This window comes from Syngnathoides biaculeatus, chromosome 2 (assembly GCF_019802595.1).
Source record: "Syngnathoides biaculeatus isolate LvHL_M chromosome 2, ASM1980259v1, whole genome shotgun sequence".
Taxonomy (NCBI): Eukaryota; Metazoa; Chordata; class Actinopteri; order Syngnathiformes; family Syngnathidae; genus Syngnathoides; species Syngnathoides biaculeatus.
In genome coordinates this window covers 28,664,379-28,806,200 of record NC_084641.1, presented here as the reverse complement: position 1 = coordinate 28,806,200, position 141,822 = coordinate 28,664,379, and the positions used below count along the sequence as shown (strand labels likewise).

Sequence of the window (141,822 nt, the reverse complement as noted above, 5' to 3'; positions counted from 1 at the left end):
CGCCTGGAAGCTCGCTCACGGCTGCTGCCGGAGCCTGTCGCCCGCCTTCGGTGGCGGCGGAGGCCTTTAGCCTAGCTTCGGTGTCCGGGGGAACGACCTCCGCCGCCTGGAGGCTCGCTCACGGCTGCTGCCGGAGCCTGTCGCCCGCCTTCGGTGGCGGCGGAGGCCTTTAGCCTAGCTTCGTTGTCGGGGGTAACGACCTCCGCCGCCTGGAGGCTCGCTCACGGCTGCTGCCGGAGCCTGTCGCCCACCTTCGGTGGCGGAGGCGCCTTTACTAGGTTCGGCGGGGGTAACGACCTCCGCCGCCTGGAGGCTCGCTCACGGCTGCTGCCGGAGCCTGTCGCCCGCCTTCGGTGGCGGCGGAGCCCTTTAGCCTAGCTTCGGCGTCCGCGGCTAACGGCCTCCGCCGTTGCCCGCTTTGTTTGTCCTGGACGCCGAAGCTAGGCTGAAGGCCTCCGCCACCACCGAAGCTCGGCTAAAGGCCTCCCCGGACGTTGAAGCTCGGCTGGCGGCGTGCCGCGGAAGCTCGTGGCCGGCTTCGGTGGAGGCCTTTAGCCTAGCTTCGGTGTCCGGGGGTAACGACCTCCGCCGCCTGGAAGCTCGCTCACGGCTGCTGCCGGAGCCTGTCGCCCGCCTTCGGTGGCGGCGGAGGCCTTTAGCCTAGCTTCGGTGTCCGGGGGTAACGACCTCCCGCCTGGAGGCTCGCTCACGGCTGCTGCCGGAGCCTGTCGCCCGCCGCCGGTGGGGGAGGAGGCCTTTAGCCTAGCTTCGTGTCCGGGGGTAACGACCTCCGCCGCCTGGAGGCTCGCTCACGGCTGCTGCCGGAGCCTGTCGCCCACCTTCGGTGGCGGCGGAGGCCTTTAGCCTAGCTTCGGTGTCCGGGGGTAACGACCTCCGCCGCCTGGAGGCTCGCTCACGGCTGCTGCCGGAGCCTGTCGCCCGCCTTCGGTGGCGGCGGAGCCCTTTAGCCTAGCTTCGGCGTCCGCGGCTAACGGCCTCCGCCGTTGCCCGCTTTGTTTGTCCTGGACGCCGAAGCTAGGCTGAAGGCCTCCGCCACCACCGAAGCTCGGCTAAAGGCCTCCCCGGACGTTGAAGCTCGGCTGGCGGCGTGCCGCGGAAGCTGTGGCCCGGCTTGGTGCAAGCTTCGGTTGTCGGGGGTAACGACCTCCGCCGCCTGGAAGCTCGCTCACGGCTGCTGCCGGAGCCTGTCGCCCGCCTTCGGTGGCGGCGGAGGCCTTTAGCCTAGCTTCGGTGTCCGGGGGTAACGACCTCCGCCGCTGGAGGCTCGCTCACGGCTGCTGCCGGAGCTGTCGCCCACCTTCGGTGGCGGCGGAGGCCTTAGCCTAGCTTCGGTGTCCGGGGGTAACGACCTCCGCCGCCTGGAGGCTCGCTCACGGCTGCTGCCGGAGCCTGTCGCCCGCCTTCGGTGGCGGCGGAGCCCTTTAGCCTAGCTTCGGCGTCCGCGGCTAACGGCCTCCGCCGTTGCCCGCTTTGTTTGTCCTGGACGCCGAAGCTAGGCTGAAGGCCTCCGCCACCACCGAAGCTCGGCTAAAGGCCTCCCCGGACGTTGAAGCTCGGCTGGCGGCGTGCCGCGGAAGCCCGTGGCCCGGCTTCGGTGGAGGCCTTTAGCCTAGCTTCGGTGTCCGGGGGTAACGACCTCCGCCGCCTGGAAGCTCGCTCACGGCTGCTGCCGGAGCCTGTCGCCCGCCTTCGGTGGCGGCGGAGGCCTTTAGCCTAGCTTCGGTGTCCGGGGGTAACGACCTCCGCCGCCTGGAGGCTCGCTCACGGCTGCTGCCGGAGCCTGTCGCCCGCCTTCGGTGGCGGCGGAGGCCTTTAGCCTAGCTTCGGTGTCCGGGGGTAACGACCTCCGCCGCCTGGAGGCTCGCTCACGGCTGCTGCCGGAGCTTGTCGCCCGCCTTCGGTGGTGGCGGAAGCCTTTAGCCTAGCTTGGGCGTCCCGGGCTAATGAAGCGGGCAGAGGCTGTCAAGCACGGACGCCCAAGCTAGGCTAAAGGGCCCCGCCACCACCGAAGCTCAGGTAAAGAAGAACCATCCGAATATTCAACATTAATTACAGCCACAGGTTCGAATCCGTATGGAAGTATTCCTCCGTCTTCCCCGATCAACCGACACTGCTATTTCTTCATCATATGAGGATAAATCCGAGAAATCAGCGCTGGGCATAAATGGCGTCCCATGTAATCCAGCGTTTGGAACGGCATGATACACGTCACATACGCCCACGTAGATCACGTGACTTGCGAAAATGTCAGCACCCCTTAAAATTCGTAGTTGTCGATAAAAAAAATCTTCTCAAAACAGGATGAAATGAGAGAGGATTTAACATCACGTTGTCAAAATAGGGTACATATTGCATGACCAATTGGATGCGCTATTCATGCAAAGCAGCGGATTTCCCCTTTACCTACGCTGTAAGTGTTTGGTTACATTGTTTGTTATGCTCGTCAATGAATATATTGATGCACGTCACCTTCAAAACACCACCGTCCTCATTTTAAGGAGAGTGTCCGATTCTATTATGTTTACGCTAAGAACGAGTAACTGTCACAAATGACTGGAACATTCATTCACGGTATCTAATCCCTCTCAAAATGTCTCAGTCGACCTCTGAGCTGGCTCAAGGTCCAGAGAACCATGTCCTCCGTTCCGTGTTTGCCTGCTGCCACCTACTGGCCAGACATCGAATTCAACTTGAATTTGAGGTCACTTGGTCTGCCCGTGAGCGTGCGTCTCTATTTTTAGCCGATACTTACTTGGAGGGGTTCCAAGCGATGGACCAGATTGGACTGGAAGAGCTTCCCGAACGGTCAATCTTGACCTTCTCCTCGCCGTTCTTGTTCCGAATGCTCACGACGCCGTTCATCATCCCGAGAGCGAGATACTGCCCGTCGTTTGTCCACCTGTTTTGACACGAAACGGTGAAAACCGCGTCGGGTCGACGACGGGATGCACGGTCGACTTACCCGCAACATGTTATTTTACTGCTCACTTTGTGTTTGTTCACCGACTTTTGCTCCGGCGACCAAAGGCCTGCAACAGTGCGGAAGTATTACGTTCTCAAAACAAAATGGCAGCTTTATATTATGCGATCAAGGAGCCCAGGATGGATGTAAACAACGTTCCCTCTAATTTTGGACACGTCTGAGCAAACACACTAAGCCCGTGAGCGCCCCCTATGGCCACTGTGAGCAACACAAGACGTACGCACCGCGGTCAGATTAGTGTCATCCATTGAAGTTACACAGCTCATTAAAAGGTTCAGATTTCATTCCCATCAGAACATGTTTAAGAACAATTTTGTGGGGTTTTTTTGCAAACTTACACTGAAAATGTTGACAAAAAAAACCCATTACAATACAAATACATACGAAGCCAACTATGAACTATAAAATTCTTTGTTTCATTTATTTTTTTTTTAAACGCACAATGATATCCCTGTCTGTTTTTCTTGTTTTAAAATGTAATTATTGCTTGCAGAATAGCTTTCGCAATGCGTATTGAAATCTGAATGATGCTCCCAAACAGTTTTAGGGTTAATGCTATGTTGCTTCCTATATTTAAAAATACTGAATTAGCTTTATGTATCGTCTGTGCTTTCATCCTTGATCAGGCTGTGCCAAGGTGGAATTTTAACATTATACACCACTGGTGTCAAACTCGAGGCCAGGGGGCCAGATCTGGCCCGCCAGATGATTTTGTGTGGCCCGCAAAGTGAAATCTAGAGTGTCAATTTCCATGATTCTTGTGAAAATCTGCAACAAAATTTCAAATGGTCATATATCATTAATGATAAAGTTGAAATATTGCAAGCATTTTTTTGTCACCAAACGTGAATGGTTGAAAAACACACGATTCTTGATTTTTGATTCCAAAACTAGTTCAGAAATGGATGAGATGATCAAATAGTTTTGTTCCACAGTCATAATGCCCCTCCGAGGGAAACCGGAACAACAATGTGGCCCGCGAGGAAAATGTTTGACACCCCTGGTATAGAATATACAGCGGTGCCTCGGTTCTCGAACACGATCCGTTCCAGAAGGTTGTTTGAAAACCGAAACGTTCCACACCTGTTTGACACACCTGTTGTATGTATACCATCTCATCCTGTATTTTCTACTTTGGCTTCAGACCAGACCTTTTTTTACTCCTAAACAACAACTAAAAAAAAAAAAAAAAAGAAACTCTCATCCAGTTTAAACACTTTTTCTTCTATTATTCACGTACCCCGGTGTTTGTAATTATGAGTGTACCCCTTTAAAACGGGGGGCGGGGGGGGGGGGGTGTCAGGTAAACGAGGAAGTAGTCTGTGTGGCACGGTGTGGGAGCCAGAGTGCTGCCGTGTTAATTTAAAAAAAAAAAAAAAAAAAAAAAAAAACCAGTTCACTGCGCTGGATCGGTTTTCCTCTGCGCTGAGAGTGCGCGACCAGTGCGCATTTGCGCAGCTTAGAGGGAACATTGGTTGGAAACGCAAAATGCACTGACCAAAGTCACCGGAGGAGCAGGATGCCAGCTGGTGAGTGACTGGGTTGTAGGCAACACACTGGATAGAGTCATAGTGTCTACGGATGTACGCGAAAAAAGACACAATGAATAGACACAGCAGGCCAGTACCGTAATTTCTCGAAAATAATGTGCAATTTTTTCCAAAAGTCAAGAGCGCGCATTATATTTAGGTATGGATGCAAAATTTAAAAATACAATCACATTGTACAGTCATATACAGGTACATAGAGTGTGGGGGAAAAAAAGGTATACATATACATTTCGATATGATATTTGATGTCTCATGTTACACATTTATATAAGTTACGGTACTGTCGCTACCAACCTGAACTCTGACCTCCTGGGGGGGGGGGGGGTTGCATTTTACGATCATCGGCGTAACATATTTGTGCCCACTGCACCAAAACATCAGAAACGACCGCCCGTGAGTTTGTTTTAACTTAAACGAAAAAATGTCGACTACAAACCGGAAGCAGAACGACGTGCGCTAACTGCTAACTAACAAAACCACGTAGTACGATCGTAATGGGCACGTTTGAAAAACAAAACGGGAGAGCGCACATGATTGAAATGCTAGCTTTTTTTTTTTTTTCTCCCCAAAGTGTCCATTACACCCATTTCTACGTCGTTTGAGCTCTCGTTTTGATCGCGACCTGACGCTACGAAGAGCTGCGACACATTATCGCCGAACTGGGGCGAGAGGCTGCGCTCGTAGCGCGGTGGACCTTCCCCTCAAAGTGAGGAATAAAGGGAACCAAGACCGTTAAGATTCATAAAATATTTCCTCACAAACGCCACAGAGGATGACATTCCTCATATTTTGAGCATCCGGACAGCAGCTAATTAGTGGTGCGCGTTGTACATTGGTAGAAGGATTTTCCTGACTTTTTAAGATCGACCATTGGGGGTGCGCGTTATCCTTCAGGACGCATTATACTCGAGAAATTACGGTATCCTAAATGGCTGTAAAGTCACATTTTAAAGCCTTAAACACAAATATTTGAACTGTGAACAGTCATCATATCTTATTTTACACGAAAGAAAACTGTGAAGGCGTCACACTCACGTGTACTTTAAAATACCCTCGAGTTTAGACGTCCAGATGATTATGCTCTTGTCCGCTGAGCCAGAGGCAAACCTTTTACCTGGAGAAAAAGAAAAAAATAAGTATTTAGCGAGACAACAGTGGAGAAAAGCGCCATTCAGGAAAGGAAAATTGAGTTCATTACCGTCCTTGGCATAAGCTACGCAGTAGACTACATCTTTGTGTCCTTTTAAGGGTTGAATAATTGTTCCATCTGAGGTGTCATAGACCTACAACAAACACACAATTTGGCAATAAGACCAAGTATTGTCGAGAAGTCAATCTTAAGGAAATACGCTGGATTGTGACGTTTGTGTTGCAGCCAAGTACGACGGTCGTTAGTCCGTATCAAGGTCCAGAAAGTGAGCCACACCGGCCGGGGCGCGCCACCGGTTTTTGAGCACAGTTGAAGTCTTGATGCGTATTGTGGGGGCGACGTCACACAACGGACATTTATCGACGATGTTGTTGTTGTTGACTCGATGCCGATAGTTGTTGAGCTTGCGAACGGAGTTGCGATAGAGTCGATCTCACGGGCCGCGGGAGTTGTCTTTCGGATTCGGCTACCGGAGGCAGGTAGTCTTGGCGATCCCGTCGGCTACGGCGGTTCGAAGGATCGCCGAGAGGCCGCGCCCGCAGTCCTCTGCGTCGACGGACGGCCGATGAACGTACCGCTCGATCGATGGCTCGGTAGCTCGGACGGTTTTGCGCAACGCTCTGGGGCACGCTTCTTGCCTTGTCATCTCGTGATTAGGAGATCCGACGAGGTAGCACTCAAGTGTGTATTGTTTGGTGAGCATCACATTGTGCTCGCGTACCGGAAGGAGTTCCGACTCGGCGTGGAGGTGATGGACGGAAGCCCGTGGCGGTTCGAAGGGCAGTGTTTTGAGCTGCCCGGAGGGAGTCCCAGTGAGTTGGCTTCGGGTTAAGAGTCCACACGGGCGCCGCGTAGTTCAGGATCGATCTTCCGATGGCCTTATACGTCGCGAGGATAAGTCTCCTTGGTCTGGCCCCACGTGGTGCCGGCTAGGCACTTCAGAACGTTGTTTCTTTTATTGAGTTTTGTAGCGCACGATTCATGGAACGTCAGCGAGGGATCGAAGGCGACGCCAAGGATTCTCGGAGGAATCCGATCGCCTCCGATTTCGCTGTTCCGTCTCGTCGACGGTTCGGCGTTCCAGGTGGCGAACGGCGTGGCCGGTGATTTTTCCGCCGAAAGTTGGAGACTTCGGGTGGCAAAGAAGTCGTGGACCGTGCGTAGCTATCGGTTCAATGCCGTGCACGGTGGTGGGATGGAGGGACCACCGGCTAGGATGGTAACGTCGTTGATTTTGATAGAACTATTCGAAGAGAGGACTCAAAAGTGGGTCACGTGGGAATACATCATGTCTACTGTAGACAACACAGGTGCATACAGTATAAAACAAAAGTATATAAAAAAAAAAAAGATACAACATACAAAACTGTCTGAAGTGTCCAAATTCAAAATTGATACAAAACTATCGCTTTCAATTTTGAGATAACTTAATAGCAACTTTTGGGGCTGACTCGAACTTTTGTTACGTGGTTCAGTGAGTTGTCCAGTTGAGACACAAAGTAAAACATCATTTGGTCGAAAGTGTGCCACATGTTGTCACACTAGTGCAGGGGCGATCAATGCGTCGATCGATCGACAAGACTGCCCGATCGCGGGACGGCGTGCCAAAAAAAAAAAAAAAAAAAAAAAAAACTGAGCCAATGTTCCCTCTACACCCCCCCCGCCCCGCTCTTAAAGACGTACACTCGTAATTACAAACGTTACAGTACTTACGCAGCCCATCAATGTGTTTTATGATAACAGCGTCCACCACCGCCGCTTTAGTTAGCAACGCAGTCTGGGCAACGTAGAGCAAAGACGAGCGAGACACGCTGTTTATGTTTACTTTCGATATTAATGGTGAAAGTTAAAAAAAAAATGCTATTGTTTTAAGATGCAATGACGGTCGGAGTATGTGAATAATCGAAGAAAAACTGGTGAAACTGGACCAGATTTTCTCTTTTTCAGAGTGGGAAAGGTCTGGTCTGAAGCCAAAGTAGAAAGTGCAGGATGAGATGGTGTGTAATGTTAAAATTCCACCTTGGCACATCCTGATCCGGGATGAAAGCACTGACAATACAGTGCACAAAAAGCTAATTATGTATTTTAAATATAAGAGGCAACATAACATTAACCTTAAAACGGGTTGGGAACATCATCATCATGCCCACCCCCGTCGCTTGAAAAGTAGATCTTGGGGTAAAAAATGTGTGGGCACCCCGGCACTAGTGGATACAAACAAGTGACTGGCACTGTCCCAACTTGACACTCGAAGAAGCAACCATAAACAAGCGGCATATAATAATAATGTCATATAGGTCCTCAAAAGTCTGAACTTAAATAACCTCAGCATGAAAAAAAAAAAAAAAATACTACTTAATATGATAACAGGACTGTTGGACAAAGGCTCGAGGACTTGTTTTCTTGTACGACCAAAACAAACCCGTTTTTTTAAATTTGTTTCCACAAGAGGTAAAGCTTAATTCAAATGGAGGCGTATTCTATTTTTTTTTTTTTAACGGGGCCACATTGAAGTGGACGCAAAATCCACGTTTGTTATCGTTTCATGATTTTCCACACACGGTGTCCCTGGAGCAGGGGGGAAAGTCGAGTCTTACCAGGACGTGAAGGCCCGCTGCCACTACGAGTTGGGTGCCATCTGGTTTGAAGGCAAGGTCATAAACACTGCAAGAAAAATAAGTCGGATTCAAACTCAAGTTCGAAAATACTTCACGTTGTGTCACGGTTAATTGAACTCAAATCATCAATTTATGAATTACTCAGCCTTTCAATCAGAATTCTGTGAGTTGAACTTACTCGGGTTGGTGCGGGACCAGAACAAAATTGTTTATTTTTTTGAGTAAACAGTAACAAATCCATCAACTTCCTCCACCGCTTATCCCCAGTAGGGTTGCTCGCAAGCTGGAACCTATTCCTGCCCCTTTTCGGAGCGAGTGTACCTAAAACCGTATCTACACCTTTGAACAATTTCAACTCGGAGAATCAACCCGAGAAGCATGTTTTGGTAATCTGGGAAGAACTGGGGGAGGGTGACACGGCGGATCAGCCGGTAAAGCGTTGGCCTCACAGTTCTGAGGTCCCGGCTTCAGTCCCGGACCCGCCTGTATGGAGTTTGCATCTTCTCCCCGTGCCTGCGTGGGGTTTCTCCGGGTGGGCACTCCGGTTTCCTCCCACATCCCCAAAACAAGACTCTAAATTGCCCCACGGTGTGACTGTGAGTGCGGCTGTTTGTCTCGATGTGCCCTGCGATTGGCACCCGCCTCCTGCCTGTGCTGGGATAGGCTCCAGCACTCCTCACGACCCTTGTGAGGATAAGCAGCAAAGAAAACGGATGGATGGACCCCAAATTGCCCATAGGTGTGACTGTGAGCGCGACTATTTGTCTCGTTGTGCCCTGCGATTGGCTGGCAACCAGTTCAGGGTGTACCCCGCCTCCTGCCCGTTGACAGCTGGGATAGGCTCCAGCACTCGCCGTGACCCTCGTGAGGATGAGCGGTGAAGAAAACGGATGGGAGGAACTGTAGAAAAGCCGGGCAAGCACCGGGAATACAACAAGAGTAAGTTTAAGCTTTTGCTGTCCTGAATTATAACTTGTTTTGAAATATTTCCCCTGCATTTGATGCATGGATTTTTAGCAAGAGTCAATAAAAACATTTTGGGCAACTTTTCGCAGGCGATGACATGGAAGGGCCAAATGCGGCCCGCGGAACTCGAACTTGACACGCTGCAAAGATTCCGTAGGGACATGCTAGCTGCTCAATGTAGCATAGATTGGACGTCTTTTTGCGTCACGAACAGAACACACGGCATCAAGTGATATTTCGAGCTGGGCGACAAGATAATAATTGCGATCCGGCGACGGCGTTTGGTGTTATTTGAAAGAACGAGAAAAAGCAAAGCCAAGTAACTCGCTGGTTGACATAGCAACCGGTGCCGCTCGGCGCACGGCGACTGAAGCGCAGAGACGGCCGCTCACCAGTGTTGACGTGTCGTTTCTTTCCATAGCAGAACGGCTCTCATTTCTCGACAGGGTCCGACCCGAAAGTGCGTCGACGGCTCGTTTTCGCCTGCTCACTTTGTCATGTTGCCTCCGCTTGTTGACTCGCCGTCCCCGCGCAGGCTCACTTCACACTTCCTGCTTTACTTTTTTTTTTTTTTTTTGGGCATCTGTTGACTTTTTTTTTTTGCTTCCTGTCGGCTCCCGACGTCAAGGCGGACGCTTGCTAGCAGTCAGTCGGATGCTAAAGCGAGCTCGCTGACTCGGATCAAAACGCTCGACGCTGTTCATTTGTCCTGTGTGGAAAAAAGTGTAAGTTGATGGACTTTTTCGATAACATCTTTGGAAAGTAAGCAATTTCGTATCAATTTTAGCAACACAACGAAAAAATCTTCTTCGTCTGGCATTTTTCTGCCTCCCTATAAAGCGTGTAGTGCCCCCTGCGGTTATAGGTGATAATGACGGATGATAGTCACTTCCTACTTCCGCCGGAAACTGAAGTGCGCGATTACGCGTGCGTGGTAAAATAAATAAAATATAATGGGAAAATCTATTTAATCAAAATCCAGGCTAAAACAACCCAAATTCTTGCAAAACGAATGACACCTTAATTCATGAATTACAAAAAAATTAAAATGGAGCTACAAGTGTACTGAAAAGCCCTTGCATGTGGGCAAGGAGAACTGTTTTGCTTAGATATCCACTTTTTAACAAATAAAATGTTTCTATGTTTCTGATATCTTGCTATTAATACATAAATTTCATTCATTCAGTAAACATGAATACTTGACTTCTAAATCCGTCAATGGCATTCAGCGTTTGTTCCCAGTTAATCCCCATTTTTACGATGAAAATGTCAAATATTTCCACAATTAACCAGCTTCAGAGGCAGAAAATGAAATGACTTTCCTGGAAATGTCCCACCTCTCCGCAAGCCCGTTTAGAACGTAGTGTAAATGTTGAACGCCACATGGACACGGATAAGTCGGGCCACCCCGCCAAAATGCCTCCCGGTTGGACCAGAGAGGTTCGGCAGCGACGGGCGGGGAAGACGGTGGGAAAACTGGACGTGTACATCACCAGGTAATCTCCGTCCGCCCAACTCCCGTTGTCGCGGATGTCCGGTGCCAAACTAAGCGGAATGTTTACGTTTTCAAGTCCCCACGGGAGGAGGTTCCGATCCAGAGCTTCTCTGCGGGCGTACCTGGTGAAAAACGCTCAAGACGTCGACATCAGTCGCTTCGATTTTAAAGCGGCCGCTCTCGAGTGTCTCCCCGTTCGGGAAGAACGGACGAGAGGTGGACAGCAGCCGGACGTTGTGGAAGACGCGTCAAAACTACTGCAAGCGCCTACAAGTACACGTGAAAGTACAAGCTCCCCCCGTGAAGGCCTGCATGCGGAGCGGAGGAACCTCGTCGATCTGGACAGCAAAACAACTCCTGAACTTGCAAGTGTGGCGTGTGACGACGTCACATCGGATGAGGACCCTCGCAGGCTGGACCGGCTACGGGCGAGACGGATTCCGGATGCGGGCGAGGATGAGTTGCACGTGGACGGCGAACCCGGTCGTCAACAGAATGTCGTCCCCGATGCCGAAGAAGACGAGTTGCCGTCTCAAATCGCTGCTGGAAACCTCGCACCAGTAGCAAATTCCAGACATAGTAACCAGCCGCTCTGACTTATCATCATCATCATAACCATCTTTGTCACGATCATAACGTGTCCTTGTTGTTGTTTTTCTTTGGCCAGAGTCCAAATGTTCAGAGGACAAACGGAAAACAAGCCCTTATTTTGGCAGGAAGCCCCTGGCAGACGGTAATGTCTTTGACTTCAGTCACTCACATTTGAAAGATGTACGGGTGTGGTCAGTCATGCCCGCAGATATAAAGTTACGGGTGCGGTCCACATTGTCATGCCCGCAGATATAAAGTCGGTGTGTGTTGTTTGTAATTATGAGTGTATGCCTTTAAGAGCGGAGGGGGGCGGTGTCAAGGAAACTAGGAAGTAGAAATAGGCTGAGAGGAGACCCTGTGCTTCCGTCAGGCTGTGTGGTTCACTTCGCCGGATCGGTTTTCATGTGCGCTGAGAGTGTGCGACAAGTGCGCAATTGCACAGTAGCGCAGCTTTCAGGGCACATTGGTCAAGACTACACAAAATAAACGACGCTTTTCAATATCTATGTATTTCTACTCATAACACATTTTACACGCGCTGGACTGTGCAGATTTGCGAGCCCGATGGCGCGCATGCGCGCCTGACAAATCACGTTGACGGTTTTACTTCAATTATGATGTGCATATTTCTGAACAAATTTCATCTTGAACGTGCGAAGGTCCCAGTCCACCTCGAAGAAAAGCCTTCAAGAAGTGGACCCCACCTCGGTCTCCTTTCAACCTGGTACAAGAAACCCTTTTCCATGACACGTGGAAGCTGCTGGTGGCCACCATTTTTCTTAACAAGACGAGCGGTAAGGTTCGACGCACAATACACGAGATTCCCTTCCGCGTATCGCAGTATTGAATATGAATGCATGTGATACATCCTGGTGGTAGAGATCTGGTTTCCAGTCAGTCCCACATCCGCAGCCCGTCTTGCGACCGACATCCACTTGATTTATTGTCCTTACCCACACGTTCCACTGGATTATTTTGAATTTTTGGAGTAGGAGATCAAAATATATCTCAAACTTTTGGCGTATAACTGCAGACGTGTGATTTTTTCCGTTTATAGGTGGAATTCTGTCTTTTTAAATTGCGTCGATTAAAAATAATTTATATATTCTCCATTTTTCTGCAATATTCCGACCGTAACCCGTGCCAGAAACCACATTTGTTCATATTGCGCTCCGACTTTAGCAGGCGAGGTGGAAGATTAGGTACGTGTCTGTTGATTGGTCGAATGCGTTCCTCCTGACCAATGAAAACGCTCGTTGTCTACGAGGCAGATCACGGGGCTATTTTGTGAGCACGATGGCGGTGCTCGAGGGGAAAGAAAGAAAATGATAAATATGTCAAAAATAAGTTCCGATGGGATGGGATGGAACGAGAAATCGATAATGTTGGAAAGAAGGAATTTAAGCGACTTAATTCTCAAAATCGATGGACCACCACAATAACGAGGTGAGAGTTCAGAAGCAATTACTTGTAAAAGTGTCTTATTATTTACTGATAACGACACATGACATTAATAATTGTTGTCAAATTCATGCGTTTCGATCATTCACTAAAAACGTTTTTGAATGGATGCGATATACAGGTTATGAAAGCGCGCTTGCAAATCTGAATTCAATTTAGTAGTTGAATTTGTATTTCATTTTTGGGGGTGAAGGTATGCACCTAAATAATGAGCGATCATATTGTGTACATTTTGAAAACAGAATAGCGTTTATTTATAGATGTACTCGACGTTTTTGTCGCGGGCCACATTGAAGTTACGGTTTCCCTCAGAGGGCCGTTATGATTGTGAAACCGTGAAAATCGTTCGCCTCATCATATTTACAACTGAAATTTATGAGCTTGTTTTGGAATTAGAAATCAAGATTAATGTGTTTTCAAAATATTGCTGACGCTTGGGTATACAATAATGCTTGCAATATCTCAACATTATCATTTATGATATGACAATTTGACATTTTGGTACAGTTTTTAACAAAAAAAAAAAAAATCATGGAATTCCATACTCATGATTTGCCTTCGCGGGCCACATAAAATCATGCGGCGGGCCGGATCTGACCCCCGGGCCTTGAGTTTGACACCTGTGCCTTCGGCTTTACTGCCATCAAGAAGAATTCTCGGCAAACAGCACTGATTGACACTTTACAATCATTTCTCTATATTATATGCCTTTTTTTTGTTGTTGTTGTTTACACTGTGTTGCTACACTAAAAAAAATGAATTCTTTATAATGCAACTTTTCACCTTTGGGTTTGGACCGTACCTCTCGATAAACGGGGGTTTGGTGTATTGTCCGACTATTGTTGCGTAAATCCTGCAGGTAAGATGGCCATTCCGGTCCTTTGGAAGTTCTTCGAGCTGTACCCGTGCGCCGAAGCGGCCCGGCGAGCCGACGCCGAGGCCGTGTCCGAACTCCTCAAGCCGCTCGGCCTCTTTGAGCTCCGGGCCAAAATCATCATCCGGTTCTCAGGTGAATGCAACCGTGTTCTGGCCGTCCTGGAACCAAAACACATAGTACTTTAAAAGAGGGGGCGGGGGCGGGGGTGGGGTACACAGTTTTCAAGCTGCAAGGAAGAGTGCCTCTGATTGGATATTTTTGTCGTTTTGTTACACATTTTAAATAAAACTAAATTAGAGTCATTATGTGGGACCAGAAAAGGGGTGATTTTTCAAAGGATAACTTAATATTCTACTATCAGGTGATGACAGGTCATATAGACTGTTTAAACAAATATGCGTATATATAGCGTTAATGTAATTTTGAAAACTGCAAGGATAAACCGGTGGTTGATTTTTCCCCTGGACCGTTCACTTGTATTTACCGTTTAAGGACAATCCATTTAAATTGAATTGTCATTTAAAGGTCCACCGACACGTACGGGATGATTTCCATCCGTTTTTTTTCACCACGCGTCATGATTTTGTCGTAGATGGATTTTTGTATCTGCCGCCATGAAAATCCTCTCGAGGCATTCGTTTTGGAGAAGAAGCACGAAGGATACTGGCGGGTTCTTGTGTTTATACCAGTTTTACCGGCGGGAAAGTAGCTGTTTTTTTTTCCCTGCGTGTTAGCCAAAATGCCGGCTCGTTGTACTGCTGGATATTGCTCGTGAGGATGGATTCACTCTTCAAAAATGTCCAAAAGACCAAGTTTGTTGTGAAAAATGGATTGTAATCCTCTCAGAAGTAACAAAAGATTCGCGTCATAACTTGAAGTAATGTAAATAAAGTACGTAAGTCCGGGGTGGTAAATACGTCGACGTGCGCGGCCGCGGCGTTGTCGTCGCTCGCTGGAGGCCGCCGCGGAGGTGGGATCAGGCGGGGAGGTGGTTTGGCGCGTAAAGGAGCTCCCACCGGCGTTTCACCTGCTATGGGTCCTCCTGAGTATGCTACATACTGTCGGGGAGTCTGTTGTTAGTTCGAAGTGATCCGCATATCATCTAAATATGGCTCGAAACGATAGGGTCACATTGCCCGGGTCACTTGACTCGATTGGGAATGTTCTCTTCTTGGAAAAGAGTTTCCGTGTCAGAAGGGGCGTCGGGAAAAAAGTCCGAACATCTCTAAAATAGCGACCGTCCCGATGTGACATTTGTAAATAACGTTACAGGCAATATGGCTGCCACTGGGATGTCGAGTGAAACTTCCGCAACTTTGCGCATGGACGACACGCTCTATGCTCATATTTATTTTTTTGCATGGACATTGAAGTGAATAATGTTCAATGTATTTTTCCTCACAATATTTATATTTTACAATGGATAGAGGAATGTCGGTGGACCTTTCGGTACATGTTTTATTTCATGCATCATGTATGTATTAAATACATCCAGCCAATGTTTGTACTCATTTGTCACGTGCAGATGAATATCTGAGCAAGCGCTGGCGTTACCCCATCGAGTTGCACGGCATCGGCAAGTACGGCAACGACTCCTATCGGATCTTCTGCGTGGAAGAGTGGAGGCGGGTCGGTCCTCGTTTTCATTTCACGTTTCGATTTTAGATTTTCACTCCTCGAAATCATCGCAGAGCAACAAACCAATTTTGTTCTCGCTTTCTTGTGGTCAAGGTGACGCCCGACGATCACATGTTGAACAAATATCACGCTTGGCTTTGGGAAAACCAGCAGACGCTCGGAATCTGAAGGGAGAATGGGATGAACTGATCGTGTGAAAAGCCCCCCCCCATAAATATTCTGATGTTTTAGCCCTACCGAGGCATCCAGTATTGATGTAATAAAATGTTTCTCATTTTTTTTCAACTGTGTATTCTTCGTCTCATGTTTATGTTTCCATGTTGATTAGCGTAAGAAATGCAGCATGATAAGAAAGCAAATTATGACAACTTTTAGCGAGCATAATGTGCCGACTCAACACTCGTCCTGATTTCGGGACTCCATTAAAACTGCGCTATTGCACCCTGAACACATTCGATGAAGAATTATTCACGACGACGCCCCCCCCCTGCGCCGACACCCCCCGGCTCAATGTACTCGTCTGACAAATTGCGTCCCGAAATTTGCGTCCCGTCGCGGATGCAGAAAAATTAGAGCCCTAAATCCTTTCCAGATGAACATCGGCGTGTCGAGTATTTACCGTAATTCCCGGGCTACAGAGCGCACCTGGTTATAAGCCTCACCCAGTAGATTTGTAACGGAAATACCATTTGGTACGTACAGACGCCGCAGCGGTGTAAAAGCCGCAAGTGCCCACATTGAAACACCAGATATTTACAAAGAAAGACGGTACACAGAAAGTTTAATGCTAACGCTAGCACCGGTGCACAGGGAGTTTAATGCTAACGCTAGCGCCGCGCTAACAGCGCCGGTTAAAAAAAAAAAAAAAAACATGACGGTAAAAATCACTGAGACACGGAAGTGACACACTAGCGCTGCGCTAACAGGGCCGGTGTCACGGTCCGAGCGCTCCCGGTGCTGAAAAGTCTCCCTGTGATGATCGCGCATGGGCGTATATTTTGTAAACTTCCGGCCGGTCTGAAACATCCCCATTCAATGCTTTGTCCTACCACTGAGCCATAACCACTAATAACTCTACACACCCTCAATTTGAAATGTCATTCTCATCACACGATCTGATAGTCGTTTCACCGCCACAAGGCATTCAAGGACAAACTGGCGGCCCGGGGGCCATTTGTGGCCGGTGAAATGATGTGTTGTGGCCCCCACCTGAATATGAAAGTTTAATGATCTTGCAGCCCTCGAGTGGATGGCACTTTTATAGTGTTGTGTGGGCAGCTGATGAACCTTCTGATCGCGGTGGGGTATATGGATCTCGGGGGCGGGACACTGAATGGTGTGATGCTTTGAGCGTCCCGGTGCTGAAAAGTCTCCTTGTGATTAATGCGCATGCGTGTATATTTTGTAAACTTCCGGCCGGTCTGAAACATCCCCACACTTGCACCTTCAACATGTGCTACAACTTGTCGCCGAGCGTTCATGTTCGCTACGGACGAACACAGAACGTACATATATGTGTATATCTTTTTATTAACGTTTGTTTTGAGGTTAGGTTTTGGATATAATGTATGCTCGAAGAAGGGGAACGATGAGACCGGGGGATTTCCCAGTAAGCATCTGCTACGTACCCAGCGTTCCCCTGTTAGCAACGGATGCGCAATCATCACGAGGAGACTCTCCAGCACGGGGGAGCGCTCAGACCGTCACACCGGATCAGTAAAAGTCACTTCCTCGGCACGTAAATTCCACCGGGTCACACTCCTACATTTTCCGCTCCAGTGCCCCCTTGTGGCCGTGAGAAAAAAATGCACAAATTAGCCGCATGACCGCATAAACCACATGGTTGAAAGAGTGTGGAAGATATTTGCGGTTTATAGACTGGAAATTACGGTCGTCATCTAAGCGCCGATGACCTCACTCAACCAATCAGAAGTTTTGTTTTGTTGGTGAGAGGACTGTAGTGGGTGGGTGGGTGGGGGGGGGGGTTGCCAGGGTTACTGTTGCCGTTGCAAAAGACGCGTTGAACGAGGAAGTGTGCCGCGGTTTAATGTATAACTACAAGCAGCGGAATCGTTTGTGCCTGGATTCATTTCTATGAAGATAATAATCGCAGTTTAAAGGTTAAAGGTCATGACCTTCAGATTTTCCTGAGGGGATTCGTCTGCATATTACCAGAGGGAAGAAGGCAAGCTGCAAAAATGAAACTCCGTAAGAAAACTGAATTAAAACTATACATATTGTGCATATTTATATATATATTATTGTTATTAATGGTGTAAAGTAGAGATATAGTACTTCACTTGCACTTTGGATATTATTTTCTGCCTTGTTTCTACTTTTTACTTCCTCCATTTTACTACTTACCTTGCCCGGAAAACAACATTTAAAAAAAAAACCCAAAAACTCAAAAGTCAATTTAGATTTTAAGAAGTTGCAAGACGGAAAAGTGTTTTTTAATTATATTTCATAGTTTGCAGTTTTTTACGTCGCGCGGGTAATTTTGCCAGGCAACGTTTCCAATGCGTCGCCTTTGCTTTTTGTCTCCGTGACGACAGCTTCCATTTCCGTAGCGACCACCTCACCAGCGCTCCGCCTCCCTCGCGGCGGACGCCCCGCCCCCTCGTCCACGTTGCCGCTCATCCCCGCGGCCTCCGGCCAGCCGAGCGCAGGCGACCAGGTAGTCGAACCCGCAACCGTCCATACGACGCCGGGCTTGGCGGGTCGTCGGTCCGCATTTCAGCGCAAGTGCGTCCTCCGTATTAGCAGAGTCGTCACAAAGGAATATTGAGTGCGAACGTGTTCGTGTCCGCGTGAACGGGTCCGGACCGTTATCTGGCAGTCTGGGCGGAGGTTAAAGGTAGAATATGCACTTTTGAGACTGCTAGCAAGATTTTACGAACTCTCACTTCACTCCCCACCCCCATGCCCATCCCATGGACCGCTTTAGCGCTAGTGTGACTTATGGCTACATATGGAGTATTGACACATGAAGAATATTACCACTTTGATCTGGTATTTTCGGCTTTGAGAGCTGATCAACTAACCCGATGACGTCGGCGGTTTTCCAAGCCCACCCGCGCACTCGCTCGCTCCTGTCGCTGCGGTCTCTGATGGCTTCTTGTCGCACTTTGACAAATCTGAAAATAATTCATATTAAATCTGAGGCATAGAATGGGTTGGGAGACATGATTTTCTAGAGATTATTTGATAATATCCTGCTGTCAGGTCACACAGACGATTTGAACATACTGCGCAATACATACGACACGTTCATGTATTTATTTTTTTTGCCGAACCGCAAACTCCACCGTCGAGGACTCAAACCTTGTTTCCAGGTGATTCCCAGACTCAACCCTTTGTGTCCGCGGCTGGTCGGCGAACGCGGCGTCGGTCTGGAGACGCCTGCCGCTCACCACCACAACCAACAGAGAACCTTGATCATGCAGAGGCGGGAGTATAACAGGTACGGGGCGCAGTACGCCCGGCAAACGCATCAGTTCTTGCGGCGCGCCAAACCTAACTCAAGTGTGTACTGTTAAGTGTCTGGATTTGTGTTAGTATCCATCATTACAAGATAGTTTTTTCTGTGTGTGTGTGTGTGGGGGGGGGGCAGGGATAAAAAGAGCTATACGATTAATTTTTATAATAATGTAATATCAAATTAAAATATTATATATTTTTTTTTATCCCGTTTTAAATGTTTTATCTCGTTGTTTTCAAATGCCTTTAATCATGTAAAGCACCTTGTGTATGAAATTTGCTTCGCTTTATATTATAATATATATAAAATTTTCAAAATAATTTTAAAATAATTTAATACAATTGATTGCTTGATTAAAAAGAGGCACTGGTACTTGTGTAGAAAAAATAATGTGAATTTGTGCTGAAATGTACTTACCGAGGCGGCACGCTGGGATCAGCGGCGGTTCTGAGGTCCCGGGTTCAATCCCGGACCTGCCTGTGTGGCGTTTGCGTGTTCTCCCCTGTGCCTGCGTGGCTTTTCTCCGGGTGGGCACTCGGGTTTCCTCCCACATTCCCGAAAACATGCAACATTAATTGGACACTCTAAATTGCCCATAGGTGTGGTTGTTGTGTGGCTGTTCGTCTCGATTTGCCCTACGATTGGCTGGCGACCAGTTCAGGGTGTACCCGGATGACAGCTGGGATGGGCTCCAGCACTCCCGCGACCCTTGTGAGGATAAGCAGTTAAGAAAATGGATGTATTTAACGAGGGGCAATAACAAAAAAACTGATGTGCGCAAAATAGTTTGCGTTCAATTACTTTGCATTATCTTGACCTTAATGCAGTGGTTTTCAAACTGGGGGGCGCAACCCATAGGGTGGAAGGACTACCACCCAGCTGTTGTACATGTTTTTGTTAATACTATAATAATAATAATTTGCAAGAGGTCAAGGGGGAGCGGGGGAGGGGGGGTGGGGGGCACTGAAAATTTCATCTCCAAAAATGCGGGCGCTGCAAAATAAGTTTGGGAACCACTGCCAATCGAAATGCATTCCCATAGCTTTGCTAAACGTTGTGACCAAAAATGCTATGTGATCAAAATGACAAGTGGAAAAAAAGATCTTAGCTGTATGTTTATTATTATTACCACAATTATTATGAGAACAGAAATTTTTGAAACATGAGAAGCTGGTGGTTTCCAGGCTAGCACAAGACAACACATTCACCAGGCAACCTTTTTGTAGCCGACGAGGCCATTAATGGGGAGCATCTTGCTTCTCCTTCGTCGTCGTTAGTTGAAGTTGCTTAATGTTGCTACTTTCCTCGTGTTTGCTCAACTAGGGACTAAGTTAACATTAAAAATATGAAAAATACTGTAATCCACAGATGCCTGAAAATTTGACTACCGTCATATCCAGCCTACAAGCCGCGACTTTTTCACATGTTTTCAACCCTGCGGTTTATGCGGTGATGCGGCGAATTTGTGCATTTTTTCTCACGGCCGCAAGGGGGCGCTCGAGCGGAAAATGTAGGAGTGTGACCGGTGGAATATATGTGCCGAGGAAGTGACTTTCACCGGTCCGGCCCTGTTAGTGCTGCACTAGTGTGTTACTGCAGTGTCTCAGTGGTTTTTACAGTTTTGTTTTTTTTTTTTTTTTTAATTTAACCAGCCCCGTTTGCCCGGCGCTAGCATTACGGCTCACTTGAGCGGAAAACGTAGGAGTGAGACCGGTGGAATATATGTGCCGAGGAAGTGACTTTTACCGGTCCGGTCCTGTTAGTGCTGTGCTAGCGTGTTACTGCTGTGTTTCGTTTTTTTTTTTTTTTTTTTTAACCAGCCCTGTTAGCGCAGCGCTAGTGTTAGCTCGGCGCTAGCATTAGGGGCAGTCGAGCGGGAAAGGTCAGAGTGAGACCGGAATATATGTGCTGAGGAAGTGACTTTTACCGGCCACGGTAGTGCTGCGCTAGCGTTAACACAGTGCTAAGTGTGTTGCCGCTGTACTACTGGCGTGTCTCAGTGATTTTTTTTACCGGTAATTTATTATTATTATTTTTTTTTTTAACCAGCCCAGTCAGTGCTGTGCTAGCATTAGTGCTGCACTTGCGTTGGTGCCACACCAGCGTTAAACTCTTTCTGTGTACCGTCTTTCTTTGTAAATATCTCGTGTTTCAATGTGGGCAGTTGCGGCTTTTACACGGCTGCGGCGTATGTATGTACCAAGTGGTATTTCCTTGACAAATGTACTGCATGAGATTTATACACAGGTGCGCTCTGTAGGCCTGGAATTACGGTAAAATATTCTCAACTCGGAAATAAGCTAATGATCGTTTTGTATTTTGTTCAAACCCCCCCCCCCCCACTTTTTGTTGGCCGACATCGGAGGTATCACCAAGTATGGCAAAAACCGTTTTACGGGACCAGCGTTGAGAAAGAAGAGTACAGGTACGCCGCAAGAAAAGCTGCTGAGCGAATAGACCGCTTGAGAAATGGCTCGCCTTCTTAAAGGAGGGACTTGCGCGAGCATCTCAAGAAGCAAATGGAGGAGAAAAGCATCCCGCTGAAACTGCGCTCGGCCAGCAGGGCGAAGGAAGCCGAGTACCTGCGCCAGGTGGACCGGCTCGCCCTGTCCGCTCAGCGGGAGCAAAAGCTGCGGCACGGCAAGGCGATGGCGGCGTACAGAGATGCCAACAAGAGGGCGAGTATCAAAATGAGCTCGAAAGACGGGGCCAGCGGGGCTGAGAGGTTCCATACGTGCTGTTTTTGCAGCTGATGGAGCAAAGGTGGCGAGATAGCGCACTCAGGCGCTGCCAGGAGGTCCTGACGGAGAAGCAGATGCTGCGCCTCAACCCCATCAACTGGACAGGGACGCTCAAATAGGTACCGACAACGGATGGATGGATGGATGGATGCATGTTAAAAAAATGCAGCGCTCATGTTCAATTTCATTTGGATTTGAATTTAAATGTGGCATACATTAATGGGAATACTTCTCAGAACAAAACGAATTATTTTTTTGTCAAACACATTTTAGCATTGGTCAATAAATACGGCGGTATTTACTGGAAAAGTTCAAAAACCACTGCTGTAATTGATCGTTACTGTGAAGAAAATAAGTATTTGAACACCCTGCCATATTGCAAGATCCCCCACGTGGAAATCATGGAGGGGTCTGAAATTTTCATCGTAGGTGCAAATCCATCCACTGTGAGAGAGATCATCGAAAAAGAAAAATCCAGAAATCACAATGTATGATTTTTTTTTTTTTTTTAACAATTTATTTGTGTGATACAGCTGGAAATAAGTATTTGAACACTTGAGAAAACCAATGTTAATATTTGATACAGGAGCCTTTGTTTGCAATTACAGAGGTCAAACGTTTCCTGTAGTTGTTCACCGGGTTTGCACACACTGCAGGAGGGATTTTGGCCCACTCCTCCACACAGATCTTCTGAAGATCAGACAGGTTTCTGGGCTGTCGCTGAGAAACACGGAGTTTAGGCTCCCTCCAAACTGGGTTTAAGTCTGGAGACTGGCTAGGCCACACCAAAACCTTGATAGGGTTCCTACGGAGCCACTCCTCGGTTTTCCTGGCTGTGTGCTTCGGGTCATTGTCATGTTGAAAGACCCGGCCACGACCCATCTTCCGGGAAAGAGGTTGTTCCCCAAAATCTCACAATACATGGCCACGGTCATCCTCTCCTTAATACAGTGCAGTCGTCCTGTCCCACGTGCAGGAAAAACACCCCCCCCCCCCCCAAAGCATGATGCTACCACCCCCGTGCTTCACAGTAGGAACGGTGTTCTCGGGATGGAACTCATCATTTGTCTTCCCCCAAACACGGTTAGTGGAATTGTGACCACATAGTTCCATTTTGGTCTCATCTGACCACAAAACCTTCTCCCATGACTCCTCTGAATCATCCAAATGGTCAACTTAAGACAGGCCTTGACATGTGCTGGTTTAAGCAGGGGAACCAAACCATGACGTCTTGGTGTATTAGCAACGGTCACCTTGGAAGCGGTGGTCCCAGTTCTTTTCAGGTCATTGACCAAGTCTTGCCGTGTAGTCCTGGACTGATTCCTCACCTTTGTAAGGATCATTGAGACCCCACGAGGCGATATCTTGCACGGGGCTCCACTCCGATTGAGATTGACCGTCATGTTTAGCTTCTTCCATTTTCTAATGATTGCTCCAACAGTGGCCCTTTTTTCACCGAGCTGCTCGGCAATTTCTCCGTCGCCCTTTCCAGCCGTGTGGAGTTGTACAATTTTGTCTCGGGTGTCTTCGGACAGCTCTTTGGTCTCGGCCATGTTACAAGTTTGAGTCTTACTGATTGTCTGGGGCGGGCAGGTGTCTTTATACCGCTAACGACCTCACACAGTTGCATCTGATTCAGGATCATACGTGGAGTGCAGGTGGACTAACAGGTCTTTGAGGGTCAAAATTCTAGCTGGAGATGTTCAAATACTTATTTGCAGCTATATCACACAAATCGTTAAAAAAAAAAAAAAAAATTATACATTGGGATTTCTGGATTTTTCTCTTGATCTCTCTCACAGTGGACATGCACCTACAATGAAAATTTCAGACCCCTTCATGATTTCGAAGTGGGAGAACTTGCAATATAGCAGGGGCTTCAAATACTTTTTTTCACTGTATGTTTGGGGATTAACTTGAATTTTCACGTGAAACCTGAACATGATCCTTAACCACTTCCGAGTATTGTAAATGAATGATATTCAGGAACACACAGCAATTTCAAACCTGACAGAAGTCGGAATCTGCTCTTTTTGACAATTTCGGTCACATCTTTCCTCATGCCGTGTTGCTCTTCATCCAAAAAGTATCAACAAAGCCAATTTTTTTTATTTTTGGGTGTGTTTACGTAAAAGGAAAACATGTCTATTGACAATCGAGCACAGAATTAACTCAGGAATAAAAACATTTGGAAACATGCACAAATTCGTCACACTCGGACAAGACAAGTTACGTCAACGGGACTTGAAAATACAGTATCAACAGGATATGTCAACAGAAAATGCAATAAAAATGTGGATTGTAAATATGTATTGCTTTACCTCGGGGCCACAGTCAACTCCAGTGGGAACTTTTTATTTACTGTAATTCCCCCCCCCCCCCCCAAACAGCAGCCACACAACGATGTTAGGTCCGCACTAAATGCAAAATGGTTTGAACATTCACATGAAATAAAAACTTAAAATCATTCCCATGAACAAAGTCGACATCAGGGTAAGCAAATGGCGCACTTTCACTCAAAAGTGCAATACGCAATGCCCTCCACTTCTATTTCGTGCGCGCGTTACAACTGCCGTAATTTCCGGCCTATAAACGGCGACTTTTTTCCCCCCCACACGCTTTCAACTCTGCGGTTTATGCAGGGATGCGGCTAATTGGTGCATTTTTCACACTGAAACTGCCGCGAGGGGGGCACTCGAGCGGAAAAGGTAAGAGTGACACCGGTGGAATATATGTGCCGAGAAAGTGACTTTTACCGGTCCGGTGTGACAGCCTAGCGCTCCCCCGTGCAGAAAACTCTCCTTTTGATTAATGCGCATGCATTACTAACAGTGGAACTCTGGGTACGTAGCAGACGCTTACTGGGAAATCCGCCGGTCTCATAGTTCCCCTTCTTCGAGCATACGTTATATCCTAACCCTAACATTAAAACAAAATTTGATAAAAAAAAAAAGATATACACGCATATGTATGTTTCACTGTGTTTGTCTTTCTGAGATGTCCGTAGCGAACATGAACGCTCGGCGACAAGTTGTCGAACGGCACATGTTGAAGCACGGATGGGGATGTTTCAGACTGGCCGGATGTTTACAAAATATAATCGCATGTTTTAATCACAAGGAGACCTTTCAGCACCGGGAGCGCTCAGACCATCACACCGGTCCCTGTTATCAAAGCACCAGTGTGTTACTCCCGTGTCTCAGTGTTTTTTGCCGGCACGTTTTTTTTTTTTTTTAACTGACCCTGCTAGCATTAGCATTAGCCCGGCGCTAGCGTTAAACCCTCCGCTGTGCCAAGGAAGTGACTTTTACCGGTCCAGCCCTGTTAACGCTGCACTAGCATGCTACTGCGGCGTCTCAGTGTTATTTACCGGTATGTTTTTTTTTTTTTTTAACCAACCTTGCTAGCATTAGCCCGGCGCTAGCGTTAGCGTTAAACCCTCCGCTGTGCCAAGGAAGTGACTTTTACCGGTCCAGCCCTGTTAACGCTGCACTAGCATGCTACTGCGGCGTCTCAGTGTTATTTACCGGTATGTTTTTTTTTTTTTTAACCAACCTTGCTAGCATTAGCCCGGCGCTAGCGTTAGCGTTAAACCCTCCGCTGTGCCAAGGAAGTGACTTTTACCGGTCCAGCCCTGTTAACGCTGCACTAGCATGCTACTGCGGCGTCTCAGTGTTATTTAGCGGTATGTTTTTTTTTTTTAACCAACCTTGCTAGCATTAGCATTAGCCCGGCGCTAGCGTTAAACCCTCCGCTGTGCCAAGGAAGTGACTTTTACCGGTCCAGCCCTGTTAACGCTGCACTAGCATGCTACTGCGGCGTCTCAGTGTTATTTACCGGTATTTTTTTTTTTTTTTTTAACCAACCTTGCTAGCATTAGCCCGGCGCTAGCGTTAGCGTTAAACCCTCCGCTGTGCCAAGGAAGTGACTTTTACCGGTCCCGCCCTGTTAACGCTGCACTAGCATGCTACTGCGGGGTCTCAGTGTTATTTACCGGTATGTTTTTTTTTTTAACCAACCTTGCTAGCATTAGCATTAGCCCGGCGCTAGCGTTAAACCCTCCGCTGTGCCAAGGAAGTGACTTTTACCGGTCCAGCCCTGTTCATGCTGCACTAGCGTGCTGCTGCCGTGTCTCAGTGAATTTCACCAGTATGTTTTTTTTTTCTTAACCAGACCTGTTAGCATGGCGCTAGCATTAACTTGGTGGCGCTAGCATTAGCACGGCGGCGCTAGCGTTAAACTCTTTGTGTACTATCGTTGTTTGTAAATATCTCGGGTTTTAATATGGGTTTCAATGTGGGCGCTTGCGGCTTTTACACAGCTGCGGCTTATGTATGTACCAATTGGTATTTCCTTTACAAATGTGCTAGGTGAGGCTTATAACCAGGTGCGCTCTGTAGGCCGGGAATTACGATATATTCTGGCCATAATTTTTTTAAACGTCTGTGGCTCCATACTCTACAAATAAAAGGAAGCAAAAATGTCTTGGATCATCATAATTGCGGCTTTACCTCAGCAAAGTTCTTTACACCGTCCGAGCGGGTGTAGCAGCGATGCCGTCCTGCGTCGGTCTTTCATGCCAAAGACAACAAACAAATAAATTGATAAATAAATAGATAAATCAATAAAAGTGTTTTTCCATTTCAGTAGCATGCATCATTACTAATGTCAAGCATAAACGCATTCCACCTTGAGTTGTGATGAGCTTCGGCGCATCGTGAACGAGAGCGGACACGATAGCGCGGCAGCCGCCACTTTCCCAGTGGGGCTTGTGGTACAGTAGGCGGTTTTGAACAATCACCAGTGGACGTGGCATCGCCGCTCTTGCGCCCAACAAAGTCGAGGTAGGGAATCATTTCATTTCCTTTCAAATAGCTTCGTGTAGCGTACCTTCATTTCACCTTCAATAACATTTCTTCCTCGTATCGATGAAAAAAAAAACCATCAGCAAAGCCCTTTCTAGTGGCTTCCCGACCAAACGGGCGCGAGAAGCCGACCCGTCGCGCGCGCCTAGCGGCTTTTGAGCAATCCGTCCAGCATGTAGTCTCCCTTCTCCGTCAGCCAGTAGCCGGCCATCGCGGCCACGCCCCCGATGAAAATGGCCGTGAAGACCATGTCGCCTTTGGCGGCCAGCGTCGCCAGGGCGCAGATCACCACACCGAAGAACATCTGCTGCAGAACCAGAACCTCGTCGTCCGTCATGTCGTCGAACAGTCCCTTCTCCGGGCCGGCTGACGGGACGCGAAGAAAGGACAGAGTCAAAGGACAGAAGGGGGGGGGGGGCGTGTCAGCGTCCGGACGTACCGGGGGGCTTGTTCTCCACGCAGATGCTGTCTCGTCTGATGAAGCCGTCGGCGCAGTCGCAGTGGAAGGAGCCCACCTCGTTGATGCAGGCCTCGTTGAGTCCCGGGCACGCGATTGCACGCTCGCTACATTCGTCAACATCTGCCGCACAAACAAACAAATGTACGCCATCTTGTTTCAAGTACTTAGTACTTCAAGGCCAAGCAGATGATAGAAGTCACTTGCGAACGGGTTGTTTGTAGTAAATACTACAATTGTCCCCCCCCCCCACTTGGTACTTTATAGAGGTTAGAAATATATATATTTATAGAGGTCAAAATTTTAATGATGTTGTGATGAGCCACTTCAGAAAAGTCCTTAAAAGGCGGCAAGTGACACTAGATTCATTCTTTGCCTTTGTCATTTGATAGTTTTGCATTGCTTTTTTTCTCATGAACTTTAATAATGCTCAGTTCCATTAGCATTTCTGCATTTTCATTTTGTTTCAAAGATTGTTAACTCGAGTTACGAGTTAATGTTTTGTTAAAAAAAAAAATAAATGATTCCCCCCCCCCCCTCATTAGTGGGTGTTTAAAGTTATTCTGCACTTTTGTTAAAAAAAAAAAAAAAAAAAAAAAAGGGGCTGGGGGCCGAGTCGCTACCGTTATGGCAACGCATTCCCAGCCTAGGCTATTCTACTACTAAAGCATACATTTAAGCAAAAAATAATATTTAATAATTCTAATATGCAGATTATGACAAGGAAATGCTTTAAAAAGCCACATTTTTTTAGGCTTGGAACGCATTATCCCCCCCCCCCCCCATTCATTTATTGTAATGGGAAACATCGATTCGGTTTTCGAGCAAATCACTTCTCGAACCGTTTTCTGGAACGGATTGTGGTCAAGGACTGAGGCATAATTTCCTTTTACCCAGTCTCAAAACAATGTTTCATTGTGTTTGTATTACTTTAAAAGTGTGTTCAAAGACCTTCAAAAATGTTAACCACTGTAAATGATACAAAAACGTGAGTAGGGTGCATTTCAAGAAAGTATTTCCATTTCCTCGGATTTCACTTATTGCGGGGGTTGTGTGTCACTATTCTCGCAGATCTTAAAACAAATGTCATTTATCTCGCGACAAAAGCTTACCGAGACACTTGGCTCCTTTCAGTTTGTAGCCTCGCGCACATTTCTTACAGCGTGCGGGACCGCTGCCCATGCAGCCCACACATGCCTGGTCGCAGCCTGGAAGGGGCGACGTCAACAGACGGTCTAAAACCTACAAACGTCTCAACGTGACGAGAGATAAGCAGCGCGGGACAGCCTACCTCTGCAGTCGTAAGAGCCCTCCGTGTTGTGACAGTAAGTGTTGGACGGACAACGAGAGAGCTCCGTTCCGCACTCGTCGATGTCTGAAAAGGAGACGTGAGGGCAGTCGAACGGGTAGCACGTGTCCAGATAAAAGCCCGGTAACGGACGCGCCGCGTGACCCGAGCGAGACGACTCACCCACGCACTTGTTGTCGTGAAGCATCCAGCCCGCTTTGCAGTCCAGACATTTGTAGTCCTGCGGCCCCGCGCATTTCTTACACGAGTGGAAGCAGGCTGCGGAGGATGGGGGCAAAATGGCAGTCGGTCAAAAATTCGGACTTCGGTTGGTCCCTAAAATGCCCAGAAAAATTACCGTAATTCCCGGCCTGGTTATAAGCCTCACCCAGTACATTTGTCAAGGAAATACCATTTGGTACATACACACGCCGCAGCTGTGTAAAAGCCGCAAGTGCCCACAATGAAACGCGAGATATTTACAAAGAAAAACGGCACACAGAGTTTAACGCTAATGCTAGCGCCGCGCTAACACGGGCAGTTAAAAAAACATATTGGTAAAAATCACTGAGACACTGCAGTAACACGCTAGCGGGGCGCTAACAGGGTAAAACTCACTTTCTCGGCACGTATAGTCCACCGCTCTCACTCTTACCTTTTCCGCTCGACTGCCCCCTTGTGGCCGTTAGAAAAAAAAAAAAAAAAACGCACAAATTGGCAGAATCACCGCATAAATTGGGACGGCGGCAAGGCTGGTCCACAAGCGCAATAGCGACTAATACGTACTAGCCTAGCTGACGTTACCAGGCCAGGTCACTTTGCAGTGGAGGCGTTTGAACAGAGACGCAACGGAAATAACACAAAACATCTCATGAGATGACGGTGATGTAGCCGTAGCTAGATGGCTAACCGGAAGATGAAGTAATAATAGAAATCGAGTTCCAGCGATTAACCACAGACGGCGCTTGTTATATCGTGGGGGAGGCCTGAATCTTAACTGTTCCCTGGTAATGCTAACGACATAGCCAAACCCAACAACAACAACAAAAAAATTGAGCTAGCTAAAACAAGGAAAAAGGGCTTTAAGCTATGTGAACAATTAAATACTAAATTGTTTTGTCTTTGCACATTTTCAACACTTACCTTCGAACGTATTATCGTAATTCCTGGCCTACAGAGAGCACCTGGTTATAAGGCTCGGTACAGAGAAAGAGTTTAACGTTAGCATGGCGCTAGCGTTAGCACACCTGCTTATAAGCCCCGGTACACAGAAAGAGTTTCACGCTAGCGCCGCGCTAACGCTAGTCGTTTCAATCGTAGGGTTGAAAGCGTGTGAAAATAGTTGCGGCTTATAGGCCGGAAATTACGGTAATTGCATTTCAAAACAAAACAAGAAAATGACTGCAGTGCGACATTAAAAATGAACGGCTTATCCGATAGTCAGGAGCTACCTGCACAGGTTCCAGTGCTGCCATTGCCACTTTTGTCTCTGTAGTAGCCGTCCGCACACTCGTGACACAGAGGGCCCGAGTAGCCGGGATCGCAAACGCATTCTCCGGCTCCCAGGCGAGTCCCTTCGCCCTCGCAGCGGCCCAAACCTCCGCACACGCCGCCGGGGCCCGACGGACATTCTGCATTTGGAAGGGTCGCGTGCGTTAGCGGTGGCACGTAAGCTTCGGAGGGGAAAAACGGGGTCTGCGGACAACCTTTGCAGTCGGGTCCAAAGCGTCCGGGGGGACAGCAGAGTCTCAGCTGGTCGATGCAAAGCCACTCCAACAGGTCTGGCGCCTCCTGTTGCCTAAGCGACGTGTCAAGTCATATATTCCAATTTGGTGGTGTCTTGATTTACGAGTTGAATTCCTTTCATGCTCATGCAAATGAATGGAAATGCCACTAATCTATTACAGATCCCCCACCCAAAAAAACATTTTTTTGTAATGTTTCTCAAAGCATATACCGTAATTCCAGGCCTAATGAGCGCACCTGGTGATAAGCCCCAGTACACAGAAAAAGTTTAACGCTAGCGTGGCTGCGCTAACGCTGCGGTGCTAACGCTAGCGCGGTGGTGCTAATGCTAACACGGCGGGGCTAACGCTAACTAGCGCGATGACTGTTGGGGGAAAAAAAAAAAAAAAAAGAATTACTGTAAAAAAATATATAATAAAATGTAATTAAATTAGAAAGTAAAGAAATATTTTTTCTTAACCTGATAATTTGTCTATTCAGTGATGCGTTTCATGCACGCGTCGTTGCCAATGTTACCTGTGGAACCACCACGTCTCCACCTGGTCTTCGATCTGCTCCAGCAGCCGGTTGCATTCAAAGTCGGACTTGTCGCAAGCGGTCTCCACGATCTCCAGAAGACGGGTTTCACTGCAACGGCAAGTCAGTAGTTCATAAAAAAAAAAAACAACAAAAATGACTAATTAGTCGAGGAACGCTTTAGCTAATCCACTGTAAGCTACATACAGTAAAGCCTCGGTTTTCGAAAGTCCCCGTTTTCGAATAATAATAATAATTCGAATAATAGCCTCTGTACATAGACGTGTCTCGGTAGTGACTGTTGTTTTTCTTCTCATCTCATTCTCATCATCTGGTATTAACCCCCAATCATGGCTCAAAAGAAGGCAAGTGGAGGTAGTAAGGCTGCTGGTGCTGAAAAACGGAAAGCTCTGCGTAAAACTGTCTACTTCAAGAACACTAAAGCATACATTTTAAGCAAAAAAATAAATATATTTCTGAAATTATTTTATTATATAAAGTATCTAAACTATACATGTATTTCTACGATGCAGTTTAATATCAGTAAAAGCTAACAAAAAATGCTTTAAAAAGCCTAAATTTTTAGGCTTGGAATGCATTATTTGCTTTACCATTCATTGTAATGGGAAACATCGATTCGGTTTTTGAACAATTCACTTTTTGAATCGTTTGTGGTCGAGAACCGAGGCATCACTGTATCCACATTTCTGGGCGGAAGCGGTACATTTTTAATATGTGGTTTTTGCGTGAAGAGAACTTTTTTTTTCTCATTAATTATCCATATTTTGCTCGTCAGCAAAAACTGCAGTGTGCAACTCAATGAAGAGCAGAATATGCGTCCAGTTTACCGACATTCAAACACATCCGGCGCCGCTGGAGTTGCAAACTGCATTCTACACTTGTTCCCACTGCTTTTTTGAACATAGAAAATTTTATTATCTATTTTTGGCCTGCTCAAATTAAAGTTTCAAACCATAATTTGATCGGTTGCAGATGTACAGTACGTACGTACCTGTGTGCATACTTTGCCAACTTGTCTTCCTCCCAGGCTGTGTTGCCTCCCCCGAAGTTCTTGTTGGCTGTTCTCTCCAAGCCCTAGATCAAAAAAAAAAAATGAACGCCGTTAATGACGAGGCCACAAACTAAGCGGTGATGAGATCCCCAAACGCGACTCCGGTACCTTGATGAAACTCTCCGCTAGTTTCTGGCAGGTCTGGCACGGCGCCGCCTGGACGGTGGTGACCGAAAGCTCAGACAGAAGCCACAGAGCGGTCAGGAATAGGGACGCCCGCCGCATGATGCTTCCATAAAAAATGTACACGGGTACAATATGGTCAGTGACAAAATATGTTCAGAATTTCACACGGGTGACATTATGCACATGAGTTTAGCTGCTATAGCTATCACGTCACATAAGCACTTCAGTCAAAGTTATATTTTTCCCTCTGCTCCTTTTCATTTGAATTTTGTAAATTTCTGTAAATATTTTTGCTATCTAATACGTAATGAAACCAAGTGTTCACCTACCCGCCAAAATAAATCCATAAGTTTGTGATCACTTAATCATTTAGAGATCTTTTTTAGTTTAAAACAGTCCAAATCCTCGGAATTTCAGCCACACAAGAATCAATATTAATAATCTAATGATGGATAAATAATTGTATCGTAGTTATAAAGCAGGCTGATTATCTTTGATTTTCATCAAAATAAGACATTTGCAAACATTTGTTACATTGGAAAAAAAAATAAGATTTTCCCATTTTGTACGGTCAATTTAAAATTTTTTGAACAAAGGGGAAAAAATACGTCCGAATTTCATTCATGCGGCACGGTGGGGCAGCTGGAAAGCATTGGCCTCACAGTTCTGAGGACCGGGGTTCAAATCCCGGCCCCGCCTGTGTGGAGTTTGCATGTTCTCCCCGTGCCTGCGTGGGTTTCCTCCCACACCCCAAAAAAAATACATTAATTAGATATTCTAAATTGCCCTAAATTGTGTGATTGTGAGTGCGCCTGTTGTCCGTGTCTCCCGCGACCCTTGTGAGGATAAGGGGTGCAGATAATGGATGGATGAATTTCAGTCAATGAAACAAAAAAACAATTTACGAATAAATCCATTATTTTAAAAAAAAAATACATATTCCACAATTGTAACCCAATATGTTAATAAAACGCTAACCCATTTATTAAAATTATGATCTTGTCACAACGTCACAAATGGACTTCTACCTGTCGTACGATGTGAGTCACTATTTTGCGCGCATAAGACTTATTATTGCACCAAAACGCACAAAAGCTGATAACGTAGTCCACGTTTCCGTCTGCAACCTCCATTTTGTCTTTTTAAATTCGCTAGAGAAGAAGTTGTGGTCGTACTTTTTATTCAAAAAATTTTCTCCATTTATAACCTCGATCAAAACCTGCCAAAGTATCCAGTTTTTCTAAAGTTCTTCATTTATGTTTTATATGTACTTATCGATGAATAAGTGAAATTTGAAGGTGATATGACCATTTGCACTGTTTTTTTTTTGTTTTTGTTTTTTTTAAACGCTGGCAAAAATGTCAGTTGCATTGCAAAATCGCTGAAATTGCCGGATTTGTGGCTTTGTATGCAATTATAATGAAAATAAGTGTAAATGATAACACTTTAATCAAGCTATCATGACTGAAATTACATGAAAATCCAAAGACAAACAAAAAAGTGATGACATTTTGAAGATCGTAATTAACCGGGAAGGTCACGACTTTTTGTTCTTATTTATTGTTTTACCAATACCATAATTAGACCATATTCTCAATTTTTAAATGGCCATAACTTTTATGTTATTTGGACTAGTGATATCATTTGAGTAATATTTTAAAGGGTTTATAAATCTCTTTCAAATGATAGTAAGTTTTTTTCAGATTCGTGAGTTTACATTTTTTTGTAACGTGAACGGTTACTGGTAAGTGGACTTTCTGACAACCTTAGATTATCATAATTTCTGTCAAGATATAATATCTGCCAAGTCGACCATACCCTAATAAATGATTTAAAAAGGTACACGACTGCTGTTTGCCCGTCAGCCAACTCAGCATCAGCACCAAGTAGCGGCTCAGCCTAGCCTGTAGCATTAGCAATGCTAAATAAGTTCACCCGTGCGGAGTTCTTTATTTTATTTTATCTTGTCATTATTGTTGCTATTTGTGACTATCAGGCCCCTGCTGTTGTGAGGTCATAACAGTTGGTTATGAGTGTCAAATAAGCGGCTAACTATCATCGGCAGCAGCCATCATGACGTTACCTCGAGGAGTCAAAGCCCGAGAGCCACCTCGTCCTCCTCGATGCGATATTTCTCTTCCTGCTGCTCACAAAGCGGCCGCAGCTTCATATTTTTGACAAACCCGGAGAAATGCGCTCTCTGGCCCCTCATTAACTGGCAGCCATCAGGGGGTAAAAATACAAATCATTCAAAAACAAAAAGCGACGAAAATGAACGACTCGCTTCCTTCGAGTCGCTTCTGTGGTTGAAGCCCCGCCCACAATTCCTGGGAGTTGATGAGGCGACCAATCATAATCATCTAAATGCCTGTGACGTCACCACCCGGATATAGCGTTTTTAGTTTCATACACTTTATTGGCGTCAAACCACTGAGCTCAAAACAGAAAGACTGGACGGCGCATACACGTCGATTGGTTGAAGCCAGTTGGTCGCCATCTTGGTACTCCCAAAATTTGTTGAGGACATGGTTTACAAGGTTGGATTATGGCGGTGGTTTTCTCAAAGTTTGGCGTGTAGAATTAAAACTGGTCGTGCGAGCTTGATATTTTTTCAGTTCTGGTAACATGAAGCATTTTTAATTCGACTTAGTAAGCCAAAAAAAAAAAAAAAGGCTAAGTGCAAAGTAAAGACATAGAACAACACCGTGACGAGCAAGAGAGCTTGCATATTACCTAAGGCCCGATTTCTTTGACATGTTAACTTTTCCCAAAATACGCCGTGAAGCACTATCATCATAACAGCAAAAAAAACTAAAAAAAAAAATAAATGTCATAAAACATTACATTTTAAGATAACTAGTTTGATATATTTTTGGAAATAAGGTCTCGCAGTGGGAAAATATCATGCTAAACGCATTATTCATTAGTTGTCTCTGCGGTGTCCTATTTCCCACAGAAAATTTAAACTTGTTTCCTCACGTTTGAAAATCAAATTTAATTTGCAGAGTTCTGTATTATAAAATTCATCAAAAATAATCACAGAAAATGTGTTTTCTTGCTTATCCACGGATGAAGTTTGGGAAAATAATGACATTGCTTTTTTGCGACAAAACAGTCTGCCTTTAAAGGTGAAGGAGAGAGTAAAGAAAACTTTGTTCAAGTGAATTAAGATCATCAGAAAATAAAAACAACCTTTAACAGTGTCAAAGTAAATCTTTATAAAATTATCTGTGGAATGTTTTCTCACAGCCAGGGTTAGGGTTTGGGCAATTGACGTACAGGTCGGCTTGTTTGCTTTGGGAGTATCAAATGGCGGATGGCGACTACACTTTTGGTGCCCAATGAGCCAACCAGTCATCAGTGCGTCAAACTGGGAAATCCTTCTTTGTCACATGAAATTATGACCCAGAGATGACCTGCGCCTATTGTGACTGTCATTCTGAGACTGTGATACCGTATCAAATCTGGAAAATCGGGTTCGGCCGCAAACTCGTGAACTTTGGCAATATATCTGCAGCTAAATTTTGGCTATCTTTGCACTTTACAGAATGTCAAGTAAAAAGTATTCTCGCCGATTTCTATGTGCGCAAACGCAAATCTGCTAAAACCATTTTTTTTAATGAAAGAATTGAAACTATATGTCAATATAAATGCAGCACAGTGGTACGGAAGCGTATTGCTGCCACACACACAAAAAAGGTTGCTACCATACGAAGCGAACAGTGGGGCAAAAACAAAACAAAAAAAAAAAACACAGCACTTTTATTTAATATGTGGACATTTTCAATAGGTGTCCTGCTAAAATGATGCGAAGTATTTGAGACTTTTACGACAGTTCTTGTGCTCAAAGAAACAAAGTTCATTCGATGGATAATTCGAGGTGGCCGAACGCGGGTGACCTGAACTGAAAACGACGACAAATTTATTCTGGTTAGGGTAGCACTACCAGCTATTCCCCAAAAGGGTTAGAAGACTCAATTTACCATAATACACAAAACGTTTGCAACAGTTCTTGTGCTCAAAGAAACAAAGTTCATTCGATGGCTCAACACCGAGCCCCTCCCGGATGACCGAGCTTCTCACCCATTCTCTCAGGGAGAGCCTGGAAACCCTGCCGAGGAAACTCACTTCGGCCGCTTGTGTCCGGGATCTTGTTCTTTCGGTCACGACCCACATCTCGTGCCCATGGTTGAGGGTAGGAACGTCGGTCGACTGGTAAATCGAGACGTCCCTCTTAACCACAACGGACCCATCCAAAGTCCGCATCACTGCAGACGCTGCACCGATCCGTCTGTCGATCTCACGCTCTGTTTTTCCCTCAATCGTGAACAAGACCCCAAGATACTTGAACTCCTCCAATTGGGGCCGGATCTCATCCCCGACCCGGAGACGGCACCCCACATGCATTTTTTTTTTTTTTCTTAAAGTCAACAAACAGAAGAAGGGAAAAAAAGGTCATCATTTGGAGACATGCCTCTGTCTATTCTCTTTGATTCAAGTCTTTTCAGTCTCAATTTATCGAGAACTCCCAAGTCCAGCCACCCCAGGATCCACCAGTCAGTGTGGATGCTTAGAAAAAACCAAGTCCTTTCCTTCTAAAGGGAATTTTACTGTGATTAATAATCACCATAAGCACAGGCATCCACCAGGGAGGGGGGAACAAAGTTGGATCATTCCTCACCACCATCTTTCTTTTCTATCCAAACATTTTTGTCCTCAAAAGGGTGCAGTTTCACTCTGAAGTGAGAAAAGTGAGTCCTTGACCTGAAGACATACGTAAGTGGTTTTGACTGGATAGCAACAACACCCCAGGATTGGAAACAGATTCAAATCGGCCAGTTACGGTATTACAGTGTCATTTTCATTGTTTTGCTTCTTCAGTCAGTTCTTCAAATCAGGCTGGAATGAAAGGTTGAGGCTCCGGGGCCTCGGGAATCGCACCAAGATCCACAAAAAGACATCCGGATCCACAGTTGCTGCTCCGCAGGTCCATTGAGCGACAGCCTCGTGCTCTAGCTTTCCTGGTATTGTCATTACAAAAGACAAACCTTTGCATGTTAGCCAACTGGATTTTTCAGACAATGGTGACCTATCACCTTCGGGCTTTTTTCCTTCGCACAGGAGGCAGCAGCGCCTGCAATCTTTGGGCCAACTGCCGCCCCAGCCACATGGACACCCCCTTTGAAACAAGTCTGGGCCAACAGTGGCACCAAAATGTCTTTTTCGTTCTCCTCAGGCCGCCAAGCTCCTGGATGAGGCCCCCGAAGTCCTGAGGAACGCAGTAGCGAGGGACGTCCCGTAAGGCTTTAGGGATGTCCCTGCTGTGGCCGAGACCCTGGAAGTAGACAAAGGCGACTCCTCCGCCTTTATCCTCAAGCAGCGCCCCCTCCAGGCAGGCCAGAGCAGCTACGAACACGGGCTCTATGACGGCAGAAGACTTGTTGTGCATCACCGGATTGTTGTCCTCATATGTTCTCGCAACATCTTTCTTCAGCTTTCCCCAGCATCCAGCGTCGCGTTTGGAATCGTCTTCAGGCTCGTCTTTGCCGCCACGCGTCCGCCGCCTCCACTTCCCGTAAGTCCTGTTGGCGTCGGGACTCCAGACGATCAACACTTTCCCTCGCGCCTTCCGCACGGCCTCCCACTGGCCGTACAACCAGGGAAGCGGGCCCAGGTGGGCCACGCCGGTCCCGACGCCCGCCTGCTTCTGGGAGCTCGGCGCGCACAGGGCCACGTGGACCGTGGCGCGTAGCTCGCCCCGGAGCAGAGAGGCCAGGGCGCACGTGGCAGAAATGTGTGACGGCTGGTCCGACGAGCACACCAGCAACACCGGCTTCCGGATGTACAGCCAATCTACAGATGGGAAAATGAACGGAAAAATAAGTGCTGCTTTACGATTAACGATTAGGACTGGAACACCCCCAAACGCATCTCGACATGAGGATTCCACTCGGCGACTGACCCGAGCACACCTGGTGATTCCTTGCAATGGAAAAACTCGTGTTGTTATCGAGAAACAACAACAATTTGAGAGGCCACAATTATGTTTTAAATTGCACGATAAACAACATGATGTGATGGTCAAAGAATTATTAGAATAAAAATACAGGAAGTGGTTGGGAATTAAAAAGGTTGAAAGTGTGGATATTTGAGAAGATGTTGGCAATGACGCATCCATTCGTAAGAATTTAAGGTGGAGGTGGGACTGCATCAGGGATCCGCTCTGAGCCCCTTCCTGTTTGCAGTGGAAATGGTAAGGCTGACAGATGAAGTTAGACTGGAATCACCTTGGATCGTCGTGTTCGCAGGTGATATCGTGATATGCAGTGAAAGCAGGGAGCAGGTGGAGGAATAATTAGAAAGATGGAGGCATAGACTGGAAAGGTGAGGAATGGAGATTAGCCGAAGTAAAACAGAATATTTGTGTGTAAATGAGAGGGGCAGAGGAGGAAGAGATAGCGAGGGTGGACGACTTCAAATACTTGGGGTCAACAATCCAGAGCGATGGTGAGCGTGGTAAGGAAGTGAAGAAACAGTTGACGGAAGGTGTCTGGTGTGTTATGTGACAGAAGAGTTTCCGCCAGGATGAAGGGCAAAGTTTATAAAACAGTGGTGAGGGCAGCCATGATGGACGGATTAGCGACCGTGGCGCTGAAGAGACGACAGGAAGCAGAAATTGAAGATGTTGAGGTTCATTAGAGGGACAGCCGAGGTTTGATTTAGAGACAAGGTCCAAGAGAGCAGACTTGGATGGTTTGGACACATCCAGAGGAGAGAGATTGAGTATATTGGTAGGAGGGTGACGAGGATGGAGCTGCCAAGGAAGAGAGAGAGAATCAGGAAGACCAAAGAGAAGGTTGGTGGATTCACAGCAATGAAACTATAAGACCATTTCCAATCGTCTTCTGTCTCTCGCTGTCGAAGGGGTTGAGGCAGATGGCCACGTTTGTTCATCCGGGACCCATGGAACCTCGTTCGTGTCCAAAGAGCGCCAATACAATTTGTCCCAAAATACTGCTTCACGAATGAAATATCTCTGAATAGGTCATATTCAGATGGCAGAAAAACTAACTAAATTATGCAACTGACCTGCTGCTGCATTTTTGGTGAGAGAGTGGAGAAAAATGGCCAAAAATGCAAACATGGTGAGAAGAACCAAAGCCGCCACCGCTTGCAAACGCCATCTGTTGCGAGCGTCTGCGGAAACAAGACGGCAGCGACAGCGCACATCGTCAGCAAACGTCGGGCACGGCTGGATGAATCCATTCGCGGATTGGAATCCGAAACCCGAGGACACTCACAGCGTGGACAAAGAATTCTTCGGCCATTAAGAGCAGGATGCGACTGCCACACCTGCACAAGGTCAACAAATGAGAACGGAAAGCAAAGCAGAACTCTGAAGGAACGATCAGAACTCGGTGAAAGATACCTGGACACACGGTTTCTCGGTAATGGAGTCGAGGGGCACGCTTATTTTGCTCGCCGACGCTGCTTCCTGAGGAACAAACAAATCAAAATCAGCATTTGAGCGTTTTATTGCTAAGGATCGCCTCGCGCGTGTTTATTCAAAGCGAAGTTTTTGGATCTAACGAGTGCTGTTGCTGTTCGATATGCTACGGTGAGGCCAAAGAAAGTTCCAAGTTCCCATTGGCCCCCTACTCGCTCTGGCCTCCTTGTTGTCTTTTAAATCTCATACGGAGTCTTCAATCAAGGTCAAATTTGATGTCTGATGGTCTATTAGCCATTTCAGTCGTCATTCATATTGCTGTTTGTTCATATTCTTGGGTATCTGGAACAGATTAATTGGAATGACATTATTTCCTTTGGGATATATTGCTTCAGTTTTCATACAGTTTGGTTTTTTTGGGACAGATTAATCCTTAAAACAGAAGTGTATGGCCCTTCATCACAAAAATAGTCTGAGAGGGCAACAATTGGCCAAAAGGAAGAAAAAAAAAAAAAAAACATCTTTCCCGACACAACGGCTTGGTTCCGAGACTAATGAAAGCAGTCCACTTGGGAAGTTCAGTACTCACCGCCGTGACGGACCGGACGGGCCCCCTGGATGCACATTCACCGTCGGTCGGGACACACAGCTGGGCCGAGAACGTGGCCGGGACGGAAGAGTTGAGGTACACCAGCAGGACGTGCGGGGCTGACTCCAGATACGCATCCCACGACGACATATCTGGAACGGAAGTGAATGCTTGTTCAAAAACAGTTTGCACAATGATCGGAAAAAAAAAAAAAAAAAAAAGTATTGAACTTACCGGCCTGGAAGGGGCAAGAGATGTTGTGGCTGCCTTGCAGGGAAAACTGCACCGGATGAAATCATATGAATGGAAAAAACAAGAAATGAGAAATTAGCGCCATTTTGCAATCAAAACTTTGTAATTGACAAACTGCTGCGTGGCTTTTCAATTATGAATTACCATCACCACCAACTTCATTTTGTTATTGCACCAACATGAATCCTTTATTTTTCTCCCCTGACTGAAAAACAATGTGCTACTGATCCTAAGAAATTCTCTCTGCAGAGTGCACCTGTGTATAAGCCTCACCCAGCACATTTGTAAAGGAAATACCATTTGGTACATACACTACGCCCCAGCTATGTAAAAGCCGCAAGTGCCCACATTGAAACACGACATAATTACAAAGACGGTACACAGAGAGTTTAACTCTAGCGCTGCCGCGCTAACACTGGCGCCACGCTAACGCTAACCCTAGTGCTGCGCTAACAAAGTCGATTAAAAAAAAAAAAAAAAAAACATACCGGTAAAAATCACTGGGACACGGCAGCAACACGCTAGAGCGCTAACGGGGCCAGATCGGTAAAAGTCACTTCCTTGATACATATGTTCCATTTGTCTCAACTCTTCCCTTTTCCGCTCAAGTGCCCCCTTGCGGCCGTTAGAAAAAAATGCACAAATTAGCCGCATCACTGCAGAGTTGTCTATATGTGCCGAGGAAGTGACTTTTACCGGCCACGTTAGTGCTGCGCTAGCATGAGCACTGTGCTAACTGGCATGTCTCAGTGATTTTCACCAGTAAGTTTTTTTTTTTAACCGGCCTTGTCAGCGCCGCGCTAGCACCACGCTAGCTTGTTGCTGCTGTGTCTCAGTGATTTTCATCGGTAAGTTTTTTTTTTTTTTTTTTTTAACCAGCTCTGTCAGCGCCGCGCAAGCGTTAGCGGTGTGCTTGTGTTTGCGCAGCACTAGCGTTAAACTCTTTCTGTGTACCGTCTTTCTTTGTAAATATCTTGCGTTTCAATTTGCGGCTTTTACACAGCTGCGGCATATATATGTACCAAATGGTATTTCCTTTACAAGCGGGGTACTGGGTGAGGTTCATAACCAAGTGCGCTCTGTAGGCTGGGAATTACGGTATACATTTCCATTAGTTTCCTCAAAAATGGGACAATAATTCCACTTGACACTCCAGAAAATGCACAGTTGATTGGTCCGTAAATGTTGATCAATGTTTGCCAAAGTAAAAGCCGATAATTGCATCAATCTTTATAAACACAAAGATAATCCGTCTGCTTTTGAAATCAAAGAATATTTACTGTTGAAAAGCTCAAATCGGAATATTTGGACACCTCAAAAAGGTCTCTATCAATTATCAAAACATTATATTGATCAATCAAACACTTGTCGATTGATTAATGAATTGTTGCACCTCCAATGAATAATCAAATTCCACTTTTAGACCCCAATTTTATGTGCTGATGTTCGATTCTTCACATTCTCACCTTCACGCACATCTGAGGGTGTTTGTCTACAGCGGAGGTGTTGTAAATCTGGAAGAGAGGTGGGGGGGTGGGGGGGGGTCACGCCAGCCTTCATGAGTTCACGATTAGTTAATAGATCATGAAAAATAGGCACACGAGAATGGATAGCTTTGTGGCAAGTACCAGGGTCGCCCCTTCTTCGTGGGCCTCCAGGGTGGAGTTCGGCAGCGGCGTGCAGACGTGTCCGCGGTCCCTCCAGCAGAGGGAGGCGAAGATCGGGAGCCCCCGGACGGGACACTCGGAGCTCCACGCCAAACTGGACTCGTACAAAGTGACCTCGGAGGAGAGCCACACATCTCCCGGGTCTGCAGACACAAAGTCACGCGTGTTTACGTGACTTTGCCCCCACCCAAAATATCCTACATGATGATGTACTCACCTTGCAGGGGGACATCTTGGAAGGGGCAAACGGTTTTTCGGAGGGTGTCAGTGTGGGTGTAGTACACCTGCCGACACAAGAGGAAAGCTTAGAGCACTGAAAACCACAAGAGATCGTCAGCGAAGCAAGGTCCCCGTTTACAACGCAAAACTTGCGATAGCTTGTTATTATTATTTATTACATATAATTATTATTTTTTTTTTAACCAAGAATTATGGAAGTTAGCAAAAAAAAAAATAATGATCTGCTTTCGCATAAAATGATGTGGTGGGCCGGATTTGGAACCCGGACTTTGAGTTTGACAATTTGCACAAGGTGGACAAGTCTCAAACTCTAGGCTCGGGGGCCAGATGCGGCCCGCCACATGATTTAAAGTGGCCCGCCAAGGCAAATCATGTGTATCAACTTCCTTGATTTTTATAAAAATTTGAAACTGTCATATGATGAATGATGACGGTGGTATATTGCAAGCATTTTTGTGTTTTTTTTTTTTTTCTTTGTGAAAAAAGTCACGGCTTGTAGGCCGGAAATTACGGCAGTTGGAAAAACCCATTACCCTAAATTTCATGTGTAAATATGATGAGGCGGTTCAGGACACAGATATTAAACGCCCCTCTGAGGGAAACCACAAGTACAATGTCGCCCCGCGACAAAAATGAGTTCGACACCCCTGCCTTAGAGCAACGATATGATAAATTGTGCCCTGCAATCAGCTGGCAACCAGTTCAGCGTGTGCCCCGCCTCCTGCCCATTGACAGCTGGGATTGGCCTCCAGCAATCCCTGCGACCCTTGTGAGGATAAGCGGCTAAGGAAATGGATGGATGGATGTTATTTTCAAGTGTATGGTAGAAGTTCTGTATCGTGAATTTGAGATAACAAAATTTGCCAATACTAAATGTTAGCATTCGCAGTAGTGCGCTAGTAACTCCCATATTAGGTCACCGCCCCCGTGAGGATGAGCGGCTAAGAAAATAGATGGATGGATGTTATTTTCAAGTGTATGGTAGAAATTCTGTATCGTGAATTTGAGATAACAAAATTTGCCAATACTAAATGTTAGCATTAGCAGTAGTGCGCTAGTAACTCCCATATTAGGTCACCGCCCCCATGAGGATAAGCGGCAAAGAAAATAGATGGATGGATGTTATTTTCAAGTGTATGGTAGAAATTCTGTATCGTGAATTTGAGATAACAAAATTTGCCAATACTAAATGTTAGCATTAGCAGTAGTGCGCTAGTAACTCCCATATTAGGTCACCGCCGTTGTGAGGATAAGCGGCTAAGGAAATGGATGGATGGATGTTATTTTCAAGTGTATGGTAGAAGTTCTGTATCGTGAATTTGAGATAACGAAATTTGCCAATACTAAATGTTAGCATTCGCAGTAGTGCGCTAGTAACTCCCATATTAGGTCTCCGCCCCCGTGAGGATAAGCGGCTAAGAAAATAGATGGATGGATGTTATTTTCAAGTGTATGGTAGAAATTCTGTATCGTGAATTTGAGATAAAATTTGCCAATACTAAATGTTAGCATTAGCAGTAGTGCGCTAGTAACTCCCATATTAGGTCACCGCCCCCGTGAGGATAAGCGGCTAAGAAAATAGATGGATGGATGTTATTTTCAAGTGTATGGTAGAAATTCTGTATCGTGAATTTGAGATAACAAAATTTGCCAATACTAAATGTTAGCATTAGCAGTAGTGCGCTAGTAACTCCCATATTAGGTCACCGCCCTTGTGAGGATAAGCGGCTAAGAAAATGGATGGATGGATAATAAATTGGACGTACTTGTACGCAGACACACGGAAGCAGGTACGGGATGCTGAGACGAGCCGAGCGGGACTGAGCCGGATCAATCTGAATATAAATCATCCAAAATATGAACATTTTGGCGCTGAAAACGTGATCTCGCGCGCTCGCGACGGCGACCTCTTACGGTGGTGACGTTGGAATGCGGCGACTCTTGGACGCAGTAGTGCGCGCTCTGCCTGTAGCACCACCTCGCGTTGACTTTGTTCTCGGATTCCAGAGTCACGGCGACGGATTTGGACGGGAGATTGACGGTCCAAGAGAATTTGGGCACGGGATCTGAAGCCGCACGCAAGATGGAGGATATTGAAGAGAAACAAAATGTCCACCCAGGAAGCGTGAGTGAAAACAACATCGTGTGCGTTATTTTTTATCCTCCAGTTCCCACACAGTCGCTCAATCATTTACTCAGCGAGCACAGTAAATGATTGTCGGCCACAAGGAAGTTTTGTTTTACACCAACCCATCGATACATAATTAGTTTCTGTGGCCAACTCATAGTGATTTGCAGAGGAAATGTGCTGCACAAATGTCAAATTCATAAGCGATCGTCGGTATTCTGACGCGTATTGTCACCAACTTTTTTTTTTTTTTTTTCGACAACAGATTCATTTTAAAAAAATAGGTGACAAGTGATAAGATTCTCTCAAGGCCCAAAAAAATTATTATTATTTCAAAAAAACACCAGACGCCATTCGTGGGCAGCGTCTCATTTTCGGGACATCATGATTTTTGATTTTTTTCACCCTCATTATTGTTGTTTAAAATTATTCTACACTTTTGCTAATTAAAAAAAAAAAAGTTTACATGGATGGGAGCCGAGTCGCTACAGATACGGCACTGCACTCCCAGCCGAGCCTACGCCACGACTAAAGCATACATTTAAAGCAAAAAAAGAAATGCATTTCTTCAATCATTTTATCATATAAAGTATTTAAACTATACATGTATTCCCACTATGCAGTTTATTATCAGGAAAAGCTAAAAAAAAAAAATGCTTTAAAAAGCCGATTTTTTTTTGGGACTTGGAACGCATTATTTCTTTTTCCATTCATTGTAATGGGAAATATCGATTTAGTTTTCGAACAAATCGCTTCTCAAACCGTTTTCTGGAACGGATTGTGGTCGAGAACCAAGTCATCACTGCGCTGTTGGAGAGTTCATTGTATTTTCCATCCATCCATTTTAAGACGTCTCGACTAAAGACGTTTCGACTTTACAATGCCTGTCCCCCGTCCACTATTTTGTCTGGCGAATACTTTGTGCGCCGGGACTATCTTCACTTTTATTGCCCTCCTTTTTTAGACATTATCACCCCAAAGAAGAAAGCTAAAAAAATGCTTTAAAAAGCCAATTTTTTTTTTTTCGGCTTGGAACGCATTATTTCTTTTTCCATTAATTGTAATGGGAAACATCTATTTGGTTTTCGAACAAATCGCTTCTCAAACCCCCTTCTGGTACAGATTGTGGTCGAGAATTGAGGCATCACTGCACTGTCGGAGAGTTCATTGTATTTTCCATCCATCCATCCATCCATCCATTTTAAGACTGTCTCGACGTAAGACGTTTTGACTTTACAAAACCTGTCCCCCATCCGCCATTTTGTCTGCCTAATGCTTTGTGCGCTGGGACTATCTTCGCTTTTTTTGCCCTCCTTTTTAGACATTATCACCCAAAGAAGAAAGCTAAAAAAAATGCTTGAAAAAGCCACATTTTTTTTCGGGTTGGAACGCATTATTTCTTTTTCCATTAATTGTAATGGGAAACATCTATTTGGTTTTCGAACAAATCGCTTCTCAAACCCCCTTCTGGTACAGATTGTGGTCGAGAATTGAGGCATCACTGCACTGTCGGAGAGTTCATTGTATTTTCCATCCATCCATCCATCCATCCATTTTAAGACTGTCTCGACGTAAGACGTTTTGACTTTACAAAACCTGTCCCCCATCCGCCATTTTGTCTGCTTAATGCTTTGTGCGCTGGGACTATCTTCGCTTTTTTTGCCCTCCTTTTTAGACATTATCACCCAAAGAAGAAAGCTAAAAAAAAATGCTTGAAAAAGCCAAATTTTTTTTCGGGTTGGAACGCATTATTTCTTTTTCCATTAATTGTAATGGGAAACATCTATTTGGTTTTCGAACAAATCGCTTATCGAACCGCCTTCTGGAACGGATTGTGGTGGAGAACCGAGGTTGTACTGTAGTCAAAGTGGACTTTCCTTTGGATGAAAAATCACGTCTTCATTTCAGCATAGTACAAGCAGTCACGCTTCAAGACTCAAAACGTTGCTGTCGACGCAAATAGCGAGCGGGGATTTGCACGGCGAGTCTGATCCCGTGCGAGGTCCACGCGGTACCTGGTACGTCGTAAGTGACGCTGCAGCGTAGTGACGCGGCGCTGTAGGACACGGTGACCGGGAGGCGCACCTCGGCCGCCACGCAGTCGCAAGTCAGCTCCCACTGGACGAAAACGAGCGGCAGAAACGTGACGCCGCTGCGACCAAATCGTGGAAAAGCATCTCGAGCGCGAGGGCGGAATCTTACCGAGGCGGAAGCGTCGCTGCCGCGCGGGTGGCGCAGCCGGGCGCTCTCGTGACACCACACGCGGATTTCCCCTCGATTCTTGTTGGCGTGCCACTGCAAAGATAAAAGAGCGCTCGTGATGATGACGATCATACAAAAGATGATTACCCACAAAAATAAATAAATAAAATAAAAATAACATAACACAACAGAGCAAACCTTGTTCTTTGTTGTCTTGTATTTTATGACGGGCCGGACGATCTCCTTCCTCACCGAAGTGATTTCGATAGTCGGGGCCTGACTCAAGTCTGCAATTATGACATATTTCAATTTCATCTGGCAGGAACGACTAAAATAATGACAGACGAAAGGAGTAAGCAGTCATAACTACAATGTAATATTGCGACATAATATTGGACAGCACACCCCCTTTTTATGCAAAGTGCTCTTTTTACGTGCGACACGGTGGCGCAGCTGGAAAGTGTTGGCCTCGCAGTTCTGAGGTCCCGGGTTCAATCCCGGACCCGCCTGTGTATGTTGCCCCCGTGCCTGCGTGGGTTTTCTCCGGGTGGGCACTCCGGTTTCCTCCCACATTCCCAAAAACACGCGAGGATAGCGAATAGCGACGAAATTCTTCTTCACTCTTAAATGTCACTGAATTGTACTCGACCGGCACGGCACAGTGGACCACGCTGGAAAGCGTTGGCCTCGCAGTTCTGAGGTCCCGGGTTCAATCCCGGACCCGCCTGTGTGGAGTTCGCATGTTCTCCCCGTGCCTGTGTGGGTTTTTGCCTGGGCAGTCCGATTTCCTCTCGCATCCCAAAAACATGCAACATTAATTGGAGGCTATAAATTGCCCCTCGGTGTGATTGTGGGTGCGGCTGTTTGTCTCGATGTGCCTTGCGATTGGCCGGCGACCACTTCAGGGTGTGCCCCGCCTACTGCCCGTCGACAGCTGGGATAGGCTCCAGCACTCCCGCGACCCTCGTGAGGATAAGCGGCTAAGAAAAGGTATGGATGGATGGATTTGAGATAGAAGAATGTCACATTGTTAGGCTAAACCTAATCCTAAGCATACATTTTAAGCAAAAACTAAATATATTACTTAAATTATTTCTTATATAAAGTCTTTAAACTATACATGTATTTCTGCTATGCAGTTTATCATCAGGAAAAGCTAAAAAAAAAAACGCTATAAAAGCCTAATATTTTTAGACTTGGAACGCATTATTTCTTTTCCATTCATTGTAATGGGGAACATCGATTCGGTTTTCGAACAAATCACTTCTCAAACCGTTTTCTGGAATGGATTGTGGTCGAGAATCGGCGCAGCACTCCACTGTCAGAGAGTTCATTGTATTTTTCATCTGTCCATTTTCTGAGCCGCGTATCCTCACAAGGGTCCTGGGGAGTGCTGGAGCCTATCCCAGCTGTCAACGGGCAGGAGGCAGGGTAGACACTGAACCTGTCGCCAGCCATTCGCAGGGCACGTAGAGACAAACAGCCGCACTCACAATCACACCTACGGTCAATTTAGAGTGTCCAATTAATGTTGCATGTTTTTGGGATGCGGGAGGAAACCGGAGTGCCCACCCGGAGAAAAGCCACGCACATACGGGTAGAACATGCAAACTCCACACAGGCGGATCCGGGATTGAACCCGGGACCTCAGAACTGCGAGGCCAACGCTTTCCAGCGTGGTCCACTGTGCCGTGCCGGTCGAGTACAATTCAGTGACATTTAAGAGTGAAGAAGAATTTAGTCGCTATTCGCAATCTCATTCCGAATTCGTTTTGAATTAATTTAAATTAAAAAAAAAATACAATAAATATAAAATTATCTAATTGAATTTGTTTTTTTTTTCCATTGCCAGTGTGCCAATCACACATTGGAATTCAATATAGTAACCAATAAACAATAATAGTCGTGAATAAATGATGACTTAAATTAATGTATTATATTATTTTCTTCACCACTCATCCTCACGAGGGTCACGGGGAGTGCCGGAGCCTATCCCAGCTGTCGACGGGCAGGAGGCGGGGCACACCCTGAAGTGGTCGCCGGCCAATCGCAGGGCACATCGAGAAAAAACAGGCGCACCCACAATCACACCGAGGGGCAATTTATAGCCTCCAATTAATGTTGCATGTTTTTGGGATGCGGGAGGAAATCGGACTGCCCACCCGGAGAAAACCCACGCAGGCACAGGGGATCTAACCCAGGACCTCAGAACTGTGAGGCCAACGTTTTGCATGAAATTTGAAGCAAAAATGTTATTCGGACCGCCCCCTTGTAGGGGTTGAGGAGAGCGAGCGCCAACCGGCCGAAGATGTGTCCGACGCGTTTTTTTTTTTTTGCGGCACAGACGGCGGCTTCGACAGACCTTGGCGACGGCCAGCGATCGCGAAGAATTAAAAGTAAACCATTTTCAAATCATAAGAGGCGTTTTGGGAACCGCTTTTTTTTTTTTTTTTTTTTTTTCCCCCGGAAGGGAAAATGTGTCCACCCCCCAAAAAAAATGTGAACAGGATGTAAACAAGGAGGCTCCGGATAGTTTTCAAGTCATTGAATTTGGCTTATATGCAATTGTGCGGTGTTGCTGTCGAAAAGTGGATGTTACAGAGCCTTGCGATAATATCCAAAACGTTATTTTTTTGGGAGCTGGTCCTACTTGTGTAACGTGCTCGAGGATCTCTTGTGCAAAGTGGAAGATGGCCAACCGCTCGTAAGCTGAAAGCGGCAACAGACAAAGTGGTTGAACTTGTTCTTACGTGACTGTCAAATCAAATATTTGCAAAGGTCAACCAAAACCAAAGAATGCAGAGCTACGGTCGGCGTGTTAGCTAAACGCAAGATCCGACTTGACCGCCGTCATTTCCGGCCTGTAAGCCGCGACTTTTTTCCACACGCTTTCGACCCTGCGGCTTATGCGGTGATGCGGATGATTGGTGCATTTTTTCTAACGGCCGCAAGGGGGCACTCGAGCGGAAAAGGCAAGAGTGAGATCTGTGGGAAATATGTGCCGAGGAAGTGACTTTTATCGGCCCTGTTGGCGCTTTGCTAGCATTAGCACCGTGCTAGCGTGTTCCTCCTGTGTTACTGCCGCATCTCAGTGATTTTTACCGTTTTTTTTTTTTTATAAACGGCCCTGCGAGCAGTGTGCTCGTGCGTTGCTGCCGCGTCTCAGTGATTTTTACCAGTATGTTTTTTTTTTTTTTTTTTAATCGGCCCTGTTAGCGCTGTGCTGGCGTGTTGCTGCTGTGTTACTGCCGCATCTCAATGATTTTTACAGGTTTTTTTGTTTTTTTTTATAAACGGCCCTGCTAGCAGTGTGCTAGTGCATTGCTGCCGCGTCTCAGTGATTTTTACCAGTATGTTTTTTTTTTTTTTTTAATCGGCCCTGTTAGCGCTGTGCTAGCGTGTTGCTGCTGTGTTACTGCCGCATCTCAGTGATTTTTACAGTTTTTGTTTTTTTTATAAACGGCCCTGCTAGCAGTGTGCTAGTGCGTTGCTGCCACGTCTCAGTGATTTTTACCAGTATGTTATTTTTAACCGGCCCAGTTAGCACTGCGCTACTGTGTTGCTGCCGCGTCTCAGTGATTTTTACCAGTATGTTTTTTTTTTTTTTTTTTTTTTTTTTTTTTTTAATCGGCCCTGTTAGCGCTGTGCTAGCGTGTTGCTGCTGTGTTACTGCCGCATCTCAGTGATTTTTACAGTTTTTTTTTTTTTTTAAACGGCCCTGCTAGCAGTGTGCTAGTGCGTTGCTTCCGCGTCTCTGTGATTTTTACCAGTATGTTATTTTTAACCGGCCCAGTTAGCACTGCGCTACTGTGTTGCTGCCGCGTCTCAGTGATTTTTACCAGTATGTTTTTTTTTTTTTTTTTTTAAATCGGCCCTGTTAGCGCTGTGCTAGCGTGTTGCTGCTGTGTTACTGCCTCATCTCAGTGATTTTTACTGTTTTTTTTTACTCTATGAAGGTCGAAATCGCCAAAATAAAGGATTTTTAAGCGTGTTCGCAACCGCTAAGTAGTTGCATATCAGCTCTTTCTTCACTGACATGGACTGACACCTCACTGCACTCTGACTCCGGTCTTACAAGAACCGCAGAGCCCTTACCAAGGGTTCCGGTACCCCATATTCCCAGGACAAACTCCACAGGACTCTCCGAGGGACACAGTGGAACAACACCTCTCACACCTGCCACCGGGCGGAGCTGTTTCCCATGTGGACCCTAATTAGACCCCGTGTTTAAGCTTGGAGTTTTGCATGTTCGTTGCCTTGTGTCAGTGCATTGCGTTCACTGCCAGTTGGATTCTCCACCACTGAGAGTAAGTGTAGTGTTGCGCTATCCTTGTCAAAGCAATTCTGTGTCATCATAGTCCAGTCTAGTTTTGTTAATGTTTTCGAGTTTTGCCTCACAGTTATCAGACCCGTTTCATGTTTCTGGATCCTGCTTTTGGTTAGTGATTTTTGTGCCTCAGCCTTATCGGACTGCTACACCGTGTATGACCTTGATCTTGACTAAAACCACACCTAACATCATGTCCTCGATTTGGAGTCCTGCATTTGGGTCCAGCCCCGTGCCTTGTGCCCCTGACACCAGAGCCTAAAACCACACTGCTCCTTCTGAATCTGAAATTCCGACTTCCAAACAGACCCTCCTCTCCAGAAACCACGGAATGGACCTCACATCGCAGGCTGAGGAGTGAAAAGGGGGTCGGCACAACGGTTTTTCAATCCAGAGGCACTGTGCACGTGACGCACCAGAGGCGTGTTCGGATACCGGTAAAGTCAGCGATTACACAAGTTGAGTACCTTCGTCTTTGATCCGAACAGCGACCGTGACACATCTGCCGTTGACTGACTGATGGCTGCCGATCCTCACGGGGCACCCGGCGGTCCGATGGCCTGCGCGGCCCCACCGGAAGGGAAAAGAGCAGAAAACCAAATTCAGTCTTGAGGACCACATCAATGGAGATTCGAGCGAGGGAAGACTCACCGCTATCGTCGGCCCTCTGGAGTGGAGTTAGAAGTAGAACCAAAAAAAACGATTTGATTAGAGCTGCCAATAATGTTTAGAATCAATAATTTTATCCATTATTCTTTCAATGAATCAAATGTATTTTACATTAGCGTTTTTTTATTCATTGTTTATTTTACTGTGATGAAACAAAAGCCAATGAATGACAAATTACGCAAGCCAACATTTTTTAAACCAAGCAACTTCTTGCCCAATGTTTCTCTTCATTATTTATGACACGTGACGATTTGAAATTTTGGTACCAAGAATTATGGAAGCTGACAAAAATTATTTGCTTGTTACTCATTTGCTATCAACTTTTGAAGCCGCCTCAGGCTCAACTACGTCGATTACAACTTATTCGTACCACGGACGCTAATGACCATTATTTTCCCAATTGATCAAACTGAATATTAATATTTTTTAAGGTTATTGTTCGGGGTGTACACCCACCGCCTCCTGCCCGAAGATAGCTGGGATCGGCTACAGCACTCCCGCAAGGCTTGTGAGGATAAGCGGCTCTGATAATGGATAGATCGACATTGATAAGGACTCTGTTACTGGTTTGGTCTGTAATATTAGGGCGGGGGGGGGGGGGGGGGGAGGTAAACATATTGATGATTAGTTTTTTTTTTTAAGTTAGAGTAGATGTTTACAAATGTAATTTTTGATCATACACAATCATTTTAGAGGACGACATGAATCAGAATATTTACTGCCGAGAGGCTGAAATCTGAGAATTTGGAACATTTTCATTTAAATGACGGCAATAAATGATTAAAGTTGTCGATTTAATTTCACCTCTAAACGACATGTTTGCAAATTAGGCAGCAATGCAGTATTTAGTGCTTGTTATCCAACTGTTTTTGTACACCTGACACGATAACATCGGATTAAAATGAAATTACTAAAATTAACGGGTACCATAAACACAACTCACGTGATCATAATCGCACAACCATCACATCAGGGCATTGACTCGTGAGGCACACCTATTTTTAATCGCAGCTAATTGGTTGTTGTTGTTTTTTATTATTATCATCATTATTCTAATTTTAATCCGCGGAGGTTGAAAAAAAAAAAACTTTTTTATCGATTTCATCTATAAAGCTAACATCTATTTTGAACATAGACACGAGCACAGCTATCTAGTTTACAAATAATAGAAAAACAAATATAACCCGAACAACTTGCTACAGACTGTGACGTAATAAAAGTTTCGGACTCGCTTCCAAGCGTCGAATAATTCGAGGGTCCGGTCGGGGTCGGAGCGCGGTCACTCGCCTGGCACGAGAAGCTCGCGGCGCTGCCCTGGCAAAGGTGGAGCGAAGTGGGCAGAAGCAGCAGCGCGAAGACCCCGAGCGAGCCCAAGTTCGGAAGCTGCCTCGCGAGGTTCCGACTGTCCATTCGCAGCGCAGCCAGTCGGGCGGGCGGGCGGGCGGAGAACAACTTCGAAGGAGCAGGACGAGCTAAATGGCGCGCGCGAGACTGCGAACTGGGACGGTACCTCCAGCCCCCTGGGTTAGGGGTGGGGCTTAGAGAGGGGGCGGGGCTCGCCTGGCAGTTAACCACGCCTCTCACGCGAACGATGCCAAAAGGATGGCACACGTTCGAAACCTCAACGTTTTATGCTGCATGCCGTCAAAGTCTTTTGTCTCATCATATTTGCGCCTGAAATTTATGAGCTCGTTTTTCAATTAGTAGACAAGGTTAATCTGTTCATCTTTTGGTACAGATTTGAAGAAAAAATCACAAAAGTTCACACTCATAATTTGCCTTTGTGGGCCACATAATCTCATGTGCCGGGCCGGATCTGGTCCCCGGGCCTTGAGTTTGACACCTGTGCTGTATTGTGCGATTGTTTTGTTTTTTTTTAATTCTGTAGAGATCAGAAAAGTAACAATAAAACAACATCGATTCGGGGAAAGAAAACAAAAACTGAGAGGACATAAGTTGCCCCAAACTAAGCAAATATTTCCTCCCACATTCCAAAAATGTGCAACATTAATTGGTCACTCTAAATTGCCCCTCGGTGTGATTGTGAGTGCGACTGTTGTCTATCTCGATGTGCCCTGCGACTGGCTGGCGACCAGTTCGGGGTGTCCTACGCCTCCTGCTCGTTGACAGCTGGGATAGGCTCCAGCACTCCCTGCGACCCTCGTGAGGATCAGCGGTGAAGAAAATGGATGGATGGATGGACAAGGGCCAGATAGATTTTTGAAAATGAACAAACGGGGCAGCTCATTCAAAGATGCATGAGGTAAAAAAAAAAAAAAAAAAAGTTTAGTTTCTTTTTGCCGCTTATCCTCATGAGGGTCGCAGGAGTGAACCTGTAACGACAATGTTGACAAAAATGAGTTTGACACCTCAAAACAGAATATGAAAACCGTCAGCATCTCGGTGCGCTACCGGTGAAATTACCTGCCCCACATTTCTGATGTTTGGGTTTGAATCTGGGGAGTCACTGACGGCGTCGTGGTACACACGCATGACTTTGGTGCGGGCAGCGTGGGATCGATTCGCGCTCAGCGTGTACCCTGCCTCCTGCCCGTCGATAGCTGGCTTGGCTCCAGCATTCCCCCGTGGCCCTTGTGAGGATAAGCAGCTAAGAAAATGGACGAAAGGATGATGAATCCGGGTTCCGGCCTTCCCGGACGGAGTCCGCACGCCCCCCCCCCCCCCTGCGCTTTGGCGGCCTCTCCGCAGGTACTCGGGCTTCAACTCGCGCGTCAGCGTCAACGAAGACTCATCGACAGGAAGACGCCCGCAACTGGTCGTCTTTTTGCGTCTGCGCGATTGTGACGGGTTAAAAACTCGATTCTTGATTCGACTTCATTTACTGATGACCACAAAAACAACAAAAAACTGCTTTTACCACCTTACTCGCGAGCGAGCACATGGCACTTTACCGTCTTGAGCAGAAACCCCAATGAGGTCACGAGGTCACTTCCTGTTATCGCCGGTGTCGGCGCGAGCCTCGTTCCGGGGTGTGCAGAATTGTTCTGGAATTGGCCTCGTAGAACTGGGGCGTCAAATAGACATAAAACATTCAGTACCTGGACTGTACTTGGCTTTCGCAGGTCACCTTTTGAGAAGTACCTCGTGCCTTGGTTTCATGAGTACTGCTAAGTAGTAGTGACCACTCACATACACACGCCTATATTCAATATATTAAATATGCTAAATGAAATAAGTATTAGTAGTACAAGGGGTTGGGGGGGGGGGTTCAAGGGTGGGGTGTGAATTTTTTTTATAAAACACACTTAAATGGAATGAAAACTTAAAATATGAGTCAAACCAACCAAAATAATTTTGCCAAACTTGTAAAAATGTAGACTGAGTGAAATTTATATCAAATACTAACCTAAAACCTAACCTAGAAATAAGTACACAAGTAATTTGCTTTTTTATAAATATAAATAAGAGAGAGATTATGAAATATAAGAGCGATAAAATGCGTGATCTGCAGGGCCAGTGCTACAGATAGGCCTCATCGTATTAACATTTGTCAATTATATCATATTTGAGAAATTTACGTCCAACTTACCTTTGCGTTTCCTGGTTTTGGAGATGTTCTCGGATATTTTTTTTGCTCCTCTGCTTCCATAATTGATCATATCGGAGCACTTTGCCGGGAACGTCCACTTTTTGTACGTGTTCGCTTAGACACATTGATACCGTTTTCGCTCATATCTGCACGGTTACTTTTTTCAAGCCATGCCCATCTGAAACTGTTTTTTTTTTTTTTTACCCTGTGGTTTTTTTTATCAATTTCCCCAGCACGATCTTCATCTTTTTGCTCCGAGACCTTCGCCGTACTAGCAAACACACGCGTAGGTATGTCTATATGTTATAACTATGTAGTAAACAGAATGCCTCTCTGTGAAACGTTAACAGAGTGAAAATACCGACGAAATACCGCCAAAATTCTGCCGGAAATCGGAACGTTGTCCTTATTGCAAACGCCAAATTTAATGCCATAAACAGATAGCAATGTTGTTTTCCCCTATCACAGCTTTGACTAATTTCACGACGAACGTTGCCAATAGATGCTGGGGGCCGGTCTCGATCGCAACCTCGCCTCGCGTCAAGTCGTACACTCCCCCCCTTCCAAATTTTCTCAACGGATTTACACATTTCACAAAAAAGACAATTTGAGCTGAAAAAATCCGCAGAAAATTCTCATCCCTGGATATGTGACGAGTATAATAAAAGGATCCAAGCGGCCGAAATGAGTTTCCTCCGCAGTGGTATCCGGACTCTCCCTGAGAGAACCCGTTGAGGTGTCGAGGCGCCGCTCCTCCGCATCGAGATGAGCCCGATGAAGTGGCTGGGGCATCTGATCCGGGTGTCTCCCGGGCACGTCCCACCGAGGACGACCCGGGACACCCCGGAGAGACCGCGTCTCTCGGCTGGCTCGGGAACGCCTCGGGATCCCTCCGGAAGACCTTGGAAGAAGTGGCTGGGCAAAGGGAAGTCTGGGTATCCCTGCTGAAGCTACTTCCCCCGCGACCCGACCCGGAAAAGCGGTAGATAATGCATGGATGAATTATACATTTCGGCCCCGTTGATGGAAAAACAATGACAACATGTTGAGTCGGCGTGCGAGGAAAGAGGCCGGCCGTCGACGAAACGAGAACAGCGAAAAATGAGCACCCGAGTCGAGACAAAAAAGCACAGTAGACGAGACGTATTTAAAAAAAAAAAAAAAAAAAAGAAAAAAAGTTGTCTTTTTATTAATCTTCTATCGGGAGGGGATCTGTATTCGTATAAAAGTTCTAAAGCGCTCAACCTAACAACCTGTCCGGCGTTTAAAAAACTGTTAAAAATGGAAGGCGTTGGGATTATTACAATTGACATTGTGTTGGCGAGGGGGTGAAATTTAAGTGTGCCGGAGTGAGGAGCTCGAGGAGGAGCGGTGCTCGGAATAAATTAGGTGCTTGTGTTTGGCACCAGCGGGGAGGTGCCTCGGTTTAGGATCTTGGGATGGAGGCGGACTCGGCCGCACGCCGGTTTACGCGCATTTTGGGTCCAGCGTTTGCTGGCATTTTCCAACTTAAATACGATATTTAATTCGCACGTCCGATTAAATACAGCTTGCTGAACACGACGGGGCCTCGGAAGCGGACCGGTTCCGAGCGGCGCCGTCGACGGCGGCTTGGGGGATTCCGTGACTGAGTGGGGAAATTGTAGTGAGGTTGCGGGCGTGTCCGAGCGCGCTTTCAGTCACTGTCGCTGGTCTCGCTGCTGGGGTCTCCCTGCACTTTGCTGCGGTGCTGCATGGCCCGGTGGTAGGCCACCTGCACCGACTTGCGGATGTTGGACTTCCTGCCCTCCAGCATCTTCTCCTTGTCCAGCTCCTGGTCCACGCCCAGCGGCACCAGCTTGGAGCGCGGCAGCCACTGCCTACGCGCAAAAACAAAGCGAAAACGCAGCAATGTCATCTGACCTTAAATGTGGTTCAACTTGACTTTCCGGCGAGCGAAGGAGTTGTTTCCGTGGAATGCGTGTTTTTATTTACTTACTTGAACAGAAACGAGGAAACTGAGCCCGAAAACTAAATACCGAAACACAGAGAGGAGTTCCTGTCAAATATTAGCAAAATTCCCACGATCCTTGTGAGGATAAGCGCCCAAGAAAATGGACGGATGGATTGATGGATATGAGTAAAATTGCGTTTGCGGCTGACAGCCTATACAAATGCACTTCCACGACTGAATTCCCATATTCTTAAAATTATGTTAAAAAAAAAAAAAAAAACACTTATGTTTACTGTAGTATATTTTTTGCTTACAGCATCACGAAATCCTCGTGTGGCCATCAAAAGTATTTAGGCCAAAAATCCACTTTTGGGTCCATCCCGAGTAGATACCCAAAATAATAACTGGTTATGTACACTACAGTTCAGTTATTTTTAACTCGAGTTCTACACATTTGCATTTAATCCAAATACAGTCAAGCCTCGGTTCTCCAACGCCCCGCCCCAGATTTTTTTTTTTTTTTTTTTTTTTTTGCTTCTGTTTTCGAGCGAAAACCGGGACTTGAACGCCCCCGACAAAACCCGGAAAAAACATATTGCGCGCGGCCAGACCAGCTGACCCACGACGGGCTTTGTTGTGAATTTCCGCGGCGCCGAAAAAACACGGGAATAACATAATGCGCGCGGCACAAGCAGCTGACCCACCCACGACGCGCTTTGTTATTGTCTACTCGAATGCCCCCAGCAAAAAAAACGCAGTTGCTTGATTTAAGTTATTCTGCACTTTTGTTAACAAAAAAAAAAAAACCTCCCAGCCTAGCGTACTCTACGAGTAAAGCATACATTTTAACCAAAAAACAAATGTATTTTTTTCCAATTATTTTATTATATAGAGTATTTAAACTATACATGTATTTCTACTATGCAGTTTATCATCAAGAAAAGCTGGAAAAAAATGCTTTAAAAAGCCAAATTTTTTAGGCTTGGAACACACTATTTCTTTTTTCAATCATTGCAGTGGGAAACATCAATTCGGTTTTTGAACAAATCACTTTTGCAACGGATTGTGGTCGAGAACCGAGGCATCAATGTACTGATGTCCTATTTAGCACGGTTAAGATGAATTATTTTTCATGGTTTTGCCTACCATCAAGAAAACCATGAAAAATGTTGAGATATTCACTCTTCAATGAAATTCATATCTGCTATTTTTCTTGTCATCATAATAATGCCCAATCATGGCTCCAGAGGAGGGAAGTTGCTTGTTTAAAGTTATTCTGCGCTTTTGTTCATAAAAAAACTTTACAAGGCTGGGGGCCGAGTCGCTCCAGATAGGGCAATGCACTCTCGGCCTAGCGTACTCTACTACTAAAGCATACATTTTAAGCAAAAACTAAATATATTACTTAAATTATTTCTTATATAAAGTCTTTAAACTATACATGTATTTCTGCTATGCAGTTTATCATCAGGAAAAGCTAAAAAAAAAATGCTTTAAAAAGCCCAAATTTTTTGGCTAGGAACGCATTATTTCTTTTTCCATTCATTGCAATAGGAAACATCGATTCGGTTTTCGAACAAATCACTTCCTGAACCGTTTTCTGGAAAAGGATCGTTGTGGAGAACCGAGGCTTCATTGTACGTATAGATTTATGAAACATTTATCTAGGTACAATCTAGATCTTTCCGTGCAGGAAATTTTCACCAAATCATTTAGTCGGTACTTGAAGAACCAAGTATTTTATTTTATTTTTTTAGGAGTTGGTTGGTGTAAAAATGTGCATGTGCGATTGCTGGGATTGGATTATTTTTGTAACAACGCGACTTTGCGCTCAAGCCTCTTCGAGGCAAAACAACTCCATGACAAGACACGCAAAAACCGTACGGGTCGGGTTTCCCCCTCCTCTTCAGTCGTCTGTCACGACACAGGTGGCCCATTTCTGCGAAGTCTTTTTTCAGTATTTGCACAGTTTCCGTTAAAGCCAGGCCACAAAGTGACGCGCAAGTGCACAGTCAGGAAAATCAAAACTTCTTTGCAGGGGCGGCGTGAATTCAACGGTTCTAACGTCGAAGGTCTGAAGCGCTCCGGTTCGAAATCCTGACGCTGCAGTTGAACTTTCCCTCTGTCCCTCTTCTCTTACGCAAGTTTATGAGAATCTGCCCAATCGAATGAGAGGGAGCGCGAGTCCCAAAAATGGCGGTAAAATGTAGAGTAAATATCCAAAGATTTTAAATATATATTAAATATTTCAAAGATTTTGTTAACTCGCGTTACGAGTTCATGTTTTTGTATGTTACTTTTTGTAAAAAAAAAATGTTTAACATTTTGTTTGAGATATTTGAACAGAAACAGTAGAACACGTTTGTTTACATGACATAATTTTCACAGGCATATCATCTTTATCCTCTGCGCCAAACGAAGAATACGACTCCGGCTCGCTGAGTCACTCAGTGATTGTCCCGGAAGGAGCAGAATGTGTGTCGGAACAGATGAATGACATTTCCATTCATTACAACTGAGAAAAAAAATGCTTGGAGACAAGAGTATTGGAACAAATGAAATGCTTAAAGGGCCACTGTCATGAAATGCACGATTTTTAGTATGTTATCAATGGAAAAAAACAGCAGCCGACATGGACCCAGCCGTTTTTTTCACCACAAATATGATTTGGACATATGCAGCTTTTTGTAACTCCCGCCATGAAAATCCTCTGGAGGGATTTGTTTTCAACAAGAAGCAGGAAGTGACGTAAAGGACAGCGGCGCCCCCAAGTGGACTCGTTTGTTTCCATTAGTTTTATCTCCGGGAAGGCAGCTCGTCGTTCCTTCGTGTTCGCCAAAATGCCGGCTCGTCGCATCGTTGGACATTGCTCGAACACCCGGGAGGACGGATTTACCCTTCAGAAGTTTCCAAGGCCCCCGGTTTGTCGTGAAAAATGGATTGCACAGGTGCAAAGGACGAGAGCTTTGTGGGTTCCAAATGACAGGGTGGTGTGTATAGAGCTACTAAAAAAAAAAACAATAAATAATAGTTTGGGGCGGACCATGTAATCGGTCTCTCAAAACGTAACATAAGATCCCCGTATGTATGACAGGCATGCTAAATGTGTCGATGCGCGCGTTGGACGGCGTCCGGCTCGCTTGGCTCCGTAATAAGCCACCTCAGCGCTGAAAACGAGCCACCCCGTCCACCAGCCTTGTTGGCCGGGGTGGCTCATTGTTGGCGCCGAGGTGGCTTATCATGACGCCGAGCCGGGCCGCTTCACGGCGTTGTTCATCGCCGCCGCCGTCTGCGATGAACAACACCGCCGAGCCGGGGCGCTTTACGCCGCTGTTTTCGCACGCGGCTGAGTACGGGATTGTCCGCAGCGTTGTTCAGACCGCGATGGCTCAGCTCCACCGCGGAAGCGGATCGGACGGTTTGGCCGTGATCGCATATCATCTGAATATGGCTCCAAAAATACATTAATATTGCCCTGGTAACTTCACTCGCTTGTGTGATGTTCTCTTCTTCGAAAAGAGCTTTGGTTTCAGACGGGGCGTGTCCTATAGTAGGATCCGCAGCGTGTTTTCAATGGCCAACGTCCCAGTGTGATGTCACGGGCAGAAGATGCAGCCGACGTGGCGACCGCTTGGATGTCGTCGAATGACACTTCCGCAACTTTGCGCTTGGATGACGCGCTCTCCGCTCACATTTATTTTTTCGTACAGACGTTGAAGTGAATAATGTTATCTGTATATTTCATTACAATATGTATTTTAGAATGTTTATAGGGATGACACTTGACCTTTAAAATCAAGGCACATTGTGTTGCGTACGTGGTCCTAAAGTTATCCGCTGGTACCTCAAAGGCAAAAAGGCAAATGTAGAATAGCTACAAAACAAAGAATTGTAAATCTCATCATAAAAGGACAAAGCACTAACCAGGTTCTCTTGTTGTCAAAGAAGAGGACCAAGAAGAGGTGCTCACGGGCTTCCTGGGTCATCTGCTCCCCGAGTTTAAGAACATCCAGCGGGGGGACCGGGATGGGGACACCGCGGTGAAACACGCCCTCTCGGGGCATCTTGGGATCAATGATCTGCACACAGTCGACATCATGTTGAACCCAGAACGGCTGCCGTCAGACGCTGCGTGGGCTCACCAGAGCGGGATACGAAGGGTAGCCTCTGCACTTGGCCCACACCAGGTCCAGCGCCTCCAACGACGAGTAATCCTCCGACGTCATCCAGCATCCCGACCTGGCCCGCCCGCGCACCACTGACAGCCGAAAGCGGGGGACAAAGGAGAACAGTCGGCACAGAGCCGCCTTCGCGTTCTTGTTGCCAACTTGGGATTTTCAAAACCCCGACGGGACTGGACCTACTCACAGTGCGAAACCCCGCGGGAGCCTCCGACCGAGTAAGACTCGTTTTCGGTGCCAGAAGTCTCCTCGCTACTGTCGTCCTGGAAGGCGGACCGGGAGAACGACGCCTTCCCTCTTCCCTGCTTTGAGGGCGTCGTGCTGTCAACGCGAGAGCACAGGCATATATGATTATGACGTCCGTAGCGATACGGCATCAAAACCGAAAATCGTGATATTCTAAGATGCAGGTGTCAAACACGAGGCCTGGGGGCCAGATCCGGCCCGCCACACGATTTTATGTGGCCCGCGAGTTTCCATGATTCTTGTAAAAAATCTGTCCCAAAATTTCAAATTGTCATACATCATAAATGATCAAGTTGACAACCATTTTTGTGTTACCAAACATGAACTGTTGAAAAACACGTTACCCTTGATTTCTGATTCTGTCGACGCGATGAGACGATTACACATTTTTCATTGTTTCACAGTCAAAATGGCCCTCGGAGGGGAAACCCGAACTACAACGTGGCCCGTGAGAAAAATGAGTTTGACACCCCTGCTCTAAGACATGAATGTGGGACAGAACCGTGACAGGCCCGCTTCCAACTCCAACTTTGTGCCTCCAATCCATACGACTAAATCAAGTAGTCAACAAGACCTAGACTATTTGTTGGAAGTACTACAAAAGAAATTTGGCCTGAACAATTCCGTCTTCATTCGCCATGACTTTCTTCGATGTATGATAATCGCGTGAGAGCAAACGTGTGACCTGGTCCGGTCGGAGGCGGCGCTGCTGCTGCTGCTGGTGGTCGACTCGGAGTCCGAGCTGGAACGCGGTAAACGGGTGTCATTTCTGTACACGCGGAAACTCTCCGTCACGGGCTGGTTCCCCCCGTCGAAACCGTTGCTTGGCAGACCTGTGCACAAAGCACAGCGGGCAAGTTAGAAGAAGAATATTGATATGGCACCTAAAAAAATGGCTTTACATGTATAGAACATAATGAAAGATTACAAGTACCGTAATTTCCGGCCAACACAGCGCACCTGATTATAAGCCGCACCCAGCACATTTGTAAAGGAAATACATTTTGGTACATACATAAGCCACACCTCCGTAAAAGCCGCAAGTAGCCACATTTGAACCACGAGATATTTACAAAGAAAGACGGTACACAGAAAGACGTTTCAAAGTTTTAATACCTTAGCGTAGCTTAACATAGCAACAACACGGTAGCACAAACAGGGCTGGTTAAAATAAAAAAAAAACATACCGGTAAAAATCACTGAGACAACAGTAACACAGCAGCAACACGGTAGCGCAGCGCTTACGCTAGCGCAGCGCGAAGAGGGGCGGTTAAAAGAAAACATACCAAAATCACTGAGACACGGAAGAAAACATACCAAAATCACTGAGACACGGCAGTAACACACCAGCAGCACGCTAGCACAGGGCTAACGCTAGCGCAGTACTAACAGGGCCAGTTAAAAGAAAACATACCTAAATCACTGAGGCGCGGGAGTAACATGATAGCGCGGCGCTAACAGGGCCAATTAAAAAAAACAAAAAACGGTAAAAATCACTGAGATGCGGCAGTAACACAGCAGCAACATGCTAGCGGAGCACAAACAGGGCTGGTTAAAATAAAAAAAAACATACCGGTAAAAATCACTGAGACAACAGTAACACAGCAGCAACACGGTAGCGCAGCGCTTACGCTAGCGCAGCGCGAAGAGGGGCGGTTAAAAGAAAACATACCAAAATCACTGAGACACGGCAGTAACACACCAGCAGCACGCTAGCACAGGGCTAACGCTAGCGCAGTACTAACAGGGCCAGTTAAAAGAAAACATACCTAAATCACTGAGGCGCGGGAGTAACATGATAGCGCGGCGCTAACAGGGCCAATAAAAAAAACAAAAAACGGTAAAAATCACTGAGATGCGGCAGTAACACAGCAGCAACATGCTAGCGGAGCACTAACAGGGCCGGTTAAAAAAAAAACATACCGGTAAAAATCACTGAGTTGCGGCAGGAACACACCAGCAACATGCTAGCACAGTGCTAACGCTAGTGCAGCGCTAACAGGGCCGGTTAAAAAAAAAACATACCAGTAAAAATCACTGAGACACGGCAGTAACACACCAGCAGCACGCTAGCACAGGGCTAACGCTAGCGCAGTACTAACAGGGCCAGTTAAAAGAAAACATACCTAAATCACTGAGGCGCGGGAGTAACATGATAGCGCGGCGCTAACAGGGCCAATTAAAAAAAACAAAAAACGGTAAAAATCACTGAGATGCGGCAGTAACACAGCAGCAACATGCTAGCGGAGCACTAACAGGGCCGGTTAAAAAAAAAACATACCGGTAAAAATCACTGAGTTGCGGCAGGAACACACCAGCAACACGCTAGCACAGTGCTAACGCTAGTGCAGCGCTAACAGGGCCGGTTAAAAAAAAAACATACCAGTAAAAATCACTGAGACACGGCAGTAACACACCAGCAGCACGCTAGCACAGGGCTAACGCTAGCGCAGTACTAACAGGGCCAGTTAAAAGAAAACATACCTAAATCACTGAGGCGCGGGAGTAACATGATAGCGCGGCGCTAACAGGGCCAATTAAAAAAAACAAAAAACGGTAAAAATCACTTAGATGCGGCAGTAACACAGCAGCAACATGCTAGCGGAGCACTAACAGGGCCGGTTAAAAAAAAAACATACCGGTAAAAATCACTGAGTTGCGGCAGGAACACAGCAGCAACACGCTAGCACAGTGCTAACGCTAGTGCAGCGCTAACAGGGCCGGTTAAAAAAAAAAAAAACATACCGGTAAAAATCACTGAGTTGCGGCAGGAACACAGCAGCAACACGCTAGCACAGTGCTAACGCTAGTGCAGCGCTAACAGGGCCGGTTAAAAAAAAAAAAAAACATACCAGTAAAAATCACGGAGACACGGCAGTAACACGCTAATAGGGCCGGTAAAAAAAAACTAAAACCAACCGGTAAAAGTCATTAACCTCGGCACATATATTCCAGCCGTCTCACTCTTACTGTTTCCGCTCGAGTGCCCCCTTGCGGCCGGTAGAAAACGCACAAATTATCCGCATCACAGCACAAGCCGAAGGGTTGAAAGCGTGTGAAAAAAGTCACCGCTTATATTACGGTATTCACACGCCAATAAATAGGCAGCAGTTTTCATACGCTGGCTGGCGGCCATTTTGTTTTGTGTCGTTTTGTGTTTTTGTTTGCGTTTGTTTCCCATACCCGGCAGCAGGTCGTCATTGTCGCTGTCGGTGTCCGAAGTGGAGCTGGTGTGGGGGCTGCGGGGACGCTTCCTCTGTCTGCCCGGCGACAGCATGGGCAACTGAGGGGGCCCAATGGGGCTGGGGGTGACCCCCACCGCAGCGTAGCCCGGGTCCCGGTTTTTAGGGGGGCGCCCGGGCCTTTTTGGGGGGCCGGCCATTTTGGGGTTCTTCTTGGAGAAGAGGACGGACGTCCGTCGCCCCACCTCTGGGGCCAAGGCGGACGAGGACACGCTCAGATCTGTTGCGGTTCAAAATAACAAAAACATTTAAAAAAAAATCATAATTTTAAGATTATTTGCACACACATAATACAGTTCAGCAAATCGAATGATTGACACCCCAACCCCAAAAAATGTTTTAACGCCCTATATAGTGTAGTTCAACCCCAAATACACAGACTATGATACTATTTAAAGCTTGTTTGACAACATCCATCCATTTTCTTAGCCGCTTATCCTCACAAGGGTCGCAGGGCACATGAAGACAAACGGCTGCACTCACAATCATACCTCGGGGCAATTTAGAGTGTCCAATGAATGTTGCGTGTTTTGGGGATGTGGGAGGAAACCGCAGTGCCCACCCGCAAAATCGTGCTCGAAAGTGGAGAGTTGCGAGTGCGACGGCGCGCGGGCGGATTCGCAGTCACTGCCGATATGATCTGCAACTCCGCGAAAGGTTTCTTTGGGGTTATTAAAGGAGGCTTTTCCTCCCTGTCCTGTGAATATTGCCTTTCAAATCAAAAATATGAAGAATAATTTGTGTTATGAATTGACGCAGACTTTTTGTCAGACCTTGTGACATAGATGAGACCACATTTGATTTAGGCAGGAAATGGAAAAGGGTTCACATACTTTTTTTTTTTTTTTTTTTTCAAAAAAAACAAAATTAGAGGCTTAAATGCGAAGAATTTACTTGTGTTTGCACCGTAGACGTGCCTTTAAGAGGCGTGGCCTGTTTGGGTGTTGATTTTCTCAATATTGTGAAATGAAATTTTTGGGACAAAAAAAAAAATAATAAAAAAATAGGTGGGGCCATGAGCGCTGAACTGCAACATTGCAGAGAACGCTACATAACGTCAACATACTTCTTTGACACCAATGCGCAAGCTACTTTTTCATTAGACACGGATTTGTTGACATTTTATTACACCTCAGAGCATTAACCAAAAAATAAAAAAATAACGCACGCACATAAGTGAGATGAGCTGGGAATTAGCTCCACAGAAAGATCCAAATGTGTAAATTATTGAAAATTGAAGCGTGAGTATGCGAATTATTGAGGCACTGACCCTTTCCACCGAGCTCCTGACTGCTGCTCTCTTCCCCTTCGTCGTGGTGGCCCGCGGACGACGGGCGATGCGGGAGCAAGCCCCGGTCTCCTCCCAGTCCTCCTCCGAGACAGTCCCTGGCCCCCGAGGCTCCTTCCCGCTGGTGGGCCAGCTTCCTCTTGATGACGCTGAGCTCCTTCCGGAGAGCTTTGGCTCTGCGAGACTGGCCGATGCTGTGCTTCCCCGAGCTGGTCTCCTCGAGGCGCGCCTGCACGTAGTGCAGCTGCTCCTCCAGAGGGAGGCGCCGCCTGTTCTCCGGCAGCAGGAGCTCTGTGGACAAAGCAGAAGGAGGGAAAACGTCTGCGCATTGAAAATTAAAAAATATTCAGCTTGGATTGAACTTCGAGGACGAATCTGAAATGTAGTACAGTATAACCTCGGTTCTCGACCACAATCCGTTCCAGAAGGCGGTTCGAGAAGCGATTTGTTCGAAAACCGAATCGATGTTTGCCATTACTATTAATGGAAAAAGAGATAATGCGTTCCAACCTTAAAAAAATTGAGCTATATGCTGATTAAAGCATTTTTTTTTTTTAGCTTTCTTCTTTGGGGCGATCATGTCTGAAAAGGAGGGAAAAAAGCAAAGATAATCCTAGCGCACAAAGCATTAGCCAGACAAAATGGCGGATGGGGGACGGCTGTTGTAAAGTCGAGACGTCTCACGTCAAGACCGTCTTAAAAATCGATGGATGGAAAATACAATGAACTCTCCGACAGTGCAGTGATGCCTCGATTCTCGACCACAATCCGTTCCACAAAACGTTTTGAGGAGTGATTTGTTCGAAAAACGAATTGACATTTCTCATTACAATGAATGGAAAAAGAAATAATGCGTTCCAGGCCTAAAAAAATTGGGCTTTTTAAAGCTGTTTTTTTAAGCTTTTCCTGATTATAAACTGCATAGTAGGAATAAATGTATAGTTTAAATACTTTATATAATAAAATGATTTAAAATATATATTTACTTTTTGCTTCAAATGTATGCTTTAGTAGTAGTAGTCTAGGCTACATTGCCGTATCTGTTGCGACTCGGCCCCCAGCCATGTAAACTTTTTTTTTTTATTAACAAAAATGTAGAATAACTTCAAACAACAATAATGGGGGGGGGGGCACCAAAAAAGTCTGCTTTTCCTTTCGGCTTGTCCCGTTAGGGGTCGCCACAGCGTGTCATCTCTGATGAACGCGTATTTGTTTGGCACAGTTTTACGCCGGATGCCCTTCCAGATGCAACCCCTCTGGGGTAAGCGTCTTACAGCACTTGGTATTCCCGGGCGGTCTACCATCCAAGTACTAACCAGGACCAAGCCCGCTTAGCTTCCGGGATCAGACAAGATCCGGGTTTTGTCGGGGGTTGGGGCTTCGAGAACCGATTTTCGTCCGAAAACTGAAGCCAAAAAAAAAAAAAAAAAACACCTCAAAATTTTTGTTCGAAAACCGATTTGTTCAAGAACGGAGACATTCGAGAACCGAGCATTCACTGTATTTGGCTTTACACGAACAGGATTTTTAGAGGTGATCAGAGAGTTTGTAAAAAATAAACGATAACCGATGGCAAGATGCAGCAACGTGTCCTTTTAAACGACCTGTTCATTTACTCTACATACTCAAAAAATATATTACAATAAAGTTGAGCACACAGCAATTAACGCATCTACTTTTGGTGGCATTTTTTGTTTGCTGATGTGCTGTGACATATTTTAGTTGTAAAATTTGGGCTAAAACTTGGGCTTTAAAAAGAATGGAATGAAAGGAATGAAAAGAATTGGAATTTGTTGCTCTGATCAGATCATGTGTTCGACGGAACGGCTGCATGTTAACACACAAGCACGAGCGCTAGCACTAGCTTTCTAAACTTCAGATTTCACCTGTAAAGGGGTGAATTTAACTAATATTTATTCTTTACATACTACTACTAATAATACATAATACTTTGAGAGGTTAATGAATGAAGAAAATGAGAGAGAAGGAAGAGTAGACGAGGCAAGTGTGAATGACCAGGAAGTGGCGATGATTAGTAAGGGGGAAGTTAGAAAGGCACCGAACAGGATGAAAAATGGAAAGACAGTCGGCCCTGATGAGATACCAGTGGCGGTATGGAAGCAATTTGGAGAGGTGGCTGTGGAGTTTTTGACCCACTTATTCAACAGAAAACTGGCGGGCGAAAAGATGCCTGAAGAATGGAGGAAAAGGGTTCTAGTTCCCATTTTTAAGAACAAAGGGGATGTTCAGAGCTGTGGGAACTATAGAGGAATAAAGTTGATGAGCCACACAATGAAGTTATGGGAAAGAGTAGTGGAGGCTAGACTCAGTATCTGCGAGCAACAGTATGGTTTCATGCCTAGAAAGAGTACCACAGACATTGTGTCTTTGTGGATCTAGAGAAAGCCTACGACAGAGTACCAAGAGAGGAACTGTGGTACTGCATGCGTAAGTCTGGTGTGGCAGAGAAGTATGTTAAAATAGTACAGGACATGTATGATGGCAGCAGAACAATGGTGAGGTGTGCCTTTGGTGTGACAGAGGAATTTAAGGTGGAGGTGGGACTGCATCAGGGATCCGCTCTGAGCTACTTCCTGTTTGCTATAATAATGGATAGGCTGACAGATGAGGTAAGAGTAGAATCTTCTAATGTTTCTGTTTAAGGACGGCAAACTTGTTTTTTCTTCAGGAGCCAAAATTCGAGAAAGGCTCGCTCACCATCTTCATTAGACGACAGCGGCCAATCTCGTTCTCGTTCCCGTTCCCGCTGGCGCTCCCGCTCTTGTTCCCGCCGGGTGTCCGGACTGGCCTCCCGGGGGAGGTGCATGCCGGACTCGTAGTCGAAGCCGATCCTGTCCGCTTGCCGCCTGGCGGTCCTGATGACCACCCCGCCCATTTCTCTGAGGCGCAGGGCGGCCCGGTAGAAAACCGTGTCCTTGGCATTGTATTTAAGGCAATTGTTGACGATGAGACCAAAGTCGCCCTCGAACGCCTCAAAAGTCAGGTAGCGGTGGGATTCCAGAAGGTTCCACATAGTCTGGAAGTCCATGGGCGTGTCAATGTGGTCCAAGTAGTCCGGCACCTGCAGACAGAAGAAGGGAAATAAATTATGATTTGTCAATGAGATCAAGAAAAACAGACGACAAACGGGTGTGCTCGTGTCAAGGTTTTGATTGACCTCGGCAAGGGGGACGGGCTCGGTGAAGAAGTTGTTAGTGTCTCTTTCCTGTAACTGCTCCAACGTACTCCTCAGCAGCACCAGGAGGGGGGTCAGCTGCATCTCCAGTGCCATCTGCTGCATCTTAATCTGAATACAGAGACATGGTCCACAAAGAAGAGCACGCTCACACGTCAGTGAGTCGTCATCTTTCTTGAGCAAGGCACACGTTTTAAAATGTCACAAAAATGTAGAGACGCAGCTTAACGTATTTTCTGACATCTAGTGGAAGCGCATTGAATTGTTCTGCCTGCCACTACACTGCAAAGACTCGGTTTTCGAACCTCCCCGTTTTCGAACAAAAATTCGCAATTTCGAACGAAGATTTTTGTGCTCGTTTTTGAACGAAAATCGGTACTCCAACTCGCTGAAAAAACCTGGAAATAACATTTTGCGCGCGGCGCAACGAGCTGACCCACCCACGACAGCCTTTGTTATTGTCTATTCGAACGCTACCCTGAAAAAAAACCCGGAAACAAAATCCATAATTTCGTCGAAGTTCACTCGGACCACTCAGAAACAAACAACATTATATTTGTTTTTTGTTAAAAGGGGGCGAGTCACCACCCCCGAAGACATTTGATACGTACAGTTATTAAAGCATTTCTGCATTTTTGTTTGTTAACTCAACTTACGAATGGTTTTGTGTCTTACATTTTGTAAAAAATAAAAATTATTGTTTGTTTAAAGTTATTCTGCACTTTTGTTAACAAGAATGTTTACAAGGTCGCTACAGATACAGCAATGCACTCACAGCCTAGCGTACTATACTACGAAAGCATACATTTCAAGTACAAATTAAATATATTTCTTAAATTATTTTATTATATAAAGTATTTAAACTATACAGTTTATTATCAGGAAAAGTAAAAAAAAAATTTAAAAAGCCAAATTTATAAGGCTTGGAACGCATTAGTTCTTTTTCCATTCATTGTAATGGGAAACATTGATTCAGTTTTTGAACAAATCACTTCTCGAACCGTTTTCTGGAACAGATTGTGGTCGAGAACCGAGGCGTCACATCATTTGATGTCCTATTCGGCACGCTTAAGATGAATTATTTTCCATGGTTTTGCCTACCATCATGAAAAATGTTGAGCTATTCATTCTTCAATGAAACTCTTACATGCTATTTTTCTCATCATCATAATAACCCCCAATCATGGCTCCAGAGGAGGGAAGTTGCTTGTTTAAAGTTATTCTGCACTTTTGTTCATAAAAAAAGTTTACAAGGCTGAAGGCCGAGTCGCTACAGGGCTCCCAGCCTAGCGTACTCTACTACTAAAGCATACATTTTAAGCAAAAAAAAATATATATATTTCTCAAGTTATTTTATTATATAAAGTGTTTAAACTATACATGTATACATACCATGCAGTTTATTATCAAGAAAAGCTAATGAAAAAAATGCTTTCAAAAAAATCCTAATTTTTTGGGCTTGGAACGGATTATTTCTTTTTCTATTCATTGTAATGGGAAACATCAATGTGGTTTTCGAACAATTCACTTTTCGAACCGTTTTCTGGAACAGATTGTGGTCCAGAACCGAGGCATCACTGTACACGGGTGGCATTAATAAGATGAACAAGAATTTGTGGAACACTTGGGTGAAATCAGATCATTTCCCACAGCAGACATGATGATCTCTCGCTAATGTGCCGTGGCTCAAAGGTTGGGAAATGTGTCTAACCGTCTCCCGCTTGAGTTTTTCTCTCTTGCGTATGAGCTCCACGAGCAGCCTGGCTCGTTCCAAATCGTGCCTCAGTCGTTGCCATGCCTTTAACTGCTCCTTTAAAACCGTTTGCTTCTCCTCACAGTCCATCTGTGGCAGAAAAAAAAAAAATCATAGTGAACGTGTTTACGATAACATCATAAATGGGAGAGGAAAGACCGCATAGCGTTCTGAAAACAACAATTTCCAGGGAACCGAGGCGCGCGCGACGTACCACAGGAAGTTGGGCCGAAGGCTGCGGCGGGATGGGCTCAATGTGACGCTGTGACTGCAGGTGCGTTTGAAGCCGCCGCAGCAGCGGTACGCCGTTGCGGCTTTGCCTCTTCAGCGTCCAGTAGCTGTGAAGCCGCTGCATGAACTGGCTCTTCCTGGGCACTGTTAAGTTGCTGGTGATTTTGCTTAGCCTGAAGCAAACAAACCAAACACGGCGCATCTTGTAATTTTTTTCAGCTAAAATTTCAGGATCAACGAAATGCCAAAATGTTCAGTGTTTCTCTCGCCTACTTTTTGCACAAATTAGTAATCTCTAACTGGGATCTGAAAATCAAACAATTTCCAAGGACACTGGCAAAATGATTTTGATATGGCGGAAGTATGTAGGAGAAAGTTGTCTGGGGCTTCATGCCCCTAGTAGGGTCGCACATGGGAAACAGGTCCCAGGTGAGGGACCAGACAAAGTCCGACTCCAAAACCCCTATGATGAGTACAAAAATTGGATCTTGGTTTCCCTTGCCCGGAAACGGGTTACTGGGGCCCCCTCTCTGGAGCCAGACCTGGAGGTGGGGCCCAGCCGGGCACAACTCGAAAGGGTAACATGGGTCCCCCTTCCCATGGGCTCACCACCTGTGAGAGAGGCCATAGGGATCGGGTGCGAAGTGACTTGGGCGGTGGATAAAAGCGGGGAGGGTGAGAAGCTCGGTCATCCGGGAAGGGCTCAGTGTCAAAGCCGCTGCTCCTCCGCATTGAGAGGAGCCAGATGGGAGGCATCTGGATCAGATGTTGAGGTGTTCCGGGCACGTCCCATGGGAAAGAGATTCTGGGGACGACCCAGGACACGATGGAGAGACTACGTCTCTCGGCTGGCTTGGGAACGCCTCGGGATCCCTCCGGAAGAGCTTGGAAGAAGCGGCTTGGGAAAGGGAAGTCTGGGTATCCCTGCTGAAGCTACTTCCCCCGCGACCCGACCCGGAAAAGTGGTAGATAATGGATGGATGGATGGATGCAGGAGAAAGCTAAACTTTTGCCCTTGAAATAGGAAACCGTTCTGTCCTATAAACCGGTATAATCTGGCTCCAGATGACAAATTCAAAACGTCGTTGCTCACAATTTGCTGGGGCCGTAATCTTGAAATAATGTAAAAGGACGGGATGGGTTTTGATTGGCCGCCTGCATTTCTGCTTTCAGCGTGTAGCCCAAGTGGCAGGCGCACAAGGAGTTCGGTCTGGTTTGCCAAAAACACATCCAACGTTTTGTTTGTTTTGTCTCAATCTGCTGAGCAAATGACGTTGAAATACTTTTTTGGTTTGGAAAGAGTCTCGATGTGTTGTTGTCTCGGGCTCACAACGTGAACAGCAGGAGGAAGAGGGTTGTTCAAATACTAATTATACCTGAACCAGGAAACGTATCGGTGGACCCAAACACCCGGTGTGAATTCTGCTGTTCAGTTCCTTGTAGACAAAAAGCAAGTTGTGCAAGAAGCAACAATTGGACACGTGCGTTCACAACTTTAAACAAGGGCGAATTAGGTTGTGACGTAAAAGCTGTTTTGATTTTAGGAACCGTCCAGAAAGTCGCACCCAAAAGTCCAATCCCAACACACGACATCCCGTTCTAAATGTTTGTATTGAATTGTGAGTGTCGAGTCGTACCTATGAGGCGGTATACACGGCACTGACACCACCGGAGCAGCAGCTCTTCTCTCCGCCAAGATCTTCCTGGCTCTCTTCATCTTCAGCCTGGACTTGGCCTTCGCCCTCTTGGCCCGCTCCGAGCTCCAGCCCCGCGAGTCCTCGTCGTGACCGACGGCGGGCTCGTCATCCTCCTCCAGTTCTCCCTCGCTCTGCGACGACGCCACGCTCCCGGCGCCCACCCCTCCCAAAGGTCGGGCGGACCCCGGGGGCGTGTGGATGTCGCAGTAGGCCGTCTTACGGACGCTGAACGAGGTCCCGTTGGCCCCCGTCTCTCGGACGGGCTCCATTTTCATGTAGAGGCCCGCCTGCTGCGCGCACGTGACGTGGAACGCCGTGTAACAGTTGGCCTTGTGACACTGGATGCAGGCGCCGGAGCCGCGCTGCTTGCAGATGTAGCAGGTCAGCTTCCAGCGCGCCGGAGGGATGTGCTCAATGCTGTCGATGGGCTCCAAGAAAACCGTGTTAGCGAAGCACACCTGAGCGGCGGACAGACGGAGGGCAGAGAGCGGCAAGTCAATGTACAACGTTTGCGTGGAAGGCTGGACCGCTCTTGTTGCCAATCAAGAAAAAAAAACAAATACAGACACGGCTAGGCTAAGCCAAACTCGTCAGAACTGCATCATCCCTGGAGGAGTCGCTTATCAGTCCAGATAAAAAGAACAAACAAACAATATACAAGTGATTTGGTTACATACTTCGGCACTGCATAAATAACATCGAGGTGGGAGGACAGAAAGCGTTTTACAATGACAGCGTCCACCACCGCTGCTTTAGTTAGCAACGCAGTCTGGGCAACGCAGAGCAAAGACGAGCAAGACGTGCTGCTCATGTTTACTTTCGATATTGATCGAGAAAGCGAAAAAAATAAATGCTGTCGTTTTAAAACGCAATGACTGTTGGAGTATGTGAATAATCGAAGAAAAAGTGGTGAAACTGGACGAGATTTTCTCTTTTTCCGAGTGGGGAAAGGTCTGGTCTGAAGCCAAAGTAGAAAGCGCAGGATGAGTTGGTGTGTCATTTTTAAAATTCCACCTTGGCACAGCCTGATCCAGGATGAAATCACAGGCAATACAGTGTGCAAAAGGCTAATTCTGTATTTTAAATATAGGCGGCAACATAACATTAACATTAAAACGGTTTGGGAGCATAGTCGCTACCCCCGAGCTAGCTCGCGAGAGGCTGTCTGCTTGAAAAGGAGATCCAGGCGTGAGCATTTCACGGAAACGATCGTTCCGTTACCGTGTCGTTACTCAGCCTGAGAAAACACGGAACCGAAAGTCCGTTTCCCAGATCTCAGGCCTTACTTTTAAGCCTTTAAATTCGCCCGCGTGTGGAATGTAAAACAAGTTCTCAACGAAATACAACAATCTGTATAAAACGAACCTACATGAACCCCTTTATTTTTAATGATTAAAACGCCCAGCTTTGTCAGTGTGCTTTACAAACGGCACCGGTTTCCGCTTCTGCGCTACGCATGCGGAAGGTCGAGTTATTCATATCCGGGTCACTCAAACGCTAGTCAAACATGTCGGTTGCTAAACGTAAAAGACAAGAGACCGTGTCCCTAAAGACGTTCCAAAAGTGGACTATATCTGAAGAATTTATTGCCGGAACCAATGAAGAAGGTGAGGTGATAAAGCTGAGGTGCAGAATATGAATATAAAATCGTTTCCCACCGTTTCCCAGGACAAAAAAAAAAAAAAAAAAAAAAAAATCAACGGAACCGAAAGATCGGTTACCCTACTTGCCGAAATCCTCATGCCTGTAGATCTTGGGGTAAAAAAAAGTCTGTGCACCACTGGGCTAAACTGAATAAAAAAAAATGTCCTAGCCACACTTGCGTGTAGTTAGCCACAACACAACATCACGTGTGTTTAGCTAGCTACACTTAGCCTGTTTTCGTGACTGGGAAGCTGATAAGCGCTAACAATTCGGTGTTTTTATAACGTGCAGTATTTCAAACCTGGATTCTTTATTTCCTAAAAATTAAAAAAAAGTAAAATAAAACTTTTGATGTTTTGCTAGTTTTACGCTGTTCATTTTACATGATTGAATCTGTTCCTGCTTACACACTCTTGACCCGAAAAACGAAGGAACAAAGTAAGCGTGATTTATGCCAAACGCAAGCTCACCTCCGGGATCCAGAGGGCGCACACCACGTGAGCCCAGCGCGCGTCATCGGTCTGCTTGAAGGCTCCGCCCTTGTTGGGGCAGAGGGCGCAGTCCACCGCGCGACTCGGCGACTGCAGGCAACGACGACACAGCCACTGGCCCTCCGGGATGTACGGCACGCCGTAGCACTCCTGGTGCACGGCCAAGTTGCACATGTCGCAGAAGAGGATCACGTTGCTGTTCTGGCACTCTCCGTCGTTACAGATGCAGCAGACGGCGTCCTCGTCGATGAGCGTGCTGGGGTCAGCCTGGGAGAAACCGAAGTCATTCAGCACGAGGGGAAGACTGACTCTGCTTTTTGTACGGTATCATTCGGTCAACGACTGGCAAATTTATTTTCATGGGCTCAAGAACGTGCTGAGAAGAATACCGTAATTTCCGGCCTATGAGCCGCGACTTTTTTTCCACACCCTTTCAACCCTGCGGTTTATGCGGTGATGAGACTAATTTCTGCGTTTTTTTTTTCTAACGGCCAGAGACTGGCGGAATATATGTGCCGAGGAAGTGACTTTTACCGGTCCAGCCCTGTTAGCACTGCACTCGCGTGTTACTGCCGTGTCTCGGTGATTTTTACCAGTATGTTTTTGTTTTTTTTAAACCAGCCCTGTTAGTGCGGCGGCGCTAGCATTAGAGTTAGCGTGCACGACGTCGCTAGTCTTAAACTCTCTGTGTACCATCTTTGTAAATATCTCGTGTTTCAATGTGGGCATTTGCGGCTTTTACGCGGCTGCGGCCTATGTACGTACGAAAAGGTATTTCCTTTACAAATGTACTGGGTGAGGCTTATAACCAGGTGTGGTCTGTAGGCCGGGAATTACGGTAATTGCTACACACAAAAAAAGATTTATGACCAATTTAAGTCACGAACACTCAAGAAGGCGGCTGGTGAGCTGCAGAGAAGCAGCAGAAAAGTTCCCAGAGGGGGCACTCGAGCAGAAAAGGTAAGAGTGAGACCGGTGGAATATATGTGGCGAGGAAGTGACTTTTACCGGTCTGGGCCTGTTAGCGCTGTGCTAGGGTGTTACTGCCGTGTCTCAAGTGATTTTTACTAGTATGTTTTTCTTTAAACTGGGCCTGTTAGCACGGCATCACTAGCGTTAGCGCGGCAACGCTAGCATTAGCATTAGTGCGGCGGAGGTACTAGTGTTAAACTCTCTGTGTACCATCTTTCTTTGTAAATATCTCGTGTTTCAATGTCGGATTCAATGTGGGCGCTTGCGGCTTTTACGCGGGTGCGGCCTTATGTACGTACCAAATGGTATTTCCTTTCCAAATGTACCGGGTGAGGCTCGTAACCAGGTGTGCTCTGTAGGCCGGAGGAATTACGGTAATTGCTACAAATTTAAGCTCCGAACAGTCTTGTGCAACATAACTTGTAGGCAAGTGCAGTAGTGTCTGTCATTTCCACTGCACCAAGTGGTCGAGCACCTTATTGTGGCTTTCAAAGTAGGACTCCTTCTCGAGCCGGTCCATGAGGTATTCAAAGACCTCCTGAGGGATGGGGGTGACGCCGTCGAGACGCCGCTTGTCGTTCATGATGTCGAGCCAGATGTAGTCCTCCTCGTCGATGTCGTACTCCACCTCCTCGTCCAGCTCCTCCACCGACTTGTCGATGTACCTGAAGTAAAATGCGCAAAATGTTACAGAACTGATTCCTGAAGGCAGCAGCGTGAAATTATCCATTTTTTCTTGATTGCTCGGAAGATTAGAATGTAATCACATCATTGTTCATAAATTATATTATTCAAACAGTAGAATATATTATACCTGTGTGTCTGCGTGCATATATATATACATCCATTTTCTTTGGCGCTTATCCTCACGAGGGTCACGTGGAATGCTGGAGCCTATCCCAGCTGTCAACGGGCAGGAGGCGGTGTACACCCTGAACTGGTCGCCAGCCAATCGCAGGGCACATGGAGACAAACACACCGACGGGGCAATTTAGAGTGTCCAATGAATGTTGCATGTTTTTGGAATGTGGGAGGAAACCGCAGTGCCCACCCGGAGAAAAGCCACGCAGGCACGGGGAGAACATGCAAAGTCCACACTGGCAGCTCCGGAATCGAACCCGGATCCTCAGAACTGTGAGGCCAACGCTTTACCAGCTGATCCACCACGCTCGAACGGTTTTCGAAAGAAAATTTCAAGATTTTTTTGCTTTGGTTTTTGAACAAAAATCGGTACCCCAACGTCCCTAACGAAACCCGAAAATAACAGAATGCGCGCGACCAGACCAGCTGACCCACCCACGACGCTCTGTTATTGTCGATTCGAACGAACCCCAGGAAGAGGCCCGGAAATAACACAACTCGCGCGACATTTGATTCAGTTCTTGAACTGCCTTCTGGAACGGAGTTTGGTCGAGAATCGGGGCGCAAATGCTCTTCAAGCAAATGGTGAGGTATATTTACCCCATTGCTAGGACTGGAATATTCATTGATTTAATCAAGAAATTGTTTTTTTTTTTTGGGGGGGGGCAGTCACTTTGATATTGTTTTCTTCCAAAAAAAAAAAAAAAAAAAAAATGGCTTTTACCCCCTTGGCAGGTTTTTAAGCTTTCGGCATGCATCTTGTACACTGAATACACGGCGGCGAACAGAGACGACACATTAAACATTTTGTCGGTCATTTGAAGTTGGAATCGTTTGAACCAAAATGAAAGCTCGTGCTACAAAAAAAAAAAAAAAAAAAATCCACAATATGAGGAAAATTGTACCAGCATACGTGGCAAAGACTCCCTCAAAGTTCCACTAACAACCCAGGCTAAACTAAGCCCCATCACAACATACAAAGTCATTTCTCTTAAGTCAACGTGTACAGCGACGGCATCATCTTGGCAAAAAAAATCTCCAGACGCATGCTCAAGGTTTTTTTTTTGTTTTTTTTTATCCCTCAAAAACACTGTAAACGTGCTGTAAACGTATTTGACCCCCCCCAAAAAAAAATTGCACGTATAAAATGTGTAAAAAAATGAAATATGAATTTTAATGTCTCTATATGTGAAATATGTGTCTTTGAGAGGCAGGCCTTGGTGAGCTGCTGTCTGACATTTAGATGGATCTTTTCAACATACTTTCTTGATACCAATTACAGAACTATTCTAGGTGTTTCAGAACAAACACAAAAACCAACATGCAAGTTTTGTCATCAAACATTTGGGAATTGGTATCACAACAAACAATCGTTGTAGAGCACGCAGGGAATTAGGACACATAAAAGAAATTAGAACCAAAACCAAAGTCTGACCTGTAGTAAGACGACGGGCGGGGAGGAGCGTCGGGTCTCTCTTGGTCGAGTTCTCGAAAGACGGCCTCGGGCAGTTTGACCGCGGGCCCCGACTGCGCGCCGTGGTGATGGGACGACCCGTCCTTCTTTTTCTCTTTACTTTTGTGCTTCCCGGACTTGGGCGTGGCTTTGCCCCCGTTGGACGAAGGCGGATCGTTCCTGTCTTTGCTGGCGCAGCCCAACTCGCCGCCGTCGCTGCCGTTACACACGCCCGCGGAGTTGGCGCCGGCGACGGACGGCGGGTCGTTCTCGGCGTCGCTGTCCTCCTCCGACACGACGTCGATGTTCTCGAAGATGCTGATGCGGTGGATGCGTCCCTGGATCTCCAGCTCCACCATGCGCTGGGCCTGGGCGTAGGTCATCGTGTCCCTGCCGGGGGAATGCGAGGGCTCGGAGCGATCGGGGCTGCGAGGCGTGTTCCCGCCGTGCCCCGGCCCCCCTTGACCTCCGCCGCAGCCGTCGTCCATATCCAGCGAGCCGGCTAGCGACACGCGCGGCGGACGTCCCTTGCGCTTTTTCTGAGGCACGGCCTGCGCCGGAGGCGGGTTGTCGTGGTCATAGTGGTACAGGTGGTACTCGATGCCGCTGTAGCTCTTGTAGACCTTCCGGCAGCTCTCCACGGGGCACTCGTAAGGCGGCTTGGTGGCCCGCAGGTTGTGACAGAAGGTCTTCACGTCAAAGTCCAGCCCCATAACGGCAACGGCGGGGTCAGACGCCCATCGGGTTTACATCTGGAAACAAGATCATGAGATTTCAACTTCGGGCACGGCAGCGTGCACGTCGTGCGTATTCCACCCATTGCAATAAAAAAAAGTGTATCATATCGGGCGACGCGGCCAGGAAGTGTCAGATGCTCAGGGCGTTGCGAGCAGTCGCGTTGCTGAGGTGAAACACCCAACAGCGGTCCTGTCACAATTCTCAACTCTCACATACGGAATCAAGCAAACACCGCGTGACATAAACTGCTTGATCGTCTGGCTCACATTGAAGGGGAGAACTTGTACGTCGTAGTTCTTTAGCGACATTGGTTCTGACACCCTTTGTACACTAAAAAGTAGCAGGCAGGAAATTGAAATAGCCTAAAATCCTGCTGTGGGATGATGAATCAATTGACCTCATTTTTAGCGATGATTGGTAATGGATAAGGTGACAGAGGAGGTTAGACTGGATTCCCCTTGGACCGTGATGTTCGCGGATGACATTGCGATCTGCCGTGAAAGCCGGGAACAGCCGGAGGAACAATTAGAAAGATGGAGGCATGCACTGGAAAGGAGAGGAATGAAGATTAGCCGAATTAAAATCGAATATGAATGAGAGGGGTGGAGGAGGAAGAGTGAGGCTACAGGGAGAAGAGATGGCGAGGGTGGATGACTTCAAATACTTGGGGTCAACAATCCAGAGCGATGGTGAGTGCGATAAGGAAGTGAAGAAACGGGTCCAAGTAGGTTGGAACAGTTGGCGGAAGGTGTCTGGTGTTCTATGTGACAGAAGAGTCTCCGCTAGGATGAAGAAGGGCAAAGTTTAGAAAACAGCGGTGAGGCCGGCCACGATGGACGGATTAGAGACGGTGGCACTGAAGAGACAACAGGAAGTAGAACTGGAGGTGGGGGAAATTAAGATGTTGAGGATCTTGCTAGGAGTGAGCAGGTTGGATAGGATTAAAAACAAGCTCAGTGGAGAGGACACCCAAAGTTGGATGTTTTGGAAACGAGGTTAGAGAGAGCAGACTTGGATGGTTTGGACTTGTTCAGAGGCGAGAGAGTGAGTATACTGGTGGAAGGGTGACGAGGATGGACCTGTCAAGGAAGAGAGAGCGAGAGGAAGACCGAAGAAGAAGAAGCAACATTATGACACATGAGAAACTGAAATTCTGGGACAGATTTTAGGAAGCACAGGAAGTGATGCACACGATTTGCTTTGACGGCCCACATAAAATGATGTGTTGGGTTGGATTTGGCGAGGATGAAGAAGGGCAAAGTTTACAAAACAGTGGTGAGGCCGGCCATGATGGACGGATTAGAGACGGTGGCGCCGAAGAGACAACAGGAAGCAGAAATGAAGATGTTGAGGTTCTCGCTCGGAGTGACCAGGTTGGATAGGATTAGAAACGAGCTCAGTGGAGGGGACAGCCAAAGTTGGATGTTTTGGAGACAAGGTTGGAGAGCGCAAACTTAGATGGTTTGGACTTGCCAGAGGCGAGAGAGTGGGTATGTTGGTAGAAGGGTGATGAGGATGGAGCTGCCAAGGAAGCGAGAGCGAGAGGAAGACCATAGAGAAGGTTGACCGATGTTGCGAGGGAGGACATGAGGACAGCGGGTGTTAGGAAGATGCACGACATGGGCTTAGATGGAAAATGACACGCTGTGGCGACCACTAATCGGGACAAGCCGAAAGGAAAAGACGATCATTCAGCCTAAGAACCACGAAAGGATTCTCAGTGGACGTTTTTGGGGAACTGAAGTGGGCGGCCAACCCCACCAGACAAGACAAATTGTCAATTTGGCGGACTGTTGTCACGTTGATGCTCCGATAGACAAACGCAACAGAAACGGTTGTAAACGTTACAGTTAATATTTTGCTGGCTGTAATAAGGACTAAATGACAGACACTCAAATCTTTAGGTACGTGTCGTGTCGAGCATAAGCCGAAGTATTCCAGAATACTGGTCCCAGATAGAATGCAGAGTCTGGCTTCTCATTATATACTGCAGATCAATAAAAAGAACGGTAATTATTTCACGAATAGAAAACAATAATAAAAGGATTAGCAGCACTACGACTGACGATTATTAGTAAATGTGCATTGTAGTTTCTTACGATTATCTTGGGAGTCACCCGTTTGTTTACGTCCGGCTCTCAAGTGTGTAAACAAAGCTAATTGACAATTGTAGCAAATGTGTAAGAGCAACTGTTTTGCTTTTTTGTGTGTGTGTGTGTGTGTGAGGGTGGCTCAATTTCACGTCTCAACCCGCCGAGCAGCTACGAAAGTCTTACTTTGGACGCGAAGTGTTTAGTCGGAAACTTCCGCACGGAGCGTTGGAATGTAGCTTAGCCGTTAGCTTAGCACGTCGCTGCTACTATTCCACACCCGGGCGCTCGTTCCGCTTCTACTAAAACAGCAAGCGCGGCTGTCCAAAGTGAACCGGCAGAGGCTCTCGTGCCGTTCAGCGGCCGACTCGTTTTCTGTCATTCGGATTTATTTTTGATTTTGCAGCCCGCCGCCGCTCCGCGTTAGCCGCGTTTGCGTTAGCTACGACCGTCTGGAGGGCAATTCGGGGATATTTGGCACGGGGCGGGGGGGGGGGGGGGGGCGTGCAACAAACTCCGCAAAACTTGACTTGAAATCAACTTAAGCAAGCGTTCGTCCCTCCCACCCCCTCCGACGACCTCATGCTGGGTCCACCGTCCGAGATGTCAACATTGGGCTCGCTGCGATATGATGCTGCTGCTGCTGCTGTTGTTGCTGCTGCTTTTTGCATTGCCCCCCACCCCCTGCGGAGCTCCAATTGTGACCCACTCCCGTAAAAAAAAAAAAAACGTGAGCTAACGTATCCCCCCAAAACGGGCCACAAAGCCCGCAGGCGCTCAAACACTTACAACTTGGACGGGAAGCTTCCATCGGATCGAAGGAAGCCTTTCGAGGCGGCGTGGGATCGTTGATTCACCAAAAGCGCGCAGTGGCCCTCCCGATCGTTGCATCGCGTGTGGGGGGGGGTGTCAAATAATTTACTCAGTCGATGGACGCGCTCGCTTGACAACGACAAAAAAAAGAAGGGTCAGTGGGAGGGGGGGGGGTGGGCAATACCGGAGCGTCTTGGAAGCCGACACAAAGCGGGAACCGCACGCGGGGGCGGGTGGGATGACCGCTAGGGGGAGCCGTTGGATTATTTACCAGTTACGACGCCACTCGGTTCGTTACAAAACATCCGGACGCGCAGTTCTGCGTGGGCCGCTGTGATTCTGGCCTTTCTTTTTACCCATCATCCTGCCTCCAAGCCCATCACCGTGGCGCAAGAATAATTACGTCAATCACTATTTCTATGTTCTAAATGAAGAAGACTTTACATCTTGCACTTTTATAATAGTTCCTATAAACAGAAATGTCTCTCGTTCTTTGTTCTGGGCGGCACCGACTGCCGGAGTAAAATTCCTGATGTGTTTTTGCACACTTGGCCAATAAAGGTTGATTCTGATTTGTCTTGGGAGCCTGCGAGAATTCTTCTTACATCACAGGTGTCAAACTCGAGGCCCGGGTGCCAAATCTAGCCCTGCCACCTCATTTTAGGTGGCTCGTCAAAACAAATCGTGTGCATCAATTCCCGTGCTTGCGAAAAAGCTGTACCGAAATTTCAGTTTCTCATGTGTAACAATGTTGCTTTCTTCTTCTCTTCCTTTCGGCTTGTCCCGTGAGGTGTCGCCACAGTGTGTTATCTTTTTCCATCTCAGCCTATCTCGTGCATTTTCCTCTCTCACACCCACAATCTTCATGTCTTCCCTCGCAACATCCATCAACCTTCTCTTCTCTCCAGTCTTCCTCTCGCTCTCTCTTCCGCGACATCTCCATCCTCGTCATCCTTGTACCAATATACTCACTCTGTCACCTCTGGACATGTCCAAACCATCCAAGTCTGCTCTCTCGGGCCTTGTCTCCAAATAATTCAACTTTGTCTGTCCCTCTAATGAGCTCATTTCTAATCCGATCCAACCGAGAACCTCCACGTCTTCATTTCTGCAACCTCCAGTTCTACCTCCTGTTGTCTCTTCAGCGCTACTAATTCGTACATCACGACCGGCCTCACCACGGTTTTCTAAACTTTGCCCGTCATCCTAGCGGAGGCTCTTCAGTCACATAGAACACCAGACACCTTCCGCCAACTGTTCCACCCCGGTTGGACCCGTTTCTTCACTTCCTTCCCACACTCTCCACTGCTCTGTATTGTTGACCCCAAATGTTTGAAGTCATCCACCTTCGCCATTTCTTTACTCTTCCCCCCCTCCACCTCTCTCTCATTCACGCACATGTATTCTGTCTTACTTCGTCTAATCTTCATTCCTCTCCTTTCCAGTGCGTGCCTCCATCTTTCTAATTGTTCCACCGCCTGCTCTCTGCTTTCACAATATCATCCGCGTACACCATAGTCCCAAGGGGATTCCAGTCTAACCTCATCTGTCAGCCTATCCATAACAACAGCAATCAGGAAGGGGCTCAGGGCGGATCCCTGATGCAGTCCCACCTCCACCTTAAAGTCATCTCACTACTGTTCTGCTGTCCTCATCTATATCCTGTACTATTCTAACATACTTCTCTGCCACACCAGACTTACGCATGCAGTACCACAGTTCCTCTCTTGGTACTCTGTCATAGGCTTTCTCTAGATCCACAAAGACACAATGTAGCTCCTTCTGACCTTCTCTGTACTTTTCCACGAGCATCCTCAAGGCAAATAATGCATCTGTGGTACTCTTTCTAGGCATGAAACCATACTGTTGCTCGCAGATACTTACTTCTGACCTGAGTCTAGCCTCCACTACTCTTTCCCAGAACTTCATCGCGTGGATCATCAACTTTATTCCTCTATAGTTGCCACAGCTCTGAACATCCCCTTTGTTCTTAAAAATGGGAACTAGAACACTTTTCCTCCATTCTTCAGGCATCTTTTCGCCCGCCAGTATTCTGTTGAATAAGTCGGTCAAAAACTCCACAGCCACCTCTCCAAATTGCTTCCACACCGCCACTGGTATCTCATCAGGGCCGACTGTCTTTCCATTTTTCATCCTGTTCGGTGCCATTCTAACTTCCCCCTTACCAATCATCGCCACCTCCTCTGCAAGTCTGTGTCAATATTGCAATTATTTGTTCAGTTTTTTTACATTAACATAAAAAATAAACTATCATTTATACTTCTGATTTAAAAAGTAATTAACAATTACTTGTGTATTCATCGTTACAGCCTTTTGCAGTCGTATCGGCGCCATCTGAAGGCAACCACGACTGCAAGTTATACGAGCAAAATTCAGTTTTCGGTTTCGTACCCCCGTCTTACGTGAACGAAGTACTGTGCATACGTTTGGGGGCTTTGTTTGAAATAAAGAAATCAAACGTGACCATCAGACTGAAAATATTTATTGATCTCAAAACACGGTCAAACAGTGCAGCAGGTAGGACGAGTGACGCAGTGTGTCGGGAGGCCCAAATAATCCACCTCACTCAAGTTCGTTTCGACCATCGGACGAAGGGCAACGTTCGACGGCCGGAGACATGCAGGGAGGGGAGGAAACGCCGGCCTTTTGATCTCTGCCAATAAATAAACCTTCCTCTGCTTGGAACAAACAAAAAAGAGAAAACCAAAAGAGCCCACCGGATACAAACGCCAGAGAACAGAAATCTCTTACAACTGGAAGTATTTCCCCAAAGAAGAGGATTCTGCATAAAGTCCTATAAAAGTCCAATTCACAGCGAATTGATACTGTACATAAAAGCAACCTCTCCAACAAAAGCACTCACAAGGTTTAACAAAATATACAGTTTCCACTACAACTAAATCTGTACAATTCACAGCTTGGAAGGATGCGGGTCCTGAAAACCCTTTCAAAATGTCTCGGGAGGTGTGACGTCGCAAACGACTCAACTTTTTGTGGAGAAGAAAAACATCCGTGGTTTTTGAGACTGGTACAATTTCGTAGAGTACAGACACTGCACACGTGGAACACTTCAACCGAAAGCGCAAGGACGGGAGTCTCTAGGTTGTGCAAATCTCCCGTATCGACGATCCAATCGGGAATATGTAACGGTATGAAAAAAAAAAAATGGATAAACAAAAACGAGTTTCAGGGCTTTTTTTTTTTCTTTTTTGGTACCGTCTGATCGTGTGGGGGGGAAAAGGCTCAAACAACAGCAGCGTAAAACAGATCCAAAAACATCAAATAAATCCACACTTGCACTGAACCGAACGGGCGTTTGCGCGCAACATTCCTGACCGGCCAACATGTACATCACGTCACGTTCACACACATCAGATCACGTCAGATAAGGCAATGCCACAATCAAAGCTTTCCGGAAGGATTCAATTGCACTTGAACGCCTCGAGCCTCCACGTACCAACTGCTACATTCACACCCGTACGTCGTCATCATTTACGGCTCTGGACTTCGCTCGTCATTTCGCGCTCTCTCACGACAATATTGCAACGCGGCCCAATCTTCTGCTGCTGTGTATCGCGCGTGCTGTGTGTCCTTTGTATAAACGGAACCGAGTCCAACGGAACCGCTTGACCTGAAAGAGGTGCTTTTATCTGCTGGCTTTAAACTACTTCCTTTGCTCGTCATTAACTATTTTTTTTTTGTCTTTACAAGGCAACAGTGCATTTGCACTATGGCGGACCATTGCAGGGGAAGAAAAATTTAAATTATTCCATTATTTGAATAAGAGTATTTGCTGTTAATACTGCAGTGCTACAATGGCATTCATAAGCAAAAAAATAATAAAATAACAAAACAGCTGCATAAGACTTCAATCAATAGACTCAATAAATCAGATCATTTGTACGCAGTCAAGCTGCTTCAAAAGGAAAAGTTGAAGGTTCAAGGCACTACATTCCACCGACGTTATTACTGAATCGATTCTGAAACTTAACCCACTGATATTTGTTTTCCGATGTAGCGTTGAAAGTGTGCCCACGTGCCGAAATAAAATAAAAAGTGCAAGGGGTGAAGCTGAATGAGTGCACGTTCGTCGATAAGCCAGATGTCTTTGTGCTTGCGCGCGCAAACGGGTTTTTGTGTCAAAAATATCCATCGTCGTTCCCGCTCAACCGCAAACGCGCTCGCGGTGAACCCGAGCAAAATGATTTCGAGTGGGCAGTCCGTACAAACGGGCGCACTTGAGCCTCAGGGTCAGTTAGTCCTGGTGGAGTTTGGGCACAGGTCGTTCTCGGGCGTGTTGCCTTGGATTCCTGGTTTGGGGCTTGCTGATCCAACGGGGCTAAACGTGCCAGGCGTCTGCTGGGTGTGGGGAGGACCGGGAGCCATCCCAGCGTAGTCGGGGCCCGCGGGCGGAAGGTTCCCAGGGGGGATCACGAGAGGCGAGTCAGGACCTTGGTCGCTTGTCGCATTAGGCAGCGGGAGGGACAGAAGCAAGCGGGATTTCATCTGGAATCGAAGAGTTCAACCTTCATCTCATTTCATCTCGTTAAAAGACACATCGAGATTGCAAAGCACCTTGTGCGCGGCCGCTCCCGGGGAGTCCACTTTGCCTTTCAGGTCCTGCAAGCGCCTCTGCTGCTTGATCTGGTTCAAGGTAGGGGCCGGCTGGTGGACCGCCGCCACGGTCTCCTTGGCCCAGTCGTCCACCAACCTGTGCAGGTCCTCAGTGAACATGCTTTTCTTATTGTTGCTGTTGTTTGTCTGGACCCGAGCGAGCCCACCCGTCGGCCTGGGGGACGGCGGCGAGGTTGCGGCCGAGGCGCGGGACGGCTGAGCTGCGGCGGCACGGAAAGAAGACCCTGCGAAAACCCACAAAGGTCTGATAAAGATGTCCGCTGTAAAATTCGGAAAAATCAATCATCTGGCTGATGTGTGGCACACTACACTCATTCAGAATGACCGAATATTGCCAATTTACAGCGAAGAAAATAAGTTTTTGAACCCCCTGCTATATTGTTCTCCCACTTAGAAATCATGGAGGGGTCTGAAATTTTCATCGCAGGTGCATGTCCACTGTGAGGGAGAAAACTTTTTGGTCATAATTCCACTAACCGTGTTTGGAGGAAGACGAATGTTGAGCTCCATCCCAAGAACACCGTCCCTACTGTGAAACACGGGGGTGTTTTTCTGCACATGGGACAGGACGACTGAACCGTATTAAGGAGATGATGACCGCAGCCACGTATTGTCAGATTTTGGGGAACAACCTCTTTCCCTGAAGATGGGTCGTGGCTGGGTCTCCTTGGGAAAACCAAGGAGCGCCTCCGTAAGAAGCATAGCAAGGTTCTGGCGAGGCCTATCCAGTAACCGGACCTAAACCCAATGGAAAATCTTTACAGGGAGCTGAAACACTGCGTTTCCCAGCGAAACCGGTCTGATCTAAAGAAGATCTGTGTGGAGGAGTGGGCCAAAATCGCTCCTGCAGTGAAGAACTACAGGAAACGTTTGACCTCCGGAATTGCAAACAAAGGCTACTGCACCAAATATGAACATTATTTTTCCTCAGGTGTTCAAACACTTATTTGCAGCTGTATCGCGCAAACAAATCCTTCAAAAATCACACATTGTGATTTCTGGATTTTTCTTTTTAGATGATCTCTCTCACAGGTGAACACGATGAAAATTTACAGACCCCTCCGTGATTTCAACGTGGGAGAACTTCCACTATTGCAGGGTGTTCAAATACTTATTTTCTTCACTGTCCACCCACGCGTCTCGCAACACGGCAGCCAAACGATTCGAACGGCACCGTCACAAGTTAGTACACAGGATTTGAAATGTCTGATGTGCAAGCAGTGACTCAAGGAAAACTATTTGGAACGCTAGCATGCAAACAAACACGTCAAGTGAACAGTAAAGAGCACCAAATACAAGTCACAGATTCGAGCGCTGAAAAAGAAAAAGGAAAAGAAAAGACGTGCACAAGGTAACACACGAGAAGGATGACAAAGATTAGGGGAAGACTGGAGGAAAGTAAAATGAGATAGTTACTACTACTGCGCTCTTTGCCTAGACAAAGTCGTTTCAGAGTGGACCCTATAGAGAAGGTAGAACAGCAAAGGACAAATCGTTAGGCTAAAGACAGGAAGAATGTGCACATTCGGCGATGAAAAAGAGGAGCTTAAAATCGGGGAGGAAGACCGCGAGCTTTGGTGGGTTTTGTGCATGGGGCTTTGCCTACGATGTGGTTTTTCTTTTGTCCTTGTTTAACGTGTTGGACACTTTGTGCTCAGAAGAAAATGACGTGACCGACGGAGTGTGCGTTCACTCGGAAATGAAGACTCGGTGAAATCCGGATTTCCAAACGAGCTTTTTGTCAGCGCGAGGACGGGACGCCGGCTCCACTTGACCCCGCTCGATACCAATTTGAAGTCGTAGTCAAAAAAAACCCAAAACAAAACAAAAAACATGCAATTGTTTTTTTCCATTTTCCCACTTGGTTCAACTGTACGGAAGCGCGTTACTGCCACACCCAAAAAATTAATAAAAAATAAACCTCGCCTTTCACGTGATAAGTTTCACATTATTATGTGAAACGCGACTTTTTTTTCCCCCACTTTTCACATAATTATGTGATACGTTACGGAAGTATTCGTAGTACGGAAGCGTATTACTGCCACACCAAAAAAAAAAAAAAAAAGTTGCGTTTCACATAATTATGTTTAACTTATCACATAATTATGTGAAAAGTGAAAAAGAAGTCGCGTTTCACAACGGAAATGTATCACAATTCTGTGAAAAGTGAAAAAAAGTCACGTATCACAATTCTGTGAAACTTATCACATAATTATGTGAAACGTATCACATAATTATGTGAAAAAAAAAGTCTTTTTTTGGTGGTGTGGCAGTAATACGCTTCCGTAATACGTTATGTGAAACGTTTCACTTTTTTTTCCCCACTTATCACATAATTATGTGAAACCTATCACATAATTATGTGAAAAAGTCTTTTTTTGGTGGTGTGGCAGTAATACGGTTTCGTAATACGTTATGTGAAACGTTTCACTTTTTTTTCCCCACTTTTCACATAATTATGTGAAAAAACTTTTTTTTTTTGGTGTGGCAGTAATACGTTTCCGTAACGTATCACATAATTATGTGAAAAGTGAAAAAAAAGTCCCGTTTCACAACTGAAATGTATCACAATTATGTGAAAAGTGGAAAAAAGTCGTTTCACAATTCTGTGAAAAGTGAAAAAAAGTCACGTATCACAATTCTGTGAAACTTATCACATAATATGTGAAACGTATCACATAATTATGTGAAAAAAAAGTCTTTTTTTGGTGGTGTGGCAGTAATACGATTCCGTAATACGTTATGTGAAACGTTTCACTTTTTTTTCCCCACTTATCACATAATTATGTGAAACGTATCACATAATTATGTGAAAAAAAGTCTTTTTTTGGTGACCTTTTTTTTGGTGGTGTGGCAGTAATACGCTTTCGTAATACGTTATGTGAAACGTTTCACTTTTTTTTCCCCACTTTTCACATAATTATGTGAAACAACTTTTTTTTTTTTTGGTGTGGCAGTAATACGTTTCCGTAACGTATCACATAATTATGTGAAAAGTGAATAAAAGTCGCGTTTCACACAACTGTGTGAAACTTATCACATAATTATCACATCACATGAAACGTTTCACAATTATGTGATAAGTTTCACATAATTATGGAAACGCGACTTTTTTGTTTTTTTTTGGTGTGGCAGTAATACGCTTCCGTAACGTATCATATAATTATGTGAAAAGCGGAAAAAAAAGTCACTTATCACATAATTATGTGAAACGAGACTTTTTTTTTTTTTTGATGGTGTGGCAGTAATACGGTTGCGTACAGTTGAACCAAAAAAAAAATGAAAAAGAATAAAGCAATAGTGATGATACAGCCCTCGGTTTGGCGCAGCAAAAGTGTCCCGCCGCGCCCCGGCCAGCGCCGCCCGCGCCGCTGCGTCATGCACATCCTCTTCTCCAAACATGAGGGACAGAAAGGGCTCGCGGGAGAACCGACTTTGGAAAAAACCCCTTCGACTGGGAAATGTTGAACACGACTCACAAAATGCCTGGTGGAAAACTTTCAGGTGGAATTTCAGGATGAACCGAAAATGCACAAAAACCTTTGCAGGTCAACTTCATTGGAACCTTTTGCATGGACACTACTTTTGGTCTAGAACACGGTTGTCAAATTCATTTTTGTCGCGGGCTTGTTGTCGTAGCCAAGTACAAGTAGGTTTCTTTCGGCTTGTCCTGTTAGGGGTCGGTGAACGCTCATATTTGTTTGGCAGAGTTTTTACGCCGGATGCCCTTCCTGACGCAACCCCTCTTGGGGAGTGGAGGCCCCAGTGGGATCCGAACTCACGGCCCCTCGTTTACCAAACCAATGCTCGAATCACTGAGCTATGGCGCTTCTAGCCAAGTACGATGGTCGTTATTCCATATCAAGGTCCAGAGAGTGAGCCACGTCGCCCAGGGCGCTCCGCGGGTGTTCCGCCGCCAGCGTGGTCGGTTTTTTAGCACAGTTGAAGAGGTAACGCGCAACGGACATTTATCGACGATGTCAATGCCGATAGTTGTTACGCTTGCGACACCAGCCCGAACGGAGTTGCGACAGCGTCAATCTCACGGGCTGCGGGAGTTGTCTTTCGGAGTGTTGTTTGGTATCACAAAAATGCTTGTAATATCCCAACGTTATTTATCATTGGACAATTTGAAATTTTGGAACAGATTTGGAAAAAAAAAAAAAAAAAAAAAATTATGGAAGTTGATATATATGATTCGCCTCCGCGGGCCACACAAAATCATGCGGCGGGCCGGATCTGGCCCCCGGGCCTCGAGTTTGACACCTGTGTTCCAGAACAAGCAGTTGAACAGCAGAATTCACAGCAGGCAATCCTTTTCCTGGTTCGGTTTGAGTTCTTTAAACGGTCCTCCCGTTCATCATGAGACCAAGACCAGGCTTCACCAACAGGTCGCTACTGAGGTTGCAAGTGCGATACAAGAGAGACCGAAAGCCATGCAACTTGGAAACATTCATAGGTCCAACACCCGTTGTGAATTTCGCCATTTAGCAAGTTGTGCAAAAAGTACTGAAAACGGTCAACAGCTTCACATGTCCAATTGGAGAAGGTCAAAGTTCACCTACAAAGGTTATTGCGCATATCAGGTCCACCCTGACATTTCAAAAACCGAAGCCGAACATCCCGAACTTTTTGTGAGTTGTGCATCATTTAAACGAAGAGTGAATGAGAGTCTGTAACTCATTTTTAAAAAAAATGAAAAATGGGCTAACGGTTCCGACCATCGCGTTACGTCACGAGTGCGCGCAAACGCGGACTCCGACATCTCGAAGACTCAACCGAAGCCCCGTCCATGTTTGGAGAGATCTGGCCTCAATGAATTTGTGGGCTTGCTTCTCCCCCAAGCCAGAAGCGCTGCAAATGTGTTGGGGATGACGTTAGACTTGTAAAAGTATGCTTATGAATATGACGGTGGTTGTGTGAAAAGGGAAGAAAAAAAAAAAAAGCTAAATATAATACGGATGGATTTTTGTTGCCATGTGCACGTAACTAGAAATGTTTTCTTTTCGGACTTTATGCCATGTACGGCAAGATGCTCACGGCCCGTTATGTATCGATTTAGACGTGGCCTTGGACAACCACCAAAATCGACATCTGAGCTAATTTGTAAAAATATTATGGAAATACATACACACTAACAACTTCCTAATTATCAGCAATCTATACGGGCAAAGAATTTGGGGAAAGTGAGCTAATATCTTTTCTCAATCCAATCATTTTGTTACCAAAGATTAATAAGATAATTAATAATTGCCGGACAATCTCAGCACTGATTTAGAATGATCTTGCTTGGATGTAACAATATTAAAACTTATCCTCAATTGATGGCTTTTTTTTTTTTTTTTTTTTTAATAAATCGCTAACATCAAGATGCTCACGGCCCGTTATGTATCGATTTAGACGACATCTGAGCTAATTTGTAAAAATATTATGGAAATACATACACACTAACAACTTCCTAATTATCAGCAATCTATACGGGCAAAGAATTTGGGGAAAGTGAGCTAATATCTTTTCTCAATCCAATCATTTTTTTACCAAAGATTAATAAGATAATTAATAATTGCCGGACAATCTCAGCACTGATTTAGAATGATCTTGCTTGGATGTAACAATATTAAAACTTATCCTCAATTGATGGCTTTTTTTTTTTTTTTAATAAATCGCTAACATCATTTCACTACATTCACACGTAATTTATGTGGATTTTCCATTAATATCTACATCCATCTTGATTTTGTAATATCCATAAAAAATTTGAAAAATGCACGGGTGTGCTCGGTCATGCCCGCGGATATAAAGTTACGAGTGTGGTCCACCAGTCGTGCCCGGGGATATAAAGTTGCGGGTGCGTGTTTTCCGTTTGTAATTATGAGCGTACTCCTTTAAGAGCGAATACAAAGTTACGAGTGTGGTCCACCAGTCGTGCCCGCGGATATAAAGTTGCGGGTGCGTGTTTTCCGTTTGTAATTATGAGCGTACTCCTTTAAGAGCGAATACAAAGTTACGAGTGTGGTCCACCAGTCGTGCCCGCGGATATAAAGTTGCGGGTGCGTGTTTTCCGTTTGTAATTATGAGCGTACCCCTTTAAGAGAGGAGGGGGGGCGGTGTCAGGTAAACTAGGGAGTAGAAGTAGGCTGAGGTTCACTGCGCTGGATTGGTTTTCGTGTGCGGCGAGAGTGCGCAATTGCGCAGCTTCGAGAGAACATTGGTCAAGACGGCAAAATAAGCGACGTTTTTCAACATCTATGTATTTCTACTCGTAGCAAATTTTACACGCGTGATTTTTTTCGTGCTTTCGTTTCGACTGCGCAGATTTGCGAGTGCGACGGCGCGTGCACGTCAAATCACAGTGACCGAATTGCGGTTTTATGAACTAAGCTTTTTATCCTTAATCTAATTTTTTGTCAACTTTTGTGTCAAGATTGCAAAGCCCGGTGACAGAAATGTAGCCGACCGTATAGGCCCATATGAAAATGGAAAAGAAAACATTTTCTAGCGGCACATGCTTCACATTCTGAGATCTCTCGCTCGTGTGATTTTTTTTTTTTTTTTTTCCAGAATCATTTTTTGGGGGGAAAAAAATGTAAACATTTTTCTGGCTTTACTCCACTGCTGTACAGATCAACATAAACTGGGCGTACAGAGTGTGAGGACGGTTGATAAATGTCGGATGACTGCCTACCAAAGTCATTTTTCGTTGATCGGCAGTTTGGGGGGTGAAATAAAAGATTGTGGGGATGAAAGAGTGGGGAAAATAGAAAGGAACAAATACAAACAGATGGACAGAGACACGGGTCCACTGAGGAATCTAGTGCGTGGTTTGCTACTAGATTTAAAGGTGACTCTCTCTGACGTTTGGTGGTAAACCGTCCAGCCTGTATAAATGAATATAAGAGGGAAGAAGAGAAGAAACAAAGAGAGACACTTTGAAAAAAAGGGCACAGAGATACTGATGAGAAACCCCACAAATCACAAAAGCAGCACTCGCAAATGATGCCAACAGGAAGTCAACGCCACTGACGGATGGGAACAAAAACAACAACCGCGACTGGTTTAACGGGACGTCGGCACTTGTGACCGTCTGCAAGCCAAGTATTGTGCATTTCATTTACGCCTGATTTTTTTTGTGCCACTGAAATTTGGGAGCATACGCAGTCCAGGGGAAAAAGGATTTAAGCCAGACATAACTTGACTTATTCAATTCCATCGATTACCTAACCACAAGGAATTTCATAGACGAGTTGATGCGTCAACTTAAGCGCTGCGCGACGACCGTTAATAGATTGACGTCGATGTGTCGCCAACCACGAGTTTTTTGGCATCAATGACACGGCCGGCACGGGAAACTAGCAGTGGTGGCTCGAACGTGAGGTGATATTTGACTAAAACTCAGATCGGTAGCACGGTCGCACGCAAAATATGCAAGTCTCTACACAAATATAATAAATTCATGCCCGTTTGAAAAGACACCTGCAAATGCTCGCGGACAGACAGCCTTACTCTGGCCATCACACTCGTTTTTTTTTTTTTTTTCACTCCACTTCGCCCCCCCAATTTGATCTCAAGTGGGCCAGACCAGTATAGAGCTCGTGCACATACGTCATAAAATCACGTGACTTTTGTTTACGTCGCCATATTGCCGGTCAAGCTAAGCATTCCTCGATGCTAAGTCGGTTGAAGACGAGACGGAAATATGTCTGGTAGCGCGACGCCCAGCGTCTTGTCGGATACCGTCAGACATTTAGAAGGTGAAAATAAACGACGGTACGTGGAAAAATTTGATAAACTTGGCACACAGGACCCGTATTTAATGCCGAAATCGATGTTTTCGCCAATAAAAAAAAATAGGACTATTAATTCGCTTCCGCTTGTCTTGGACAACTGGATACACATGGATCTGGTGAGTAAGTCGTCGAGATTTACACGGAAACGTATGAAAGTTTGGACGCCTACGAATACTTTGCTGTTGGATCTGCTCGCAACAGGAAGAAATCCCACATAGTGGCCGGTTGACGGCTCGCGAATGCGGAGGCATATTCGGCTACACGTTAAGCTTTGCCGGAATCCATCAATCCTTTCAGCTAGTATTCAATACAAATACCAATATTTCAATAAATGACCCCTGGTTTTACACAAACTCGCATTCATTAACTATGATTGAAAAACAAAAAGAGGATGGAGTCTCCATGGAACGTACACGGAAGCGATTGCGGCCACACATTAACCTCCGTAAACCTCTGCGACAGACTTTTTTTTTTTTTTTTTTTTTTAACACGCAGTGTTCTCAAATAAGCCCACTTGGCATTATAAATACTTTTTGCTAATTTGAGATTGAGAAGAATAATTCATATCTAAAATGAAGCGATCGTATTTTGGCGGGGCACCATCCGTCACGTTTAATTGGCGAAATCCATCGATATTTTCTGGTATTTTCATATGCTATTCCAGAGAATGATCTCTTTGAACATCGGTCTCGTCTGTTGTGACAACCAACAGCACAACAGGTCTTGGATATGGTAAATATTGTCTTTGGGTTCAATGTCGAGCAGCCCTTTTTGACCTCCAATATGGTGCCGTGAAAATGGTGACGTCATGTGCACAAGCTCTATTAAAAAAAAAAAAAAAAAAAAAACAACTCAATCTGGAAATTTGAGATTTACGTAAATGTATGCATCCATCTGGCAATCTCGACAAGCTCAACTGATATTCAGGGATGAGAATGCCAAATGAGAAAAAAGTCTGAAAAGTGGCAGGGGCAGGGGCAGGGGGCGAAGCCCCTGGAAGCGATTTTACCAATTTGTTAGCCCCAAAACCATTAATATCGACACTGAATTTAACCGTTTTTGTTTGGTGCTCTACCAGGACAGCAAAAATTGAAATATCAGTTTCATTTCTTCACTGCTTGAATTATTGTATCTTATTTGAAGCACATTACAAATAAGCCAAAACTTCAGAATGAATTTTCAATCTCTTTCACTGTTTAATATGGATACACCATTATATTTTCCTTTTGATATGCAGTCATAGAATTATTATTCATAGAATTAGTACAGTGTAGAGATGAAGCACAAGTTTTTAGAACAATGTGAATAAAAATTACCTTTTCGATGAATAGTTTGCTCGATCTTCATCCTTTTTTTCTAACACTTTTGCCATCGTAAAACTTTGAACACGCCGTCGCTCAGTTCGCGCCATTACTTGGCTAACTAACAAGTTCCACCGCGATTTCTGAGAACCGAGAAAACACGTCCATGGCAGTGGTGCAACTCGATTAACCGCCAACACGATTGGATCGTTATACTGTATAACTCTGTTGTCCAATGGAGTAATCTGCCGCAAACAAGTTTTAATGATTATGTCGCAAAATGCAAATATTTACACTACCGAGCAAGTTAGAACGGCATATGATAGTCGCGCTAAGCTGAACTTGCAGCTCGGAGCCCACCAGGCGCACGATACCCTAGCCCCCTGAAATTTTCTCAACGGATTTGCGCTTATCTCGAGAACGGTCATTTTGGTCTGAAAAAGTCGGAAATTCGGCGGAAAATTCTCATCCCTGGATATTGCATCAAACACATTAAATTAAGAACTACTCAAAGAGTGGGCAGTTATCGACCTACTTTGTAAATCAGAACACACAAGTTGTGGCAAAAAAAAAAAAAAACGAAGCAACGTTTTGAACGGAAGCTGTTGGCTCATTTGTTATTCAAAATATTTCTGAATTTGTTTAAATCAAGATGCTTTCAGTGTGGTACCGGTAAAGACAACACTACAGCTAATGCAGGCTGTACCGAACGTACGCGCCCTGCGGCGTTTACCTTGGTTTGCCAACTTTGTCGTCCCATCAGCGTGTTGGCCGGCCGAGATGCTGTCCGAGGAGAAGGAGCCTTTCGAGGAGCAAGGCTGCTGGGTGTGGACCGGATCCGCGCTTGTGCTCCGTTTATCGTTGGAGCCGGAGCTGCCGCTGAAGTGGGCGGAGCAGTCCGACACGGCCGAGCTTTTCGAGGGGGATCCGGACGAACTGCAAGAGCTTTCGCCTTGGTGCGATGAGATGGGGAAGAAGGCAAAACGACACGATGACGCTTTTCGGTGCCGCCCGCGTGATCCGGTATGACAATTGCAAAAGCCACACACCTTTTCTCTCCGATGTGGTGGTGAGATTGCTTTTGAGCTGCTGCACCATTGGATTGAGCAATTTTCCCGCCTTCACTTTGTGTTTGCTGGTCCTACGCCGACGGCCGCTGGGCGGGGCGGCGTGCAGCAGGCCCACGTTGGGGGGCAGAGATTTTCCGACCTCTTGGTACAGACGCTCGATTTCACTTCTCTGGAACGCCTGCAGTTCCGATATCTCCTTCATGTGCCTGCCCAAAAATATTGAAAAACATAGCTCAATTTGCAGAAGATTGCTTCGTCAAGACCACAGATTAGAATTCGAATATTTTGGGGGGGAATGTGGGGTCCCGACAGGATTTCACGCAGTTTGTCCCAACAGTACGCAAAGTTTGCTTGTCTTTGTAATTTTTTTGCAATGTATTTTAGTTAATTGTCTTTTGTTATTATTTTATTTTAACAGAAATAAATAATCAAAATTAAATGTGTTCAGTGAGTGTTGGTGTGTCCGTTACTTTACTTTTCCCGCAGCTTCTGGAGTTCCTTCTTCATGTCTGCATCCTCAAATTCAGAGTCGTTGTCACTACTAATGCAAGAAGATTGCACGTGTCCGGTCAAAGGCGAAGCGGCGTAACCGTTCATTTCCAACGGCTGTCGGCTCGGCGAATCAGAGCTCTGCTCGCTTTTGCTCCGACCGGAGCGCTTCAGAAAGGCCACCGCCCTCTTCACGAGGTCACTCCCGCCGTGAGCCGGGGCGTCGAGGCGACCCGGCGGAAGAGCTTTGCTGCCGCTGCTGTCCTCGTCGGCGGAGTCGGACTGGAAGCGTGACGGGTGGCGGGAGCGGTGATGTGTCGGAGCGCTGATGGTGACGGCGCGGGGCAGATGCTGCGGTGTGACATCGGAGCTGGACCCGGGGGTGGCGTGATAGAAGTTTGGCGGCGCGGAGAATCGGTTGCTAGAACGGAGCCGGGATGCACCCGTACTTTCGGGATCGGCTGAGGAGCGGCTAGCGGTAATGTAGCCCTTGTCGTTTCTATCTGGAACGCCACTTCGGCTTTGTGACTCGCTGGGAAAATCCGACAAGGTGCTGCGGTTGCTGTTGCTTTTGTCCACGTGACGAAGGACGTTTGGTGCCGTGGGTCTCATCTGAAAGGAAGACATTTCCAAAGTTTCAATCACACACTTGTCAGTGAGCATCTTCACCTAATATGAGATTTAATCAGGCACTAAATGACAAACATTGGATGAATGATGAATTCATACTCACTTGAAAACCGCTTGTTGAGTTGTGCGAATCAGTACTGACAGTCACCAGTCCCCGGTTCGAGTTTCCATCCACAGCTACAGGACCCGGAAAGAAACGTGCAATTGTAGTAAGATTGAGACAAAGAGGGGAAAATGCATCAAACATTTAAAGGTCAAGTGTCATGAAATTGATTATTTTTAATATGTTAGTCATGAAAAAACGGCAGCCGGTATGGACCCATCCGTTTTTTTCCCCCCACCACAAAACATGATTTTGACATATATGGGTTTTTGTGACTGCTGCCATGAAAATCCTCTCGAGGGATTTGTTTTTGACAAGAAGCAGGAAGTGACGTTGGAGGCGGTCGCGCACTCAAGTGGGCTCGTTTCGGTCTTAGTTTTACCTGCGGGAAGGTAGCTCGTTGTTCCTTCGTGTTAGCCAAAATGCCGGCTCGTTGCATTTTCGTCGTGAAAAATGGATTGCACGGGTGCAAATGACGAGAGCTTTGTGGGTTCCAAATGACAGGTAGGTGTGTCTATAGCTACTAAAAAAAACAAACAAAAAAATAGTTGGGTGGGCGTAACCCATAAGTCAGGGGTGCTAAATGTGTCGATGTGCGCATCGGAAGGCTTCCGTGCAGCAGCCGCAGAAGGACGGCCACCGGCCTTGCCGACAAGGCCGAGCCGGCCGGGGTGGTTCATCTCCGCCGCGGATGTGGATTGGACGGGGAGGCAGTTTGGTCATGGCGTCGTCATCGCTCGCGGGCGGTGTTGTTTTTATCACCGCCGCATGGAGGCGGATCGGGCGGGGAGGTGGTTTGACCGTGATCCGCATATCATCTAAATATGGCTCGAAACGATAGGGTAATATTGCCCCGGTCACTTCACTCCGTTGTTGTTTCTTCGTGTCCCACAGTAGGGGGCCAAAGCGTGATTTCAATGACAAATGTCCGGGGTGACGTCACGGACTGTGCCACTTGGATGTCGAATGACGCGCTGTCTCCTATTTATTTTTTTGTGTCGACATTGAAGTGAATAATCTTATATGTATTTTTCATTTCAATATATATATATATATATATTATATATATATATATAATATATATATATATATATATATAGGGATGACACTTGACCCTTAAATATTACGTACCTGCCAAATCGCAGTCATTTAGAGCCCTTGCACAATCTGGGCTTTCAGGAATCTGAGGCTAAGAGGAAAAGAAATGATTATGCACAATATTCAACATATATGCCCTACAAGCAGAAGACGTTGAGAGTAAATTGATGTATTGCCTTCTCAATAGATCACAAAAGTCAGTCAATACTGCATGTCATGTAGTGAAGCTTCACAATCACACACATATTGTGCAGATGAGCACACAATTACCAATGGCTCCCCTTGTTTCTTGGGCGGTGGCCCCTCACTGCTGTGGTTATCCAAGACGGATGTCGAGCCGACCGCTTCCGAGGTCTGCGGGTCGGCCGTGGCGCCGCAGGGCTGGGAATGCGCGTGCTCCTGGTACAGCAGATTCCTCAGCTTCTCGTCCAAAGTCTTGATCGTGCGATCGGCGAACTCCACCCGGCGCGGCCCCTCGCCGTCCGACTCCCCGGGGCCCCCGCTCGTCGACTGCGGGGGCCCTGGCGGGACAGAGGTCTGATGCGCCGGACTCTGAGGTTGGGAGGCGACGGATGCCGGCGGAATAGGTGCGGGATAGGGTTGCTGGAGCACCACCGCGGCCCGCTGTAGGGGGAGCTCTCGGCTTGGACTGGCCTTTTGATTCGAATTAGTTTGGGTGGCCGAAGCGCCGACCTCCACCTTCTCAAACGTATTCACATCCAGGGAGACCGGCGGCATGAAAGCGCAGCACGGGATGTCGCTTACTATGGAAACAGCCGAGATGCAAGCTTCTTCGACAGCGAGGCTGTCCTTCTGGCCAGCGCCCGCAGCGCTGTTTGATTCTTGGGTGACGTTGGACTCCGGCGGCTGGAAACGGGCTCCGCTGGCGTTTTGGTCTTGACGCTGCAGCGGCACGGGCGAGGGGCCATGTGAAGGCAACGATGGGAGGGCGGTGGATACCGGAGGAGTGTTGCTGATGGCTTTTGCGGACAGCGAGGCTGATTTTTGGCATTCTGAAAAATGTAAAAAGGAAAGGGTTAGTCAAGGGCTGAGCTAAAGAGGGTTTGAGTCCTTGTGTTAGTCACTATTCCATCGTTTCACGTCTTCACATCAAGATCTGTCGACCAGAGTATCAATCATGCTTTCATTGCTTCCGTGCACCGCTGTGGAGGCTCCCACTTACGTAACTGCCCCCGCCCCGGAAAAACCGCACAAAAGCACACTGCATCTGCCCTCCCAGAACAACAATCCAGCACAAATGATTGCAGATGACAGAAAGTCAATATGTAATGAGGAGAAACGTTTTAACGGCGAGATCTGAAGGGATAATTATTACTCGGCGGCTGTACCTCTGTCTGTCGAGCTGCGCGATGGAGTCCGGTCTTGGTCTTGGACCGGAATCTCGGCCACTGGACAGATGATGAACCAGCGCTTGCCGGTGTGAAGGACTGTCAAAGAAAGAATGGAGGAACAGTGCTCATAAGATGTCTATGCACCCCTGCTCGAGTACCATTTTTGTGACATCAAAATGGAGACCAAGTTATAATTTCAAAACTTTTCCCACCAAAAAACCTGCACAGCTCAATCCGGTTTTCAAATCTTTTTGAGAGCGAAGGGGAAAAATAAACTGTTACATTTGCCCTCACCGTTATTGCCACCCCTGAATGTTTTGAAACCTCTATAACATATCTATATCAGCAATGTCAAACATACGGCCCGCGGGCCAGAACCGGCCCGCAAGGAGGTTGGATCAGGCGCGCAGGATAATTTAAGTGTTTCGATAAGAGAAGAAGACAACAGCATGCGCTTGTACAGGCCAAAAGATGCCAAGTATCAGGGAAAAAAAACAAGTCCAGACTAGACTAAAGTCTTTAAAACGTTGTTTGCATTAAAAAAAAAATATATATATATCACTCTGAAGATGAATGCTTACTGTGGTGATTAAAAAAAAATGTGCAATTTAATGTTAGTCAGCAACTTCACTACAAAAAAAAAATATGGTAGAATTCTACTGTAAATGCAACTCCATGAGATTTTCAAAATGTATTGTATGTGTTTCACATATGAAGTTTACATATTTACAGGACATGTGAATACTTTTACACATTTAATAGCACTGGCCAAAATTTGTAAGACGTAGGCAGGGATTAAATTTAGATTTCATATGCACGTGGAAATGGTTTAAAAATTCCTTTCTTAATAAATCTCGTTTAATCTTAAAGTGCATTACTATATTTTACAATAGAAATTGTTAAAGTTTTGTGATTTTGTCCAATCGGTGGGATCAGTTGCAATGCATATTTGTGAATGATAAAAATAAATTACACATTTGTCAAAGGAAATCTGAGGAGTTTCATTAAATGTTTTGTAAAAAAAGAACGTTCATTAAATTTCAACATTTTCCTTCTTCTGTTCTTGTGCTTCTTTACACCAAAACAAAGGAAAGACATGATATTTTGGTTATTCATAGCAGAGTATGGAATAATTTTAACAGTCCGGCCCACTTGACATCTACCGAGGCCGTACGTGGCCCACACCCCGCTTCTATATCATATCTTCAGAAATAAACGGAAATGTGCCAAACTTGCGTCATCAGGATCTTTTAATTAAATCATAAATAAAAACAAATGTTATTTTCCAACTTGGATATTGTAATTTCAAAGAAAAAAAAAATTGAAAAGGGGATATGGAGCAATATTGGCACCCGGTCCTCATTTTTTGGTTGCACACCCTTTGGCAGCCTGCGAACAATTTTATGTGCTTGTGGTTTTTGCGCTTTGGGTCTTTGTCTGGGTGGAGCACCCGTGATCTTCGCCTCAAATCGTTTTGACAAAAACTGGGTAAGACGTTTCACTCTAAAAATCTCTTGATAATTTTCTAATTTCACGATATTTGTGATACAGCAAAGGCCTCAAGTACCACATCTAGCAAAGCAGCCCCACAGCATTATGAATCCTCCACCACGCTTAACTGATTTTCTTCAGGACTTGGTCGCGCCGTCTGTAATCATACTGTGCGCGCATCGCTAAAAAGCTCTATTTTTGTTTCATCTATCTATAAAATATTGTTTTGTTTCTTGTTTTCGTGTTCATATCAGAAAAGTTCTCATTAGAAAAATGTTGCTACACTTGATTCATTTTCTTCAGGAGATATTCCACATTTAATTTTTTTGAATTTCAACTGAATAGGTGTCAATAACGGCGAGCACAACGGCATAATCCCGTAAGCATGATGCTGCGAGGCCTGGGCAACTATTTCAAGCCTCTTCGTCCATCCGTTCATTATCTGAGCCGCTGATCCTCACAAAGGCCGCGCTTTATATCAGTTGAAATCAAGCGGAGCAACCTGGACTCACTCACTTCACATCTTGAAATCTTAGTTCCAATGCTATACAAAGAAGTTCATTTGGACACCGTACCCATAAAGGATTATGAGAGTGCAAATACATGGGTGCGTTATTATTTTATTAGATCAGAAAACAAAAAACTAAAAACCCGAGTCTAAATTCTTCCAGAGCAAACGGTAACTTGTCTCACCATTTTGTTGGTAGACCAGCTGTGGGGTGCCGTGGACACAAGACTTCATTCCCTAAAAAGGAGAATGTGTTCAAAGAAACAGGCTATAAACTTTACATAACGGCTGAAATAAGTATTGAACACAACGTTTTTTTCCCCACTATCTATATATACAGTATGTATATATATATATATATATATATATATATATTTCCAAAGATGCTATTGACATGAAAATTTGCACCAGATTATGGGGACAACCCAAGTAATCGATACGTACAAAGAAAGCAGAACAAATGAGATCAGAAATTAAGTTATGTGTATTAATGTGAAATTGCAGGTAAAAGTTAATTGAATATGCAAACTGGCATAGATTTAATACTTTGTACAAAAGCCTTCTATTTTATTTTATTTTATTTTTTTGCAACGTCAGCTTCAAGACATCCTTCATGGAGAAGTTAGTCGCATTCATTGCTCTGGTGTGATTTTACAGGCAGCGCGAGTGATGGAGCCAATCATTGGGCAGGAGGCGGGGTACACCCTGAACTGGTCGCCAACCAATCGCGGGACACATCCACGCGAGACGGACAACACCCGGACTCACAATTACACCCAGGGGAAATAGAGAAGCTCCGATGAACGCATGTTTTTGGGATGTGGGAGTGAAACTGGAGTGCCCGGGGAAAACCCACGTCGACACCAGGGAAAACATGCAAACTCCACCCAAGCGGGGACGGGATTTGAACTGCGCTCCTCAGGACTGTGTTGCACCACTGTGCCGTGATATAGAACCATATTGAAACGAGTCCATTTTCGCCTATCTGGCCTACGCAAAAACAAACCGTCAGAGTTACATGGCGGCAGTTCCTGCCTCACCTCAACGACCATCGCGCCAGCCCCTTCACTCGGGGGACTGCTTGCCTGGTCCGAGTTCCGCTCCGCCTCGGTGTCTTCGCTCAGCAAGTCCTCGGCCTTGTCGACGATGTCCTTGAGCTGCTCAATGAACACTTCTTTCTCTAAGGGGAGGATGAAATCATTCTCCACCTAAAGGGGATGGACCGTAAAAGGATTAAAAAAAATTATGATTATTATTATTTTTTAATACAATCCAACAAATATGTTCTGCGACTCAATGAAAATGTAGAATTTGATGGGTTCATATCTTATCATTTTAATTAAAAGGAAGTATTTCGCCCTGTGAAAACAGCTTGTGCATGAGGTTTGGGTGAAAATTTGTGCTCAAGGGTCAGTTTGGATTTCAAAATGAACAATTTAACCAGCCGCTTTAGAGATCAGGTAAAAAAAAAAAAAAAAAGTTAAAATATTTATGTAAAATAGTTTGCATGAATAATTTTTTTTTATCGTTCATATTAATATTCCATCCATCCATTTTATTTGCCAGCAGTCAACGGGCGGGACTGGTCGCCAGCCAATCGCAGGACACATCGAGACAAACAGCCGCACTCACAATCACACCTATTGGCAATTTAGTGCGTCCAATTAATGTCGCATGTTTTTGGGATGTGGGAGGAAACGCAGGCACGGGGAGAACATGCAAACTCCACACAGGCGGGGCCGGGATCGAACGAGAGTCCTCAGATCTGTGAGGCTGATGCGTTACCAGCTCGACCACCGTGCCGATATTAATAATCAATTATTTGAAATATCACTTGACATGAATTAATAAAGGTGAATAAATATATTTTAGCCCATTTCTGAGGGGAAGTCCAATAATATGTCCCCAAGGCGGCTGGTAAAGCGTTGACCTCACAGTTCTGAGGTCCCGGACCCGCCCGTGTGGAGTTTGCATATTCTCCCCCTGCCTGCGTGGCTTTTCTCCGGGCACTCGGGTTTCCTCCCACAATCCCAAAAAAACATGCGACATGAATTGGACACTCTAAAATTGCCCGTAGGTGTGAATGTGAGTGCGACAGTTTGTCTCAATGCGCCCTGCGATTGGGTGGCGACCAGTTCAGGGTGTACCCCGCCTCCTGCCCGTTGACAGCTGGGATAGGCTCTCCAAGCACTCCCCCTGACCCTTGTGAGGATAAGCGGCTAAGAATATGGATGGGTATGTCCCCATGAATTAGCACATAGACTTGGTGGATCGATGTACAGGATGATGCCCGTCCCTGCATACCATGTACGTGGCGATCTCTTCCGGCGCATCTCCGTCCAGGTCAAATTTAAACGTGACCATTTTGTGATTGTGCGTTTCTAGTTGGCACTCCACCATCTTGTCTCCCGTGTTGCATACCTGTAATCAGAGCCGGGGGGTCACCTTTCCAATTACACACAACAGTTATTGTTGAACCGACCCGTCGCTATTCCAAGAATTTTGGCCAACGCACGTTTAGCATACTGAGCTTCGGACGGCCGATCTTCTCTTGGCGGGAACGAGTGCGCGTCGACCTGCGGTGGTGCTTGCGGATTTTACCCTGGCCTTTGCCTCCATGCGTCCCCTCGTAGCCATCGCTCATCTCTTTCCCTGATGTGGCATCAGAGTTGACGCTACTGTGAAGGAGAACACAGAGAAGTGGAATAATAGGGAAAACATCTCTTGATGTTGTCGGTTTTAATCGAAGAATAACGCAAGATGTCTGTAATTGCGCTGGTGTGAAAGGAAATTTGATAATCGCTGGCATGTAACTAGCAAATAAGACCCAAGAAGGAAACTGGTTGGTACCTGTCATAGCTTTGTCCAGCAGTGTGCTTTTCTGCAGCTTGATCCTACGGACAGGAGAAAATACAGAAAAAGAAGAGATGAACTCCCAGAAAAAATAACGACTAAGGTCTTTTCATCCTGCACTTGGCAGCGCGCCGTCAACTAACCCATTCATTGCGTGTGTGCTGAGGGAACAGGACCGAGGAATGCGGAGTTGTGTCGCCGCAAGGCAAGAGGGCGTTTGACGCAATGCCCCATTGGATTTTTTTTTCCGTTTTCCCGTGTTGCCATGAAGTCAGAAAGCAGCTCCAACAGCAAAGGGTTTAGCGGAGTAATTTCCGAGTGCTATTTTAATGGACTTCGACTGTAATCAGCAAGGGGGAAATGGAGGAAATCATAATAAATGCAGCGTCCCACAAGCTCAAATTTTGGGACAATGGCACAATGAGATACTGAGATGTCTCTGCAGAACGTGTTCGAAATAAAAGACACTTCAACGAGTTATGTGTGGAATTTTAAAATGAGTAAAATTCTGAGATGCTGTGTTACGGCCCAACGGTACGGAGGGAGGACCCAAATGCAGGACTCCGGAGATGCAAAGGTAGTTCGGGAAAAGTGTTTATTGGCTCCAAAGTTGGGGATCAGGTAGACAGTCAAGTGCAGCAGCGGTGGTCAGGACGTCGGGCGTAGAGAGAGAGTAGGTCCGCGGGCAGGCAGGAGTCGGTACATGTGAGATCGATCAAAGAAGGCAGGAGTGTCAAAGGAGTCAGGCCTACGGGGGTCAGTCGGAGAACAGCCAGAGGTCGGTACACACGGGTTTACGAACAGAGATACGGGAGTGCAGGAACGGGGCATGAGTTGCGACGATCTGGCAAACACCAGTCGTCCCCTGGGTCCGGAGTCAACCCGCACAGCCCGGGCTGGACCGGCAGAATCATGACATCCTACCATGAAATTATTAACGAATGCATCCATCCATCCATTATCTACCGCTTTTCCCGGTCAGATCACGGGGGAAGTAGCTTCAGCAGGGATACCCAGACTTCCCTTTCCCCAGCCACTTCTCCCAGCTCTTCTGGAGGGATCCCGAGGTGTTCCCAAGCCAGCCCGAGAGACATAGTCTCTTCAGCGTGTCCTGGGTCGTCCTCGGGGTCTCTTTCCGGTGGGACGTGCCCGGAACACCTCACCAGGAAGGCATCCGAATCAGATCCCCCAGCCACCTCATCTGGCTCCTCTCAATGCTGAGGAGTAGCGGCTCGACACTGATATCCACCTCATCCTCCTTAATAAAATAAGTACAGCCAAGGGTTTTTCTTCCAACGACAAGGACCAATACATATCGCGGAGGTGCGATGTACCAACAAAGAAATCCTCCCGACTTTCTTGCAGTCTGCTACATCAGCACTTCCAAATATAGATAACGTTGCACCTTGAGCTCTGCGCCATGCAGACCTGCCACACTGAGCAAGTACAGTGCGAAAACGTCTCGAGTGTATCAACTTCATTTCAATTCACAGCAGGGACTATTGCACATGAGCTAGCATGTCTCGGCTTAGGTATTTTAAACAATTTGGAAAGTACATGGCCCAAAATGTTCTGCCTTGATGTCCAATGTCTCATGCCCAGGTGTCAAAATTCAGTTCCTTTCTAAATGTATGGTGAACAACTCGTTTCTCGCATGCTTCAAGACCTCCACTGTCACCCCCAAAAACACAAGAATCATTGGATGACTCTCCTGTACCTAAGAACTGTTACTGATCCTACCCGTGGACCCTTTACAGTTGAAATTCGACAAACCTTGCACGTGCCAATGGAACATAATTGGCGATCCTGGTTTGTGGATTTCAACACTTCCTGCCTCGAAGACCATTTCGGTACTTCTTGACAGGGACCTTTCACGGATGAATTTTGCGGACTGTGTCTTAAATCTGATAATCCACGCGATTGTATAAATCTTCTTCTTTTCCTTTCGGCTTGTCCCGTTTAGGGGTTGCCACAGCGTGTCATCTTTTTCCATCGCAGCCTATCTCCTGCATCTTCCTCTCTAGCCCCAACTGCCATCATATCTTCCCTCACAACATCCATCAACCTTCTCTTTAGTTTTCCTCTCGCTCTTTTACCTGGCAGCTCCATCCTCATAAATGATATGTAAAACTGCAATAAGATAAACTTCAAAGTTCAGCTGCGAGTCATATTTGTAAATTTAGGGAGTCAGCCCTACGGTGTCGGTCGGAGAACAGGCGGAGGTCGGTACACACGGGTTTACGATCAGAGATACGGGAGTGCAGGAACGGGGCATGAGTTGCGACGATCTGGCGAAGACCAGTTGCAAAGAAGAATCAAAGATTTGTGAGGAAAAATCCACATATTTACCTCTGTATTTGCCTCAGTTAGACCTCCGTCTCCCGTGACAGCAGCGAACTGTTGCGGTATCAGACTGGAACTTGCAGATGCAGAAGATGGCCTCTGAGACTCAGAGAGCTGAAGAGGTGGAATCTGGCTCTGGATTTCCTTCTTTCCTGATTGGTCGATGCTGACAACCGCGCCTTGGTCCGAGCCGTTCTGGTCAAGTGTGGAGAAGTGTGCAGGCTGCGTGAGAAGGGCTATCTGGACAAGTTCGGGGTGGGTGGCCATTATCTGTTGAGGGACGTGCTTGAAAAGAAAAAAAAACAACAACTCACGACTGTGTACAATATTGCTATATCATGTAATATACTATATTAAAAGGAACAACATGTAGATCAATGGAAAAAATATATATAATAAATTGAAAACCGCTTCTAGCCGATTCAAACTCAAGCACGCACAGATCGTATTTTTCAGTCTACACCTCCACGGTGAAGTTCAGCACTTAGATACAGCCAACATATTTACCTGCATAAGAGCGCTCCCGTTTGTGGGCGGTTGCGTGTTGGCCGAGAGGGTCGCGTGTGTGCACACGGGATGCGCGGTCGGAGGGGATACAAATGAAGGTTCCGTGTAACCGCCATCGTCTCGGACACCGTGCCGCAGGGCGACAGCGACCGGATCGTTCGGAGACGCTTGCAATGACATTTGACACAGCACGGGCAACGCGGGAGGTTTGAGCGACGCCGGGACGGACGAGACGAACACGTTTTCGACGTGAATCGGGGAAAGTGGCGCGACGGGAGGAGCTGTGGGAAGCGTGCATCCGGGGGAAAGGAAGACACGGTCAAGGGAAGACGACGCCGAAGAGTGAGGGGCGGCGGGCGGGTGAGGGTAGGAGGAGTCACGGTCAGTAACAGCCGCGGTCACCTGGACAGAGGGGTACTGCGAAGGAAAGTCAAGGAGAAAGGAAAGAGGACGGAAGGAGGAAAAACATTGTCGAAAGAAGAAAAAAAAAAGCAACACGGTGACTTTGTTTTAGGTTAACGCTATAATTCAGTCTGGATTAGAAAGACAGAATCAATACGCAAGGAACAGGAGAGGAACAACATGAAACGGGTAGATTACCTTGGACGAGTGCGAAGGGTGCGGTAGCGAGGCTGAAATATGCAGCGGCTGATGCTGCTGCTGCTGCTGCTGCAGACGGACGTCTGCTTCAGCTGCTGGCTGCTGAACACACATTGTCTGGGCCGTCAAACTGCACGTTGGGTGGGGAGGATTCGGTCCCTGATTCAACCCGTCTTTTCCGACCAGTGACATACTCTACAGAACAAGAACGAAACCAAGAAGAAGACTGTGGAAGGAGGTTCCATCACATCCGACAGAGTTAAACAGTACAAATCTAAGGCCTCAACTAATAAAATAACAAGAACCAATGGAGCTTAAGGGCGGCAACTAAAGTTTAAAATAATTATTTAAGCTCTTATTTTAGGGTGACCAATCGGATTCTTATTTTTTCCCCACATTATTTCCATGCCTTCATTCAAAAATAGGACTTTATTTCAAATTGACAGTATAGAAAATAAACGATTATGATTTTAGTTTCTGGTTTGGTTAAGAACATGCGAAAAATGTCAATCTTTGTTTTCCAAAGTAAAAGCAGATCACAGGTCAACAACGGCCACGTGTTTGTACAGCTATTGTTGGTTTAGAGCAGTGCTTCTCAATTATTTTCTGTCATGCCCCCCCCCCCCCCAGCAAGAAGAAAACAATTGCCCCCCCCTCACGACTATAAAAATTATCATTTTTCTATAAAGTTGTTATACATATATGGAAGTAAATTTGTGCCACCAGGATTTGAATTATAAATGCCACGTTGTAATATTCACATGATTTCAAAGTGACCACATTTTCAATAGCTGTATTTCAGTTTAACTTTTCAATGTTAAATTCGCCATCTTAAAAAAAAAAAAAAAACAAAATTCAAACTTTAAAATTAAAACGGAATATTTTCAGTGTCCTGAGATTCAACTGGCAACAATTCCCTGTCTGAAATTCACCGTCTAAATTCAGCGTTAGTTCAGGTCAGAAGCCAACACCCAGCCAGCTTCATTGACCAGCATTTTTAAAATTAAATTGATAAACTGTGAACACCCTGGCATAAAAACCTGACCTGAACAAAAGGAACAAATGCCGTTTTCAGATTAAACAATGGAAAATTTGTCCTATATCAGTTGGAAAAAAAAATACAATTTACCCAAAAGAGTTTTTGTAGTCATGTGTAAGTAAACTACTTTCATTAAGGCATACAGAAACTTGAAAATATTATTGCTGAAAGGAAAACATTTTGAGGTGCTGAAATTATGGGATTTGGACAATTAAAAATTGTAAATTAAACAATGACTCAATTATTCTTCAAAATAGTTGTCAATTTGATAATCCATTTGGTGTCAATTAATCCATTTATTGCTGCAAGCGCTAAAAAACTCCTAATTTGTACACAGGTGCTACATGAGCTAAGTAATTTACGCATTTCGGTGATGATTTACTGTATATAAAGGGAGATAGAAAATAGTACAGTATAAACATACGGGGAGTCTTCGGTCTCCGACTGAGATCCGTTCCTACAGTAGCGACTTAACTCGAATTTCGACTTAAGTCGGATTCCACCATTAAAGACAGAATTTACATCAAACTGCTTTATAAAAACTAAGTCTTGAAATAAACAAGACTGCTGAGAGGTGGAAGGAGAAGAAGAAGGCTATTGCGAAGGAACCCGGTCCTCAACCCTCTCCATCTCGACAAGTATCAAAGATAATTGTGTCCGACATAGAAACGGGAACCCTTCAGATGCGCTAAATTACGGGCTTTGTCTTTAATAATTGTCACCACGGTCGACCGACTGAAGCCTTGGTGGTGTTTATCTTGAGCTTCATCTCCATGGTAATAGATGTTCTTTTGGCTGCAGACACGGTTTTCTTCTTTGGAGCAAAATAATGTCTCAAAAGGAGGGCGAAAAATGCGAAGATACTCCCGACGCTCAAACACGGACAAGCAATAGCCAGAAAAAATGGTGGATGGGGGACGGGTGTTGTATCATCGAAACGTCTTATGTCGAGAAAGTCTTAACCCGAGGACTCCCTGGATTTGGATTACTATTGACAGTCGCCGTTTTCGGCACCGATGGAACTAATGGAAAAAGATCAGATAAGTCACCTCTTTACTCATCTGAGTAGCTTGGCTATGTTGCAAAGAGTCCAAAAGACTTCGAGTCGGCACCTGTGAAATTCCGCCGTTGGTCTGTGGCGTAGTGAATGACTGCCCAGACAGGTACTGATTCTGAGCGGGAACGGTATTGACGGCAGAATGTGTAAACCTGACATCGGGTACGCTAACAGTACAACACTGTTGATTTGTAGTTACCGTCTGGTCCTGTTGGACCTCAGACTGGGATAGATCCTGTCTCAATTGTGGAACCGCCATCTGCGGGGGATGCTGGCTTTGCTGGCTGAGCACTTCCTGACACTGGCCAGCAGACTGAAGACTTTGACGATGGAGAATAGGCTGTGTCACTTGTTGGTGTACGCTTTGCACTGCCTCGTGGTCATACTGGAGTTGCGTCTGACTGCAAGTCTGCATCCCGTTTTGTCTTTGCTGTGCACTGCCTTGAACATTTGCCATCAAGCATCGTTGGTGCTCTTGTTGAACCGCTAACTGGTGGCTATTATGTACGGACGTTGAAGAGCTCAGACTCGGTTGGGTGCCAGGTGGAAGCAGCACAGCGCCCGTGGAAGTGTTTCCCAAATGACACTGCGCTACGGCTGTCAGAGTTGAGCAGGCAGAACTTTCCGGTTGCTGTGCTCTTAAAGCCGTCATGGCAGCTGTCGTCTGTGACGGATAACCTGACGCAGTGTAAGTCTGCTGCTGGACTGAAGCAACACAGTTCAAAGTCGCTTGCTGTGGTTGGTGAACTTGCGTCTGGTAGCAATGGACAGCATGTTGTGGCCCAGTTGCTGCTGAAATACCAGGAGGTGGGTAACAACCACTAGCTGAAGGATGGGGGGTGACTGAGCATGAACTATCCTGACATAGTTTTGCGCCGTTGAGCTGACACGAGTATGGCGGAGAAGGGTAACTGTGTCCAGGCTGGAGGTATTGTTGAGATGTGAGCTCTGCTGCTTGATTCTGGTGACCCACAGAACTGGCCTACAGACACATAAACAAGGTGAGGTCATTTCAATGTTATTAGAATGGTAATTTCTTCAATACAATTGTGAACTTGAGTATCTAAGGACAATGCAAGCAAGCTAAAAATTAGGAGAAAAAGCAAAACTATCAAAAGGATCAATTTATTAATAAAAAAGAGGATTTCACAGTACTTCACGAGGAAGGGCTCTGTAACACTGGGCCGTGAAAACAAAATGGAAAGCTGTTATTTTGTGTCGATTCTAGAGAAAAATGGTGCAAGTTAATGTTCAGGGAGATGTTGCCTGTTCGAGGATCAACAACAAACCATTCGTCGGTATTAGCAGGCTTATCATTTTGAAAATGAAGCTCAGCTGGAGGCGCCTAGGCAAGAAGCGGGACCATGGTGGAGGATAGGAGTTCCAGGGAGAAATCAGTCTATTTCAACCTACCACTCCCATTGCACTGTCAAAGGATGAGTCCTCACAGCCACAGACAGGTTGATTTCCTCCACACAAACTGGCCATCGGTAGATGATTCGACAGGTTCCCATCTCCAGTAACGTTGGGCTCGCCGAGGAGTGAGCGGAGGCGTGCTGTGCGGACGCAGTACGACATGGTGCTCCTTTTTGATGCATTATATTTAACAAGGACTTTCGCAGCAGAAGAAAATCTGAACAATCACTTGAATGTTTAAGATGTCCTAAAGCAGGCATAAGGATTGTTTCAACTGAGGATGATCTGGGTTTGCAATCGCACAGACAGCGTGGCAAGACAGAAGAGACAAGGCGCCGCATCCCTCCCCGATGGTGGTTGCTATGATGACACATTAAACTGTGGAGACCGCTGATGTCAGACTGTCCACGGCCCCTTGACACAGACAGTGTCACATTCCCGTTGGAAGCCGCTGATGAAGGAGCAATGCATGGGTCTCCCGTACTGTCAAATAACAAGGGGTGAGCAACTCGAGACGGACTGGCACCTTCAGTGTCCGAGTGATGTTCCCAAGGTTTTTCTATCACTAAGGGGTAGGGACTGGCAGATGTCAGAGAGAGTTTCAAGGCACCGTCTTGAGGTACGGGGTCTACTTGGTAACCATCAATAACAGGAGCACTTCCTCTGCGGGCTGCGACTCCAAAATGAGTACAGAGTTCCGGGCTCAGCACCGGCCCCCACACTTCACCCGTCTCACAGGAGTGAGGTCGATCTGTCAGAAAATTTACACAGCGCTGGCACTAATCGAGAAGCAACCCAAAAGGCAAAACAAGTTCATCGTTATTAGCAGGTCACAAGGGAAAAACATTTTGCAAAGCCAAACTGAATAAATGATACCATGTCTAAATAGTGTTGAAAACCAGAAATGCAAACTTTGACACGATGGTCCTTAGATATGACGCGTTTGCTCATATGTTTCACTTACTGTCAAGATTATCAGAACAACAACCACGAAAGAACATCAAATGGATACAAGGGGGGGGGGGGTAAACTCCCATTCACCGTGGTAGATAAATTCTGGACCCACCCGCTGTACAGAAGATGAAAATCAACTATATATCCGGCCATCCATTAAATTCCACTTATGTGGGGTCTGGTCACAGCGCAGCAGTTTTAAGAGGGAAGGCCAGACTTCTTCCCTCTTCCCAGCCAAATCTCTTCTGAGTGATCCCTAAGCATCCCCAAACCAGCCAGCAGACACTGTCTCCAGTATGTTCTGGGTTGTCCCCACGGTCTCTTCTCAGTGAGACATGGCAGAGCCACCTCATCTGGATTCTCTCTATGCAGAGGAACAGCGCCTCTACATCGTCCCAGATGACTGACTTCTCACCCCATCTTTAAGGGAGAGTCTGGACATACAGCAGAGGAAACTCGTTTTTTGGACCCTTGTAACAGTGATCTGGCTCTTACGTTCATGACCCACATCTCATGGCCACAGGTGAGGAATGTAGATTGACTGATAAATTGAAGGCCTCACCTTACACCTCGACTCCATCTTCACCACGACAGTCTGATGGAAAGTACACATCACTGCAAAACCTGCACCAATCTATCGTTTGTTCCACCGCTTGATTCTTTCCTCATTTGTGAACAAGACCTCCAGATACTTGAACTGCTCCACTTGGGACAGGGTCTCATATCTGACCCGGAGAGAGTACTCCACCCTTTTCCGTCTAAGAACCATGGTCTCATATTTGGAGGCTCTGATTCTCTTCCGAATCAGTTTAAATTCAGCTGCAACCTGCTAATATTGCAGCTTGTTGAAGCCAACAAAAAACCACATCATCTCCAGAAAGTTGAGACGGAATACCGAGGCACAAATCCGGACTCTTTCAACGCCTTGGCGGCGCGTATAAATTATATCGCTAAAGGTGAATAACAATCAGAGATGAAGGGCAGTCGTGCGGGCGTCCAGTGATTGAGTCCAATGATTGTACAGGGACAAAACAGCCTGTATTAGGGGGTTTGCTATCCCACATTCCCGGAGAACCCTCCATGAAAATCCTAGAGAGAGATGGTCGAACATCTCAAAGTCCACAAAGCATACGTAGACTCACTGGGTCAACTCCCATACACGCTCCAGAACCCTGCAGAGGGTTCAAGCTGGTTAACTGTTCGAGGGCCAGGACAAAAACCACACTGCTCCTCTGAATCTGAGCTTCAACCTAACCAGCACCCCAGAAAAGACCTGAACAGAGAGGCTGAGGGTTGTAATCGATCTGTAGTTATAACATGTCCTCTAGTCTCCCTTCATATAAAGGACTGCCAACCTGGACTGCCAATTCAGAGACACTGTCCCCGAAGCCCATACGATGTTGCAGATGCATATCAACTCGGACAGTCCCACAACATCCAGAATCTTTAGGGACCCCGGGCTGATCTCATCCAGCGCTGGGGCCCTGCCACTGAGGACCTTTTTAACCACCCCTCTGACTTCTCAGACTGTGCTTCCTCAAGGGAAGGCGTGCCGGTGGAATTGGGGAAGTCTCACCCTCTTACCCACCAACTCACTACACGAATGACAATGAGAAAGTCAGGCGTATCCAATCCCAACTGTACAGTGTTGCCAATGCACTGCTTCCCCCTCCTGAGATTCTGGATGGTTGCCTGAGCAACGACTACAGCTACATTCCACTTAGCCTGCCAGTACTCATCAGCTGTCTCCAGAGTCCCACAAGCCAAAAATGCTCAATAGGAGCTGGAGCCCTTATTGCTGTTCCCCACCAACCGGTTTGGAGATTGCAGCCACGAGAGGCAGCAACTACATTACGGACACGTCTTGTGGGTCGCCTCAACAATAGAGGTGCCGAACATTCTCCACTCGAACTTAATGTCCTGAAGTGGCTTGAAGTTCTGGCAGGAGAATTTTCTCACTGTGGGACAGGCATCTTACTCAGAACTTCAGAGCCAAATCACCCACAAGTGGAGATGGGTTGACACCTCTGCCCGTCTCTTCATAGAGTGTCCAAGACACGAGGTGATGAGCTAAGGTGATCCAAGATATAGACCATATTTAAAAAAAAAAATAGATTTTGCCTTACAACACATTTATACTTGTTCATACATGTTTTTTAAACGCAGTGTAAACCTATTTGAACACATTGCTACCAACAAAGGCAAAGAAAATACGTATTGTAGTGTGTATATGTTAAAATCATGGACGCGCCTTTAAGATATGCGGCCCAGTAAGGGTTAGTCTCCTTGTGAAAGTCTGGGTATGAGCTGTATGAATGTGCTCGTTATGTTATGTATTGTTGTTACAGTTCTCCTGGCAATTGATAAATGGTTGAAAAGTGCACTGGCAACTGTGGCCCTTGTTTTTCTAAATGCAAGGACAAACACGAAAAGTAATTTCACCATGTAAGTAAAATTGAAATAGTTTGGGGAGAGTTTGGAAAGGTTGGAGGTTACTTCCGGCTTGTCCCTTTCGGGGTCGCCACAGCGTGTCATCTCAGATGAACGCACATATATGTTTGGCACAATTTTTACGTCGGATGCCCTTCCTGACGCAACCCTTCTCAGGGAGTGGAGGCCCCAGTGGGATACGAACCCACAACCCCTGGTTTACCAAACCAGTGCTCTAACCACTGAGCTTTGGAAAGGTCAATCACCCCTAAAGACAAAGATGCAGCTCACTTTGTACTTCGCATGCTCGTCTTCTTTTATTATTATCGTCAACTTTGTCATATTATTCCGAAAAGTCAGGACCGGAAAGATCCATTTACTGCTTTATTGCTGTCAACAAACGGTTGATCTAAGTATAGCCAAGGAAATGCAACTATGAAGAGTCATGATCGAGACAAGTGACGCCTTAACAAAATGTTAATCAACTTTTGTTGAGGCCTGTGAAAGGATCCAATAACATTCATTCAAAGTTTTTTTTTTTTGTTTCATAGAAAAATAAATTGCAATACCACGTTTTCACCGCACAGCGAGAATGAACAAACCGTGTTAACGGGTTGATATCTATGAAAAGAAAGGCGGTTGGCACTTGTAAGGATTTTTTTTTTTTTTTTTTTAACACATCTTCATGAACAGACTCAGCCCGGATGTGTATGCTCTAAATACAAACCTGCTGTGTTGCCATAGTGATGGGCTCCAGGAGGGACTGATAGAGGACACTCTGCTGGCTGCTGTGGGAGTCCGAGTACACGGTGGAGCCCTTTCCACTGTCAAAAGTGCTGTCTGCTACAGAGACACAATATCACGCAATCACAAAAAAAAAAAAAAAAAAAAAAAGTCAAAGGCCAATAAACACCTGAGACCATACGAAAAAAATGTATCGGACTATACTGCCATTAATACGAGTATTCATTTGGCTGGCTTTAAAACAAAGAGACCACAATGATGCCCTGACCCGAGATCCAAGGTACACGTGAGCAGCTTGTCTCTAACAACCGCCCACGTTTTACATCTACAGACGGCAAGAGGGGCTTACACGTCACTGAGGTGAAACTGGCCGGCGGAGTACGTTGTTGGTTGTGCTGCTCAGCGTCAACCTCGGTCGGGTGCCCGGCATGCGCTTCCCTCGAGGGCGCGCCCTGACAAGTCGCCATCTGGATCCCGTGTCCGCCGTCCATCCGGTTAGCGGCCGACGCAGTTCTTTCTCTTCTCCATTTGATCAGCGCCACCCGATCCCGAATGGATTTTCCTACGCTCTTAACGTCGCTGTCATGGAAGAATCCAGAATCCACCTGAAAGAAAGGCAGAGCACGACACAGATTTTTGGTTATCGTTGTTATTGTGCGTCAATACCGAGCTCAAAAAGTCACAACATTTGGTGCGTCTATCTCTTTCAGAGGAGATGGTCAAAAACGAGCTGTAAATGAAATATTTCACATATTCCAGAAAAAAAAACATACCATCTCTTGTGCCACCACCTCAGGGATTTCCTTTTCCAGATCAAACGTGAACTCAATGGCTCCACTCTCCTTGTACTTCCCTTTCAACTTCTTGTGGTCCTCCACCCACAGTTTCAGGGCGATCGAGGTCTTTTGCCCATCATCCTCCTCAGCAAGCTCCACCCTCACCCCTGTGTCCTCGGCAAAGAAGGCGTGGTTCAGGAGGTCTTTGATGGTGTATCTGTCAGAATATACAAACAACTTCACACTCGGCCGCAAAAATGGAAACATTTTTTCTGTTGACCTTCAAGACACCGATTCCCGGTTCGAGGTGCGAGCGTAACCGAAAGGCCGACAAAAACATCCCGGCAGTTGGAGTCGTCTGTCCCGTGCTGCCTGTTTGCAAGACCAATACTTGGGCTCACTTCTCTGGGACTGTCCCCCAGCAGTTCGGACTGTCCATTTGCAACACGATATATCGCACAGGGTGTGCATTCAAAGTCGCAAAAAACGAAAAGCGTTTGGAGATCGGTGGGAACTTTATGTGACAATCGCTTACCGCTCTTCTCTCTTTTGGCAGATGCACTCCCCAATAATCTCTTTAATTTCAGGATCCATGACCTTGTTGTAACTGGCTGGCTTGACTCCCTAGGAAACAATTACATCAAAGTGAATACATGAAACGACAACATTAAGTCAAACTAAATCCGAGCATTAAAAAAAAATGCAAAGAAACTATCCATCCATTATCTACCGCTTTTCTGGGTCGGGTCACGGGGGAAGTAACTTCAGCAGGGATACCCAGACTTCCCTTTCCCCAGCCACTTCTTCCACCTCTTCCGGAGGGATCCCGAGGCGTTCCCGAGCCAGCCGAGAGACATACAGTAGTCTCTCCAGCGTGTCCTGGGTCGTCCTCGGGGTCTCTTTCCGGTGGGACGTGCCCGGAACACCTCACCAGGGAGGCGTCCGGATCAGATGCCCCAGCCACCTCATCTGGCTCCTCTCAATGCGGAGGACCACCGGCTCGACGCTGAGCCCCTCCCGGATGACCGAGCTTCTCACCCTATCTCTAAGGGAGAGCCCGGACACCCTGCGAAGGAAACTCATTTCGGCCGCTTGTTCTTTCAGCTCATGCCCACAAGGTGAGGATAGGAACGTAGATCGACTGGTAAATAGAGAGCTTCGCCTTTTCCTCCGGGCACTCCTGTTTCCTCCCACATTCCAAAAACATGCAACATTAATTGGACACTGCAAATTGCCCCTAGGTGTGAATGTGAGCGCGGCTGTTTGTCTCTATGTGCCCTGCGATTGGCTGGCGACCAGTTCAGGGTGTGCCTCGCCCTCCTGCTCGTTGACAGCCGGGATGGGCTCCAGCACTCCCCCGCGACCCTCGTGAGGATAAGCGGCGAAGAAAATGGATGGGTGGATGAATGAATTTTACTGTACAACAGCGGTCCCCGGTGGCACAAACAGTGACAGCGAATATCTAATCTGGTAAAGCATATACGCACAACCTACTTCCACATTTGGCAAAAGATATTGAAGTGATTCCTACCAGCTCAGGTGAATACAAACTTTAAATGTTGACAATGTCACTTTTTTTTTTTTTAAACAGATAATGTCGTCACAGAGACACCAAAAAATGACTGTAGTCAATGTTTGGGCTTCATTCGTGTTCACGTAAATTGATTGTATCATATCAGCATGATAAACTGTCCATGCATTAACTTTTGGACACCAGCCACAAAGAAAAACAAGTTGTAGTAAGTTTGGTTCCAACTCATCACGTTGTTAAACTAGAGTATTATGTTCACAGGACACACAGGAAATCTGAAAACCTGTTTCCTGGTCATGTGACATTCCGCATGTAGTAAATACGAAGGGGAAAAACCTCGATCGCCCTGAAACTGTGGGTGGAGGACCACAAGAAATTGAAAGGGAAGTATAAGGAGAGTGGAGCCATTGAGTTCAAGTTTGATCTGGAAAAGGAAATCCCTCAGGTGGTGGCACAAGAGACGGTATGTTTTTGCAGAATATGTGACTTATTCGATTTACAGCTCGTTTCTGACCATCTTCAATGCAAAGATTCAGTTAGATGAGGGTAAAAATATATCTGTCCATCCACATAAAACAAAAACCTGCACCGTGCCGATGCTCCGATCCATTCACGGTTTTGACATCCTGTTTCCCAAAACAAACTGGAAAAAGTGAAAATTGGACTTACACTTGTGACTTTACGGTAAATCTGTGCAGCGTTCTGACATTCGGAGTAGGGATATTCTGAGGTGGCCATCTCGAGCATACACATGCCGAAGGCATAGACGTCCACGGCTTCATCGTAGTGCTCCTCGTACATTTCCGGAGCCATGAACTCTGGAGTGCCTGCAAAGAAATGTACAGCAACGCGTCTTCAACGTGCTTCCCGGAGTTGATCGCCGCAGACAGGTGGAGTGCGTTTACCTATGACGCTCTTCGCAAAAGACGCAGCCTTCAGAGTCGCCAGCCCTAAATCGCCAATCTTGACTGAGCCTGTAGGGCCGGTGATGAATATGTTATCGCACTTAAGGTCCCTGTGGATTATGGGAGGAGATCTGGTGTGGAGAAAGTGGAGGCCTTTCAGGATCTGTCTGCACCAGCTTCTAAGGACTTTTGGCTTCATTACCTTAAAGCGCTTCAGATAGCTGGACAACATAAGGCGAGCGCATTAGTGTGCGCGCTTCTTTCTCATGATACTGGAACTTCGCAGTTTTCCCTCAGTACTCACGTTTTTAGCGTCCCTGATGTCATGAGCTCTGTTACCAGTACGATGCACTTCTTTCCTTTGAGTGGAGACTCCCAAAAGTCATAAAAGCGGACAATGTTTGGATGTTGAAGACCTTTTAGCATCTCCGCCTCTTCCTTGAAGCGCTGACGTTCCACTTTCGACAGCTTACGGTCCTGAGGAAAAGGGGAGAACTTGAACTGAAGTAAAATGCACGCTTGTCTAAGAAACTCGTGACTATTACGTGAGAGGCAGTAGGACAGAGAAAACCAGAGCTTTGTCTTTAGGACAACGAGATGCAGCTCTTTTTGGATCATTGCACGTATGCAACACTTACAAAATCTTAGTGAAGATGATGAAATGACACGAGTAGATTTCTTACCCTACTCCATAATTGGTAGAATTAGAAACGTGACATTTTTTTTCAACAATGATAATGCGTCAAAATGATGAGATTGGTTGCACCTGAACAAAGTGAAGAACATTTTTTGGGGGGGCTGTTTGGGGAACATTCTTGTGACATTGCCTATAGAACTCGGGCACGTGACGTCACCATTTTCACGGCGCCATATTGCAAGTCAAAAAGAGCTGCTGGACAGCGTGGGAGACATTGAACTGGAGCAGAATTTTCAAATTGCCCGAGACTTGTTGTGCTGTTGGTTGTCACCACAGACGAGACAACTATTCAAAGAGATCATTCTATGGAATACCAGCTGAAAAGACCAGAAAAGATGGATGGATTTCGGCAAATAAACGTGATGGATGGTGCCCGAGCAAAATACACACACGCCTGGGTAGCGATATCTTGATTTCAGGTAGGAAATATTCTTAATCTCGAATTCCAAAGGATTTATAATGCAAACTCATTTGAGAACAATTAAAAAACTGTCACAGAGGTTAAGTGTGGCCGCAATACGCTTCCGTGTACGGAGGAGACGATTCTCTGCCCTAAAATTTTTTTTCCCAGTCATAGTTAACGAATGAGAGCTTGTGTAAAACCAGGGGTCATTTATTTAAATATCGGTATGTGTATTGAATACTCTCTGAAAAGATTGATGGATTAACGCGTTCACGAGCTGTCACTATGTGGGGGATTTGAACACACCCAGCAACAAAGTATTTGCATGCCTCCAATTTCACAAAACAGTCCAATTTCTTATCGGCGAAAACATCGACTTCGGCATTAAATACGGGTCCTCTATGCAGAGTTTAATTAATTTTTCCACGTACCTTTGTTTATTTTCACCTTCGAAATGTCTGACGGTATCGGACACGACTCTGGGCGTCGTGCCATAAGACATTTTCGTGTCGTCTCCATCCGACTTAGCATTGAACAATGCTTTGTCAGACTGGCAATATGACGACGTTTTCAAAAGTCTCGTGATTTTATGACGTAGGTGCACGAGCTCTGTAGAAAACCTTCTCAAAAAGACACCCTCAAATGAGAAAAAAAACTATATTATTTCTCAACATATCTCCTGGACCCTTTTTTTCAACTGAAGTGGATCCCTGTATACTCACATTTCGGCACCCGACTGGTTGACAAGTTCCAGTTAAAAATATCCACCAAAAAACTCGTAAGTCTCAAAATTAGACCGTGACACTTTCTACCTACATTACTTGCCCGAAAAGTTTTACACTTAAATAGCACGTGACATTAGTGTGAAGAGGAGTAGAATAGATCATATAATTTAGTCATCTATTAATTTGTGAAAGTGCATGTTATCGAGGATTTTAAAGCCATTTTCAGTGATGGTTCCAAGTTTTTGAGAAAACTCCAGCCACTTGTCACGTTCCTAAATTACTTGAATGTGTGCATAAATTGATGATAAAATGTAATCTGATTGTTACATAGATCACATTTTATCCACAATATTTTGCAGAAATCCAATTAATTCCAAAGGGTCAGTGCTTGCAAGAGTGTACAACACTGTGAAGCCAGTTTTCTTTGGAGATTTCACTATATCCAGATCCGCTGCGACTAAATGCGATTTCAAAGGGTCCACTGCTCGTGATTGTGTGTCTGTTTGGGGGTGGGAGGGGGGGCTAATAATCCCACCGGAGGTCACACCCTCTGCAGCGATAGGCTTCGTGACATCGATCCCTCGCATCTTGGCCCATTTCCTTCAACATTTTGCCATCTCATCCTCCACCTTCTGCTCCCCTCCCATCCCCCATAACCGCAATCCGCCTGCCACTTTGCACCCCTCGACGCAACCACTCCCTTCTCTACATCGGCAACAAACCCCCCCCACCGAGAACGGGTAGGAGCAGATCTTTTGGTAGCTCCGCCCAGACCGATTACCCCCGCAAGGCTCGCAAAAGGTGCACATTGTTCTAGGACGGGCCGAGTGTTACTTTAAACTGCATTCGCTCCTCCGCCCCCGCTTCGATTGCAGCGGCGACTTATATAATCGTGACCCCACCCCTCGCAGAGATGGATGAAAAACTTGAAAGCTGTGAGACATTCAATTGTTTACCCACAATGAGCTCCAGCGAGTTGAAACCGCTCAAGGTCACAGAGGAACCAGAAATAATTGGAAATTGAACAGTGAATCATAATGCGCTCCAACCCCGTGCATGATAATGTGCCGTGTATGCGTGTGAATATGGCCTATCGGGTTATGAGTGGAGAACTCGGGGGTGGGGATTTTCACTGCACTCCTCTGAAAAGTCATGAATAATTCATCTCTGCAGAAAACTACTGAGGCGAGCTGAGCAAAGGGGGGGGGGGTCCACACAAGTTGGGCTGCCCGGGTTATCCCCCGAACCGTGAAAAAGGAGGTTCGGTGCAGGAATGACACCGTGTCGAGCGAAAATTAAAGCGATGCGCCGCAACTTTGGCGTCCTCCCTGGACCAATTCGAGTCCACCTTTCATTGTCTCCTCGACCATTTCACAGGACCTGTGTCCCCAATCCTCAAATCCACCATAGTGAGTTCCCCAATTATAATAACCGCGCACAGACACGCACCTCCGTCGGTTTCCCTCACAGCGGAGTGAGGCCTTTTCCATAATTCAGACGCTACGTGTAACGCGCAGCGCGGTGAGACACCGAGATTCTCCTTTGACAGGACACCGCCCTGGCGCTCGTGCCGCATACACACAGGACAAAGGACACAACGGGAGCGCCAGCGGGACATTTGCTCACTTATTCATTCACGGTGAAAAATAAAAAGAAAAATAATAATAATTATCTGATCATCAATACACAGTACAGTGGCACCTTGCGGTTTTCGAACGTCTTGGTTTTGGTAACGAATGAAAATTGAGATTTTTTTTGCTCTGGTTTTCGAACGAAAATCGGTATTCGAACACCCCCGACCAGCTGACCCGCGACGATTTGCTACTGCGCTTTCGAACGCACCCCCGGAAAAAACAGAAAAGACGTACCGCGTGCTATTGCGCGCGGCGCAACCAGTTGACTCCCACACTCCTCTGCTGGCGGACGTTTCCCAGTACTGCCGTGACTTATTTTCTTCAAATTGAGCAAGATTAACCCCCCGATCGTGGCTCCGAAGACGGCAAGTGGAACTGCTGGTGGTGAAAAAAAGGAAAGTGGCGCGTAAAACCCTCGGCTTCAAGAAGGACTTCGTAGCAGAGCACGAATCTGGTGTGCGTGTTTCTGAGCTGGCGAAGAAGCACGGCGTGGCGAAATCCACGATCAGCACCGACCTGAAACACGAGGATGCCCTCAAAGCAAGCGATGTTGCGAAAGTGTTGACCAAGCAGAGGCCAACAGATCTCGGAGGAAGTCGAAAAGTTGCTTCTTATTTTCGTGAACGAGCAGCAGTTAGCTGGGGATAGCGTTGGCGAGGAAGGGAGGAGATGTCACGTGCCGATATTTAAGCTATCTGCGCTAGATGGAACGACATCCATCATTTTGTAGAACTTCATCGCCTGAAGAAAGCTGAATGTTGCAGAGCACTGCGCAATTTTAATGACATTATGAACCACTTGAGAAAAGTGGTTAAAAGACGGCAGAAACAAACATTCATTCTTTCTGAAAAAGGGGCGAGTCACCCCCACCGGAGACATTTGAAACTGTTGTTTTGCATTGCTTTTTTCTTTTGTTGCATTAACCCTAGTTGCAAGTTTTTTTTTTTTTTTTTTACATTATGTATTTTCTGTGCAAATAAAAAACAATTACCCCCCCCTCAGCATTTCTGCTATTTTGTTTTGTTAACTCGAGTTACGAATCTTTGTGTGTTACTTTTTGTGAAAATTTAAAAAAAATGCTCCCCCCCCCCTCATTATTGTTTGTCTAAAGTTATTCTGCACTTTTATTAATAAAAAGGTTTACAAGGCTGGGGGCCGAGGCGCTACAGATACAGCACTGCGCTCCCAGCCTAGCATACACTACTAGGCTAAAGCATATATTTTAAGCAAAAAATAAATATATTTCTTGAATGATTTAATTATATAAAGTATTTAAACTATACAAGTATCTTTACTATGCAGTTTATTATCAGGAAAAGCTAAAAAAAAATTGCTTAAAAAATGTATTTTTTAGGCTTGGAACGCATCTTTTCATTTTCCATTCATTGTAATGGGAAAATGTGCTTCGGTTTTTGAATGTTTTGGTTTTCAACCAGCATTCTGGAACAGATTGCGTTTTGAGAACCAAGGCACCACTGTACATGCAGATTTACAGAACGTGAGCAGTCCTCCGCTGAGGCAGTCCACGGCAGACAAATTATCAACAAAACATAACAGAGTAGAAAGGAAGTACGGCCCATAGCTAAAAAAATAAAAAAAAAATATTTAAAAAAAAAGCAATTACTCAGCTACATTGACTTTCAAAATAGGTAGACAAAATTAATGCCTCGAAACTTTGCCATGATCCAAAAACAAAATTAAAAAAAAAAAAAAAAGAAAATACTCCGGGACCACATTTAAAGCACCGGAATTCATATTTCACATGGGACATTTTTGTCATGCTTCAGAGTGGCAAAATGCGAAGGGTAAAATGTTTTGCTTTGAGCAGTGTACTATAAATACTGCAGGCCGATATTTATGCAGAATATGCGTTTTCGTTACATTTCATTTCATTAGGCAGCAGGGCTTCTCGTTGACAAAAAGCAGCAGGCGGGAAGTAACCCGCTGTAGCTAAGGCATGACAGCTGGCGGGGATGTTCTTAATGTGCAAACACACACACTCATAACAATAAATATAATTAGCAATGAATAGTTGTGCTGCTGCGATACAGAGGTTGGCAGTTTCACCCATCTGCTCTGATGACCATCTTTCATCAATGGACCGAGCTAATGCAGTGAACATTAGCACCTATTTCATACACACGTCTGAAGAATAAAATAAAATCCCCTGAACGACACTCCATTTTCTGATATAATGTTTCATTTTCAGCCACGGGCACGTCAGCCCGTCACAGGCTGACACCTCAAGCCCAGAAGGACGTTTCCTCATTGTACTCCTATTTTGTGGTGTCGTTTTTCCATGTATTGAAAGTCAGGATGTATTTTTCAGGCAATAAGAGAAAAAAAATTGTGTAACATTTTAATAGTTTTTTTAAAAAATCGTTTGGTGAAATGTCTCCTTTGAGGACAAGAAAAAAAAAAAAATCATCACACGAGAAATTGCAGATTCATTTCTGCATTTATAAATGAATTTTGTTCTCTCAATTTTCTTTTGATTTCATCAAAAATGTCTCGAAGATGTTTGAAAACGTCAATGGTTTTTTTTTTGTTTTTTGTTTTTTTTAAAAAGGTGCCCGGCGGAGGCGGACTTTGATGGGCAACACTGGCACAATTCGCCATGTTTTCGCTATCCATCACCGCCATGGCAGTTGTTTATTTGTTTTGGGCAATGACATCAAACGGGCATTTTTGATTTTGTGACATATTCAAGGATTTGTGTAGGGTCACGGGGGTCGGTTAAAGGAACACTCCACTGTACGACGAAAAGCCTTAATCCGATAGGTCATGTCTTATATACCGTACCTTGAAAATTTGAGGTTAATCCGATATCATTTCATGGAGTTTTGAGAAATTTCTTGGGCGCCGCCATTTTGACCTACTTGCGTGGATGTGACGCATTCTGCGCGCAAACAAAGAAATCACGGCCGATTTGTTCAGGTAAGGTCATCGGACATGTGCAAATGCCGTGCTGTATTGCGAAATTTTTCCCGAATTCGGATATAAATAATCCGCGGAATGTTCGGTGGCATGTTCTGCCCAGTAAGAAAAAAACATTTAAGGACCCAGTGCCTAGCGAAGTGCGGTCACCCTGAGCTGTACGACACACGGACAAGTGTATTTGCGGATTTATTTAAGACCGAGACTTTTAGAGTACAATAAGCCCCTGAATTCTTTTAAGTAATATTGTTATGATGTTGCTAACCAATGATGACAAATGCACTTCTTACCATGAATGCGACTTCTTGTGCTTTCATACGTCATGCAGGCGTTGAGACTTCCATCCGTTAATCGTGAACGTAATTCAATTTGATTTGCCGTCATGCCGGTACGATGGTGAACAGTTCTTGCCGACAAAGGCATTTTTTTTTATTCGTTTGATTATCTTGACTTCATGCGAATTTGGCAAAATGTTGATTGGCAACGTTACGTACGAATGCTTTGGCGTACTCCCCATCTGTGAATTTCAACACACAGTAGAACCCTCCATCTCCACAAAAGCTGTCCATTCTTGCTGAAAACTTCGGGACTCCTCATATTTTTTTCTCCCCCCATTGAGCGACCTTTGCCAAAATTTACATAATTATTATTCCGACACGATCGGCGTTCGACCGTTCTGCGCCTGCGGTTAGCTCGTCAGACTCCGCGTCATTCCCGTCCGAAGATCCATTCAAATTTTCACCATTATTTACAGCCACAGGTTCAAATCTCTGTGGACGTATTCCTCCGCCTTGCTGATCAATCGATAGTGCGATTTCTTAATCGGATGACAATAAATCCGAGGAATCAGCGCCGTCCGTGATTGTGTATTCCTTTGTTTTCGCACGGGATGCGTCACTTCCTGTTTTTTTTAAGTAACGTGACTCACCAAAATGGCGGCGCCTATGAAAAGTCGTAATTGCCGATAACAATCTTCTCAAAACACCATCAAATAATATCGGATTAACCTCAAATTTTCCAATGTGCAGTACAGGTGACATGACCTATCGGATTAAAGCTTTTCATTGTTCAGTGGTCACAAAAGTCATCATTATCATTAATCATCCCCAAAACCCAAGTGGACATCTCTATTTATGCCCATTTACACCAATAAAAATTATCAGCACAATGGTCTGCTTTTTCTTTTCCTTTCGGCTTGTCCCGTTAGGAGTGGCCACCACAGCGTGTCATCTATTTCCATCTAAAAAATGAGAAACACTTCACGAATTTGAAATATATATTAGGTGAAGCCTTTTCTTCTCCATAGAACAACATTTTTTTATGATGACTGAAGACAGTTCTGGAACATGAAGCCACAAATATGATTCCTTGGGTTCATAACGCTTACAAAGATCCGTCTCTTGTCTGTATCACTTCAGTAGGTGACACTCTAATTAGCAATTTTTCAGCATATTAGAGATTGAAGATGATTTTAGGGCACTAGCAGCTATTCACGTGAGAGAGCAGCTGTTCGTGAAAGGTGCGGTGCAGTTATTGAATATTTTAGTATTTCAGTATCCTACTAAAAATTCTATCAAATAATCCAAGTTATTGGAAAAACTATATTTTGCTTGGTAAAAGCTGAATTATGAATGCATATGATAAAATAAGCAATTTCACTTTTAAAAATTGCCTTGTATGGGAGTGCCACAATATGACGACAATATAAGGGACAAGACCAACTTCAACAAAGTCAAACAAGCTGCATTTTTTTTCAGTTTTTTTGAGGTGACGGGATTCTGGCTCGCCACCATCAACGCACTTACGATGGCGAGTCACACCTGAGAACGCAACAGCTTCGATTATATACTATACATATATAATTCAGTTTCATTTTGTCGCGAGGCTACAGGTAGAAGAGATGGCGAGGGTGGACGACTTCAAATACTTGGGTCAACAATCCAGAGCAATGGTGAGTGTGGTTAGGAAGTGAAGAAACGGGTCCAAGCAGGTTGGAACAGCTGGCGGGAGGTGTCTGGTGTGTTATGTGACAGAAGGGCGGAGGGGGAAGAGCGAGGCTGCAGGGAGAAGAGAAGAGATGGCAAGGGTGGAGGACTTCAATACTTGGGGTCAACAATGGTGAGTGTGGTAAGGAAGTGAAGAATGTGTCAAGAAAGAGAAAATTGAAGAAAAACGGGTCCAAGCAGGTTGGAACAGCTGGCGGGAGGTGTCTGGTGTGTTATGTGACAGAAGGGCGGAGGGGGAAGAGCGAGGCTGCAGGGAGAAGAGATGGCCAGGGTGGAGGACTTCAAATACTTGGGGTCAACAATGGTGAGTGTGGTAAGGACGTGAACAAAGAAATGGGTTAGAACGGGTTAGGAACGTTGGGGGAAGGTGTCTGGTGTCTATGTGACAGAAGGGCAGAGGGGGAAGAGCGAGGCTGCAGGGAGAAGAGATGGCCAGGGTGGAGGACTTCAAATACTTGGGGTCAACAATGGTGAGTGTGGTAAGGAAGTGAAGAAATGGGTCCAAGCGGGGCGGAACAGTTGGCGGAAGGTGTCTGGTGTGTTATGTGACAGAAGGGCAGAGGGGGAAGAGTGAGGCTCCAGGGAGAAGAGATGGCCAGGGTGGACGACTTCAAATACTTGGGGTCAGCAATACAGAGCAACAGTGAGTGCGGTAAGGACGTGAAGAAACGGGTAGAAGCAGGTTAGAAACGTTGGGGGAAGGTGTCTGGTGTGTTATGTGACAGAAGAGTCTCTGCTAGGATGAAGGGCAAAGTTTACAAAATAGTGGTGAGGCCGGCCATGATGTACGGATTAGAGACGGTGGCACTGAAGAGACGACAGGAAGCAGAAATAAAGATGTTGAGGTTCTTGTTAGGAGTGAGCAGGTGGACAGCCAAAGTTGGATGTTTTGGAGACAAGATTCGAGAGAGCAGACTTCGATGGCTTGGACATATTCAGAGGCGAGAGCGTGAGCAAATTGGTAGAAGGGTGCTGAGGATGGAGCTGCCAGGCAAAAGAGCGAGAGGAGGACCAAAGAGAAGGTTGATGGACGTGGTGAGGGAAGACATGAGGTTAGAGAGGAAGATGCAGGAGATAGGCTTGGATGGAAAAAGATGACACGCTGTGGCGACCCCTAACGGGACAAGCCGAAAGGAAAAGAACAATTCAGTTTCATTTTCTTGAGCAAAAAAATACAACAAATCTATCTGTTACTGAAATATACAGTAGACCATATAGACAGTGCCTTAAAAGCACTTCAATGTGTTAATCAAGTCCAGCACGGACTGATGCGAGCCGAAGGGAAAACGTGGACCAGGGACTGTTTCTCATGGCGTCTTTGTTTGCCGTTTAGTTGTACCGAAACAGCTTCGTGTCAAAGAGGTTAGTAATGTCTATGGACATTAAGAAGCAAACAACTTTGCTCAAATAAGATTATGGGAAAATTCTTTTGAGTTGCAGAGGAATTCCGAGAACCCGTGAGGGGATTGGAACACCTAATTGCTTCTTGCAACACCTGACCGAACGGCAGAAGCGGGTTCTGATTTGCTCTGACAAGGCCAACAAATTTAATCTGCTTCTGTTGTTACGCTTCCTCTGAGAGGAACCTCAGCCTCCAAGTCAATCCCACGAGGTCTGACTGTCAGGGCCCTCCAGGCTTTTAAGTGCCAAATTGGCCGTCTCGTACTGCATCCAGCAATCCACTTGGGAATTTCCTCTTTTATTGCGCAGTCATTATTCTTTTTGTTGCTTCTGTTGTTGGTTCCTTTGTGGGTTTTAAGCAGACGTATGTCTGTCAAACGACAACCTAATTACCAGTTTCTTCTCACAATTACATTTAAGAGGTTGGAACAGAGACGACAGTAAAGTGAGAGTCCGTTTTAACTGGCAAAATCTCCTGGAAGTACTGTTAGGCCCGGTACACAGACTACGACAACTACGACTTTGCCCCTTCCTGACAAAGGACGTCAAACACCAGACTTTAAGCCTTGTACGATTATCTTACCTATAAGGTCAAAGATAAGAACAACATCTGTGTGTGTGATGTTTTGTGTTGAGATTAACGAAGCACACCACACACAATACGAGAAAAACTCTTAAATACCAGATTTTTTTTTTTTTTTTTTTAATCTTCATGTGTGGGATCTGAAGCGGATAACTAAATCTTAGAGGATTTTAAAAAATCCTTACGTTGACCAGGCCTAAGAGGGTTGAGTCATAATATCACTGCCACAATTTCATTATCAGTCTCGTAATCACAAAACCGGATTTTATCTACAGCGCCGCAAAATTACTGCCAGCCGAATACCATAGATACCAAACTCAGAACTCAGATCTGGGGAGTATGCGCACAACAAAACAAGACCAAGAGGTTGCATGTGAGGTGTGTCTGAAATGTTTCAGGTTCCTTATCCCAAAAGATATCTTTCAAATGCAAACTACATGTTCTCCCCTCGGAAATAACGCCCTTGGAATGTAAGGCGGTTTCTCAGCCTTCTCCGCTAGACTCTCACACTCCGCTGGCAGGAATCTTCTGTGATCCTCCGCAGCTCCGTCGGCACGGCCATCTTGACGTTGACCACATCTTCAAAATAAGTCTTTCGGACACACCTTGTATCAGCAACGTCACAAGTGGCCGCCATTTACCGTAATTTCTCGAGTATAACGCGCACCCCCAAAGTTGACCCTTCTACCAATGTACAATGCGCACCTCCAATCTGAAAACAATCCATCGTAGCTACCTTTGGTGACTTGGTCCAGTTCTGGGGCCTCCTGAATTCATGAGCGGTGGTCCTATTTTGCTCCCACAGCATGTCATCCTCTGTGCCATCCATGGCGTTTGTGGGGAAGCAGTTTTTTTTTTAAATCCCAAGAGTTTTGGTACTGCAGCGCAGCCTCTCGCTTTCCTATGGCGTCGGGTTGCTATCAAAACAACGTGAGCTCAAACTACGTAGAAACGAGGGTAAAAAAAACGCAACCATTTCTATTGTGTGTACTCTCCCGTTTTTTTTTTTGTTTGTTTGTTTTTTTTCATGTGCCGATGACGCTCGTATTACGTAGTTTGAGCTCACGTTGTTTTTATACCCACCTGAAGCCATTCAGGCGAACTATCGTTGTTTCGGACTGCGGCGCTACTTCCGTGTTGGCAGCGTCATCGGCACGAGTAAAGACATTTCTTTTAAAAGCAGCTCCACAACTAGCCGTTGTAGTCTTGGTTTAAGTTAAAAAAACTCACGGGCAGTCGTTTCTGATCTTTGGTGCGCTCGCTACAAACATGCTACGCTAACGATCGTAAAATGCGAGCTCCCCGCGGAGGTCATAGAGTTCAGGTTGGGGGCGCACATTACCGTAATAAATATAAATGTGTAACATAATACATCAAATATCATATCGAAATGTACAGTATAAGTATACCCTTTTTTTAACCACTCTATGTACCTCGATACAACTACACAATGTGATTGTATTTTTTTTAATCTTTCACCCATACCTAAATATAAGGCGCTCTATTAAGCTTTTTGAAAATATTTTTGGAAAAATTTGCGCATTATTTGAGAAATTACGTTACGTGGACTCTTAAGAGGACCGTTAATGCTAAACTAAAAATAATACATTAAAAAATAAATAAATAAAACAATTGATAACTAATGCCCACAGCTGCCTAGACTAGTATTCTGACCAAAAATGTTGCATCTGCACTATACAAGTGTAGGTTTTCAGGGTAAACATGGCATTTTATGCTTTAACTAGGAAAACCTTGTGGAATTTCAGCCGGTATGAGCTTATTCGTAATTTTTAAACTCGTCAGCCAACCAGAAACCGGTTTGCCCGAGTAGAAAATGAAAGTAAAGGGTCGAGGAGAGATGTTAAAAAAAAAAAGAAAGGTTGATTTGCGTGATTAGCATTTTAGGCTAGGCTGGAACGAGGGTACAAATATTGAACGTTTGGGCTCGATGCAAAACGGTCACCTTGAACGGGGAGCCTGTTTTAAAATGGAACTGGAAAGATCTGGTATCTTGGGACATCTACGACACGTTGGCATAAAATGGCACTCAGATGCCTTTCGGTAGCAGGAACATAAACGTTAAGAGCAGCTGTGCCGTGATTAACCTCATTATTCAACGTCCACGAGAGGGACTTTTAATATCTGTCGCTAGGAAGGAATAATAAATGTGGTCAATTGCTTCCTGTTCCATAGCAGACCGCTTGTTAGGATGGCACACTACGCAAAATGACCCCCTCCTCTGCATGACATCACCGCCCGGGTGAAGTCATCCACTGTGCCGATGTCCTGTAAACGACTGCAGCTATGTAAGACCTTTGAAAGGCGGTATCGCCAGTCCTGAGAAGTTGACCCAGAACGTTGAAAGAGCAGCACTTCTGAGTGCGTGGCCTCTTGTAAAGCCTCCTGGGAGAGAGAAGCCGAAAGATAATCCGACTATGGCCCCCAAAAGGATTGGAATGATTGTTAGTTAATACCTGTGCAAGGGCCAAGCGTCTGATTTGCCTGTCCGAGCGAAGCAAATCGCAATATTTTCCTTGCATTTCGCGTTGCTAAGTCTAATGACAGTCGGAGATTTGTTTTCCCTCCAAATACAATTTGAAAGTTGAGAATTTGTAATAATTCAAACAGGAGTGGGTAAGGGTAAATTTGACGGCAAACACTTGCGACTACGTGAATGACGAGACCGAACCCATCCACCCATCCATTATCTACCGCTTTTCCGGGGAATTAGCTTCAGCAAGGGATACCCAGACTTCCCTTTCCCCAGCCACTTCTTCCAGAGGGATCCTGAGGCGTTCCCGAGTCTCTTTAGCGTGTCCTGGGTCGTCTCAGGGGTCTCTTCCCAGTGGGACCTCACCAGGGAGGCGTCCGAATCAGATGCCCGAGCCACCTCATCTGGCTCCTCTCAATGCGGAGAAGTAGCGGCTCGACACTGAGCCCCTCCCGGATGACCGAGCCTTCCAAGATAACGTTTCATCTTTCAAAAAAATACTCAACACCGGTCTTCCAACTTTTTACACCAAGTACCATCTTGAAAAAATACTTGCTCCCCAAATAACCGACATTAAAATACATCTATGTGTAAGTTTGTACTCCTAAAAATTACATTTATTGGCATTATTGACTTGTGAAACTATGTACACCTTGAACATCAACATTGTGCTTAAAAATATGGGAATTAAAAAATGTACTTTCATAAAATTTGGTCAAAATCTGTTGTCCTTAAAAGTGCGATCAAAACCAGCACACTAGCGAGGATAAGCGGTATGGAAAATGAATGAACCAATGATTCTATCTCGTACAACTAGAACAGTGATTTCCAACCTAATACAATAAACAATTACTGCATGTAATTCTGGCCGTCTAATAGAAGATCATTCGTTATCTGTCACTATGCCTCAGTGGCATAGAAAGATGAATGAAAATACATTATTTCTTGGCAATATATATATATATTTTTTTTTTTGAGGAATTAAGTCAAATTCCACAATTTTCCAAACCACACCTCAAGAACGCTCAATGGTTGAGAATAACTGCAGTACAGCCAACCATCAAGCGACCTTTTTGAAATTGAAAGCCACGTTAAGTTACTGATTAATACCGCGTAGATACACAATTTTGATGAAAGAAAAAAATAATAAATTTGCCTCTAAATTATTTGGAGGAGGGAAAAAAAAATAATCCCATCACCGTAGTCCCTCGAATGCTGTGGTTTGATCATGTACGACAATACTGACTTTTGAACGAGACCATCTTATTTTTAAATTATCATTTGTATAACAATGTGTGATTGGGAAAAAAAATAACAAAAAAAACAAACGAGACGCATCTCACTGGTGAAGTATTTTTACAACTGGCCTGCAGACTACTCTCAGTCTTTGGGGACTACCTGGTGCCCTGGGACATCATGTTGGTGACCCCTTGCTCTAGTGGTATTGATACAACTCTGATAAAAGACTACATTGAAACCAAACCGATTCCGTTAACAGTTCAGAGTATTTTTTTTTTTTTTTTTTTTGCAACCACATACAACATTGCGCCAAAGCAAGAAAGTAGTCATTTGTGCCAAAGAATCATTGTTGAAGTGTTCCATCTCAACTGACAGATTTTGTCTTTGTATGTCAGGGAGGAGCCAAGTTTAGCTTACACAAGCAATACTGGTTGCCAGTAGCGTGCGCTTGGAAAAGTTCATGCTATGAAGGAAATGGTCCTCAGATGCGCTTGGGGAACATGCAATTCTGATGAAAGATATCCTTGCTAGGCTAAAAGGGGCCTGCTTGATTCATTTCCCAAAGCCTAAAACACAGTTGACAAAGTGTCTACGATGGATTAAGGCTTGCGGAAGACCGCACGTACAACTATATGTGAACGGTATCAACAAACACAAAGCTGTATATTTGAATGTAAGTGAGGGAGAAGTATCTTCTCTGTGTTTGATTGAATTATTATCAGTGCTTTATACATTACAGGAGAATAACTTTCACTGTTAGCGTATCACCGACCTGCCGAACGAAGTGTGTCATGTTTTATGCCGAAGAGTCGGGTTAGTGATGCGTAAATGCGCCATGTCATGCAAGAGAAATGTCTATTTGCCTTATTTTCATCACATCAGACTTTTAAGACAGAGCGCTGGGTTCCATTACGAGTCGGGTCAAATGAATACACCCACTCACTTCTAAAGACTACAATGATATTACTCGTGATCTTTCCAAGTAAAAAGTACTCACCCTGCTTTACACGCGCAGTACGATTCCACTATTTTTTCCTGTTGGATTTCAATATGAAGTTTGTTAGGCGTCAAACTCTTTCAACATTTCGCTGTCACTCCACCATTGCGTCCTGTTCCGTCCAAAAACTTAATTCTGTGTATAAATCCTTGCGTGAAATAGTTGAGACCTCTCTGTAGAACTCTCTCGGGTAATATATGACTGACGCATTTAGCAAAAAAAAACATACCGCTATATTATCTGGAACTCACGATCGAGAATCCACTTCAAACCTGTTCTGTTCAGTCGCCATTTTGGAAGCTTTTTGGACATGGCAACTGTAGCTAAGGGGGCGGAGCTTAAAATCACCAGTCGGAAAGGTCAATTGAAGGAGAGGAGAGAGGATTTTTTTTTTCAAAATTAAATATCTGCATTTTTAAGGGAAAGTTCTAGGCTGAGTTTTACACGATATGAAAGTGTTTTGGGATCATAGTTTAAAGAATGAATATCATTGTAAGGGCATCTTTTCCTTGTTTTGTTTTTTTGCTAAATGCGGGCTCGAGTGTAAAACTGTTCTGCTCGATTTGCCACGCTAGCAACCTTTGCGTCGTTTACCTGCAGCTCGCACCAGGCGACCTCCACCCAGGTGTCGGTGTCCAGACCCTTGTAGACAGTCTTGAAGGAGCCTCTCCCGAGCTCAATGTCGAACTTGAGAAAGCGTCCTCCCGGAGAAGTGGACACGGCCTTCATCTCCGCCTCTTCCTCCGTCTCCTCGCTGGCTGCCTTGACAGCGCTTTTGGCCGCATTCGGTACGTCCCCTCCGCTTTTACCCTTTTCCTCCTTAGTTCTGTCACTTCCTTTGGCAGCGTCTTTTAGCCCTTCTCGACCCTCGGCACCGGAACCCTCCCGTCTGCCGCTGCCCGCACCTGGCGTCCCGCCCGCGGACTTTGGCGGATTCACGTCCGGCAGCTGCGGATCGCATTCAGACGCCTCCGAGGCCTGCTCGTCCGTGTCCGAGAACCACAGGCTCCTCCTGATAAATCGCTGTCGCACGATCTTCTGGTAAGCGGACGAAGGGTCGCTCCCGCCTCTCACGGCTGAGCCAGCGGGGCATCCGTCGCCCGTGGCTTCGGACGTGCCGATGTGCAGTTCACGCCACGAGCCGGGCGGACGGTCGGCTCGCGGGTGCTCCTCGGTTTTTGGAAAAGCTCCCTTCTCCATGCTGATTGGAGACTTTGGTCACTTTGGCTCGCAGGTCACAGGCGCCATCGGCACCCTTCCCAATATGCGGTTTATGAGTCAATAACTTCCACAACGCTGGCATGGATGGGATCCAATACCCAGATCTGCACAAGAAACATTGTCAAACAAGCGTTTTAGTCAGGACGTTATACATAACTTCCGACTATAAAGCAGATGAATGAAATGACATTGATTCCCGACTCATGTGCAACGTGAGATTATCAAGTATGCTGTGGGAAACGATCCAAGACCACTTAATTTATCTGAAAATGACCGATGAACAAACAACTAAACCATCCACCACGGAGGTCAGGTGTTGCCAAAACATTTTACACCTCAAAAAACACCCAAAGTACCACCAAATTTAAAATAACGTAATAGGCCCGAGTGTTCCTCAAAAACCAACTAGATGCTGTAAAGCGTTGGCCTCGCAGTTCTGAGGACCCGGGTTGGATCCCAGTCCTGCCTGTGTGGAGTTTGCATGTTCGCCCAGTCCCTGCGTGGGTATTCTTTGGGTGGGCACTCCGGTTTCCTTCCACATCCCAAAAACATGCAACATTAACTGGACACTCTGAATTGCCCCGAGGTGAGATTGTGAGTGCGGCTGTTTGTCTCTATGCGCCCTGCGATTGGCTGGCGACCAATTCAGGGTGTAACCCGCCTCCTGCCCGTCGACAGCTGGGATAGGCTCCAGCCCTCCCCGCAACTCTCGTGAGGATAAGCGGCAAAGAAAACGGATAGATATTGTATACACGTATAAAATAGCAGCATCTTGCATCAGGTGCAAAGCATTGGCCTCACAGTTCTGAGGACCAGAGTTCGATTCCAGCCCCGCCTGTGTGGAATTTGCATGTTCTCCACGTGCCTGCGTGGCTTTTCTCCGGGCACTCCGGTTTCCTCCCAAATCCCAAAAACATGCAACATTAATTGGATACTCTAAATTGCCCATAGGTGTGATTGTGAGTGGGACCGTATTCTATCTCCATGTGCCCTGCGATTGGCTGGCGACCAGTTCAGGGTGTACCCCGCCACCTGCCCGTTGACAGCTGGGCTAGTATCCAGCGCTCCAGTCACCCTTGTGAGGATAAGCGGCAAAGAAAATGGATGGATGGATATAATATACAGTGCATATATAAAATAGCAGCTGTAAAGCGTTGACCTCATAGTTCTGAGGTCCGGGGTTCGATCCCGGACCCACCTGCGTGGAGTTTGCATGTTCTCCCCGTGCCCTGTGTGGGTTTTTTCCGGGCACTCTGGTTTCCTCCCACATCCCAAAAACATGAAACATTAATTGGAGACTATAAATTGCCCCTAGGTGTGATTGTGTTTGTCTCTATATGGCCTGCGAGTGGTTGGCGACCAGTTTGGCCCGCCTCCTCCCCGTTGAGTGCTGGCATAGGCCCCTGCGCTCCAGCCACCCTTGTGAGGATGAGCGGCTAAGAAAATGGATGGATGTTTATATAAAATTAACCCATAATTATTACTGTAAGTCAGTGTAAGATCGTGCAAATCTTGAGCCTTAACACCTAATAAAGAACCATACTTCAACAATGATCCAATTAAAATGTATTGCACACAAATAAAAATACTAAAATCAAAAATGTAAAAAAAAAAAAAAAAAAAAAGGTTACAAGGAAATGTGTGGCACTAAAAAGTTAAATACAACTGAACTGTTGTGAGGCAGAAATTCAATCGCATGCAACCAAAGGCAGCAAATGTACCGCAAGCGGGACTTTGGGACTCATATAATATCTATAATTCAATTAGCCCGTGCTGTCATTTATACGACGCAATAAGTGATGGCTGCCGATAAGTAGAACAAGTTGGCGTTCCAAGAAAAGAGAGGAACAATTTTCACACGGATGAAGTACATTTTCAACATTTCTGTACCTTTTGTGACATTTTTGTTCGGCGGCATTAAGTGAGACGTTCCTTAAATTGGGGAACACCAGACTGATGTGCCATGGGAAATAATTCCGTTTCACATCATTGTTCATCACATTTTTCAGGATAAATAATCCTGTATATCTTTGATCCCCTATTTATCGCAGCGACAATGTCAATATTTACACAATTGTCCTGTTTAGTCACTTTTTTTTTGCGACATTTTCGTAAATATATATATATTCTTGATGGAAAATGTGTCCCTTGCTTTATCGCAGGTGGGGAATTAACAATACCTTACTTGCTATTTTTGCTAGCAGGTGAAGCCAGTCCAGTGTTATTATTGGAAGGGTGGAGTAGGAATTAGCAATTAGCAATTAGCTAATGAGTACTTTTCCAAACAAAACGACGCCACGTTTGAGAATTGGACGACGGGGGGGGGGGGCACGACTTACCTTCCACGGCACTCCCACGACCTGCTTTTAGCGGATGCTAAACGCGGGCGTGCGCCGTCACCACCCCCACCATCACCATCACCATCACCATCACTGAAGCTCGCTAAAGGTGAAGTGGCCGCTCATCCGCGACCAAATGTGGACTTTTGACGGCCATATTCAACTGCGTGTCATCATCCTCGGTGTTCCGGCGGCCGGGGAGTCCACACGGCGTGGGGCGCGTCAAGCGCGTCCCGGTCGCACGGCGGACTGGAGTGTCACGCACCGCGGAGGAGAAGACGCGAGAACGCTCATATTGCTTGCGTGTTGTCGACGACCACGACGCATCCCTCCTTCTCCAACCTTTCCAAAAAAAAAAAAAAAATGGGCGACAACTGTTCCCCTGCTTTAAAGTCGTCCACCCTCTCGTTCTACGGGCGGCACCGCTGAGAGATGCTGCCCCGCCGGTGTCGCCCCACGTTCGGCTCGCTTGGCTGTCGCCCACGGCCACGCCCCTGGTTAACGACCGGGGGGGGGGGGGGGGGGACGAACCGACCAATCGGGATCCGTCCCGGAAGAACAAAACGACGCAACAAAAGTGAACTTACGTTCAACGCTTTAAATCGCTATAAAATAAAAATAAAAATATGGACAATGTATAAAAAATGTCATTAAAAAAGTAGATTTAATTTGGCTACAGTCAGCTTCAGCTGGGCACTAAATTATTACAGTTCCAATATTCGTTGGGTAAAATATACAGACTTTATATAAACACGAGCAGTGTATGTTTCAATCGCATTCACCAAGACTCGTATCTGTTTTTTTTTAATTGACAGAAGCGCAGAAAAACACAATTTTCATACAATCTGATTTGTGTAATGTGTAATTTTATTATTATTTTTTTTTTACATTTCCTCATTAGACTGTGGCAACAACATGAATATTTTGTGGTAATTTTACGTATTTTAAGTGTATGTGCTAGTTCTTGGGGACATATTCCATCCATCCGTTTTCTCTTCCGCTTATCCTCACAAGGCTCACGGGAGGGCTGGAACCTATCCCTGCTGTCAACGGGAAGGAGGCGGGGCACGCCCTGAACTGGTCGCCAGCCAATCGCAGGGCACATCGAGACAAACGGTCGCACTCACATTCACACCTACGGGCAATTTGGAGTGTCCAATTAATGTCGCATGTTTTTGGAACGTGGGAGGAAACCGGAGTGCCCGGAGAAAACCCTCCCAGAGATGGGGAGAACATGCAAATTCCACACAGGCAAGTCCAGCAACGAACCCGGGACCTCAGAACTGTGAGGCCAACGCTTTACCAGCCGCCCTGGGGACGTATTATTGGGCTAAAATATATTTATTCACCTTTATTAATTCATGTCAAGTGATATTTCAAATCATTGATTATTAAGATTGGCACGCTGGAGCAGCTGGTAAAAAGCGTTGGCCTCACAGTTCTGAGGTCCTGGGTTCAATCCTGTTCTCCACCGGTCACATATATAAACGACACGCAAGGAATTTGTCTCTGGTAGTCGGAGGCGGCTTAGTATTACGTTCATGCTGAGTACGGCAGCAGAAAGTCAATTGACAGAGAACATCAGGGTTAAGGTTGAAATATATTTTTTTTAAAATGATTTCAAATTTCGGCGCTACGGTGTATCAGCTGGAAAGCATTGGCCTCACAGTTCTGAGGTCCTGGGTTCAATCCCGGACCCAGCTGTGTGGAGTTTGCGTGTTCTCCTTGTGCCTGTGTGGGTTTTCTCGGGTTTCCTCCCACATCCCAAAAAACATGCAAAATTAATTGGACACTCTAAATTGCCCCAAGGTGTGTTTGTGACCAAGTCTGTTTGTCTCTATGTGCCCTGCGATTGGCCGGCAACCGGTTCACGGTGTACCCCGCCTCCTGTCCCGTTGACAGCTGGGACAGGTACCAGCGCTCCCGCCACCCTTGTGAGGATAAGCGGCCAAGAAAATGGATGGATGATTTCAAATTTACGTGGGTCGGTGGCACATCTGGAAAGCGTTGGCCTCACAGTTCTGAGGAACCAAAACATCGGCGCTAATTTCTGTTAGCACGTCCACAGCGTTTCGCATCGTATTTTAGCATTAAGCTAGCAGATCCGTGTCGACAGACCTAAAATGTGAGCGAGTTCAAAAGAGCGGGTAAGACGCGCATTTTCGCAACTTCACCCGGCATGCGGCGATGTTAAATTTTCGGAGAGCCATAGCAGAAAAGCTGCGCGGTGTTTGCCTTGTCGCCGCGGAAGGTCGTAAAACTAAAAGCCTGACTGGGAGATCACGGAAATTAAATTTACACTCGTTTGCTTCCTTCTCTGGAACAGGGCCAGAATTTCAGGTGACGGATGAAACAATGGAAGCGCTGACATTTTAAGGTGACAAAAAAAAATGATATGAAAACACCCCCGCCGCCCATGCTGTTACACCGACTTAATTTCCCCGTTAATCATATTAAGAGACGGCGAGTTCAAGCGGCTAAATAATGGATACGTCCTCGCCGGGCCTTAAGTGCCGTCTTGCAAAGTGCTTTCCACGTGTCAGGCACGCGTCATCCAGATGGCGTGCGTGTCATGTCCTTGGCGTCGTTAACGCACCGCGCAGGAAGTGGGCGAAACGGAATCGGGCTTTTATTAGAATGCGGCGTTTCTGTCCATTCTTCCAGTAGAGGTGAATAGCTAGAATTTCTGAAATTTATTGATATAAATTCTTAGCTCATATTGAACCCTAGCATAGCGATAACGCTAGCACAGTGCTAACAGGCCCGGTTGAAAAAAAAAACAAAACATACCGGTAAAAATCACTGGGACATGGCAGTAACACAGCAGCAACACGCTAGCACAGCACTAACGCTAGCACAGCGCTAACAGGGGCGGTAAAAAAAAAAAAAACGTAAAAACAAATGAGACGTGGCATTAGCACAGCAGCAACACGGTAGCATAGCGATAACGCTAGCGCACCACTAACAGGGCCGGTTAAAAAAAAAAACAACGTACCGGTAAAAATCACTGGGACATGGCAGTAACACAGCAGCAACACGCTAGGACAGCACTAACGCTAGCACAGCGCTAACAGGGCCGGTAAAAAAACAAAACAAAAAAAAAAAAAACGTAAAAACAAATGAGACGTGGCAGTAGCACAGCAGCAACACGGTAGCATAGCGATAACGCTAGGGCACCGCTAACAGGGCCGGTTAAAAAAAAAAACATACCGGTAAAAATCACTGGGACATGGCAGTAACACAGCAGCAACACGCTAGCACAGCACTAACGCTAGCACAGCGCTAACAGGGGCGGTAAAAAAAAAAAAAAAACTTAAAAACAAATGAGACGTGGCAGTAGCACAGCAGCAACGCGGTAGCATAGCTATAACGCTAGCGCACCGCTAACAGGGCCGGTTAAAAAAAAAAACATTATTAAAAACAATCTCTGAGACATGTATTACGCTAGCACAGTGCTAACGCTAGCACAGCACTAACAGGGCCGGTAAAAAAAAAAAAAACGTAAAAACAAATGAGACGTGGCAGTAGCACAGCAGCAACACAGTAGCATAGCGATAACGCTAGCACACCGCTAAGAGGGCCGGTTAAAAAAAAACATACCGGTAAAAATCACTGGGACATGGCAGTAACACAGCAGCAACACGCTAGCACAGCACTAACGCTAGCACAGCGCTAACAGGGCGGTAAAAAAAAAACAAAACGTAAAAACAAATGAGACGTGGCAGTAGCACAGCAGCAACGCGGTAGCATAGCGATAACGCTAGCGCGCCGCTAACAGGGCCGGTTAAAAAAAAAAAACATTATTAAAAGCAATCTCTGAGACATGTATTACGCTAGCACAGTGCTAACGCTAGCACAGCACTAACAGGGCCGGTAAAAAAACAAAAAAAAAACATACAGGTAAAAATCACTGTGACGCAGCAGTAACACATCAGCAATATGCTAGCACACCACTTATGCTAGCACA

General features: G+C 45.8%; 6 protein-coding genes across 23 annotated transcripts in view; 1 reads left to right on the top strand and 5 right to left on the bottom strand.

The window, feature by feature from the left end:
* The window catches only part of ift122 (intraflagellar transport 122 homolog (Chlamydomonas)), a 39,346-nt gene extending 29,526 nt beyond the window's left edge, over window positions 1-9,820 (bottom strand). For all 3 annotated transcript variants that reach the window (XM_061845525.1, XM_061845508.1, XM_061845518.1), the window contains exons 1-7: window positions 9,681-9,820; window positions 8,302-8,368; window positions 5,753-5,837; window positions 5,590-5,668; window positions 4,503-4,579; window positions 2,984-3,050; window positions 2,774-2,920 (exon numbers count right to left, since the gene is read on the bottom strand). In XM_061845525.1, coding sequence (XP_061701509.1) covers window positions 2,774-2,920; window positions 2,984-3,050; window positions 4,503-4,579; window positions 5,590-5,668; window positions 5,753-5,837; window positions 8,302-8,368; window positions 9,681-9,724 — 566 coding nt within the window. In that variant the 5' untranslated portion in view covers window positions 9,725-9,820. The remainder of the gene's footprint in view (window positions 1-2,773; window positions 2,921-2,983; window positions 3,051-4,502; window positions 4,580-5,589; window positions 5,669-5,752; window positions 5,838-8,301; window positions 8,369-9,680) is intronic.
* Window positions 9,821-9,872: 52 nt separating this feature from the next.
* On the top strand, window positions 9,873-15,630 carry mbd4 (methyl-CpG binding domain protein 4). 3 transcript variants are annotated; one of them, XM_061845591.1, is made up of 8 exons: window positions 9,873-10,013; window positions 10,637-10,784; window positions 10,860-11,362; window positions 11,451-11,516; window positions 12,034-12,173; window positions 13,700-13,844; window positions 15,238-15,341; window positions 15,444-15,630. In XM_061845591.1, exons 2-8 carry the CDS (start codon window positions 10,672-10,674, stop codon window positions 15,516-15,518), a joined length of 1,146 nt encoding a protein of 381 aa, XP_061701575.1. In that variant the 5' UTR covers window positions 9,873-10,013; window positions 10,637-10,671; the 3' UTR covers window positions 15,519-15,630. The 3 variants fall into 3 exon arrangements, with proteins under 3 accessions (XP_061701575.1, XP_061701567.1, XP_061701584.1); XM_061845583.1 differs by having other exon boundaries at window positions 9,884-10,013; window positions 10,582-10,784; XM_061845600.1 differs by having other exon boundaries at window positions 9,898-10,013; window positions 10,646-10,784.
* On the bottom strand, window positions 13,733-33,953 carry LOC133514147 (protein disulfide isomerase Creld1). 5 transcript variants are annotated; one of them, XR_009798725.1, is made up of 17 exons: window positions 33,726-33,953; window positions 31,625-31,745; window positions 31,457-31,539; window positions 30,445-30,555; window positions 29,889-29,980; window positions 29,634-29,813; window positions 28,366-28,461; window positions 28,186-28,269; window positions 28,007-28,102; window positions 26,877-27,017; window positions 26,262-26,803; window positions 26,084-26,143; window positions 19,471-19,539; window positions 19,249-19,375; window positions 18,675-18,783; window positions 18,395-18,487; window positions 13,733-13,870 (listed from the first exon to the last, which is right to left on the bottom strand). XR_009798725.1 is itself a non-coding variant. In XM_061845565.1 (11 exons), the coding sequence occupies exons 2-11, from the start codon at window positions 31,739-31,741 to the stop codon at window positions 26,583-26,585; spliced, it is 1,221 nt and encodes a 406-aa protein (XP_061701549.1). In that variant the 5' UTR covers window positions 31,742-31,745; window positions 33,726-33,953; the 3' UTR covers window positions 23,660-26,582. The 5 variants fall into 5 exon arrangements, 1 of the variants encoding a protein (XP_061701549.1); XR_009798726.1 differs by having other exon boundaries at window positions 26,084-26,395; window positions 26,463-26,803; XR_009798724.1 differs by having other exon boundaries at window positions 26,084-26,803.
* Window positions 33,954-35,388: 1,435 nt separating this feature from the next.
* On the bottom strand, window positions 35,389-52,673 carry LOC133514141 (interleukin-17 receptor E). Its single transcript, XM_061845538.1, has 17 exons — window positions 52,451-52,673; window positions 51,146-51,161; window positions 50,962-51,054; window positions 46,366-46,454; window positions 46,168-46,260; window positions 45,981-46,083; window positions 43,752-43,903; window positions 43,604-43,672; window positions 41,815-41,881; window positions 41,559-41,740; window positions 41,397-41,444; window positions 39,913-39,958; window positions 39,679-39,830; window positions 39,072-39,137; window positions 38,944-38,995; window positions 38,732-38,839; window positions 35,389-37,495 (listed from the first exon to the last, which is right to left on the bottom strand). Exons 1-17 carry the CDS (start codon window positions 52,571-52,573, stop codon window positions 36,735-36,737), a joined length of 2,220 nt encoding a protein of 739 aa, XP_061701522.1. The 5' UTR covers window positions 52,574-52,673; the 3' UTR covers window positions 35,389-36,734.
* A 3,192-nt stretch (window positions 52,674-55,865) lies between these two features.
* Window positions 55,866-81,701, bottom strand: brpf1 (bromodomain and PHD finger containing, 1). Of its 3 annotated transcripts, none has more exons than XM_061845475.1 (16): window positions 81,519-81,701; window positions 77,884-78,653; window positions 76,063-76,252; window positions 74,595-74,882; window positions 72,421-72,938; window positions 70,767-70,956; window positions 70,511-70,642; window positions 68,782-68,910; window positions 68,322-68,685; window positions 65,586-65,894; window positions 64,257-64,535; window positions 61,759-61,906; window positions 61,015-61,148; window positions 60,789-60,904; window positions 60,571-60,725; window positions 55,866-56,572 (listed from the first exon to the last, which is right to left on the bottom strand). In XM_061845475.1, exons 2-16 carry the CDS (start codon window positions 78,612-78,614, stop codon window positions 56,389-56,391), a joined length of 3,867 nt encoding a protein of 1,288 aa, XP_061701459.1. In that variant the 5' UTR covers window positions 78,615-78,653; window positions 81,519-81,701; the 3' UTR covers window positions 55,866-56,388. The 3 variants fall into 3 exon arrangements, with proteins under 3 accessions (XP_061701459.1, XP_061701478.1, XP_061701468.1); XM_061845494.1 differs by lacking the exon at window positions 81,519-81,701 and adding an exon at window positions 81,309-81,408; XM_061845484.1 differs by lacking the exon at window positions 81,519-81,701 and adding an exon at window positions 80,916-81,198.
* A 2,330-nt stretch (window positions 81,702-84,031) lies between these two features.
* Window positions 84,032-138,356, bottom strand: LOC133514090 (serine/threonine-protein kinase WNK2). Of its 8 annotated transcripts, none has more exons than XM_061845398.1 (29): window positions 137,856-138,356; window positions 134,890-135,620; window positions 119,487-119,659; window positions 119,183-119,403; window positions 118,947-119,104; window positions 117,282-117,370; window positions 116,744-116,963; window positions 116,320-116,575; window positions 115,954-116,069; window positions 110,626-111,408; window positions 110,419-110,541; window positions 108,331-108,525; window positions 107,230-107,508; window positions 104,878-104,921; window positions 104,543-104,705; window positions 104,332-104,448; window positions 103,068-103,235; window positions 102,213-102,264; window positions 100,026-100,124; window positions 98,947-99,689; window positions 98,710-98,767; window positions 97,579-97,652; window positions 96,832-97,457; window positions 96,336-96,562; window positions 96,020-96,238; window positions 92,978-93,076; window positions 87,615-87,659; window positions 86,139-86,422; window positions 84,032-86,069 (listed from the first exon to the last, which is right to left on the bottom strand). In XM_061845398.1, the coding sequence occupies exons 2-29, from the start codon at window positions 135,493-135,495 to the stop codon at window positions 85,815-85,817; spliced, it is 6,492 nt and encodes a 2,163-aa protein (XP_061701382.1). In that variant the 5' UTR covers window positions 135,496-135,620; window positions 137,856-138,356; the 3' UTR covers window positions 84,032-85,814. The 8 variants fall into 8 exon arrangements, with proteins under 8 accessions (XP_061701382.1, XP_061701402.1, XP_061701391.1 ...); XM_061845418.1 differs by having other exon boundaries at window positions 110,482-110,541; XM_061845407.1 differs by lacking the exon at window positions 87,615-87,659.
* Between the last annotated feature and the right edge of the window lie 3,466 nt (window positions 138,357-141,822).

Bases quoted from the DNA above. Each gene is read 5' to 3' on its own strand.
- brpf1 (XM_061845475.1), bottom strand. From the start codon at position 78,614: ATGGGGCTGGACTTTGACGTGAAGACCTTCTGTCACAACCTGCGGGCC. The intron at 70,643-70,766 runs GTACGTCGCGCG...TTTCTGCCACAG, and splicing joins CTTCGGCCCAACTTCCTGTG to ATGGACTGTGAGGAGAAGCA. The intron at 61,149-61,758 runs GTCACACGTTTG...TCGCGTTGACAG, and splicing joins GCCGCCTCCGACCGGACCAG to CACGACGCCCTCAAAGCAGG.
- LOC133514090 (XM_061845398.1), bottom strand. From the start codon at position 135,495: ATGGAGAAGGGAGCTTTTCCAAAAACCGAGGAGCACCCGCGAGCCGAC. The intron at 111,409-115,953 runs GTTTGTATTTAG...ATGTGTCTGTAG, and splicing joins TCACTATGGCAACACAGCAG to GCCAGTTCTGTGGGTCACCA. The intron at 93,077-96,019 runs GTAAACGCCGCA...TCATTTATACAG, and splicing joins GACAAAGTTGGCAAACCAAG to GCTGGACGGTTTACCACCAA.
- mbd4 (XM_061845591.1), top strand. From the start codon at position 10,672: ATGGACACGGATAAGTCGGGCCACCCCGCCAAAATGCCTCCCGGTTGG. The intron at 11,363-11,450 runs GTAACCAGCCGC...TTCTTTGGCCAG, and splicing joins AGTAGCAAATTCCAGACATA to AGTCCAAATGTTCAGAGGAC. The intron at 13,845-15,237 runs GTGAATGCAACC...TGTCACGTGCAG, and splicing joins AATCATCATCCGGTTCTCAG to ATGAATATCTGAGCAAGCGC.
- LOC133514141 (XM_061845538.1), bottom strand. From the start codon at position 52,573: ATGGACAGTCGGAACCTCGCGAGGCAGCTTCCGAACTTGGGCTCGCTC. The intron at 41,741-41,814 runs GTGAGTACATCA...TTGTGTCTGCAG, and splicing joins CCAAGATGTCCCCCTGCAAG to ACCCGGGAGATGTGTGGCTC. The intron at 38,840-38,943 runs GTGAGTGTCCTC...TTGTTTCCGCAG, and splicing joins AAGAATTCTTTGTCCACGCT to ACGCTCGCAACAGATGGCGT.
- LOC133514147 (XM_061845565.1), bottom strand. From the start codon at position 31,741: ATGCGGCGGGCGTCCCTATTCCTGACCGCTCTGTGGCTTCTGTCTGAG. The intron at 28,103-28,185 runs GTAGGCTGTCCC...CGCCCCTTCCAG, and splicing joins GGGCTCTTACGACTGCAGAG to GCTGCGACCAGGCATGTGTG. The intron at 26,804-26,876 runs GTACGTCCGGAC...GCGTCCCGTCAG, and splicing joins CGTGGAGAACAAGCCCCCCG to CCGGCCCGGAGAAGGGACTG.